The sequence below is a fragment of the Vipera ursinii genome (assembly GCF_947247035.1).
Source record: "Vipera ursinii genome assembly, chromosome: 1".
In the NCBI taxonomy this organism is placed as follows: domain Eukaryota; kingdom Metazoa; phylum Chordata; class Lepidosauria; order Squamata; family Viperidae; genus Vipera; species Vipera ursinii.
The window spans coordinates 213,508,022-213,652,200 of NC_139512.1; the positions used below are offsets into that span (position 1 = coordinate 213,508,022).

The 144,179-nt window shown below is 40.5% G+C and overlaps 1 protein-coding gene across 7 annotated transcripts; it reads left to right on the forward strand.

Annotated features, from left to right (window-relative positions):
* Positions 1-1,756: 1,756 nt before the first annotated feature.
* Positions 1,757-93,941, forward strand: CYRIA (CYFIP related Rac1 interactor A; the record flags this gene model as incomplete). 7 transcript variants are annotated; one of them, XM_083349504.1, is made up of 14 exons in its annotated part: positions 1,757-1,958; positions 20,274-20,365; positions 44,973-45,023; positions 48,332-48,367; positions 65,740-65,820; positions 72,907-73,028; positions 74,121-74,226; positions 76,427-76,563; positions 76,661-76,738; positions 77,577-77,693; positions 77,794-77,873; positions 82,748-82,874; positions 84,614-84,684; positions 85,754-93,941. In XM_083349504.1, the coding sequence occupies 10 exons, from the start codon at positions 65,751-65,753 to the stop codon at positions 85,815-85,817; spliced, it is 972 nt and encodes a 323-aa protein (XP_083205630.1). In that variant the 3' UTR covers positions 85,818-93,941. The 7 variants fall into 7 exon arrangements, with proteins under 7 accessions (XP_083205630.1, XP_083205631.1, XP_083205632.1 ...); XM_083349505.1 differs by lacking the exon at positions 1,757-1,958 and adding an exon at positions 2,192-2,244; XM_083349506.1 differs by lacking the exons at positions 1,757-1,958; positions 20,274-20,365; positions 44,973-45,023 and adding an exon at positions 46,755-46,891.
* Between the last annotated feature and the right edge of the window lie 50,238 nt (positions 93,942-144,179).

Below are 144,179 nucleotides of genomic sequence, written 5' to 3' on the forward strand. Positions count from 1 at the left end.
ATTTAGGACAGCTGCTATGTCAGTATGTTTCAGACATGACAAAGAAAAGTGGTAGGAAGTAACACTATGCAAAGCATTCAAAGGGCGCTTCACAAAACGTGTTGGTGCAACGAAAACCCTCCTCAATCTGTTGAGGCAATCTATGTGATGCTGCTTTGAGGATTTTCTAGGTTGTTACCACTGTGGGTATGAACAGCTGCTTTGTTTTGCTGGCAGTCCGAGGGGAAATGTTGTCTGCACATCAGATGTGCAGAGAACCTAGGAAAGACCAAGAAACAGCTATGCTGAATCTACCAGAGGAAATGGCTGCCTCAATCCTTTGAGGAAGGGCATTTTACAGAGCATTACTTTGAATACTTTGCATAGTTGTAATAGGGGGCAATTTGAGGCATGTGTCATGCAAATACGTAAGCGGGGAACGTTCTATCATTTGCCTTCTCCTCTCCTGTGGCCGTCCAAAGATGCTAAAAGGTAGCAAGAAACAGTCTTATCACTTTATTTATAAAATGGGTATTTTATGATTCTCCGCAGCTTCTCCGCAGGTGTTTAGTAGGTGTTTAGTAGATATGAAACTCCATAATGACCGCCATTGAATGGGACTATCTTCAACACATTCTTAGCATTTCACACAAGCCCCTTAGGTTTTCTGACCTTTGTTGTACACTTTCCTCCCTATAAGCAGAGATTTCCAGACCTCAAAACCCATTCTGCAATAAATGTCACCTGTTTAGGGGTTACCTGGCTATGTAAGTTATATTCAAGCTTACGTTTAATAGGAACCTGTGGTATTAAAACTGTACTTTTTAAAAAAAATTGATTTAGAATATCTTGAGCCACTCTTAAAGCTGAAAGACATTTTAGTGGAATAGCCTTAAATTTCTCCACGTTGCTTATCTAGAAGAGACACAGGAGATATCCTGTTGGGTAGGTAATGTATATCAAGAGAGAAAGAAACCAAAAGGTTTGAACTGTGGGAAAGTTTCACATCCCCCAGGCCAGGGGTCAGCAACCTGAAACAGTGAAAGAGCCACTTGGAACCGGTTCCCTCACAAAAGGAAAAACTGGGAGCCTCAAAAAAATGTGTGCACATGCGCGTACATGCGTGCATGCGCAAAACAGGGTTTGACTGAAAAGTGGAGCCAAGGCGAGATATGCACCTACCCTGCATATTTGAATTGATTAGTTGAACTTTTTTAGTCCCACTTTTTTTTGGGGGGGGGACTGCACATGGCAGAGGACTGGGAGCCACGGCTCCAGAGCCATGGGTTGCAGACCTGTGCCCCAGGCCATTCCTCCATTAAATATACATACATAGCACACGAATATGCTTTCTCTCTCTTGCACACACTCACACGCTGGCAAGGAACCTGTTACACTAATATCCCGTCATAGCTAGCTTGGCACTAGATTGCAGCATTTGCTTTTTTCTCTCTCTCTCTCTCTCCCCACATCCAGTCCTCTCTCCCCCACCCCACACACGTTACGAGCGAGCCTTCTCACAACTTCTCTTGGCGCGGGTGGCCAGAATCCGTTCCGCTTTCTTGCAGGACCCGTTTCACGTGGCGCCCTGGGCTGAGCCGCCGCGACCAGCCCGCCAGCGGCAGGAGCAAAACGCCCGCCTCGGCTCCAGAGGGGGAGGCCGCCCCGCTGCCCCCTTGGCAAGCGAGGGAGGCGGCGTCTGTGGCCGCTCGGGGAGGAAAGAGGGCCGAGCGCGCCGACTGACTGACAGCTTGCGCGGAGCGCCTCCCCCCTCAGCCGCCCAACGCCGAAGAGAAGGAAAAGAAGAAGCTGCTGCTCCCGGGGAGTGTCTCCCTCGCCCGCTTGCGTCCCCTCCCCTCATCATCCCCTCCCTTCCCCCGCCGCGCTTGCCGAGCTAAAGTCGGCTCACTCTGGCGAGCGTCGCCTGGGCATGGCTCAGCGTTGCCTTGTCTGCCGCGGGGCCGAGGCAAGGCGAGCAGGTAAAGGGGGAAGCAGCGGGCGCCAAGCCAAGGGGAGTGGGCGAGCAGGAGACAGAAGCGGCTCTTCGCCGGCATGAGGAAGGCGGGAGGGAGGGAGGGAGGGAGCGAGCGGGAAGGAGGAAGGAAAGAAAGAAGGAAGGAAGGGGCCCGGCCTGCGATGCGCAGCCTGGTCTGAATGACCTCGCGGCAAGCTGGCGGCCAGAGAAGAGAGTGTCTGGCAAGGGGCGCAGTTGTGCGGTTAGAGAGGTTCGAGATCTGGCGACTTCTTAATGTTGCACCACTCCAGGTATTTAATCCAGGGTCGCTTTTTGGGGAGGGGGGGGAGGAGGAGAGCTGCGGATTGCCTGCCTTCCTGATCAACATCTTTGATGAGACCCCATCTTCTCCGGGCAGCTTTGGATGCAGATTGGCCCCTCCCTCCCTCTCTCTCTCTCTCTCTCTCCCTCTCCCTCTCTCTCTCTCTCTCCCTCCCCCTCCCTCCCTCTCTCTCTCCCTCTCCCCCTCCCTCTCTCCCTCCCCCTCTCCCTCTTTCCCTCTCCCTCTCCCCCTCCCCCTCCCCCCCTCTCTCTCTCCCCCTCCCTCTCTCTCTCTCCCCCTCCCTCCCTCTCTCCCTCTCTCTCTCTCTCCCTCCCCCTCTCCCCCTCCCTCCCTCCCTCTCTCTCTCTCTCTCTCCCTCTCTCTCCCTCCCTCTCTCTCCCCCCTCTCCCTCCCTCTCTCTCTCCCTCTCTCTCCCCCTCTCCCTCCCTCCCTCTCTCTCTCCCTCTCCCCCTCCCTCTCTCCCTCCCCCTCTCCCTCTCTTCCTCCCCCTCTCCCTCTCCCCCTCCCCCTCCCTCCCTCTCTCTCTCTCCCCCTCCCTCCCTCTCTCTCTCTCTCTCTCCCTCTCCCTCCCTCCCTCTCTCTCTCCCTCCCCCTCTCCCCCTCCCTCCCTCCCTCCCTCTCTCTCTCTCTCTCTCTCTCTCTCTCTCTGTGTGTGTGTGTGTGTCTGTGTGTCTGTGTGCCAGGGCAGTCCCGAATGTAGCCACCCCTTCCTCTCCCGAAGCCGATTTCCAAATCAACGTGAAGGGATTGAGAGTTGGACGGGGATGCAAAAGACACCTGTTGCTGATTTGCCTGCTTTCCCTGCCTCCCTGCTGCGACCTTTGCTTCAGCTGTGATTTTGGAGGGAAAGGATTATAGAGGCGGTGGTTGCTTTTGTGCTTCCCCTCCCCCCACTTCGCAGCGAAGTTTATTCATGTGCCTGCCTATGTATGTGTGAGATGATGATCTTCGGTTGTGTTAGTTTATAGGCCTCGGAGGAAGTGCTGGGCTGCTTTCTCTGCCCTCTCCATCCACTCCGTTGCAGGTGGAATGAATGACGTAGTTTGGGTTTCAAATCAGTTTGGGTTTGATCCTGCTTCCTCCTGTCATGTGCAGCACCAAAACCTCTTAATGGCAGTGGTGTTAATTGTTTGTGTTTGTGTGAGCTTTTTTTTTTTAATGAAGTCAGGTAGATCTAAGGCTGTGTCCAGTGATTTGCCTTGATAAGTGTGGGTTAAATTGACAGTTTATCATGTGGGCTGGCAAGAGCTTGAAAGAGATATTGTACCATGAGATTCATATATGTTCATGCTATAGGTCAGTGATGGCGAACCTTTTAGAGACCAAGTGCCCAAACTGCAACCCAAACCCCATTTATTTATTGCTGGGTGCCGTGCGGGCATGGCCCACTGGGTGGGCATGGCTGTGGTGGTCATGGCAGACTGGGTGGGTGTGGGGCGGTGGGGCGGTGGGCAGGAGGCTCGTCCTGCGGGGTAAGGCGAGGCAGGGCAGGGTTGCCATTGTTGCAGGGCAAGGTGAGGCAGGGGCAGCTGTTGCCTGACTCCACTGGTCCCCGCACACAGAGGCCAGCGAGCATATGGGGGCTGACGGTGTCTGTCAGCAGCCACAGCCTGCCGGCTCCTCGACCGATGCACTCTGGAGCTCTGTAGCCCACCGCCAGCAGTTCAGACAAGCCACCTCTGAGCTGGACAGCTGGCCGACAGCTGAGGAGGTGATGCAGTGGGTCATGCCTGGGAAAAGGACAGCATGAGAGGCCAGAAGGGATGGGACCGGGGGGGGGGGAACCAGCTGTGCCGGGATGCATCTGGCCACATGGGACCTCGGACGGCTGGTTGAAGAGGGATGGCTGCCATCTCCGGGGCATGGCATGTGTGCCCACAAAGAGGGTTCTGAGTGCCGCCTCTGGCACGCGTGCCATAGGTTCGCCACCACTGCTATAGGTACAGCTGACTTAAGACGATTGCAAGGGAGGACTGATTGCAAGGGAGGACTGCGGCTGTCAAAAGCTCTTGTTGCTGTGTGATGGGAGCTCCTCAGCACATTTTTAACATTTGGATGTGGCAGCTGGATGGAGTTTGTTTTGAATGCCCAATTATAATGGGGCTATTGATGCTTTGGGGAAGGCGGCCCATCGTGAAAAATAGATTTTGTGTTATGGCAAAATTCATGAGGCTTACAGATGGTTTGAGCTAGCAAAGAGTCATTTCAGATGTCTAGAAGGGATTCAGAAGGCTGTCCTCCCCCAGAAAGTATCCCATATGGATTGTGATATTTTTTTTTACATGCCTGCAGTAGGGTTAAACCCTAAATGTATTAAGGATTAAACTGACATAAATAAATGAATTTGTTAGCATATTCTGTAAAGCGTTCCACCCTTTTTATAAGGAAGTTCTATGATTGGCTTACTTGGTCTTTCTGCTTTTGCTGCAGACTTCAAATTTGACTGAAATGGTAGTGTGAGAGAAACAACATCAGTGTTGCTGCTTTGTTCAGTTTCCTGAGTGCAGATGTTCTGGGTCAAGAACTGATGTTTTCTACCTCTTTCTCTTTCACTTCAGAAAGCTTTTGGTGGAGGTGAGATTTTAATCAAGGGAAGTAACTTTTAAATATTTCACCAACCTCAGTTAAATTCCATATTTTCAACAGCAAAAATGTTACTAGTTAATTATAATTTAGCCTGCTTCTGTTGCTGGCTGTTGTTTACACCATGTATATATTGAGCGATAGCTGACCCTTGGTGTACAATTTATCCCTTAGATGGTTTGCTAATTAGGATATTAGGTTTGCTAATTAGGATATTTTGGACCTGAAATTTCAATTCAGGTAGTCCTTAACTTACAATCATTTATTTAGTTACAGTTTGAAGTTACAACAGCACTGAAAAAAGTGATTTATGACCACTTTTCACACTTATGTCCATTGCAGCATCCCCATAGTCATGTGATCACCTTTTGCAACTTTCTAACAAGCAAACTCAACAGGGAAGCCAGATTCAGTTTAAAACCATGCTATTAACAACTGCAGTGATTCACTGAACAACTGTGGCGAGAAGTGTCGTAAAATGGGGCAGAATTCACTTAAGTGTCTCTCTTAGTAATGGAAATTTGGGGTTCAATTGTGATTATAAATGGAGGACTACCTGTATAGTGTTGTGCACTTTTCACACCAGTTAATGTGTGAAGACTCCCTAGTACACTTCTTTCATCTCATGGAATTAAAGTCATTGTTGCAGCATCTCTGAATAATTACATGAATGCCAAATTCATTACTCCTTTTGCTCTTTGCATTAAGCAAGTAACTATTAATTAAGAACTATTTTAAGTTATTGCTCTATTTTGGCTCCTTTGATCTGAAATGTTTTTGACAAAGCAGGAGTTGGCAGAGTTCGTTCTGACTCCATTATAACCTGCGTTCCACTCTCAGTCATGAATGTTAAAATCTTCTTAGTTCTTAAAACTAAAGTTTGGATTCAGGAGTTAAGACTTTTAAGATACTTACAAATACAATAAAAGTTTTCTTTTGGGAGACATCATGAGTTGATAATGTGGCTGAGATTCTTTCTAGTGGTTATGACTTATTTGGGTCATAGTAATGCCTCATAATGGCAACAAGGGTTTCTGTGTTCTCACTTTGTCATACATTAGCCAAGAGATGGAAAAATCCATTTTTTCAGAAAGTTTGGTGTCTTGTGCCAGGCCATTCTGGAGGGACAAATGGTACAGTGAAGATAATTGATGAGGAAAGCAAGTGTTATTCATTTAGTATTATGTTTTAGATCAGAGATTCCCAACCTTTTAGGCACCAGGGACAGGTTACGTGGATAGACTCTCCACGGACCAGAGGGGGGCGTGGTTTTGTGTGCTGCTTGCATCATGTGGATGGGGTTTTCCATCGACCAGGGGTTGGGGACCCCTGTTTTAGATGAACCATTTTATGCTTTAGCGTCTGGATTTTCTCTTTTCTATATCTGCAATGAGCAAAGGGAACCCAATTCTGAGTGAAGTTTTAAAGTAAAGTATTTTTTTATTATTTCATAATAAAATACTTTTGGCATGTCATTTGTTTGTGTATTAGATTTTTACTTCACCTTTATATAAAAAGAGCTATAATAACAAAAACAGTAGGTCAGATACATTATTTTGCCAACTTGAAATGCAAAATCTGCCATTGATTCTTTTTATTAATTGATTTTACTCCTAAAATGAGCCATATCTCGATCACTTTGTTTAGCCTATTTACCTTTTCCTTGTCATTAAAAGTGGTTGTGGCCAAACTAGATTTTCTCCTTGTGTAAAATAACACAACTTTGCATCGTGTACCTGAGAGGGAAATGTAGATCAAAAAGCTTCTTTGTAATAGCAACTGCGTTTCTGAGTGAAGTCCCTTTCTGTTTATACCGCCCTGAGTCTTCGGAGAAGGGCGGGATATAAATGGAATTAAAATAAAATAAATAAATACATTAATACATTTCTTGGGGAATTGTCTTTAGTCTTGTTTTTATTTTTTCCCTTTGCCAAATTTAATTGTACAGATTTCTGTATGTTTAGGATACTGCTTTCCCATCATCACTGCTTTACAGAATACTTAAGTATGTAGTGGCATGGTATACAGTAAGTAGAAAGTGCTTTCCACTTTCATGTTCTCTTAGTATTTTATCTCCACTTCACATCCCCCTTCTCCACCCACCTCTTCTCATTCTCCTATGTTTGTAAAGAAATAAATGGTGGTGATGGTGAGAAAATGTACTGTAAGAGAGAGAGAAAGAGACAGAGACAGAGAGAGTGGGATTATATCTTGAGGCAAGCAACATCATACAAATACTAAGGGAAACTTAATTTTTTCTTATCTGTTGTGTTAGTGCATCATATCTTAAACTGGTATGATTCAAGTTTCTGTATTAGTGCATACATTTGGTTCATGCTTCTGTTGAAAGAAAAATCTTCATCAGGGTCAAGTCCAAGCTGGGAATAAACGAAATGGAGACTGCTTTAGAAAGAAGGTTGTAGTTTATTGAAGAGGAGGGCCAGATAGAAAGATGGCTTTGGGAAAGCTGACCATATGTAGCAGGGAGTGGTGGGTTTTTATACCTTCTGGGGCTCTTGAGGTTGTTTTCTATTCCTGTTTGAGGCTTTGTATTTCCTGTGTCATGTACTTTGACCTGAGTCTGAGTGTGCCCTTTTGGTATTGGTGGGTTAATCCTATTATGTCCCCAAAGGTCATGTCTTTTAGAGTTTGGGTGGGGTACGTAGATTTTAGGGGTCTTGGTCTTCCTAATTTCTTCAGCTTCTAGCTTCTTGGCTCCAACCTTTCTGAATGAATTATTACATCTGCATTTCTAAAAGCTGGTTTTTGCTGAGTTTCTGCTTGGGGCTATTAAGAAAAACTGGGCTTGCTTTTCTGCCTTTAAGATCCTTTGGGGAAATATATTCTGCCTTTTTAATATTCCCCAAAATACTTCTTTCTCTGGATTCTTCCCAGAGAAAGGAAGTAAAAATAAAATTTCTGCATGCCAGCCACATGACCACGGAGACGTCCTCAGACAAGCGCTGGCTCTTCGGCTTTGAAACGGAGATGAGCACCGGCCCCTAGAGTTGGAAACGACTAGCACGCATGTGCGGGGGAACCTTTACCTTTTTATGTATTCACATATAAGCCCATCTGCATCTAAGCCAACCCTAAAATTTTTAACCAAAATACCATGGAAAATGTGCAATCTGTAAATAAGTTGTCCCCTAAAAAATGTTGTACGTTTTATTTTTCATCTTATCCACAGGTGACACGTTTGTCATGCTATCTTTGTTAAAAATGAAAGGGTCGACTTTTACACAATTATATATGGGTATTTTTAAAGTACTTCTTATATACTCACAGAGAAATCCCTCTGTGGACAAGCTGAACCCAATTTGGGGGGGAAGGTATTTTGGAAGTTAAAATCCTTGGCTTTATTCATGAGGATATATGGTATCTGTATGGTGGTGCAATGGTTAGAATGCAGTATTGCAGGCTGAGTCTGCCTTCTACTGCCAGGAGTTCGATCCTGACCGTCTCAAGTTTGACTCAGCCTTCCATCCTTCCGAGGTCGGTAAAATGAGGACCCAGATTGTTGGGGCAATATGCTGACATTGTAAACTGCTCAGAGAGGACTGTAAAACACTGTGAAGTGGTAAGTCTAAGTGCTATTGCTATTCTATAATTTGGTATTATTCTATAATTTGGTATGAATGAATGAATGAATGTTCAGTATCTATATTGCAGGGTATAGTATGCATTACAAGGTGCTTGGAATTAAACCAAATATTTGGCATTCAGAATAATACTCTGCATGGAGTTAGGCTCCCCTAAATAGGCAGATCCTCAGGATGAAGCTCCTCTTGGACTTCCAGCTTATGCTCAAAAATAGGTAGAGGACGTAGGTAGCTGGAAGGGATTTTGAACAATTCAGTTGTGGCTGTTTCTGAAATGGGAGGTAATAAGGACCTTCACTTATGTCCTTGACTCACATCAGCATTACTGCATTTCACTGTAGTTCTTTATACCCTTGGAGATCATTTGAAAACTGATACAGAAATAGCAGCCTGGGTAGTAATGTGTTCAGCTTGTTTTGCCCATGCAATACAAATAGTCCTCAACTACAGTAGCTTGTTTAGTGACATCACTGAAAAAGTGACTTATAACCGTTTTTCACACTTACAACCATTACAGCCTCCCCATGGTCATGTGATCAAAATTTAGATGCTTGGCAACTGACTCCTATTTATGATGGCTGCAGTGTTCCCGGGGTCACGTGATCCACCTTTTGCGACCTACTGGCAAGCAAAATCAATGGGGAGGCCAGGCTCACTTAACAACTATGTTACTAATTTAACAAGTGCAGTGGTTCACTTAACAGCCGTGACAAGAAAAGTTGTAAAGGGGACAAAACATCATTTAACAAATATCTTACTTGGCCACATAAATTTTGGGCTCTGTTGTGGTCATGACTCGAGGACTGCCTGTATCTCTACTGCACCAGCTGTGCTGGTTACCGATAGGCTTCTGGATGCAATTCGAGGTGCTTGTTATTGTCTATAAAGCTCACTGTGGCTTAAGATGTGGCTATCATGGAGGTCGCCACTTTGCATGGAAGCTGCCATGCATTGAAGAGCCTTGAAGAAGGAATGGAATGTTAGTTATTGCTTCCCAGGAGATCTGGGGGTCAAGGGATGGAATGAGAAAGTAATTCCAATAGGACGGATATTCTGATTGGTTATATTTGTATATTTCAAAGCTGAATTACAGGGATTGAAGGATTTCCTGAGTTCATTGCTTTATCCATAAATCTGGGGATTATATCATTTCGTTTCCTATAGTACTGCTCGACGTACTAACTGTACCGATGTGACAACACAAGAATTATCCTGTTTGTTATTCTGAATTCAGAGAATGGCCGATTGCATCGGAGCATATTTGTCGCATGTAAAAAAGTAAAAGGTCCTGAACCCAAATTCATGTATAAGCAACTATCAGGGAACATTGCTGGTGTTTTACTGGAGTCTAGTGTTTATGTTTTGGCATGACATCTTTCATATTTGGGACTGCAGTGAACTAGTACTAGTCAGGGGTGGGATTCAGCCAGTTCGCACCAGTTTGGCAGAACCGGTAGCTAATTTTTTGTTGCCCAGGCCCAGAATGGACTTCTGGAAGCGGCATCCACACAGAGAACCGATTGTTCATGTATTTGAATCCCACCACTGGTACTAGTAGTGATAGTAGCAAAGTGATAGTAGTTATTCACACTTGGTCAACAGGTACTTCTCAACCTAGCTGCATTAAGATGAAAGATACACACTACACTACAGTATACTTTTATTACTTAGGCATAATTTTAGAATTCTCCGTAACCAGTTTGCTTAACTATTTTCGTCTGGCTTTATAAAACTCAATTCTCCACGTGTCTCACATTAGTTAACTTTTGGAATATATTATAACATGCTATCATTAAAATTGAAAGCTTGTTGGTTTGCCATTTGCAGCTGAGAAAATTTCAGTCCTGCAGATATTATCGGACTGAAGTATCTGCCATCTTTAATCACTGAGTAGTTGGACTAGTGCCAGTGGGAATTGATGTTGAACAATATTGGTGGACCATAACTTGTTCATCTCTGGCATAATGGAAATACTTGTTCCAAAGTCAAGCAGAGTTTGTAGATATTTTTTTACTTCCAAATATAGAGAATATATAAATTCTTTGCAAATAGGCATGTTTCCAGAATCACATTTTTATTAGCCAAAGATTGTTACAAAAAATATCAAGTGACTTCACTAATGCCTTTTAATATGAATGAACTAACCTTAAAAAAAAGTGATGCTATCAGTATCAACTTCAATTCATGTCAAAATATTCAATTACCAGAATTACTGTACAGTACCGGTATATAAAGGAAATACTGGTTTGTAATAGAGAAAGTAACACAGAGTAGCTAAATTGTGGTTATATGTTTGTGGTTATGTTTTTCTATTTCATTGTTTCACATATTTTTTTGGTTTCTGTCTTCCAAACACTTGTTTTCTTAATTTCCTGTCGACCCAGTTTAAAAAGAGTAGTTTTTTTTAATTTGACCCAATAGCATTCATGCATTTTCCACCCTGTAGTAAATTATATTTTCTTACTCATACTGGGTATACTATTAAAAAATATAATACCTTAATTTCAAAATATGGAAAAAAAGTATGTGGTCTCTAGGAGCTGAAAATGACTTGATGGTACATATTCAAAAGAGGGTAATCAGGGAAGTGTATTTGAGCTGGTTCTTTATTGCAGTTCTGATTTTCATATCTTAGAGACATAGATTGTTATGAGCAATTAAATATTTTGACTGAAATAGTTAACTAACAAAGTATTTCTTTGGATTTTTCTCAGGTGTTTTAAACATGAAATGCTGTTGGTTTAAAACTTTTTATAACATCTTTAAAAATAATTTTATTAAGAATTACAGTTATGTCAGTAAAAACTAGTGCAAACTACAAAAAATAAAAATAGGTAAAGAAAGGAAACATACAAAAGGGAAAATATGAAAGAAATGAAAAATAAGATAACAAAGAAATAAAATAAAATAAAAATAACTTCCCCTTCTCACAACAAATATAAACATGGTTAACAACTTGTCCCTTTCTTTTAAAATACAACAGTCTCTTTGTCTCAGATCACATCTCTTATCTATAGACCAAGCTTTAGAACTTTGTTGTTTAGTCCTGATTAACAAAAATCCATTAAAGGTTACCAGAAATAACTTTAACCTTCATCAAATAAACCAACATTATATTCCTTTCCTTTCCTTTTAACAATCTTGTAATGTTCCCCGCAATTGTTTTTATTGGGCATTGTTGTAGATTGTGATGTTAAAGAAACTAACTTGATGTTGAACATGATAACGGCAGCACGGTTACTGGTGGGACAATATTGGAAGAAGGATAGTTTGCCCACTGTAGAAGAATGGGTGTTTAAAGTTTCGAATCTTGCAGAAATGTCTAAGATTTCTGCTTATCTGAAGGATCATTCACAGGAAAGATATATTTCAGTTTGGAGGAGATGGATAAATTATATTCAAAACAAATATGGGACTAAAAAGTACCATTTAGCTTATGAGTAGATTTTAGTGGGATATTGTTATTGGTACGTTGTTGGTAGTTATGTTAAAAGAGAGTTAAAGCACATTATGAATTTGGTTAATTGTATATTATGCATAATTTTTATTTAGAATATGATTATTGTAACTATAATCCTGTATTTAGCTCTGGGAAGTGGGGGGGAAGTGGGTGGGTTTGGGGTGGGAGGGATTTGGGGATATATTGTAAAATTTTGTTTTTGTAAAACTCTTTAATAAAAAAAACAATCTTGTAATGTAATCCCTTTAAACAATGTCCTAGAACTTGATTTCTTTTCTTCTTTTCTTTGTCACTACCCACCACGTTTTTCAAAACTTTAAGAGGTCTACTTTGTGAATCCAATATAGGAAAATTATCCAAGTCACTCTCTTGGTTTGTTATTTGTATATCCCTTTTAATTATTAAAACATCAGCCTGTTTCATTTGTATATCGTTTTCCAGATCATTCTTGTCACTAGACATTTTTAAATCCATATTCAAATCTATTTCCATTTTATCTAGTTAGAACTTCTTCCTCTTCCATGATGTGATACTGTCAGCTGCAAAGGATTAAGACCATATGTTAAATTGCGGCATGGAAGATTTATTCAAGCCTATATGCAAGAATCTAGTCAACTAATGCTCAGCACTAAATTGGCACTAGAGGTACTAAAGTTATTCAAGGAGAAATGAACTTAGATCACTTGTGGCTGTGAAGGACTCTAAACTAATGGCACATTTAACTCTACCCCCTATCCCTGCCTGCTTTTCTTCAACAGAGTTCTCCAAACCTGGCAACTTTTAAAACTTGAAGACTTCAAGTCTCAGAATTCCTCACCTCATGCATTTCTATTATATACAAAAATAAATTAATGCTGCAAAATGAAGTATTTTGTAAGACTATTTAAACATTCTACTGATTCAAAGATTTAACTGTCTCATAATTCATATGTGTGCGCATGTGATAATTTTTGTTCAGCATAAAAACCTTTCTCTGAACTAGCATGGCTGCATTCCATCAGTATATTAAAAACACCAATGGAAATGATACTTTAAAGCAGGGTCTCCAACCCCCCGGTCTGTGGATTAGTACCAGGCCGCAGGATGCCAGCAACCAGGCCGCACAAACAAGCAAAGCACCATCCGTGAGATGCAGAAAGCACAGAAAACCGCACACCCTCTGGTCTGTGGAAAAACTTCTCTCCACCGAACTGATCCCTGGTGCCCAAAAGGTGACCTCTGGGTTAACCAATACAGGAAACTCTTGAGCACAATGCTGCCATCTAGTAGTTGTCTGGCATTCTGATACAGGCCATTCACTTTTGTTACACGGTTCAAATTCATTGGTAGTAGAATTCACTATATTTCATATCAGTGTGACCACTGATCACTTTATCCACGTTGTCCAAATTATGCAATTACAGGTAGTCTTATAACCTTTTAACAACAATTTGAAATTACAATGGTGCTGGAAAAAGTGACTTATGACCTATCTTCAAAGTTACAACCATTATACCACCTCTGCGGTCACGTGGTTGTCATTCATGTGATTGGCAATCGGTGCACATATGATGATTGCAGTGTGATCATGATTTGTGATCTTCCTAGCTGCTTCTGAGAAGCAAAGCCAGTGGGGGAAACCAGAGCCATTTAACGACACTGTGATTCACTATTCACAAAATGACGACAGGAAAAAAATAGTTATGAAATTGGTGCAATGACTTACTTAACGAGTTTGTCGCTTAGTGACCTAAATTCCAGGTCAATTTTGGATGAGTCTTAAAGATTCTTCTTGTATCTTTGAACTGCAGATTTTTTTTATTATTCTTGCATAATCTTGCATTTATAGGAATTATCATGATGAAGTGAGAGTTGGGAAGAAAGAATTGACGTGGCAGCTGACATCAGACAAAATACATGAATCATGAGAAGCTTAGAAATTCATCTAGTAGTAGAAATCATCCCACTGTTGTGAATAGTATACATATCAATGGCCTATATATGCAGTGCTGTATGGTTAAATTCACCTATGTGTTCCTCATTTTCCTGATAGACATACATAATGAATGAAGTTACTCCTAGTAGTTCTCCCTTTCCTTTTTATGCACTTCTATAATAGTTATGTAGATCTATAGACCATCAAGCTATGGCAATCTAATTTAACAGATAGAGCACTTAATGCAAATGGAGACAGTGCATGCTACGCTTTCCACTGAAAAAAATATTGATTATGATGTAAATAGAACAGCAACAGTGACATCTTCATCCTTTATTACAATATTGGCATTTCTAGTTCGCTCTGGAAATATAGAATTTAATTATACTTCAATTATTAATGTTTATTTTGTGGAAGGTAGATGGTGATATGGCTGATAATATTTCTAGTACCATAGTTTCTTTATGTACTGCATTTTTATACAAGTATACAGGTTTCTGGTTGTTGGCAAGATCCATGGGTAGAATCTATATGTTGCCTGGACTGGCAACATACCAATAGAGGGGTGTGTAGCATTGTTGTAAGCAATTTCAAGAAGAGGTATGAGATCCATTCAGTTGAGTTACTGATAAGAAATATAACATCTTAAATACTGCCCCAATAACTGGTTAACCTTCTCAGTTGGAAGCAAAATTATGGGCCAATGACATATGAATGCTAATATTTAATAATTGCAAGAGGGCCTTCCAAAATTTGGAAATAAATTGACCTCTTCTGTTTATTAGGAAATGATTGACTAATCCCCTAGGAGCTGTTTCTTGGGCTTTTGTGAGACCATTGGATAGAATGAAATGGGCCAATTGGGCAAATAAATCCAGTACTACCAGTAGGATAGTATATCCCTGCGCTGGAGGAAGTTCAGTAATCAAATCAAGAGAAACTATGTCCCAGGATTTGGGAGTGGGAATGTTTAATGGCTACAGTCCAAGTTGGCTTGTTGGACATGGCAAGAGAATACATAATCCCTAATTCCTCCTTGGATGCAGGGCCACCAAAATTCTCTGAGGGCTCTTTGTTGGGTTCTGAATATCTCCCTGTGTCCGGCTGTCTTGTTGTCATGGCACAGCTGTAGTACTTCCTCCCTCAGGGGAAGAGGCACATATAAACATCCATTGTGCAGTAGCTGCCCTCCCGCCATTGTGAAAGGCGAAACAGTATTTTGTCGGTCTTTGAGTTCATCCTTCCAGGCCCTGGTGTGTGCATCCTGCTGCCGCAGTGCCTTAATCCAACCAGAGATGACCAACTTGCCTTCTTCCAGCCTTTTGTGTTGATCTGCCTTGTGATGGAACTCAGAGTTGTTTGGTTGCAGCTGGGGGTGATTGAGGAACCTGACTTCAGCTTGTGTGAGAGGGTGTGTGAAAGCTTGTTCTGAGAGCCTGGGAGGTATGAGATGTGAAAGGCAAAGTGAGACAAAAATTGTGTCCACCTGATCGGTTGGGGTATGAGAGTTTTGGTGTTTTGCAGCACCTCTAAAGGGTTAGGTCTAAATGGACAAGTGGGTTGCTCTTTCCCAGCAGGTGTTCCATTGTTGAAAGGAATATTTTACTTCCAGTAGCTCTTTATAGAAACTGTAATAATTCCTTTCTGTTGGGTTGACCTCTCTTGAGTAAAATGCACAGGAAAATAAATTCCCCCGCCCTAATTCTCTGCTTGGAGATGAACTGTTCTTGTCTCCAAGATTAGAGATTTTTTGTAGCTGGTCTAGCTTCTTGTAGCTTCTCAGACAGGCAGTCTCCAGGATGACCATTGGTTGGCTCTAGGGAGGGAATAGGTTCCTTCAAACCTATTGGCCGCCGCCTAGTGACCAGCAGTATAAATAGCTGCGTAGAAGCCTTGGTTACTAGTTACTAGTTCAGTTCCTGTTATTCAATAAAGCATGTTACTGCCTGACCTCTTTTGCCTCATCTCCTGCTTGCAAAGAACCCAGTACACAACAACAACAACAACAGTCATAGGACATTCTAGGGCTTGAGTTGGCAACTTCAGTTTCTGTGCTGTACTCTATATCTTTGAAATTTGTAATTGCCTCCAAGTCTGCGAGAGTAGAATGCTCCACAGTAATAATAATGATGGTGGTGGTGGTGGTGGTGGTGGTGGAAGGGACCTTGGAGGTCTTCTAGTCCAACCCCCTGCTCAGGCAGGAAACCCTATACCAGGAATAAGTCGCAGTACATTGCATGATGTCATGTGACGTTGTGAGTTTGACATGCCTGCCCTATACCATTTCAGATAAATGGTTGTCCAGTCTCTTCTTAAAAACTTCCAGTGTTGGAGCATTCACAGCTTCAAAGATATAGAGCAGTGGTGGCGAACCTATGGCACGAGTGCCAGAGGTGGCACTCAGAGCCCTCTCTGTGGGAACGTTCGCCATTGCCTCAGCCCCACCTCCCCCTGCAGCCCCCTCCTCATCAGCAGCCCCCCCGGAGAGTCGCTCCCGAGCGTGGCCCACACGGAGCAGTGCAGCCAAGGACATGGCAGCCAGGCAACGGGGAAAAGACTCCGCCCTTGCACCCTGTGGCACACAGTTGATGCTGTGGTGTGCGGGCGGAGAGTCTAGCTGCCATGATGCTGCTGGGCCACCTGGGCGATCTGCAGCAGGCTGTGGAGGCAGTGGGTGGCCCTGTGGGTGGGCAAAGGGGGCGGAGCAGGGTGAGGGGCTGCGCGGGGGTGCAAGGTGGGGGTGGGGCCAGTTTTTGGGCACTCAGTCTCTAAAAGGTTTGCCATCACAGATATAGAGTATCTTACGCCTGGAAATTGAAAGTAACAATATCAGAAATAATTAAAGATGCTTGCCTTTCTCAGCTGCCTGGGCTGTCCTGAAATGGTGGATTGCCCTGCTTTAGAGTTTGAGTGTGTGTTGAGGGAGTTGGGGGAGGGTAGGGACAAAGTTTCCCTCAGGCAGTATTTGGGAACAAGCTGAGCATTTTCTGACTTCGTGCTCCATCAACAAGTTCAGCAACTTATTGTGACCATTGGTGGTGCTTCTACCAGGCACATGATCTGTCCTCGATCTGTTCTGCTTTTCTCCCTATGTCAGAGATTTCCTGGCTGTTCCAGTTCTTTGCATGGGTTCTCCTGTGTTGGAGAACCAAGGCAGGCTGTAGGTTGGGAAGAATCCCCAATTCTTCCTGTTTCTTCCTTCCGTCAATTCCAGTTGAGAACCTATAATTACACTGGTCATTCTCAACCTACAACAAAGTTAAAAGTTACAACGGGACTGCATAAAGTGATTTACGACTGTTTTTTACACTTGACCATTGCAGCATCCCCATGGTCATGTGATTAAAATTCAGACGCTTGGCAACTGACTCACACCTATGATGGCTGCAGTGTCCCGGGATTATGTGATCACTTTTTGTGATCAAAAGTCAATGGGGAAGCCAGATTCACTTAACAACCGTGTTACTAGCTTAACAACTGCTGTGATTCACTTAACAACTGTGGCAAGAAAGGTTGTAAAATGGGGTAAAATTAACTGTGACTTAACAGCACAAATTTTGGGCTCAATTGGTAGGTCGAGGACCACCTGTACTACATTGATAGAGCTCTTCCAGGGTATTTGGGGTGCCTTGCCTCACCGGCTCAGTCATCTCTTAGTTCATGAGCAAGCCCTTCCTTGAACTGGTCAATGAGAGCAGTTAAGTCATTCCATCCTATGAAACTCTGAAAGATATCCCCTTAATCCCTTCTGTCCCTTCTTGAGTTTCCAAATCTCTTGAATAGCTATAATTCTCTGTATGGGAATTCTCTGTACACTTTTGAGTTTACACTGGGAATTGTCCAGCGCTGGGACATTCCCCTTAGTGAACGGTACTGCCCGCTTAACTGTTGCTTCCTTCAGCAGGCTCAGCACAAAAGTCACTCCACCAGTCTGCTGACCATAAATATTTCATTCTGAGAGATGAATGTCTGGAATTGATCCTGGTTCCCCCCACTGCGCCTGCCCCAAACATCTCTGGCAAGCTGTCATGGAAACACAGAAGCATTGGTTGAGCTTCTGTCTGTTGCACTGCTCCGGGTTGAGACATATTTTGCCCCAGTTGCTGTGTTAGTTGTGTGATGGCATTCTATCAATTGTCATATGGGCATCTATTTGCTGTTGCTATTGTAACAACACAGCTGACAGAGGTCCAAGTGGTTAACAGGATTCCTTGAGGATCAGAGGCCATTCTTGAAGTTCTTCTCTTTGGAAGAGAGTAATAAACATACAAGATTGATATCAGCCCTCCCAGGTAAACCAGACAAGAAACGTTACTAGATGAGCTAAATCTACTTTATTGTAAGGCTACTTTTGACAGAATTCTGCAAGTCTGAAAGTATAGCATTTCTCATTGCCACCCTTAACGGCTCGATCCATTCTTTTATGACTCGTGGACTTCAATTCCCAGAATTCTGGGAGTTGAAGTCCACGAGTCATAAAAGAGCTGAGGTTGCCTACCCCTGCATTAGGAGGATGGGTCCTTCTTGACTTTCTTTCTCTGATTGTTAAAACCACCGGGGGGGGGGGGGCTTCTGCCTCTCTTGTCTGTTTCCTAGATAGCATCTCTTCCCCTCTTTCCCCAATGTCATTTCCACCTTCCATTACAAAAACTCTTCGTTTCTAGAACAACCTCACAGGGGTTGTTGTTGTTGTGGGCAAAATAGGAAGCCGAGGGAGAATTTCTAGGTATATTCAGTGCCTTGAATTTTTTTAAATTTTTTTTATAAACACTAATAAAGATGGGATGAAAAATAAATAATTTATGTTTATAATACTTAATCTGCTGTAGTGTAATAACTAAGAAACTAAATGCCCAACGTTGTCTAGTCAAAAACAAATTCTCTTGAGTACAGTCTTTATTTTTAGGCATGTGTCTTTACAAAAGCTGTCTCAGATTTGGAGAAGTACCGGTTTCATTTCACTTGTGTTTGGATTACAGAATAGTAAATCACTTTTTTATACGATTTGCTAAACAAGCCATAATGACCTGGTTTATGTATACTATAGTAGTGAGTTCACACATTGTGTAAGCCCAGAACAAATCACCTGGCTTAGTATAATATGTACACTCAGCCACCAGCTCAGTCAAGATCCATAGAGGAAACTCAAAGGTCTATTAATAGCACTCACTGTTTGGGGTTGTTGGAGTGAGCTTAGTAAAATAAATAAATAAATATCTCGTAGTGCAGGGGTGTCAAACTCAATTTCATTGAGGGCCGCATCAGCATTGTGGTTGCCCTCAGGGGGCCGGGTGGGTATGGCCAGGGTGGGCGTGGCCTACTGGGTGGGCGTGGCCAGAGTGCGTATGGCCTACTAGGTGGGCGTGGCCAGCTCTACATCGTTCGCATCAAGGGTGCCTATGGGGGCCTGGGCAGGAGTGGGACAGATCTGAGGGTCTCTGGCAGAAGGAGGGTCTCTGGACCAGGGCCAAGGCAGTGGGGGCCGTTCCCTCACTGTTTCCAGGATGGCTTCGTGGGCTACATGAAACTACTTCGCGGGCCGGATCCGGCCCCCGGGCCTTGTGTTTGACATGTCTGTCATAGTGGTAAAAATGGTAAATTCCCAATAGATGTATAGGGATGAATATGCAATGAACAGAATTCCCAATTCTTACATGATATATTATGCGGTCACATTTGTGATGCAGTGCGAAAATTCCATTGACAATCTGGAAATCAAGCAGAAGATGGCTTTGAACTTAATCAAGTGCTTGGAATACCCATAAGAAAACACCAGTTTCCTTTGTTTGTTTTTGCTGGGTTTTTTTTAAAAAAAAACTATTTTATAAAATGGGACTGCAGATCCTTTGAAATAGAAGCTCTGCAACATGCAGGAACATGTTTGAAGCTACCCCTCTTTGAACAAATGAAACAGTCATGTCTTTTTCCATGCCAGTGCAGCTATTTTTGTCAGCTGCTCCCAGCTGACTCTCCATGCACCTGCATGCGAAGCAAAGTGGCTGTGTGTGCACATTCATGCAAATACAGCTAGAAAGAGTGTTTGATATCACCACGAAGCCTGGAAAAACATATAGGTCCTTTATTGATTCAAAGAGCGGTGCTTTGTACACAGTTTCTTTGGAAGGATTTGTACTGCCCTGTTGTAAATTAACAGTAACCAAGAATATGCAACTTAGTGCATTCTAGTTTTTAGACCACTGTTTCCATAACCCTTTGTGTGGGACTGGCTGGTTGGGCTTGATTAGCTTTGACATCCAGAACATTTGGAACATCAGCTTGTCTAACCCTCGAGGCAAACAGAAAGAATATTTACACTCTAGAAGAGATTTTGAGGTATTTTATTCACGATTTTATTAGTTTAGTAAAAAATTCTGCGCTGTCATTAAAATAGCAAATGATTTAAACAATAATGTGGGTTTAATATTTTCTCCCTCCAGGTGTGTGACCTTAATTTCCCAGTCAGCATGGTCATCCTCGAAAATTCTGGGAGCTGAAGTCCAAGGACCATCTAGCGCATCCTCAGATAAAGGTACAATTTTATTATATAATTTAGCATGTGTAAACATTAAGCTTGTATTACAGCTAAAATGAATGGAATTTGACATAATCGTACTATATGCTGCATGATGAAGCTGTTGATCCAGTATTGTGGCTTCAAATCATTTTCAAATACAGGTAGCTGTTAAATTTGCTTAATGATGACCTGACTTGAATTTCTGCCGCTCAGCGAAGCGGTCGTTTAGGCAAAGCATCACGTGACCACACTACTTAGTGGTCAGTTCTAGTAGTTCTGTCTAGTAGTGCCATCATTAGGTAAAGGCTACTCCATTGTTAGGCAGAGACCTCATGCTTCTTCTGCCCTGTCACACTCATTACTGTTTCAACTCCACTTATCCCCCCATCCCCACCACCTATCCTTGCTGCATCCTGCCATCCCAGCCATCTTCCACTGCTGAGGAGGCATGCCTGGCCAAAGCAGCTGCTGGCCTTTTTGTGAGACCTTTGCCGTGTCCATCTCCCTCCCCCCCATTCCACAGCCTACCTTTGCTTCACCCCCCTCCCCCCCCCCGCACCCCGGCTGACAAGTTGAACCTGGCCAAGGCAGCCACTGGCTCTTTGTGAGGCCTTTGTGCAAAGTTTATCTGGGGCAGCAGGGGAAGCAGGGATAGGTGGCAGAGTGCAGGGTATCCAAAAGGGTAGAGATGGGGTGGTGAACAGTTGGGAAGTTGAAGCACGTGCTGTGGTCATAAATGCAAGGGGTCTGCCAAGCATCTGAATTTGATCACTTGATCAGGGTGGTGATGGTGGTGTCTGCAACAGCTGTAACTTTGAAGACTGGTTGTAAGTACTATTTGCTCAACACTCTTGTAAGAGATAGTTGGAACTGTTCTGCCAGAGCAAGAGGAACTTTTGTGTTTTCAAGAGTCATTTTGTAGCTTACTACCAAGGGCCTGTTTCAGTTTTGTATACTTTAAAAATGTGCTTCACGGCTGTTAGCATTTATAGATATAGATGATTGCTTGATTCTTAAAAGCAAAACAGAGGAATCAACCATTGTCCTTTCCACTGCTGGAACAGAAAGAGAGCAGGTGTAACGGAATACCACAGAATGCAGCATCGGTGGCATACAGTCAGCAAGGACACTTGAGGCTTTTTAATCTATCTAATCCAAAAAAAATATCAGAATTTTGTTAGAATTTAAATATACACAACAGGAATCTTTATCAGCATAGATCTGTTGAATGACTCCCAGGTTTTCTTTATTAACCTCTTTTGTTCAAACTGTTAGCTATTCTTGGCACCCCCTAAAACTGTCTCCCTCCTACGTTGTAAATCCTAATAGTGCTTCATTTTACAGTGTAAATCTTTCATAGATAATTATGTGCCTGCTGAAGAGCCAGAGAGCTGTCTTCTCTCCTGACATAATAACATTTTGTTTCTTATTTTGAAAGTTGTTTTCTGAGCAGTTACATTTTGTCTCACTATCTCAGATTCTTTGCTGCCCCTAATCCCCAATAGCTATACAGGTAGTCCTCGACTTATGACCTCAGTTGAGCCCAAAATTTCTGGTGCTAAGTGAGATGTTTCTTGAGTTTTTCCTCATTTTACGATCTTTCTGACCACAGTTGTTAAGTTAAACACTGTAGTTGTTAAGCTAGCAACACACGGTTGTTAAGTGAATCTGGCTTCCCCATTGACTTTGCTTGACAGAAGGTCCCAAAAGGTAATCACATGACCCCAGGATACTGCAACCGTCATGAGTCAGCTGCCAAGCACCCAAATTTTAATCACATGGCCATGGGGATGCTGCCACAGTCGTAAGTGTGAAAAACGGTCAGTTTTTTCAGGGCCATTAAAACTTCAAACAGTCACTAAATGAACTGTTGTAAGTTGAGGACTATCTGTATTCAACTAATGAATACAGCATTTCTGAGCACATGCATTTTTCTGAAATTCTTTAGATATGTTCCTTTTGGCAGTTGCGGTTTTTGTTGCAAGAAAGGATACTTTCCAGCATTCATGCATGTATGAAAGGAATAGAAGAAGTGAAACTTGTGGGGAAAGCTGTCGGTGGGAACTAAGATTGGCCATTTTGGCAAGCAACTGGGCCAGCCACAAGCAGGAATGGAGCTAACTTAGGCTTATTAATTTCTTTTTTCTTTCATTCAATTGTGTCTGATTCTTGGAGGTTGACCGAAGAAGTCCCTGCAAAATTTTCCACAAGTGGTTTGCCATTGCCTCCTTCCTAAGGCTGAGAGAAAGTGACTGGCCCGAAGTCACCCAGCTGGCTTCGTGCCCAAGTTGGGATTAGAATTCACAGTTTGCCAGTTTCCAGTCTGATGCCTTAACAAGAACACCAAAATGGCTCTCTAGTAATGGATCACTTGTTCTGACAGACTTAAAGTATAGGTTTTTGCTCATGTAAGTCATTTTACATGAATCAATTGGAAAACCTATACAAAAGTTATTATATTTTACTTTTCATGTTCAAGGACCATAGTTCAGGAGGAAAGTAGGCAGGGGTCCCCAAAACCTGGGCTGCGGCCCACTACTGTTTGAAACCGGGCCGGTGTGCTTGCCCGAGTGGAGCTTCACGCATGAGTACAAGTGCCTGCACAAATGGAGTTGTGTGCATGCGCCTGCCACTCACATGTCCCCCCCTCCGCTGTGTCAGGCCGCCAAGCTGGAAAGGTTGGGGATCACTGCTGTATAGCAAGTCGTTAAAGAGTAGAATAATTGAGTTAAATGATTTAGATGAGATAAAAAACTCATCAGATTTGCAAATGACACTAAGCTGGCAGGAATAGCGAACACTCCAGAAGATAGGCTCAAGATACAGAAGGATCTTGACACACTTGAACACTGGGCCCTATCTATGAATTAAGGGGGCGGTGAAATTTCATCTACTTTCATTTGCATGCTTTCGAGCTGCTGAAATTCAACTGTGAGAAAAGTAAGTTTCTATATTTAGGCAAGAAAAACCAAATGCACAAGTATGGAAGAGGTAGTATCTGGTTCAATAGTAGTAACTGTGAGAGGGATCTTGGAGTCTTAGTGGACAGTCACTTAAATACAAGCCAGAATTGTGTTGCCACTGCCAAAAAAAACCACAATGCTGCATTAATATAGGGATAGAATCAAGATCACATGAACTGTTAGTCCCACTTTATAATGCCTTGGTAAGACCATGCTTGAAATATTGCATCCAGTTTTGGTCTCTATGATATAAACAAGATGTGGAGACTCTGGAAAGAGTACAGAAAAGAGCAACAAAGATGATTAGGGAACTTGGAGATTAAAAACATATGAAGAACAGTTGCAGGAACTGGGTATGTCTAGTAGTTTAATGAAGAGAAGGACTAGGGGTGACATGATAGCAGTGTTCCAATATCTCAGGGGCTGCCACAAAGAAGAGGGAGTCAAGCTATTCTCAAAAGCACCCGAAGGCAGGACAAGAAGCAATGGATGGAAACTAATCAAGGAGAGAACCAACCTAGAACTAAGAAGAAATTTTCTGACAGTTCGGACAATTAATCAGTGGAACAACTTGCCTCCAGAAGTTGTGAATGCTCCAACACTGGAGGTTTTTAAAAAAACAATTGGACAACCATTTTTTTGAAATGGTATAGGGTTTCCTGCCTGAGCATGGGGGTGGGCTAGAAGACCTTCAAGATCCCTTCCAACTCTGTTGTTCTGTTATTCTGAGTTTTGGAGGGTCAATGGCTCAGCAATTAAAGACACCGATCTTGTCAGCTGAAAAGCTCCTATTTTTCAGAGCTTACTTACTTACTTACCCCGGCTCCTGCCCCACCCAGCAGTTCAAAAGCTGCAAATGCAAGTAGATAAATGGGTACCACTTCTGTAAGAAGGTAACAATGTTCCATGCTCTTCAGTGTATAGTCATGCTGGCCACATGACCATGGAAATATCTTTGGACAATTTTGGCTCCTTCAGCTAAGAAAAGGAGATGAGTACCGCCTCCCCCCGAGTCAATTTACCTTAATTGAGTTTTGGGCATATTGATTAGGAATCTGTGATAATTAGTTGCTAGTCCTGTCCCTGGAAATGCCTTCTAATAATTTGAGGCTTCCATGTTATCTCTCTTTTATCTATTTATCTAATGTGTAGGTTGGATTAACGTCCTCTTTATTGTCTGGTTTCTAGCAAAAAGTTCAGTAAGGTAACAGATGCAACAGGTGAAGTCTTCTTTATGTGATTCTCTTTTTTATTGCTTTTTATTGCTTTTATGAAAACATATATTTAAACAAAAAATACATATAAAAACAAAACATAACATAAACAATACAATTAACAAAAATACAAAAAGAATACTTAACTTCCATTATTCTTAATCTTTCTAATCATTTTCAGGTGACTTCCTCAAGTCCCCCCTATCTGCGTTTCATCATAAATCATCATTAGCAATTTCTATTTCATAATTTTAAATCATATTTAATATCTATCTATATTTAATTTCTTATCATTTAACAATCATTCTTTCATATTATCCTTAATACTAAACATTAAACTCTAAAACTGCAACCTATAAGCACTTCCAAGTCCATTTCAAACTAATTAATATGACAATATTTCTTCAAATAGTCCTTGAATTTCTTCCAATCTTCTTCCACCGACTCTTCTCCCTGGTCACGGATTCTCCCGGTCAGCTCAGCGAGTTCCATGTAGTCCATCATTTTCATCTGCCGTTCTTCCACCGTTGGTATTTCTTGTGTCTTCCAATTCTTGGCTATCAAAATTCTCGCCGCTGTTGTGGCATACAGAAAGAAAGTAACATCTTTTTTGGGAATTTCTTTTCCGACTATACCCAATAAGAAGGCTTCTGGTTTCTTAATAAATGTGTTTTTCAACACTTTCTTTAATTCATTATAAATCTTTTCCCAGAAGTCTTTTACTATGGGGCAAGTCCACCACATGTGGTAAAAGGTTCCTTCTACAGCTTTACATTTCCAGCATTTATTATCATGTGTATGATAAATTTTTGCAAGTTTATGTGATTCTCTATGAAACATTCTATCTTGAGGAATGTATAATCCTTTCTGTCATTGTTGTTTTATGCTTTTCTTTCAGAATGATTTTAATTAATGCATTAGTTCTCTGATTTTGCTAGTGAGTCTCTTTTTTACATTTTATAATATAAGAATTGCTGAAATAAAACTCCTTTAGCATTTGTATTATTTTTGTTACTTTCTTGATTTAAAAATTGTTTCATCATAGCCTATATGATTCTTGCATTTAGTCTATATTTTCTTGAGCTTATTAAAAAGCATTAGGTGAAAGTTGCAGTTGATTAAGACCATGTTGGGTGGTGAAGGGCAATCTCTATGGCCTTCTGTCTCATGATGACTGCAGCTATAGATGATTGCAATTTAGAATGTAAGAACAATTTAATGATTATGAATTGCTATATGATATAAAATGAAAGAAAGAAAAAATGATTTCTTGGTGCCTGTTAAACTAAGAAAAAGGGGAAATATGTAATGGAATTGAAGAAAGATGGTCTGATCTTGTGAGGTAGAATTGAATGCATGCGTAGAAGTGGAAATGTAACTTTAATTATAAATGATAGGCAGTGCTTTTTTTGTAAAAGAAAAAGGTGCCGGAACTCACACATGTCATACAACCCGCCTTGCCTATCCTACAAGGTTCCATCCAAAAAAGGTGCCGGAACTCCGTTCTGAGCGTTCTATGAGAAAAAAAGCCCTGATGATAGGTCTGAAATATGCATCAGCATATGAACCTAGGCTGTAATGGGTGTGTTTGAAAGCAGTAATCTATAGCAATACCACTTAGACTTATATACTACTTCATAGCGCTTTACAGTCCTCTCTAGGCGGTTTACACAGTCAGCATATTGCCCCCCAAAATCTGGTTCTTCATTTTACCAACCTCGGAAGGACAGAAGGTTGACTCAAACTTGAGCCGGTCAAGATCAAACTCCTGGCAGTGGACAAAGTTAGCCTGTAATACTGCATTCTAACCACTGCGCTACCAGAGCTATAGGTTGATAGTTAAGCATCTTACATTTCAATGAAGCGTCATTATGGAATAACTAGATATGACTTTGGGGATATATTTTACAAGGGCTTAATTTAATATCTGGGGAAATTATTCTGCTAAGTGACATGAATAGATAACTAGGATTGAGACAAAAGAGTTGGGCTGTTGGTTTGATCTCCAAGCTTGGCGATTTGGCTGCAAAAATTTCATCTCCATTTGGGGGGACATCTTCAGTACGCTTGGAATTGTGCTTCCCTGTCAGAGCACTGCCTTTAAATGCCTTTTTGTGAGATGTAAATTGGTTTGGATGTTATTTGTTCGGATGTTTCTGAGTCATGGTGTGGCTTCTAGTTATTTGATTGGCTAGTTGTTGTTGCATGGCCATAGTCTTTGGTGTTTAAGTATCATCTGTGTGATGCAAATGGTGTTTGTTCATTTGGTTGCCTCTGAGTCATTATCTGATTTCTGGTTCTTTGGCTGTCTGGCTGTTGTTGAGACGTGGTCTGGTTTTTTTGTGGGGGGTTGTGATTTTTTGTTGGTGTGTGATAGGGTGCCTGTTTGTTCATTTTAAATGAAGATGTCTCTCCCTCCCCCTCCCCCCCAATGGAGACGAAACATTTGCAGCCAAATTGCCAAGCTTGGAGATCAGACTAACAGCCCAAACTACCAACCCGAGCTACTAATATTCAAACACATCTCAGTTGAGACAAAAGAGTACAGAAAAAGTGTTTATGCAAAAAATGGTAATTAGTGAGTAACTGCATTTGAAAAAAGGTCTGCTTTGCATATGTTCAAGCATAAATCCATTCACACATGGCAAAGAATATAAACTTGATTGGTTTGATTGTTATGATTGATTGAGAGAATTTGAGAAGGGTGCAAGGGAGGTCAGATGAATGTGGGAGTGACTATTTTGTGGGTGATCTCAATAATAACATTTGAGAAAAAACTAGAGTTGGAAGAAAAGAGATCAGACTGAAAGAAATCAGAATAAAAAAAAATTACTGTAGATCTATGTGTGGCAATTGTAAGAATTTTGTTTTATTCCTTTATATATGAGGAAAGGTGGCACAAGTGAATGCAAAACCTACAGGACATGTTTGTTAAAGGATGCCTTAGGTTTGCCGTATTCTGTTTGAAGCAAGTAATAACAGAGAAGAAAATTTGAAAAATGTGTTATGGCATTATGTCAGTCATGGGAAGTACAATTTCATTAAAGTTAGTAGACAGTTCCAAATGGGGCGAAAACCTATAGTAATCTTGGACAATTATCTTTCATATATTAGCAAGTTTAGGTTGCTTAAGTTTTCTTTTGGGTAACTATAACTAACTCATCTACATCTTTATCCAGTATCGAAGAGAGATTCTGTACCACTTTATAAGCAACTCCAAATTTCTGTGTTCTCAGGGTGTTGGTAGTTTTGGAAAGCCAAACTGGTTTATTTGTTGAGGGATGATGGTTTGGTTTATTTATTTGTATTATTTTTGAGATGTCTCTTCACACAAGACATTTTGCCTTACCCCTTCTGCTGGTTCCTGAGCTTCTACCACCTTTGCTCTTTGCTCTTAAAATTTCAAGGCAGCTAAAGTGAAGGCAATCATAGATCTGCATCAAATTGCTCTGAGTATTTGGGGAATGGCAGTGATGGTTGTTTGAAAACTGCCTTACACCTGTCTGAATCAAACAGAACTTACATTCTGTGTTTACACATCTACCTATAATTATTCATTTTATGCACAGAAACTCCTGGCAACTGCCTGGATGAGTCCCTCCAGTTATTTTGGCAAAATTTTGGAAGTGGTTTGCTATTGCCTTCTTCCCAAGGCTAAGAGAAGGTGAATGGCTCCAAGTTACCCAGCTAGCTTTGTGTCTAAGACAGGACTAAAATTCAGCATCTCTCTTCTGGTGCCTTAACAACTACACCAAACTAGCTCTTATAATAGTAATGCAGAATTTGCTTAATCCTATTAACATTTTATTAAATCTAGGCCATATAGAAACATCCTGTTTCATCTTGTCATTTTTATAATATAAATATAATATAAATTAAGGTTCAAGAGGTAACACCTATTTTGAACCCATTCTTTAATATGTGAAGTATTAATTCATTTCCACTTATGTAGACTAATTATCTTTGCCAATTTTCAGACTCAATAAAGCCAGTTCTTCATAAAACTGCATATTTTGGAGTATAATTCATCATCTCATTTACTAACTGCTGTGGGTTTTCTCAGGGTTATGTTAACAGATCTAATCAGTTGAAAACAAAAAGAGCCATAAAGAAACCTGACCAAATATAATATGAGTCAGAAACCTCAAATTACAATGCCAGTAAAAAAATTCTGATATCCATCTCTTTTCAAATCATCAATGAGGAGTCCATAGGGCATACTGTAGAACAAGGATGTCTGATGAAATAATTTTATTCTTCAGTCATAAGTACATTTTACAAATTTTTTTCTTAGAATTTTGTTCTCTTGATGTTTCAAACTTGGATATTTCAGTTCCTTATCCTGCATAATTATTTATCTGTTGTATGTACGTATTCAATATGGGATATCTAATTTATCTTCTCAGATTAGAATGGCCGCAGCTATTTTTGCCTTTCGTAAGGCCTTAACAACCTGGCTGTGTTTCTGTGCATGGGGTGCTGAATATGTCAAGATCCCTATTTCCTGGCTGTATTTGCTAACTTGCCAGATATCTTGCTGTTATGTATTTTTGGATGTTTTTAGTGTTTTAACTGTTCTAAAATGTTTTTTAGTATTTTTGATTGTAACACCTATTTGAGAGAGATGGACAGTTTAGAACTGTGAAAAATAAATAAATAAATAAATATTGTTTCGAATTGTAAGGTACCAAGTGTCATTGACTGAAGTTAGTGGCTACAAAAATTGATTGATTGATTGAATGATTGATTGATTGAATGAATATCAACCTGAAGCTAATAGTTTTGCATTTGTTTATAATTTCAATCTAAATATGCAATAATATCTAGTTTAGTTGGTGACAGTATGTTATAGCACTTGGACTAAGTGTCAAGGTTCCGATGAATGAGACAAATCAAACAAATTGCTGGCATAATTATTTATCTAAAATGTCTTAGTAATGAAACGAAACATCGGCACTCATGGAGAGATGTCATAATCTGAGATCTCTCCCCCCCCAAACTCATTGTAACACACACACAATCCCCGCCCTTATCTACACGTCATAAATCACATTATCCAATTAGTTTCACATATGAGGTCTCTCCTCCCATACTGTACTTGGGCTTCTTATCTTCTCAAAATAGCCGTTAGAAAATTCCCTCCCTACAAGATTCAAAGTGAAGCAGTTTAAACAAAAGGCTGTCTCTTACATTGTCAGTGCAAAAACATGTCAATGTTAGCAGCATTAACATCCGGCTCCCCTTAAAAAAAACAGATCCCGTAATGTAAACAAACACAAGTTAGGAGCTGACTCTTGGTTTGTTGGGGTGTTTCTCATAAAACTTTTTGATAAGCCCGTCAGCTTTCACATCACTAGATTTCACCCAAATGGCTTCAGACAATGGGTATCCCTTCCATTGTAAAAATTCTAGAGTCAGGGATACATTTCACTTCATAATAGGTCTGACCCGCTACTATGAGGGGTCCAGGAGCTTTCTTAGGGGGAGGTCTTAAAGTGGAGGCTCAAAAAGTTTTCAGTAAGCTGCAATGGAACACCGGGTGAATTTTTCCCAAAAGTCTGGGGAGTTTCAATTTTACTGTGACTGAGTTGATGATGGCCCCAAGAATTTCGTTCCCAATTTCCTGCTGGGTAATTTGAGATGTAAATATTTAGCTGACAGATAAACCTTTTCCCCCACTTGGAATGTTCTTTGGGGAGCCCTCTTTTTATCAGCTTGTTTTTTATAAGTTTCAGAAGTCTTCTGTAACGCCGTTTTCATGTTTCTCCAAACCTCTTCCCACCCCCTTACCCATTGATCAAGTGTCTGGGAAGCGGAGGGCACTTGATGATAGTCAGGCATGGGGCTGAACTCTTTTCCTGTGGCTACTCTTAAAGGCGTGTAGCCAGTGCTGCTATGAACAGAATTATTTGTAGGCCACCTTGGCGAAAGGGAGAAGGTCAGTCCAGTTTGTCTGTTGGTAAGAAACATAGCATCTGAGGTATTGCTCCACTATTTTGTTAGAGGATTCTGCAGCCCCATTGGTAGCTGGATGAAAAGGAGATGATAAGCCTTGAAATGATCCAATTAGTTTAAGGAAATTCCTCCAAACGTTTGCTGTGAACTGTACTCCTCTATCTGAAATTATTCACTTAGGGGTGCCATGCAGTCGGTAGATATGTTTCAGGAACAATTTAGTCAATCGTGCAGATGGGAGTCCTTTACAGGCGATAAAGTGAGCCTGCTTCGAAAACAGATCTCTCACAGTCCAGATGACAGCATTTCCTCTACTGTTGGGTAGATCTACAATAAAGTCCATAGCTATTTCTTCCCATGGTTGGGAAGGGTCTGCTACCGACTGCAGTAGCCCATGGTGGCACATACGGTACAACTCTTGACATAGTTTTCCACATCTCATTTTAGCCCCGGCCACCAAAATTGCCGGCGGATGAGGTGTAGTTTTTAAATATCCAAAGTGTCCAGCCTGTTTTACATCATGGCTGTGTCTGAGAGCATTGAGACAGAGGGTTTCAGGTAGATACAATTTTCCCCCCCCCCATGTACGCCAAACCATGTTAGGCAGGTTTGATTATCTTTGAACCATTAATTGGTAAGGAGGTCTCGTTTTATCTTCTTCACTCCTGGGTCATCAGGATTAGGGGTTCTGCGAGGTGTGAGTTGTGCTGCAGGTTGTGAATTGGGGAAATCTCACAGTTCTCATTCCTTTTTCTCAGCAGATAAATGGCTTCCATTTGTCTAGCCAGGCTAGTCCTAGGATCACAGTCTCAGACATCTTTGGAGCTACCAGTAAGTGAATAAACTCCCAGTGCTCGCCTATTTCCAGGCGTAAGGGCTCCATTAATTGCATGACTAAAGTCCCTCCCATTAGGGAACCATCAGCTTGCTCAAACCTCACAGGTTTGGAGAGCGGCTTAGTCCGTATGCCCAATCTTAAGGCACATGACAGGCTAATGATGCATTGGGAGCAGCCAGTATCAACTAGCACTTTCAGGTCTACTTGTGCCCCTGACTTAGGAATTATGAGTTTAGCAGGCAATAAAAAGGGTAGGATGCATCGACTCACCATCGGGTCATTCTCTCCTTTGTCGTCACTGTTGAAAGAGGGTAGAATTGGGGTGGATCCAGTCTGAGTTCCGGCATCCTCCCGTGTGGGGGATGTGATCTGGAAAACAGGTTCCTGTGTCATCCGGTTGGATTTCTCTCCCTTTAGCCACTGTGCAGGTCTCTTCCTCACTGCTGGTCCTGGTCTGTTCTGCTGTTGGGGGAAGGGGACCGGGCATTTCGCTGTTCGATGTCCCTGCTGTCCGCATAGGAAACACTTAATTGCCAGGTTTACAGGTGGCTTGGGTCTTTCAGCCATCACAGTAGTTGGAGATCTTGGTGGGGGTGATTGCCATTCAGATTGTTCTGACCTTGGCTTGGGTTCAGGTAGGAGAGGCTTCTTATAGCAGGTGAGCTAAACATCTAATTTCACCGCTGCTTGGTATCATTCATGCAGTTGGTCAGGTACAGCTCGGTAGATACATGCCAGACTAAGGTAGTCATCTAACCCTTCTCTAAACAGATGAATTATGGATTGCTCAGGCCATCTCTCTATCCGACCAGCCAGCTTTCGAAACTCCCACACATACTCCAGGGTAGGCTGGCCAGCTTGCTTTATTTATGGATTTGCTCTTCTGCTCTGAGGGTGACGGATGGGTCCTCAAATCTTTCCCTTAACCCTATGAGGAAAAGGTGGGGGTCCTGCAATTAAGGGGCCTGCTCATTATATAAATTGTTCAACCATTCGGATGCTTCTCCCTCTAGTCTGGACGCAATCACATTGACCACAGCACCTGGGTCCAGATAGAGATGACCCCAGCTATTCAAATGAGAGCGTACGTGGTTGAGGAAGAAAATCAGTTTCTCTGGGTCCCCATTGAAGGTTGCTCTGAAAGGTGGGTTCATCATTGGTTGCTGGGGTCCCCATTGCTGCTGGCCCCACCCTGGTTGTAGGTTAAATGGTTGCTGGGGCCCCTACTGCTTTTGTTGTGTCTCCAGCCGCTACTGGCCCCACTCTGGTTGCTGATTTAATGGCTGCCAGGGCCCCCACTGCTGCTGGCCCCACTGGTTCTGCTGTATGTTCAGGGGTTGCACGTTTGGGTCCTGCTGCTGCCACCCTTGCTGTTGTCCTCCCACCAGCTCCTGATCTCCAGGCTTCTGCACCACCCCCAGCTGTTGCCAGGCTTCTATTAGCTGGGGCAAGCTCAGAGGTTGTTGGGCTTTCACTTGTGGGGGCTTCCCAACCTCCCATTGCTGCAGAGGCCCCAAGCTGGGGTCCTCTGTCTCTATGGGTCTGGAGGACTTGGCAGGGGACTCCTGGGTCTGGCAGGCAGTCTGATCTGCAGACAGGATTTTCCACTCACCCAGATTCTCAGTGGTTGACAATATGATATCTCCACCCCATTCTGCTTCTGAGGCCTCTTGCCGCACAGTCTGGCCTCTCTGTATTCTCTACTAGAGTGGTTCCAGCTTGATGATGAGATAAGCTCAGTTATCTGCTGATGTTTGGAGTTCAGCCCATATTCATCTTCCCACAGAAATCTATTTATTATTTCCTCTTCAGAAGTTTCGCCAGCAATCAGGACTTCCTTTTCCATCTTGAGGATTCTTCCCTGAATCTTTGCCAGCTTATTTCTCTTACCGGAGACAGCGGCAGGGGTTCAGGACCCCCCTTTGAAAGAAGCCAGATTGAAAGAAGCCAGATTCTGGCATGATGTAAATGAGACAAATCAAACAAATTGCTGGCATAATTATTTATCTAAAAAGTCTTAGGGCTTTTTTTCTAAAAAAAAAAGTGCCGGAACTCTCATCTTGGCAGGCGCAGGAGGCGGGGGGCAGGGGGGGCTGCTGCCATCATGGGTGTGAGGGGTGTTGGTGGCGGGCTGTCCCCTGGGGCCGGAGCCGGCACAGCTGGTCCAGTGGGAGCAGCAGGGCCCGCTCTATAGGGCGGGGCTGTGCGGGGTGGGCGGCGGAGGTGTGGCAGGCCAGGCGATGCAGGGCGGCCACTTAGGCATGCAGGGCGAGGCTACGGTAGTGCAGGTCCAGCACTGGGTAGGCCACCAGCCTGGCTGACATGGGTGAGCACAAGGAAGGAGTGCACATGGACTCCGGAAAACCCACCTCCCACTCCTTGTCCTCTCTTACTTAGTTGAGATGGTGTAGTTGGGCAGCAGGGAGGGATGCAAACTTTGTGCCAACTCAGCTTCGCTGCAAACAACTTGCTGGTGCAACGTTTGCCGGCCAGGTCTTTTGGCGCTCTCAACAGCAATTCCTATTGGCTTACGAGTAGCATAGCTTGTGGGAGGGAGGGAGTAGCATAGCTTGTGCAAAAGCTTTTTTGTATGTGTGCAAAAAAAGAGGTTCCGGAACGCCATTCAGAGCGTTCAATGAGAAAAAAACACCTGCTTTTATGTTTTAATCTTATGTTTTTAAAAATAGATTTTTTTCTATTGTAAGTTGCCCCAAACCTCGCCATGTGGATTGCATACAAATATTATATAATCGGTAAATAAAGGTAGAACATATGTTAAATATACATCAAATGATAATATGCTTCCCTACAAAGTCAATTCTTGCTCAATGACAGACCAAGGAGTTAACTCAGAAAGGCAAGAGGAAAATCTAGAAGAGGTCTGTGCAACTTATAGAAGGGAAAAGCCCACACTGATAAATTAAAAATCTTTGTGGTCTGCAAAGGAAAGCTGGTGGCCTAATCAATGATTTGGTGACTAGAGGAGCATCTACAGTGTTGGAGCTCGTGGTCATGGTAAGCCATGGAGACACTAGGCAACATGACTTTTAGGGCAGTGGTGGTGATTTTATTACTTAAAAAAAAGTCTGTGCTCTGTCCAAGGGTGCTTGGCAGGCTGCATGTACAGGCCTGGTCTAGAATTTATTTTGGAGCATTCAACTATCTAGAGCAGGCATATCAAACTCATTTTGTTTGAGGCAACTTCTTATAAAAGAATTGCCATTAATTTGTTTTAATAAAATAATTTAAATCAATTTTTCACTTGATTTCAAGTTAAGTGAATTATATTGGTCGACAATGAGATTTTTTTTTTAGTACAATTGCCAAATGCAATAAACTGGTTTTAAGTATATGTTACTGGAAGGAAAAAGCAATCCCTGCTGCGTTACTGATCCCAGAGAAGCATTTGCATGTATGCAGGTATCCTTAGGGTGCCATAGTTATGGATGAGAAATATTTAATTTTAATTTAATTTAATTTAATAATATTTCTATACCGCCCTTCTCCCGAAGGACTCAGGGCGGTGAACAGGGCAAGAATAAAAATACAGGGTTACAAAAGTTAAAACAAGATTAAATAAATGCCCATATACTAAAATACATCTTAAAAAACCCAATAAAATAACAATAACAAACCCCCCCCAATCCCCTCATCAGGCCCGGCCAGCTTGTTCAAAAAAGTATGTTTTTAGCTCGCGGCGAGCTTGAAAAGTTGGCATTTCTGGATGTAATACAGATATTTTGGACTTATTTTTGTTTCTTTGCATGTTTGATATTTTTAAAAAGGCATATGCTACTGACTACGCTTATGCACTTATGCACTACGCTTATGCACTTATGTAACATCTTTTGCTAGAATACATGACCACTGCTTTTCCAGAATGTGAAAAGTGAAAGATTGTGACTAAACAACTTTTTGATGTACGGATAATACCACCAGATATTATTTTAGCCTTTTTAATAAATGTTGTTATTGATGTTAAGCTCACCATGGAAAACATCATATATTGTTATGTATATACTAGGTTAATTATTTAAAGACTGAAGTGCAACATAACTAGATTCTAAATAATCTATTTTTCAAAACACACAACAGTCCAAACAGTAAAAGTAAAGTCCAAATTAAGAATGTTTCATTCTTAAGAATTGTTTAATTTAAAGTGGTTTAGTTGTAATAGATGATTAGATTCAAAATAGTTTTCAATAGTACAAAATAGTAGAAAAGATACTATTTTTTTTCTAGCATCAGCTAAATTAGACATATTACACTGAGAAAAATGTTTTTCATTTCTTTCCTGTTACCTTTATGAAATCATCATTGCAGAGATGTTAACTAGGAAATAGATTATTTTATTATCAAATTTTCCTTCCAAAAGACAGAAGCAGATGAAAAATCTGAGGTTCTTTCCTGTTGGCTTTTTTGAATTAGCTGCTTTAGATTCTAAAAGTTTAGTTCCTAAAGAAGTAACCCTGTAAATAATTTTAATGTCCTGCTCTAGTGCAGGGGTAGGCAACCTTGGCTCTTTTATGACTCGTGGACTTCAACTCCCAGAATTCCTGAGCCAGCATGGCCCAGCTTGGAAACCTCTCCCTTTCCCCTCAGCATGGCTGGCTCAGGATTTCTGGGAGTTGAAGTCCACGAGTCATAAAAAAGAGTCAAGATTGCCTAGCCCTGCAATAGACATAGGAAAGCCAATAGATGGAGCTTCTTCTTTTTTTGCAAAAAAAAGGTGCCAGAATGCCATTCTGAGTGTTCTCTGAGAAAAAAAGCCCTGGTCTAGTAATGAAACGAAACATCAGCACTCATGGAGGGATGCCATAATCTGAAATCTCCTCCCCCCAAACCCATCGTAACAGACACACAATCCCCACCCTTATCTACACGTCATAAATCACATTATCCAATTAGTTTCACATATGAGGTCTCTCCTCCCATTCTGTATGCAGGCTTCTTTTCAAAATAGCTGTTAGAAAATTCCCTCCCTACAAGATTCAAAGTGAAGCAATTTAAACAAAAGGCTGTCTCTTACATTGTCAGTGCAAAAACATGTCAATGTTTGCAGCATTGACACTAAGTTTACAACTTAGTGACCCACTAAACTGACCTCTTCTCAAGATCCACATATTTTTGTTTTTCTGTCTCATCAGTGGCCAAAGCAAACCAGAGAACTAAAGTGTTGAGTTTGGTTTAGAAACCCTCATCTGAATCTGTGTTGGCTGTGAAATTGTTCAATGGGCAACTCATGAACCATATGTGATCTACCCAATTACCTTATTTGTGAACCACAAACACTCTGAAATTGTGACAAAATTCAGTGGCAAGATAGTTGACTTTTAAGTAGTGGGAAATAGTTGACTTTTAAGTAGTGGGAAATTTGGGATTTAAGAGTTCTTTTCTGAGAAACCTCGATTCCCATGTACAAAATTAAAATGTGACCCAAGGGGGACAATTATTGACCACAGTATCATTGACTTGCTTTCTGCAGTCATTTAAAAGTTTATAATTCCTTAGAAGTAGCCAGTTCAATAGTACCGTATGTAAATACAGTTCAAAACTATGTAAATTTTTCACCTGCAGACAACATTGTATGAAAAAATCTACATTTTTTTTGTAAACTTCATATAGAAGTCATTGTCCTATTGTCCTATGTCAAACTATACTATTCATTATTGCCAAGGCAGTTGAAGGGTGATGGATGTTTTAAATCTCTTATATTTTGATATATCTGACAATACTGGATTAAGGAAAACTTCCGTAAAAAAATGAATTTCTTTCCCATCATCTGTTTTGTGCAGGACTACTCGGTCCAGCCACAATAGTACTGGTTTAATATCAGAGACTAAACATACACTTTAGTTGCAGTGCACAATTTTATCTTCTTTATTTGTCATCAAGCTTTTGTGGTATTGTTTCTCTTTCAAGCGCCTGGGTGATGGCCTGTGGTCCTACCCTGTCCTTTTAACTCTGATATCTGGGCTGTTTCTGAGATTTGATTTATGTATCATTTTTTTTTAAAGAAGTCAAATAATTAGAAAAAATATTTTCTTCTCCAGAGGGGAAAAAACCCTCTCTGGTGCCATATGAATACTGTCACATTCAATTGCATATGATCTAAATTAGGACATCTAAAGCAGGACATAACAAGATTCTTCAAGCCCCCGAGGAAATTGCCTGTATAATATTCCTGATACTTATACAAGCTGACTGATAGTGGATTTTTAATTAGCTGTTCAGCTTTTTCTCCTAGTTGTGTTAAGGTACTTTTTTAAATCCAAGGCAGCATTTAGCATGTTGATAGAGAGAGACAATGTACCAAAGGACACCTGTGAAAACTGTAAATAGCAACTAATGCGTAAGTGCATTTTTGCTACTCTTCTGTTCAGCTTTATCTGTCTTAAAAATGAATCGAATAATACTGATAAAACCACGCTCATATTTAAACCATTATGAAAACTAATACATAGAATGCATTTATGCTCACAGGAACAAAATGTAACTCACCCAATATTTGAGAAAAGAAAAGTGGTGTTTGTTTTATTCAGGATGTGTGCATTTTCGCCAAGAGAGGAAGGGAGACTTGCCTTACAAGTTGCACATTTTTTTTAAGTTAGCGCCTGAAACGAGCATTTTACTGAACTGAGTTGCCTTTCTTCTGCTTTTTGTCCATAAAAGGAAAAGCACGCTGTACTGTGATTTGTGATCCCCCTCCTATATAAGATCAAAACACTTGTCTATCTTGAGAAGATGAGGTGCTGAGGTTTTGACTAGATATGCCACAGTTGAATTCTGCACAATTAATTTTAGGAGTTGCAAAAATACAGGGTGTGTTTTCACTGAGGTTTTCTCTTCCCTTTTTTTAATGGTAATCTTATAGGGTTTTAAACATCTTTTACAGTTTTTATTTCATAATAAAATCATTGGCTTTGACTGTTTTCCGCACGATGCTCCTTACATGAGAATCATGCATACTGCACTAGATTCAAATTTTATTATGGTGATAGGCCAGGATAAATCCCAATTTAAGCTAAATATATATTTTTTATTTCAACATTTCTTCAGTCTTAGGCCTTGATTTTTTAAAAAAGCTGCTATTTACAACAATAAACATTCAATTTGCTTATCCAGGTATTTTCCTGAACTTCAGGATATTTTTTCTGATGCTTATTTGATGATCAATTGATCAATTAACAGTTGATCAATAATTTTGATCAGCCTTTAGATTTTGATCAGCCTTTAGTTCTTGGAAGAATAGAGTTGTAGGTGCTCCATTGCTGCAGATTTTTAAAGAAAAGACTGGACAGCCATTTATCTATGATGGAATAAGAACTCCTGCCTTGGGCAGGAGGTTGGTCTAGAACAGGGGTAGGCAACCTCGGTTCTTTTATGACTCATGGACTTCAACTCCCAGAAATCCTGAGCCAGCTGGCTCAGGAATTCTGGGAATTGAAGTCCATGAGTCATAAAAGAGCCGAGGTTGCCTATCCCTGGTCTAGAAGACCTCCAAGGCCCCTTCCAGCCCTATGATTATATTTCTGTTTCTAACCATGTGATGAAATATCATAATTTAGCTCTCTAATTTTATTCTTACAGGAAATTATGTTAAGACTTGTAAAGATTATTTTGCCCGTCAGCTTGTGCATCTTAGTTCATATGGGTAACCTGTCCTGATTCTCTCAGAGTAGAGAGCTAATTTCCAGGAAATGTTATTAATTATACTGACAAAAGATTAACTGCATGGTTGTCAGTTCCAGTCACACCTCAGATATATCTGAAATGTAATTTTCTATTAGGTATGCTATTTGTGTTATTCTATACAATGAAAGTAGAAGAAGGAAAGAAAAATATAAGAATATACACAAACTTATTAAAAAAAAACCTGGAAATTTTTTATCCTGAAATTTTAACTGAGTTGAGAAATAAGATGTCTGTCCAACAGCACAATAATATTAATCCCTAACATGTTTTTATTGTGTTACTATTATGTTTGATTGCGTGCTGGTGGCCAGTACACAGCTGGAGGCCTTGAATGGAATCCATTCTGCATTTCACATTAACACGGAGTCAAAGAAACACCTTGTTGTTTTTAACTCATCATTTATACATCTGCCAGTATACCTACATCCTGTGATTCCATGTGAAGTCCAAAGAATTGTCATTTAAATTGAGAGGTAGACAAATTGCTGATTTCTGTGTTAACATATCTGTAATCCATCCCATAGGAACTGCTATAGATAGTCATTGACTTAAAACCACAATTGAGCCCAAAATTTCTGCTATTAAGTAAGACATTTGTTAAGTGAGTTTTGCCCTATTTTACGACCTTTCTTGCCACAGTTATTAAGTGAGTCATTGCACTTGGTAAATTAGTAACCTGGAGTTGATAAGTTAGTAAGCTGATTGTTAAGTGAATCTGTCTTCCCCATTGACTTTGCTTGTCAGAAGGTTGCAAAAGGGGATCACATGACCTTGGCACATAGCAACGGTTACAAGTATGAACCAGTTGCCAAGCATCTGAATTTTGATCACATGATCATGGGGATGCTACAAGGGTCGTAACTGTGAAAATGGTCATAAGTCACTTTTTCACTGCTGCTATAACTTTGAACGGTCACTAAATGAACTCTTGTAAGTCGGGGATTACCTGTATTTAGTTAGAGAATAAGCTAAAGCGAAACTTAAATTTTCCGTCTCCCTTAGGCCAGACATGACTCCTGGTGATTCTGTGGTATGGTTTGCCATTGCTTTCCTCCAAGATGGTGTCTTTAACTTCTCTGTGTAGTCTACAAGCCAAATATTTTTTGGAAGACTGCCATTCAAATACCAGCAGGTCCATCCTTGGCTTCTAAGCCATAAAAGATCAGCAAGTGTTAAAAAAACCAACTGTTTATTTAATATAAAATAAAGAATGAAGGTAAATATTTATTCTGCATTCTTCAGGAACTGCTTACTCATCTGCAGAGCAAAGAGAATGTTAAGACAAGCTTAACAATTCTATGACTCATCCTTCATCAGATGTTGAATGAACTAGAGATGAAAGATTAACATTGTGGTTGCCAGAGCACCTCTTGAAAACATCCATTTGCAATGGAAGTTAACTTTATAATATTTCTACATCAAATCAAAATCAGTAAGAGAAGGACAGAAAGGCTGGCTGACCCATATTTCCTGAAGGACATCTTTTGTTTCTGTTTAATGTGCCATTTTGAAAAGAGGAGTGAGAAAAACAATTGAGAGCAAACAAAATATTATTGGAAACTTGTTTGGGACCTAGACATTTTCTTTTGGAATATTTTATCCTGTTAGTCATATTGTAAGTTGCTCTTGACTGTGTTGTTGCACTCCTCCCCCCTCTTTTTTGGTGGGGGGATAATGACTTCATTTTCTTTCACAGCAGGAAACTTCCACAGCAGCAGTTGTGTATTGCCCTGAGTTAAATTGATTGTAAAGTGTGATTGCTCAAACTTGGCTTTTCTCTCAGAACACATAGTTGACTGCTGTGTTACAAGTTCAGAATTGGCCATTTAGAAAATACAGTTAAATGGATTTGTTCACTACCTCACTGTCACCTAAATGTTAAGGTAAAGGTAAAGGTTCCCCTGCACATGCGTGCTAGTCGTTTCCAACTCTAGGGGCCGGTGCTCATCTCCGTTTCAAAGCCGAAGAGCCAGCGCTTGTCCGAGGACGTCTCCGTGGTCATGTGGCCGGCATGACTAGACGCCAAAGGTGCACGGAACGCTGTTACCTTCCCACCGTAGTGGTCCCTATTTTTCTACTTGCATTTTTACGTGCTTTCGAACTGCTAGGTTGGCAGAAGCTGGGACGAGTAACAGGCGCTCACTCTGCTACGCGGCACTCGGGATTTGACCCGCCAAACTGCCGACCTGATCGACAAGCTCAGCGTCCTAACCCACTGAGCCACCGCGTCCCTTGATGTTACACTGCTGCAATTTATCATTTTTGTAAGCTGATAACTAAAAACTACCATAGGCATCTTGAATTTTGAAGTACGCGAACAAATTTGAAATTTGCACCTTCCTTCTCTTATGATAGCCTTTAATACTATACATCGTCAATTGCTTCTGAAACAAGGAACTTGAAATTTGTTATAACATAAAGAATTGCTCTTTGTTTAAAAAAGTTTTTAAAAGTAGCTCAAGTAACAATAGTTTATATTTGGCTCAGGGAAAAACTTGGAAGACTTTTGCTGGTTGAAAGTGGGCATTTAATTAAAAAGAACGTCATTTTAAGAAAGGTATAAGGGTTAGGAATTACAGTGAATATAGATACTAATCGGGATAGGCAAATGTAATAATTCTGCCAAATTACCGTATATAATGCAGAACATTAGGTACATGGAGTTTATTACATCAGGGTTATATCTGCTCATAGGTATCTAATGGAAGGCAGTTGTGAAGTAGATCCATGTTTGTTCTAAGCTCTAAGAAGGGTCATGCAATTAACCTGTCTAGACCAAGAGAGTTCTAGGAGTACACAGCAAAATATTACTTCTCCACAAGGTGGAGACTCAGCATACCTTTTGTCTAATTGAAAGTCACTATTGTGAATGACTTTGCATGTTGTCAGAAATTAAACTGCATAATATGAAGATTTGGGTCATCTAGAGCAGGGCTTTTCAATCAGTGGTACAGGTACCACCTGTGGTACATTGGCACGTGGCAGGGGGTACACGACCATCCTAGAAAAGTGGTAGCGGGGGAGGGGAATGGCAGCACCACACAAGCCTGAACGAGAGATGGCTAGAGCTGCAGGGCTGTCAGGGCTCAGCGGAAGCCCCAGGATCAGCGCTTCTTTGGGGCTGTCAGGGCTCAGTGGAAGCACCAGGATCAGTGCTAGGCTCCAGCTGGAGCTCGGCACTGATCCCGGTGCTTCTGCTGAGCCCAGAAGAAGCACCGATCAGCTGGAATGTTGCAGCATCTCCAGGGTTTGTTATTTACATTCAGATGCTTGGCAACTGATTCATATTTATGATGGTCACAGTGTCCCAGGGTGATGTGAAGTGACCAAAACCTGCTGCAACCTCCCAGCAGAGTGGGGGGGGATAAAAACCAAACACTCCCCACCCCACCCCCACAGCCAATCCTCAACAGAAATGCTTACAACAATGAAAACCTCAGAAAAGAGGAAAAGCACCGCCGGGCGAGCAGGCAGGTGTCTTGCTCGGCTGTGGCTTGGGGGGAACTTTTTCAGTGCCATTGTAACTTCGAACAGTCACTAAACGAACTGTTGTAAGTCGAGGACTACCTATACTTCATCACTTTTTTTTTTCTTTTGGTCATCAAGTTTTTGACACCTTGGTAGGCGACTGGTGGTACTCAGATGTTGCCATATCCTAAAAGTTGTACAATGGGTGAAAAGGTTGAAAAGTCCTGATCTAGAGCATGGGTGTCAAACTGCCGGCCCGCAGGCCGATTGTATCATAGCGAAACTGCGTCCACCCCATTTTTGCCGGCAATGGCAAAAAAAAGTCACAATACATTGCGACACGTCATGTGACGTTGTGAGTTTGACACCCCTGATCTAGAAGAACAAGTGATTGCTGTGGTATTTAAATGATTAAAATATTCTTGGTTTGAAAGGAAGTCCACAAAAAGTAATGTATTGACGTAATTGGTGGTTGACTCTGAATTTGAGACATTTCTCTACCACCCTAGGAAGGTGAGTGTAATGGAATATACAGTGGATTTTCAGGAAGGAGGGAGTGTATTCTAGAGGAGTAAGAAGCAACTCAGTCTGTATGTCACCTGTGAGCGAAAGGATGAAGACAGTCCCTCCCTAATAGTTTACAGAGTATATGCAGATAGTAGAGTCCTTTTTCTCTCAAAAGTTTGTTCATGAGTATTAAAAGGATGAGAAACAGTGGTTGGCAACTGATCAAAGAGAGAAGCGACCTGGAATTAAGGAGAAACTTCCTGACAGTGAGGACAATCAACCAGTAGAACAGCTTACCCCCGGAAATTGTGGGTGCTCCATTGCTGGAAGTTTTTAAAAAGAGACTGGACAATCACCTGTCTGAGATGGTATAGGTCCTCCTGCTTGAGCAAGGGGCTGCACTAGAAGACCTCCAAGGCCCCTTCCAGCTCTGTCTATTCTAAAAACAATAAGGAAGCTGATCTTGGAAGAATCACATGTTATTCTTGGTTTTGGATCTAACAATTAGAAAAATAATACTTACCTGTTTCAACTGTCTCGTTCTCAGTGACTGTAAAATAACTTTGCATTTTATTGGATAAGAGGGAAAAATATTTTTATTCCCAGATAAATAAATCATGACTTCACTGCTGCAATACACTGTACAGGGATTGCCCTGGAAGGCCTCATAAACATGTAACACTCCTCCTGCCTACGAACTGTATTCATTGCCAGTTTGCTTCTGAGTGTGATTCAGGATTGTGCTTATCCCCCATCATAACAGCCAAGCTGATTCAACCAGGGGTGTTTTGGCCCACACTAGATGTCTTCACTTAAACAATGCCATTTGTTGGGGTCTTGGAAGCACTCCTTCTCTGGCACAATGCCTGCCTTCTGGAATGAGGTTTCCCATGAGATCCTGATGGTCCCCATCTTGCTGTTTTTCAGAAGAGCATTGAAGCTCTTGCTTAGGCCTTTGGTGAGCCTAAGCAAGAACTAGCCCTTCAATGCTCTTTGAAAAACCAGCAGGAGGGGGACCATCAGGAAAAGCCCCTTTAAGTTTTGTGGGGGTTTTTTTTTGCTCTTCTCTGTCATCTTGTCATCTTGTATTCTTGTTTATTCTTGTATGGTTTTATTCCTTTTAATGTTATCTATCTGTGAACCATCCTGAGTCATTTGGAGTTGCGTGGAATGAGGAGGAGGAGGAGGAGGAAGAGGAGGCAGACAAAATGGTACTAATGTACCTCTGCTGGGATGTTTTAAACCAGGGGTCTTCAAACTTGGCCCTTTTATGACTTGTGGAATTCAACTCCCGTAATTCTGAGAGATGAAGTCCACAAGTCATAAAAGGGCCACGTTTGAAGACCCCTGGTTTAAACATTGGAGATCAGTTTTACCTAGAAAGTGCCCTGGTTTGTTGTTCTTATAGTTATAATGGTCTGGAGGACGCTTATTTTTCTTCATTTCGGTTAAGGTTTACTCAACAAGACAACAAATGAATTCAGTGGTTCCACCTTGTCTATGTGATTCTGAGAACAATCAGCAGTACTGTAGCTGAATCACTGATGATGAGCAAGAGATGACCAAATTATCGGAACATGTTTGAGCTTAGTGGTTGAGCCTTTGACTGGAAATAGCCCCTCTATAATCCTGGTTCTGTATTTCAAAAATACTTTCTTAGTGTCTATTTAATATGTAAAAAGAGAAGGAAGTTTGCTTGAAAGTTTTAAGAATGTCACAGGAAGAATGTTTTAAATGTAACGTCAAACTGCAAAACACTACATGAGATAATTTGTATGGAAGGGAATATTCCCAATGTCTTAATCAGCCTATACATTGATGAAAGACTTCCAAATGCTAAATACTGGCTGGTATTTATCAGCATGTATATATAAAATTACATAGTCTACCTTTTTTGTAGTATACAAATTAAATTAAATAAATAAATAAATTTCCTTAAACCAATGAATTACAATAACTTAACATTCTGTTTAAATTTGCAGGTTTCCTTTTCGTCTTAGATCTCCAGAAGAAATTGGAGAATTTTTAAACAAGTGAGTTTACAAAGTTGAATAAATTCTTTGGGAGGGAGATTTTTTTGTAATTAAATTATTTTTCCTGAAAAAATACCATTGGTATAGCTGTAAGTGTTATGATCTAAAAAGAAGTTATTAAGAATAATATGAGCACTCTCACAAATAGCTGCTTTGGTAAATTTATCCAAACATTAAATACTTCTCTGTCAAAAGGCAAACTGGTAAAAATGCTTCTCAGATTTACCCACTTCAAGTATTCATTTTACCTTTTTTAAAAATTTTCTAGGCATGTGTTGTTTCTTTCTTTTTTTTAAGTATTTCCATACAAAGTTCTGGGCTGTTTCCATGCATAATTTCTAGGAGGCAATGTTGTAATTTTCTTTTTTCTTTTTCTTTTTTGAGAGAGAGATATGAATGGATGGATGGGTGGGTGGGTGGTTGGGTAGGTAGGTAGGTAGATAGATACAGTGCTTTTTTTGTAAAAGAAAAAGGTGCCGGAACTCACACAATGTCATACAACTCACCTTGCCTACCCTACAAGGTTCCATCCAAAAAAGGTGCCGGAACTCCGTTCTGAGCGTTCTATGAGAGAAAAAGCCCTGGATAGATAGACAGATAGATAGATAGATAGATAGATAGATAGATAGATAGATAGATAGATAGATAGATAGATAGATAGATAGATTTTTCTTCTTTCATTTAATCATGTCCCATTCTCAGAAATTACCTGGACAAGTCCCTGCTAGATAGCCATCAAGTGCAAGAAATCTAGTAGGTACTAAGAAACTAGTGAACAGATCCCCACTAGGATACAGGATTATAAATAATTGGAGATAAGCAACCACCTAGATGTCTGTAGATTTCAGTTTTTCATCAGTTCTATATAAATATCTGAGGTAATGAGACTTCGATATCTGGAGATCTAGAAGTCTAAAAATCTGGAGGCCATAGGTCCCTTGTCCCAATTTAACAAATGTATTATTAGAGCTTCCTACATTATCATCATTTGAATTATTAAGGAAAGGTCATTAAGGTAATTGATCTTTAAATTCCTTTTTAATCTGATCATTCATTCATATAATCCTAAATAATTGCTGATATCAGATTATTCATTCGATTATTCATTCTGCAGTCAGGCTTATTAGATATACTGCAGACATTTTTTTTGCATTCCTTTTCTATTGTTACAGAGTATGTTATAAATGTTTATGACGGATGGTCTTTTTAAAAATGGATGTGGGAAACCAAATATGAAAACATAACACTACCCAGAATTAATAATGCTGCTGAATTATAAATTTATTTTTAATTTATTTGTTTGATTTATACCACACCTTTAGTAAGTATAGGTGTACTTACATTATATTGTACATTATATTTAATATAATGTATTATATTTATTTAATATAATATACCGTATGTGTAGAAACTTTGATTCAGGGTCAACAGATTTATGTGATGCTAAGATATAGTTGGTTCTCCGTATTTAAATTTAAGTGTTAGTAGTTGAAATGATTTTCAAAATGCATATAATGATTTGAAAAAAACATGGAGTTTTTAATCACGCACCAATTTCCTCATCAACGTTCTTCTAGATTTCCCCTATTTTCTAACTAGTTTTACTACATATGTATATACTTCCTCTGTAATAAATGCTGACCAACAGTTAAGAGTAGTATCAAAATAGAAATTTCCCCTTCCTCTTTTGGAACTATTTAAATTCTCGGAAGTGATAGTGATGCTGGTGTAAAAACATCATCATGACACTTACTGACTTAAATCTGAAGGACTCTGAGATTGTAGAGGGATACACAGCATGCCCATTGCTTAAATATTGGAATATCCAGCAAAAAGTTTGGATTGCATCTTAATAATATTGAAACAAAGTATGTACCTTTAATTTTATGGCTTTTAATTAAATGTTATAAGTATTAGGAATAAATAGGGAAAAGAAAACTAGATGGTTTTATAATATCTCTACAGTTCTAGTAGTCTATTTTGTGATGAGAATAAAATTGTGAAATGAAAGTGGGAAGAAACATAGGTCATAATATCAGACTGTCTCAAGCTTGATTTTCAGATTGGCAATGGATTTTAAAGTCATGTATCCTGATCAGGCTCACGCCTTCCGCTGAACCCCTAATTGGTCTGGTTGATTTGGGCTTAGTGCACTGGGTGAATTCTAGAGACTGTGGTTTATAAGCAAGCTGTTTGATTTTAGTGAGGTGTTTTTATCCAACCAGTTGTGGGTTATTCAGTAGCTCAGTTAAAGATATGACTATTATAAGTAGATCTAATCTCACTTTTTCTGGGAATCTCTATATACTACTAAGACTCTTGTGCCTATAACCTTTAAGTGGGTGAAATAATGCATCATAAGGCAACATTTTTTTTTGAACCAAGGTACCTCAAATGGGCTAACTTACAGAATGGGTACAAAATTTGTCTGGAACATTTGTGGTCACTTTGGTGCTCCTGTGCTGTCACCTGGAGAAGCAGTAGACCAGTCATGCTCTGATCCTCTAGATGCTAGGTAGACCAGTCCCACCTTTCGGTGCTGAAGGGGGATCAGCTGTGATCATGCCAGCAAGAAATTGGAAGTTGAACCCACCCCCACTGCTTTTTTTCCCCTTGCTCATTCTGTTTCTCTGTTTAGGTAAAGAAATATCTCTGAAATGATGACCCTTTATTGTCTTATGTCACAGGTGTCAAACTCGCCACGACACGTGACGTGTCGTGACATATCACAACTTCTTTTGCATTGCCAGAGTTGGGGTGTGGGCGCGGCCTCCATATGATGCAACTGGCCCGCGGTCCGGCAGTTTGACATCCCTGTCTTAGGTAGTTAATTTTAACCATTCAGTTGTGATTGGTGATTTTATAGGCAAGTGTTCTCCATGCTACCCTATCAAGCACAGCTTCTTTCAGGTGTGGGATATACATTTTTTTTTATCCTTGCATGCCCCTTCTTGATCCACTAACCATTCCTAGCATCACTGACTTCCCAAATGAATTTGCACGCATGACGTGGCCAAAGTAAATCCTTTATTGTCTGGTTCCTTCTATATATAGACACACCTCCATGTAACATTTTGCGTCTATCCATAAACAAGATGCTTCGTTCTCTGTTATCCATGTCTTCATGCAATGTAAAAAAGATTATGAATGTTGAACTATACATTGATATTAAGCAAGATTTTGGTAGCTCAATAAGAAACCATAAAAAATGAAGGCAAATAAAATGTTTGAACAGAGTTTTTCTATGTCTGCACACACAATTCCAGTCCTTATGAGGTGTAATTGATTGTACAATTCTGATTTTACAGATTGGAGAACTTGATTCAAAAGAAATACATTATCAGGTAAGAAAATAGTCATTGTATCAAGTACATCAGTGTAAATTGCATATTGTTTTTAGATATTTTTTAAATCTAGTCAGTTTTATTTATGTATAAATGTACACCTCAGTTCAAAAGGTTTAGGTCCTATCTCTATGTGGTTCTCTCTGTAATTAATGATATCTTCATATATACAGTACATATTAGTGAATATGTCTTTAGCTGTGAATGAATTGAGAAACCCTGATCTCTTCAGATTTCCTTATTAGCACTTCGGTTGTACACCTCCTAAAACATATAATGCCAAAGCAGCTTATTTTGGATCATTAGCTAATTAAAAAATGGAAAGAGTATATTTTCATAAAATACATAACTTCAGTTTTCTTAAATTAGTGAAGTGTTTATGTTATTAATACTGCTGACATGGTCAAAACTTCCATAGCTAATGTGAAACATGTTAGTTTCTAGTATTAGTTGATTATACCTGATGTTTTTGTGCAAGATGCAAAACGAATTCCTGAAATGTGCTGTCTGACATGTATACATTAGTGATTGCCTCATATAGCAATCATTTGCAGTTACTACAGTGGTGAAAAAATAACTTTTTTGACCCATACTTACAACCTTCATGGGTCTAGAAAGCAAATGAAAGCTGGAAGTAAAGATCATAAGCACGGTTGGTGTTTCAGTTAGTAACTGCTTCACTTAACAACTGTGTTACTGGTGCCAATTGTGGTTGCTAAACGAGGATTACCTGCATTGACTTCTCCAAAATAAGCTAAAATGTATATATATATATAAAAGAGTTTAATATGGCACAAGCTTCACACAACAAAGCATTTCTAAATCAAGATTTGTAAAATAAATCAACATACCATATGAACCAGATGCCTAAAAAGGAACTGACTAAATTATCCATTTCAGATAACTGAAGTGACTTCAGCATAACTTTATATTTTATACTTATCCTAATCCAATATTCACTTAATAGTTTATATCTTGTGTTTGATAGGTTTTGCCTCCCATTATTTGCTCATAAATATCTTATTGGAAAGCTAGATTGTGTTATTAACAAAAGTCTGTACCTGAAATTATTGAAGTCTTATATAGTTAGCATACTATGAAATAAATAAACTTATTGATAAAGGTAATGAAACTGTGCAATTTCCCAGATGGAAATAATGAATAAATCACATGAATATAAAAGAAGCAGAAAAATGGGTAGCATTACTACTTTCCCAATCCTGTATTATTCTTTCTTCTGTCAATATCCTGTTCTCCTAACCAAACCTTATGCAGACATAAGGTTTCAGAGTTCGTTTACATAAATTTTCATCTACTCTTTTTTCCTTAGTTATAGAATAATAGTACTCTTTTTCTTAATTGTAGAAAGATATACTTATACATGCTCTCTTATTTTTATAATAGTCTGCACCACAACAAATACATTTTTATGGAAAATTTAAATTCATGCATGGTGTGGAAAATGTGGAGAAAGGGAATCTCTGTTACATACAGTAATAATTAGAGTCTGAGTCACTGATTAAAGATGAACAGTGGAAGCTCCATAACAAATCAAAGAAGATGGGTCTTTATAACTTACTCTAAAATATCATATGAAGTGTTACGTGATCACGTGAAGTGTTAATACCACTTTACAATGCTTGCTAAGACCACACTTGGAATACTGCATCCAGTTTTGGTCACCACGATGTAATAAAGATGTTGAGACTCTAGAAAGAATACAGAGAAGAGCAACAAAGATGATCAGGGACTTAAGGCTAACACATAAAGAATAGTTGCTGGAATTGGAATTGGAGAGAAGGACGAGGGGTGACATGATAGCAGTGTTCCAATATCTCAGGGGTGGCCACAAAGAAGAGCACCTGAAGGCAGGACAAGAAGCAATGAATGGAAACTAATCAAAGAGAGAAGCAACCTAGAACTAAGGAGAAATTTCCTGACAGTTAGAACAATTAGTCAGTGGAACAACCTGCCTCCAGAAGTTGTGAATGCTCTAACACTGGAAGTTTTTAAGAAGGACAACCATTTGTCTGAAATGGTATAGGTTTCCTGCCTGAGCAGGGGGTTGGACTAGAAGACCTCCAAGGTCCCTTCCAGCATTCCATTCCATTCCATTCCATTCCATTCCATTCCATTCCATTCCATTCCATTCCATTCTATTCTATTCTATTCTATTCTATTCTATTCTATTCTATTCTATTCTATTCTATTCATAATAGCGATCAGGTTGGGTGGCTTTAAATAAAGTATGATAGGTTTGTTTTTCATGAATTAATTTTGGCTACTACAAATGATATTACCGGTATGTATTTTCTCCAGTATCAGAAGAAATGTCTTATTTTTATTATTTACATCCCATATTTTGCCCATGAGGCACAGTTAATACATTACTAGGGAAATCAGGCAAAAGGACACTTTTATATTCATGTCTTTTTTGTGTGGATTTACCCGATTCATTTGAATCTTGATCGTTTCTGGAACAATATGCTGGAATAAATATGCATTTGGCTGAACCAACATGGTTCTTAAATTTTTATAAAAAAATACTTATTATGAGTTAGTGTAGGATAAGTTTTGGAAATAATAAGAACCACTGTGGGTGAGATTCTGTGTCAGAAGAGCAGTGATTGCTGGGAACTTTTTTGGGGGTGGAGAATTATCATAGTATTTATGCTACAGTTTCCATACTTATCTATCTAAAAAGGATAGGAAACTGTACCACCCTTTTCAAAGTGGTAGGGGAAGTCCAGTGCCACTGCCAGCACCTGAAAGCTTTAGAAATACATGTGAATCTGGAGCTTCCTATTTCTATATCTAGAAGTTGTTTAATAGTTCAGCTATATGGTTTTATGTGTGCATGAAATACTTTATTAAAAAATTTCAGGGCTAGTTTGGACAACAAAATCTTGTTCATAGCTCATTAAGAGAAAGAAAAGCCAAACAATTTGGCTTTTCTGCTGTGCAAAATGAACAAATCTGGATCTTTATTCTCACCAGACATAGTTAATAAATAGATACATTCTGAACAATTCCTTCAGAGATTGGCAGTGTTGTGCAGGTAATCTGTGACTTACAACTGCAATGGTGCCTGCCCATTACAATTGTAAAGCAGGTCACCCAGGTGACCAACCCAATTTGATGACCATTTTTTTGTGACAGTCATCAAGCAAGCACCATAGCTGTTAAGCAAACACGGCGGTCATTAAGCAAACTCATCGTTTGCCATGGGGTGTCAAAAACTAGAAGTAAATGCCATTTATTTTGGCAAAAATGTTGCAAATCGCGGTCATGTAACCATGTGATATTACAAACAGTTGTAAATGCAGTCCAGTTGCCGAGTGCCCAAAATATAGCCATGTAACTTTGGAACCATGTTGTAAGTAGCTTTTGGAAGTCCATCATAATTTCCAAATGGTCACTACCTTTAGTGGCTCAGAATGTTGCTGACATTCTGAGCACCTCCTCCTCACCATTCCCAAACAGCTCATCCTATGCCTTCAGGGCACATGTTCACAAAGACAACACAACATGGGGACAGAGCGCAGACACATCCCCACATGCACACAACCCAGAAAGGAACCCACATTGATTATACTGTTGCAGACAAACAGATACAAAGAGTATGTTACAGACATAGGAGAAAATGTGAATGCACACATGCACACCTGCCCGCACCCCATGTTACGTTGTGACACAAAAGAAAATACAGGCATCTCCTATGGCCATTGCTGGTAAAAGGGTTGGGAAGCATTCCTGAAGCCAGTCTTACCAGGATTTCCTTGTCTTGTTTTTTTCATCCCTTATTCCTATTGACAATATTTTTTTAAAAAAATCTATTCCTGCTAATTTTTCATTTTAATTATAGCATATCATAAATTCCAGCCTTTATCTTTGTCTGTGATTGGTGCTCTGAGTTGCCACCAAATTTTTGTTCCAAGATCAAATATCTGCAATGCGCTGCTGGAGTGGGTGGAGATTTTAAGTTTTTGCTTTTTACTTTAGCAAGCTAAGATTGCCACTTAGTGGTCAAATCTTCTAATGACAAGCTTATCCCAGCAACAATAAGGCTTTTAAATTGATTTGGGATTTAGCTTACTTTTATGTTGAGGGAATTGGGTCTTAAATAACACCCACTTTGTGTCCACTGTGAATGCCTGCATTTCGTTTATATTTATGGGATTTCATCCCAGTTAAATGACTTCAGTGTAAATGTTCAATTACATCAAACTCCACAAATATGATAAAGGCACCAGGACAATGATCTTCACATCTACAGATTGCCTGTCTATCATCATTTTTATGCAGTTAATAGAACTGAATGAAAAATAAATTACCATAAAAATAATATATTTTAAATTTTAATAAATTATTAAACATTATTATGAAGTTTTAATTTAAACACAAATGGTCATTAGATTTTTGTTATAAGCTGAACAGATTCAGTAATGAATGAGTAATTCTTATGTTTACGTTGTTTCTTAATTACCACATTTGTATCATTCCTTTCTTTGCAAGTTGAGTATAGCACACTTGAGGGCATTTTCTCATTTTATTCTCACCCCCACTAATCCTTTCAGAAGTGTTACACAGAAAGATGCTAACTAGCCCCAAATCACCTATATACGCAAGTGGGTTCCTGAACTCTTGTGACCTTGATCCCTCCTATGGTAAATCCAAAATCTAGAATATTCTCTTAAATCAAAAGTATATGTGGAGATTTCTTGATCAGTCTTTTGCCTTTTTCTTTTCCTAACTGTATCAGAAAATTGGCTGGGATTAAGGAGAATTTGAAGAATTAATTACTTACTCTTTACAAGCTTACCAAGAAACACAAATGATAATATTATATGTGACCGCTCATTCAGCTTTCCATCTTAAATTACACAAATTAAAAAGGACATTATATCATTGTATTTATAAGCTTTACCCAAAATAAGTTGTATTGTACTTGAATGCTGTTCTTTTAGGAGAATTGATGACTAGTTCATCCATTGTACTCTAGAATGTTTTAACCATGGAATGTTGAGTAAGATACAGCAGCCTGATATACAGATAAGATTAAGACATAAGCTATAATGTGGCTTGGTTCACATGCATTCATAGTTAACTAGTTAACTCCATTTGTGGACCTGGAGTAAGATTTGGACATGCCTTATGTCATTTAAATCTATTCCAGTCCTACATTGAAAATGGGAAGATAATAATCCGTAACAATGTCCCTCCAAATTCCTTCACTATATTTGGAGTTAACTTTCATTATTTTGATGATCTGTCTTGCCATTTTTTTTAATCTCATCAAGTTTGTTGGAAGATTTTGTCATATAGAAACCCAGTAAAATACTTCATATATTGAAACTTACACAAAGTCAGGGTAGAGGAATTAAAGTAGGTGATTAACCTACCTGATTTTGGTTTAATCTATTGCACTCAATCGTGTCACATGACATATTGTATCATGATGTTTTTTGCCTTTGCAGAGCCAGGGTGGGTGTGGCCTGCGTGCGAGGCATCTGGCCCGCGGGCCGCCAGTTTGACACCCATGGTCTGTTGGGTGAACCTTAGCTAACAGGTGCTTTTCATTAGCCTGCAGTTAAAAATCCATGACTTAGTATAATGTGTGAGTCAGAAATACATGAGGACCAAAGGAATTGTTTCAGCAACAATGGTTCCTACAAATAATTAATAATAAATCCTACTGTAATCCCTGGGATTTATTTTAGAGTAGATTCATATAGAACTGCATGATAGATATCTACCCTATAATCACTATCATGTGAACATAGTCTGATGTTTAAAAATGTACTCTGATGTTTGAAACTGATGCTTCAAAATATACTCACCTATTTTTAAATTTTAACTTGTATTTACATACCTAGTGAATATATAGAAGAATTAATTGTTTAATTAGACCAAATCAGACTAACAGCCATAGAAAAACAGGCTAATAGATAGAAAGACATTTTCATTTTATTCATAAAGTCCAACAGCAGAGGGCACTCTGTCACTAACAAAATCCATTTTCTGAGCTTTTGTTAGTCCCTTTTTAAAATCCTTCCTTCATGTGAAGCCATGTTGAATGAGCAAATGTCTATAGACCAGGCTGTGAGATTTAAATGTCTCCTTCACAGGAAATCCACTGTGTAGCACTGCAGGGTTGTCCAAACATCGGCACAATGTCCACTTCTGTGCATATGTTTAACTTTGCTCATATCATTGACCAATGTCTGTTTTCTTTGAATAATAGATCACTTTAATCACATGCTTTTCTAATATTATGAAAGGAGCAAGTGATATTTTCTATGAAGGATGTCTGTGTGTGATTAATCATCATGCAGATTTGTTATGGCTTAAAACTAACCACTTTAGAACAAACTTTGTACAATATAATTGTCTTAAGATCTTAATATACAGCTTTTGGTACTGAACTAACTTTAGTTTCTAGTTGCTTCCTATTAAATAAGCCATATTTAAAAGTACTATTCTGCACACTGTACAAGTTAGATATTTCCTTGATTGTATTTTTAATCAGCTGCTGGAATTTGATTTTGCTTTTCTAATTGCTGAGCTAGCAATTACTTGCTTTTTAGGGATTGATTCCTGTTTCAAGTTACAATAAGAAATTTTGTCCTAAATTGATTAACAGGACTGGTTAATTTTAAGTCTTTCTTTAAATAAACCTGATTGATGCCTTGCCCAGGAATTTCTATTGGTTTAGCCAGAATACATTTTTGCTTATTAATTTATGTTGAGAAGTTCCATCATCTGTTTGCTATTAATTACAAAAAGAACCATGCATTGGACAATTCCAGATTTTCTTGTTTAATGTAGATATCTATTAATTTCCTCTAGCTGTCTGTGAGAAACAAGTCAGTTTTTTTAAAAGAAGAAGCTGACACAAGCAGATACACATACACAAATACACACACACACACACACACAAACACACACACATTCTAAATCAGCTAAATTTCTATGTAGTTGATGTTAGTTTCCAAGTACCATTTTGGAATCAAGATGTATATTCTAAGCTGCAATTCTGTGCACCTTTACTTGGGAAAAGGCCCCATTAAACTCAGAGTGATAAGTAAATGTGATAAGAGGGTAAAGAAGATTACCTTGATTGAAATATGCAAGAGCCATTACCTAGGCAAAAGTGGCTGAAACATATTTTAAATCCAGAGAAATAAGATAACATTCAGCAATAACTCATGCTGATGGAGTTACAGCACAATCAGATTTGCAAGTGTCTGCTATTATAACCAATCTCAAAAAAAAAGTTTTAGATTTCTTGTTGAATTGAGTTCTTGGCCTGGTTCCGCTTACGGGGCTGACACAAACTGCATGCAGATGAGCAGTTAAGGCTATTTGTTTCCATTTATTTCACTTTTATTCTCTCTATTTTTCTTTAAATCTTTTGCTGAGTGTGGGGACTGCGCTTCCATTTTCTCTTGTGCTACGCTAATTCATTAAAAACCTTATTTGAAGTAGAGAACATGCTGTGTCAGCCTTGTAAATAATTTCTTAATGAGCTTGCTAGCATATAATTTTCTGTTATGGTTCTCCTGATGGATTCGTGCCACAAAGGGGAAAAAAAGAAACAGAGACCCAGGAGGTGTCACAGATACTTTCTGTGGGAGCAAGGTGCTGACACAAGCACAACTATAGATAATACAACAGTTCATCTTGATCAGGGGTAGGCAACCTTGGCTCTTTTATGACTCATGGACTTCAACTCCCAGAATTCCTGAGCCAGCTGTGCTGAGGAGAAATGATACTGAGCCATGCTGGCTCAGGAATTCTGGGAGTTGAAGTCCACGAGTCATAAAAGAGCCAAGATACTCCTGATCTTGATGAAAAGAATAAACTCTTCTCCCTCCCAAGCCCGAAAGGAAGAAGGCTCTTGACAGGATTATGAGGCTTTGTAAGACTATGGGTTCTTCTAAAGGTTCATTTACTACCAAGAACTGCATCAACCTGCTTTATGGTTTTGTATATGTAGGGACTGGGAGACAGTTTTGTGTAGTGGTTAAAGGTATCAGGCTAGAAACTGAGAGGCCGTAGCTTTTAGGCAAACCTAGAGAAGCCAGCTGGGTTGGGCCAGTCACTCTATCTCAGCCAGAAATCAATGGCAAGCCACTTCCAAAAATGCTGTCAAGAACAGTGTATGGACTTGTCCAAGTAATCACCAGGAATCAACGCTGATTCAAGGATGTGGAGATTAGATAGATAGATAGATAGATAGATAGATAGATAGATAGATAGATAGATAGATAGATGATGGATGGATGGATGGATGGATGGACGGACGGACGGACGGACGGACGGACGGACAGACAGACAGACAGACAGACAGACAATACATTCATAATGCTATATACAACAAACACCTTGATTCTGTGGTTTGGTCCCCCTGCCTTGACATGAACCTGGGTTTCTGGATTTTCTGAACTTTCCTGCCTCTGTTGTGGAGATCTGTTCATGTAGTCTGTTTTAGCTGGTAAACTGTATTTATTTTTCTTTCCTGGCTTCTCTGACTTTGAAAAGGCCTTCTTCCTATTCTTATTACCTCTTAGTTGAACATCTCCTTGAAAGTGTTTTATTGCTGACTTCAAGCCATAAAAGAGGGACAGGCTGAAGCCATAAAACACCTCAACTAGCTAGAAGGAGGTTTTCAAATAACAGAATAAACTTTTATCAGATGTAATTGGCTCAGTTAGCTGTTGTTATATAGATGCTTCATGTCTGTGCAGCACAGTCCGCGGCCTTTAACGTGGCTCACCCAAATGATGGCCTTGAAACCTAAGGTCACTCCTAGTTGCTACCTTTTATTTTTAGCAAAATGCACATTGCACATATATCTGAAAGATTTTTCTAGATGACCAAATTAAAATGGAATTTCCATCATCTTGTTGCCCCCTAAATGGGCCATTTTCCTACCCACTTTGCCAGATAAGGAACCTTGAATGAGTTTGTGGGCTTCAGTGCTCAATTGCACTTGATTTACAGAAGTCTTTGAAGGTCCTGCCAGTAAAAATAAAACAACTCCCTTCCCCAATATCTAGTGGGTTCAAATGGTGAATACCTATATTGCAGAATGAATGGGCAGGGATAAAACGTCCTCTCATTCTCATCTTGCAAAATTTATTTTATATGAGTCTGTATATTGATGGGTAGGTGGAGGGATAAAAAAGGACACCCTGTCAAATAACGAGGAATGGGATTTTTGAGGGCCATCATTACTTAAAGAACTAGCCCACTCTGGATTTACTTGAATGAGAAGAACTGAAGCAATTTCAACGGCCAGCTTTGTCCAATGGGAAAGAGATGAGCAGCATAGGAACATCCTCCACTTAGAACAATTAATCAGTGGAACAACTTGCCTCTAGAAGTTGTTGGTGCTCAAACACTGGGAGATTTTAAGAAGAAATTAGTCAACCATTTGTCTGAAATGGTATAGGGCAGACATGTCAAACACAAGGCCCAGGGGCCAGATCCGGCCCGCGAAGTGGTTTCATGTGGCCCGCGAAGCCATCCTGGAAACAGTGAAGGAACGGCCCCCACTGCCTTGGCCCTGGCCCAGAGACCCTCCTTCTGCCAGAGACCCTCAGATCTGTCCCACTCCTGCCCAGGCCCCCATAGGCACCCTTGATGCGAACAATGTAGAGCTGGCCATGCCCACCCAGTAGGCCATACGCACTCTAGCCACACCCACCCAGTAGGCCACGCCCACCCCAGGTCACACCCACCCGGCCCCCTGAGGGCAACTGCACTGCTGATGCGGCCCTCAATGAAATTGAATTTGACACCCCTGGTATAGGGATTCCTGCCTGAGCAGAGGGCTGGACTAGAAGACCTCCAAGGTCCCTTCCAACTCTGTTATTCTGTTATACTGTGGCAAGGTTTTCTAGTTCAGGGTTAGGAAAATAATCTCAAACTTCTGGAATCCAGATTCTGGGGACCCCAAACTTTCATCCAAGAACACCCCACCCCCCATTTTAAACATGCCAGGTTCAGTTATTGCCCATATATATATATTTCAGTGTTATTTTTTTTATTTTGCAGTGATTTTGAATGTGTGTCTAATCATGCCAGTAAAATAAGATATTTCTTCCCAAATAAAGCACATGATAAACTGACTGAAGTATTTTAAATAGTAGTTAGATTATAAAAGGTTGAATGCTTTTGCTCATGGGGATCAAAAGGAAAGTAAGTTAAAATGATTATCCCTGAATCTTCAGGCAATAATAACTATTATTCTGTAAGCCATATTTCTTTCTGAACTATTTGTAAATATATTCAAATGTGCATCTGCTCGCATACTAACAAGTGGATGGGTCTATAAATAAATCCTGAATAGGTTAGATCACTGAGTATGCTTTTGGTGTTCATGATCACATTGCTCTGCAGTATAATGGAATTTCCATTAAAAAGTCTCAGAAGAAATTTTCTGTATGCTTTGCAAGCCTTTTTCCCATTACTTTGATGAAAATGGCTATACTAGCAGAATTACTGGATAGAGCAAAATTAATCTCCTAATATTATCAGCTACCGTTAAATATTTGGAAGGGCTTCTGTATAAACAAGAGTATTGATTAACCAGGACGCTGAGTTTGTCGATCAGAAGGTCGGCAGTTTGGCGGGTCGAATCCTGAGTGCTACGTAACAGAGTGAGCGCCTGTTACTCGTCCCAGCTTCTGCCAACCTAGCAGTTTGAAAGCATGTAAAAATGCAAGTAGAAAAATAGGGACCACTACGGTGGGAAGGTAACAGCGTTCCGTGCGCCTTTGGCGTCTAGTCATGCCGGACACATGACCACGGAGACGTCCTCGGACAAACGCTGGCTCTTCGGCTTTGAAACGGAGATGAGCACCGGCCCCTAGAGTCGGAAATGACTAGCATGCATGTGCGGGGGAACCTTTACCTTTACCTTTATAGCAACTTTAGATTACAGTATATTTGTCCACTAAATCCTCCGGTCTCATGGTTCAGAAAATCAGTCTGGTGCTAAAATTTTGCAAGGGGTCACCAGGAAGAGATATTTGACAATGGCACCTCACCAGCGATTCTAGGAATGATCTGGCTAAAACTCCATGACTCTTGACATTGTTTGGTCTGCCAGTCACGTATTTTTCAAGTCGTCTTGTTCTCAGAAACACTTCTGCCCCAAGAGGGAGATATTGGCTTCATGAACACGGGAGTCAAAATGATGGGGCTTGCTAAAAGAAATTTAAGTAGTTTCAGGATGTATTTGGAAACTTATAGCAAAAGTACAAGTTCAGATTAAGTGAAACCTGTAAGCCGCCCTGAGTCTTCGGAGAAGGGCGGGATATAAATGGAATTAAAATAAAATAAAAATAAAATAAAAACAGTAACTGTGAGAGGGACCTTGGAGTCCTAGTGGACAAGCATTTAAATATGAGCCAGCAATATGTGGCAGCAGCCAAAAAAGCTAATACAATCCTTGGTTGTATGAACAGGGACATAGAATCAAAATCACGTCAAGTATTAGTACTGTTTTACAAAGCCTTAGTAAAGCCACCCCTGGAATACTGCATCCAGTTTTGGTCACTGCATTACAAAAAAGTTGTTGAGGCTTTGGAAAAAGTTCAAAGAAAAGCAACTAAGATTAACTAAAGGCCTGGAGACTAAAACATGTGAAGAACGGTTGCAAGATTTGGGTATATGGCTAATAAAGAGGAAAAAAAAGATGTGGGGGGGGGGCATGATAACAGTATTCCAGTATTTGAGAGGCTGCCACAAAGAGGAGGGGGATCAACTTATTTTCCAAAGCACCAGAAGGCAGGACAAGAAACAATGGATAGAAACTAATCAAAGAGAGAAGCAACCTAAAATTAAGGAGAAACTTCCTAACAGTGAGGACAATTGACAAATGAACAGCTTTTGCCTTTAGAAGATGTAGGTGTTCTATCATTGGAGGTTTTAAAAAGAGACTGGACGGTCACCTGACTGAAACGGTATAGGCTCTCCTGCTTGAGCAGGGGGCTGGACTAGAAGACCTCCCAGGTCCCTTCCAGATATATTCTGATTGATTGAACTAAGAAACCAATATGCTTCCTAACCATGCTTATTACTGCCCCAGAATCCTGAACCCAGAGGGGAAAAATCCAGTAGGACAGTTTTTTTCCTTGTCTGAGCCTGAATTGATGGCATAAAGACATTTTATTTACAAGAATTGCTTTTGTATTCTTGTAGGGGGAAAAAGGACGGAGAGCCCTGTATTTGTAATAATTATTATACCACAATAACATCACAATTTGTAACCAATAGCTGCTGAATTTCATTCTGGGTTTCACTGCAGATATGCTAAGGATGGGCTATATTTAGCCCATGTGATGGATTTCTTCACCAACCTAGCTCATCCCTTGCTCAGGATTCCCCCTTCTTTGTCTATTTAATTCCACATTCCATTTGCTCGCAGACCACTTTGTCTCAGGTGAATTCCAAAACTTCATGACCTGTTCGTAGTAAATAGTAATCAGACATCAGGGGTGATGGTTGTTCTGTTGTCACCCACAGGCAGACATCCAGATGGAGCATGACAGTGTCATTCTGAAATAGTATCTGCATAATGTGTCATACTTGTAGGGCAATTGGATTAGATCAGACATGTCAAACACAAGGCCCAAGGGACTGCCCCATTGGTGATGAGGAACTGGCTCCCGCTCCCCCGGCCCATTCATCCCAGCTGGCCACACTCCCCCCCCCCGGCATGCACATAGGAGGCAGCGAGTGCGCAGGGCCCCAGTGGTGTCCAGCAGCAGCTGCAGTCTGCCAGCTCCACAGCCCATTGCAACCGCCGGGCCGACCCTCCAAGCAGCAGGTGCAGCAGCAGCACCAACAGCAGGAGGAAGCAGAGGCGCAGGGCAGTGGGAGGCACGTACTCTGGCCTGCCAGGCGTGCTTGCTCCATCCCACATTCTGTCTTTGCAGCCGCAGTGGCTGGGGCAGGGCAGATGGCCACGTGGCTTGCCCAGAGCATCTGGCGGGCCAAATCGTGTGCCTCCCACCCTGTGCCTCTGCCTCTGGCCCTCCAAGCAGCAGGAACTGAGAATTAGTTTCATTAGTTAGGATGTGGAATAGTGCATGGGGTGGGAATAATGGTTGATTTGTAAAAGAGAGGCAAAATTGTTTTAGAAGTAATCTATTTCCAAGTATGCATATCGGTAGTCCTCAACTTATTACAATTCGTATAGTGTCTGTTCAAAGTTACAGTGGCACTGGAAAAAATGACTGTTTTTCACACAACCATTGCAGCATCCCCGTGGTCACGTCACCACGTGACGGTTGCAGTGTCCCAGGATCATGTGATCACCTTTTGTAACTTTTTGACAAGCAAAGTCAATGGGAAAACCAGATTTACTTAACAATCAGGTTACTAACTTAACAAGTACAATGATTCACTTAATAACTGTGGCAAGAAAACTCATAAAATGGGGCAAAACTTACTTAAAACAAATGTCTCACTTAGCAACATAAATTTTGGGCTCAGTAATGGTCATAAGTCGAGGACTACCTGTAGTAGATTTGTATTCCGCTTTTTCTTAATAAGTAGAGAATGATGTCATTTTTCCACTAACCTATTAAGGCAACAATATTTTTTCAATGGAATATACAACTTTTAGTGTAAGGCCACACGGACTTTAGATGGTAGGCAAATGCCCTACTTTTCCATAGTAGTTAGGCAGGCAAGGCAGACAAAAGCTGGGATAGGGCAAGAACAAATATTAAATTCAATCTACCTGTAAATGTAAGATTACAAGAAAATGATTTAATCACTTTAAGATTAAACACTTATTTTTTTCTTTTTGCCACATTAAAAACTATAATTTTGGGATGGTTTGGAGGGCTGAATGGTTCCTTATAGAGTTCTAAATTTGTGCAGATCAGTTCCTTCTTTCCTCTTATATAGGTAAGATTGCTGTCATGAGGTAGTCTTATGATATTTCCTATTGCCATTGTAAAATATTTAAAACTTATTTCATTCATTTTCCTCCTTGGTACTTAATTCTCAATTGTAATTTTTCATTGAACTGTGTCATTTGAAAGCTCTCAATGATCTCCACTAGGAATTGTTTATATTTAATGAGATGGGGAATGTTTTTCTTGGAACCACCATAGCATGAGAGTTCAAGTTACAAAAATTACCATAGACTTATTCAGTGCTTAATATCATACCTGTTCTTCAAGGTATCGCCTATGAAAAAGTATGCGAATTTTACTTATTACAGTAGGGATGAAACTCCAGGTGGCAGGCCTGGAAAATTTAATTTAAAATAATTTACCCTTTTCAATTACTTAATTAATAATTTAAATGCTTCAAAGTATCCCTGAGTCAATAGTCGTGTTTTAATTTCCATCCATGTGTTACTTGTTAGTGTGCTAGTATAGAAGGCAGTTTAAATTACAAAGCATACCAGAATACCAGTTATTGTAGCACATTGTTTTCGCCTCCTAGTTAGGAGCGTTCCTGAGGATCATGACTAACCATTTTAAGAGATAGGGTAGATTTTTGGAGTTACATTCTTGTGAATGTTTTTTTTTGTCTGTTAATAGATAAATAACTAGGATTTTCCTCAATCCAGGCTAGGAAACCATGGCTTTGCACAAAGAATCCAGGACTTATATTCAGAGAAAACTAGTGAAAGGAGGAGCGTGAAATGTTCAATTTTTTTTAACAGTGGAGTAAAAAAATACACGGGACGTGGTGGCTCAGTGGGTTAGGATGCTGAGCTTGTTGATCAGAAGGTCGGCAGTTTGGCGGGTCGAATCCCGAGTGCTGCATAACAGAGTGAGCGCCTGTTACTTGTCCCAGCTCCTGCCAACCTAGCAGTTCAAAAGCACATAAAAATGCAAGTAGAAAAATAGGGACCACTACGGTGGGAAGGTAACAGCGTTCCGTGCGCCTTTGGCGCCTAGTCATGCCGGCCACATGACCACGGAGACTTCCTCGGACAAGCGCTGGCTCTTCGGCTTTGAAACGGAGATGAGCACCGGCCCCTAGAGTCGGAAACGACTAGCACGCATGTGTGGGGGAACCTTTACCTTTACTAAAAAAATACACATTATTATTAATACAGTAATAATTCAGTAAGAAAAAAATGCACATAGGTAATCCTCGACCTACAACAACAATTGTTTACTTAGCATGGCATTCGCTTTCAAGGACAAGCCAACCAGCGTTTGAGAGCCCACGTTTGCTCATGTCCCTCAGCAACTGGCATTTAGTACCTCTGATAATGGAGATAATATAGTCAACATGACTAGCAATCTCGGGTAGCTTGTTTGTTTTTAATAAAGATGCTTTGAGATTAAGTGTTTCTGAAGAATAACGCTAATGGTTTAGGACAAAAATACACTAGTGACTTCATTTTTTTCATTGAGGTAAGTTGTACTTTTAAATTCAAGTTGGAAATGTGTGGTTCTTAATTGTACTATATTTGAAATCCATTTTAAGCATGATTCTTATTCTTATGCGTGATATATAAAAGTGTTGCTGCATTCAGAATTAAGTTTATATAATCATATAGTTATAATTTAAAACTGTAGTGCACCATGTTGCCTTCCTTCCTTCCTTCCTTCCTTCCTTCCTTCCTTCCTTCCTTCCTTCCTTCCTTCCTTCCTTCCTTCCTTCCTTCCTTCCTTAATATATTGCGTGCAAAATATTAATAATGGAAAAGATTTGACATGCCTGTTTTTAGAGTAAGACCGGTATATATCCAGGAATTTCTAAGCCTTAGTATGTTTGAAAGTCATTGAAATGAGTAAATTTGTTTTGGATGGTTACATATTAAAATTAATTATACCAATAGCTTTGTTCAGATACTGAATTGTTCTGAATTCTTGCCCAGTATTGTTCAGAGATCTCAAAATAGAGAATTAGAATGTATTCATCTATCTGTACCTAATATGAGAATTAGTATTATACTACTTCTGAGTCATTCTTTTTTTAAAAAACTGAAATCAGGTTCATTCAGTTTGTGTAAACAAAATAATAAAGTGTAAAACCAATTCAGGATGAGACCATTCTGTCAAATAAATCAATCAAAGTTTCTTAGACAGAACTACTGCTAGATGTAACAAGGCAAACCGCTTATGACCTGACAATGGCCCATTCTCTTTATCTAATTGTAATTAAATAGTAATTATTTACATTCAATAGTAATTCTTCAATAGTAATATTCAACGGTAATTCTTAAAGGAAAACCTGTCAGATTTTGTTTGCAGAATAGAAAAATAATTAAGAAATAACAAGTCCTGTAATTCAAATTATTTTCAGCTATATTTTGTATGCATATAAGAGCTCGGGGATTTTTTTTAATGTTTATCATAAATATATTGAGTTTCTTCCAGTGGTGTCTGCCTCCCAAAGAAATTGATTGGCTTCCATATAAAACTTCCAGCATGCTTCCTGAAATTTGCTCTGGAACAATGGATGAATCACAGAAAGGAAAAGAAAAGAAAAAAAAGAGCAGTCAAAGCCTACAAAATGCTGCTTATCCAAATACAGGTAGTCCTCGACTTACAGTCACAACTGAGCCCTAAATTTCTAAGTGAGACATTTGCTAAGTGAATTTTTGTCCCATTTTACCAATTTTCTCGCCACAATTGTTAAGTGAATCGATGCAGTTGTTAAATTAGTAACACAGTTTGTTAAGTGAATCCGGCTTTCCCGTTGACTTTGCTTGTCAAGGCCTCAAAAGGGGGTGATGTGACCCAGCCGTCATAAATATGAGTCAGTTGCCAAGCATCCAAATTTTGATCACGTGACCATAGGGATGCCCCCACTGGTTGTAATTGTGAAAAACAGTCATAAGTCACTTTTTTTTCCAGTGGCATTGTAACTTTGGTCACTGAGCGAACTGTTTTAACTCGAGGACTGCCTGTACACAAGGAAAGGGTATGCACACCACTGGAAATTCTGCCTTCGTTACGTGTTTCTCTCAGTCATGAAGTATGGTTTCTGAATATGTTTTTTTTTCATATTTGGTCAATATTCCCAATACGTACAGTATATAGTAGCATTGATTGTTAATTACTTTGGTTTAAACAGTTGAGTGTTCCTGTTTCAGTTTGAACTAGCGGTGCATGCCAAGCCCTTAATGGGGTGGGATTTTATAAATGGATTTCAATTTTTAATCTGTATTAATTTATTATGGGCACTGTTTAATTACTTTTTAATAATTTTTAATTTTTGTATCTTGTTTTTATGTATTGCCCTGTTCACCGCCCTGAGTCCTTCGGGAGAAGGGCGGTATACAAATTAAATAAATAAATAAATAATAAATGATAATTGTTTTTCTCAGCTTCTGCTTTTGCATATATAACTCTTTATGATTTTGTTGCATTCACTAGGTTTTGCTGGTATGGGTAATCTCCTTAAAGTCCTTACCAGAGAAATTGAAAACTACCCACATTTTTTCCTGGATTTTGAAAGTAAGTTCAAAGCTTGGAACGTTGTTTTCCTTGACATAGGAATGTTTAAGCTTCATTTGCCTTGACAGATAAACATGTTCAAGCAGTACAATAGAGATAACAAGTGTTTTCAAATTTTGTTCCTGGTTACCTATTCTGTTCCTTTTCTATTTTTCAGAAACCAAATGGGAAATCTTTTAAAAGTTCTCACTTGTACAGACTTTGATCAAGGCCCCCTTTTTTTCCTAGACTTTGAAAGTGAGCAAAGTTTGGCCTGCATTATTTTTGGAGGGTTTTCTTTAAAAAAAACATTAAAAAGTCTAATAAATAGCATATACATTAATCTACCATGCAAGTACTGTAGCTCACGCCACTTGGAGTTCTCCTCTTTCATTCTGAAAAGTCATCGTTCAGTTCATCCAAAAGCCCAATAATAATTGCTTGTGATCATGAGCATTAGCTAAAAGAACTTGGCTCAGGGCTTCACTTTGTGACAGGTTCTGATTAGTTCAGCAGCCTGCGTTTTGAAAATGGTTCAAAACATGGACGAAGACCACAGCCTATATAGAAAGACGATTTAGTGCTTCTTGGTTCACAGATGAAATTTTTGACACTGTGTCGTATCTTTACCAAAAAAATAGAAAAGAGCCTCAAAATCACCACAGTCTATCGTAAACTGATCATTATAAGTGGCTTGTGCTATATTCAAAATAAACTTGCAAGTAAATGAATTTGTTTCTTGCACTATTGGTGTGTCTAAAAGCACATTACTAAACCTCTACGGTATATTATTTCAAAACCTGAATAGCATATGAAAGGAAACGGGCAAATTCAAAGGGTCTAATATAACTAAATGTAAGCAACCAAAATCCAGTCTAATGCTTCTCTATTTTGTCAATCTAACGTTGCCAATCGAGTGAATTTGCCTAGGCTGGAATAGAATATATGTATATTGAACTGATTAAAGCTAATTAAATTAACTGTCTATAAAATAAGATACTCATTTACAAAAATAGTGGATACCCATCTGCATGTAGGATTTTTCTCGCACACACATATAAATAAGTCTTGCTTATCCCAGTATACATGCATGTGCATATGCCTGCACACATATACACTCCTCTTTCCCCTTTCAGCAGAAACAGCAATGAAAAAAAGTAGGGGAAGATGGGATTCCAATTGCACTGGGGAGAAAAGAAAAGGTAGAAAGAGAGGTAAAGAGGTAACTGTATGTAGAAGCAAAAGAGAGCCCTATTAAGTATTATAAGTTACCTCTGCCAGGCAACAGCTTAACTTCAGGCAAATCTTCATGAATATCATGTTTTTGTTCCTTCTTTTTTTCCAGTAGCTCTTTCCCTTCTTATCAGTGAATATAAGACAATCATTTCCCCATTCACACATAAATAATAATGTATTTTTTTTAAAATTCCATTTATATCCCGCCCTTCTCCGAAGACTCAGGGCGGCTTACAAGCTTAGCAGTAGCCTTCATTCTATGTATATGCCTGCTTATTAGGGCTTTCACACACACCCCACAAGCGGCATTATTACAAAGTCAGCTTATTGCCCCCAACAATCTGGGTCCTCATTTTACCTACCTCGGAAGGATGGAAGGCTGAGTCAACCTTGAGCCTGGTGGGACTCAAACCTGCACTAATTGCAGGCAGCTGGTGTATTAATTATTTAAATGTACTAATTTATTAAACCTGTACAGACAGTCCTCGACTTACAAACATTAGTTTAGTGACTATTCAAAGTTAAAAATGGCACTGAAAAAAGATGACTTACAATTGGTCCTCACACTTATGACCAGGGCTTTTTTTCTCATAGAACACTCAGAACGGAGTTCCGGCACCTTTTTTGGATGGAACCTTGTAGGATAGGCAAGGCGGGTTGTATGACATGTGTGAGTTCCGGCACCTTTTTCTTATACAAAAAAAGCACTGTTTATGACCATCACAACACCACAACCGCCCATGGTCACATGATCAAAATTTGGGCAGTCAGCAACCAGCCTGTGTTTCTGATGATTTTGCAGCGTCCCAAGGGTCACGTGATAATTGCAAGTTAGAAATGGCAAGATTACCAGACTTGCAGTCTTCCCAAGCAAAGTCAATAAAGGGAAGCTGGATTCATTTAACAACCACATGGTTCACTTAAGAACTGCCATGATTCACTTAGCAACCGTGGCAAAAAAAGGTTGCAAAATCAGGCACGGCCCACTTAATAGCATATCTTGCATAGCAATGAAAAATTCTGATCCAAATTGTTGTCGTAAGTCAAGGATTACCTGTATGCTGCCTGACTGTCAGGAACTCTAAATTACATAGAGGGGGAGGAATCTTCCTTTCTGCTAAACTATAACAATTCTCGATGAAAAATTCTTAATGCCTAATTGATTACTATTAGGAGGGAATTCCATTGTTTGCATGGAAATCTGTTGAAGACCACATGTAGACAAAGGGCAGCCCATATGAGAATCTATTATCAATATAAATAAAATAAAATATACCAATTGAACAAATCCTTGACTATATTTCCTGTAGCTTTGTATCAAAGCAGGTGAAATAATATACTTTTACACGTTAATTTTTCACCACATCTTGCAGTGTACTACAGTTTGCCGTTTGCATGTAGCTTGAGTTTTCTCTTGAAAGTGATCAACTACTGAATTAAATCCTTTTTATTCACTCAGTTGCATTCTATCTCTGTGTGGTATTTAATACCTTATTTTTAAAACAATAAGACAAGTGTATGTTGCCTCTCAATACAAGGAGTTATATTTCATAATAAGAATTTGATTGGAAGTTCTGCTGAGTGGTATTTTATCACTTTCAGGCCTCATAGGAACTTCCTTTTCAATGTAATCAATAATTTATTTAGACTTGAATTTTCTCGAGTCCTGAAAATTATTTACATGAGTACTTGTGTGAAATGCAGAGATTCTGGTTTTTAAATTCATATTCAAAATTAATATCTGTGCTTCATTAAACTTTCAAATCTGATGCTTCATATATTTCTATTATCAGATAATGTTACAAAATTAAAGAAGCAAACCATACCGGAGTCACAGAATTGTACATGATAATGCAGTGATCTTTCAAAAGAAAAGAAAAGAAAGAAAAATTAAAAAGGAAAGCTAAAATTAACATTTTGTTTGGTGAAGAACATTGATATTATATTTTATATGGAGTCATCACAGAAAATCTATTTCTGTTCAACTAATACAGAGGTTATTTATATTCTCTTGTCATGGTTTCAAAAGAGATTACACTGATACATTTCCCTGAAGCATGACAATGCTTATATAATAGTATAACTCAGAAATGAGAAACTGATGACTGACAGATGATGTTGGATTTCTAATACCATCAGGGAAATTAGAAGCTATCTACCAACATATGACTGGCTTCACATTGTGTCTTCTATAAAACATTTCAAAACTGATATTATACGTAGCTTAAATGCCAGACATGAACTATTGTATGTTACTGTTTCCATTTGAAACTTAGCAAATTACAACACAGTGCATAGCCGGACCCTATGCAGTTAAAGATGCGGAGCTTGTCAGCTGGAGAGCTGACAGCCCGTGTTCAAGACCCAAGCGCTGTGCAATGGGGTGAGCTCTCGTTCCTTGCCCCAGCTCCTGCCCACCTAGCAGTTTGAAACCATGCAAATGCTTCCCCCTTTGGTGGGAAGGTAACAGCGTTCTGTGCCCCTTTGGTATACAGCATCTGGGCCACATGAGCACAGAAAATATTTTTGGAGTGCTGGTTCCCTCAGCCAAGAAATGGAGATGAGCACCATGCCCTAGAGACAGATGTGACCGAACAGGGAAAACTTACAGAGTCTTCACTATGAAATTAGGAAGAAAATGAACTGTACATATGTTTTATGACAGAAGTTGACATCCAAAATAGCATGAGTCAATATGCAAGAACATAATACAGTTTTCCAAATTGTATAATATTATACCATTGTAATATAGCAATAGCACTTAGACTTATATACTGTTTCATAGTCTTAGAATAGAATAGAATAGAATAGAATAGAATAGAATAGAATAGAATAGAATAGAATAGAATAGAATAGAATAGAATAGAATCAGAAACAGAAACAGAAACAGAAACAGAAACAGAAATAGAAAATGGAGAAGACCTTGGAGGTCTTCTAGTCCAACCCCCTGCTTGAGCAGGAGAACCTATACCATTTCAGAGAAGTGACTATCCAGTCTCTTCTTAAAAATCTCCAGTGATGGAGCGCCCATGATTTCTGATGGCAAGCTGTTTCACTGGTTAATTGTCCTCACTGTTAGGAAGTTTTAGTGCTTTACAGCCTTCTCTAAGCGGTTTACAGAGTCAGTCTATTGCCCCCAACAATCTGGGTCCTCATTTTACCGACCTCGGGAGGATGGAAGGCTGAGTCCACCTTGAGCCGGTGAGACTTGGACTGCCGAACTGCTGGCAGCTGGGAGTCTGCAGAAGTAGCCTGCAGTTCTGCATTCTAACCACTGCGCCACCTCGGCTCATATAATATTAAATTCATATTACTTATGAATTTGAAGTGATTGGTTATGAAAGTGCCTTCTCTACATCATAATTTCCCAGTCCATAGAAAACTGTATGAAAAATACTGAATATATAGCCATGATATTTCAGATATGAGGCATGTGAATTTTACTATGAAAAGGATTTGAACTTTGCATCTATGTATATTGAATTTATATTAAAGGCTTGTCAGGTTTTATGGATAAAAGAGGATTGCTAATAAATACAATTCTGGGTCTGCTTCCAAAAGTTGGGGATAGGGACCTTATTTTCTATAATGGCTGAGTCAAACTTTTCCAAAAACAATGGAAAGGTTTTATGCCCATTCTAGCCATTATCCACAGTCCCTCACTTGACTTGTCATATCGGAATGAGTAGAAGACGTTAAAAGTGATAAATGCAAAATCTTAGTTCAGTTTATATCCTCCATATTTATTTATTCATCTGCCTAAAGGAACTGTGGATGATGAAGTACAAGATTTGACTTTTTTTTCCTCATAGTTTTTTCCTTTGCATCTTGAGTGTATTTAACTGCAGCATTGTTAAAAGTAAAGATTTTTAGACATTGTTCTTACCTAATTAATAACTTGCACAGTTAACATAACTGCACATAACTTGCTGAACTTTTGCAGCAAGCATTCTCTCATAAGATGTGTACTATTAGATTTCACAACTGCACTTTAATTTTAATTTAATGCACATGATGCAGGAGGAAGTTGATTCTTTGAAAATGCTTCCTACAATTGTCAGAGTGGTCTCTTAAGACTTGTTAAATAAATACATGCTACTGGTGGATGAGGCAACACTGGGTGAACAGAAAACTAATTATTATGCTGAAGTCAACAGGCACATGCAGACAGCGTGGTCCCTTCCGTTAGAAGATGATTACATGAAGGATGGGAGGAGAGTTTTCTTTCCATATGATCTGTGCAGAATTTAGGATATTTTTTATAGTGGAACCAATCCCAAAGATTGGCTTTCCTGGGTCTGGATGAATTGATTCTGTGTTTATCTACACCTTCATCTGGTGATATCTTTAGTTTCTAAAAATAGTGGTCCACATATCCAGTTTTATATGGCCAGTGATGAACTAATCCTTCAGGGAATAGTTATGACTTCCGGAGGGACTTCTGGAGAAACTCAGTGTGCATTGTGGGGCCTTTATCTAGGCAAACCCACCTTCCATCCTATGATTTAGAACATTATATGGATACAGAAGGCTTCCCTCTGCTACGGTCACTCACCACAAGAAGGGTGGACAGTCACACTCCCTCTCTTTGCATCCAGGGATTAGAGCTGTTTTTCCCCCAGTTCTTCTGACTGAGATGACTTTAATATGGTCCCTTTCTTTCTCTCTTTCAGTTGGTTACCATCTCAATATCAATTAATCTGTGCTTTATATCAATTGTATTTTAGTAGTTCTCTGATCTAACACCATAATAAAGCTTTCATTCATTTAGTCTCACTATAGCAGGACAAACAACCCAACAAGTTTATTATAAAGATTGGTGCCTACAGAAATGTTTTTGGTTCAGATTGCACTGGGGTTAGCACCTGGATTCTTCATAAAGACTTATTCCCAGCACTGCTGTCATTCCTACAATATTTTCAGAAAAGAAAACGATATACAGCATATCACATATCAAGCAAATGCCTGGTTTAAATTAAATATTGAGGGAGACGAGGCTTCTAGGTATTGCCAATCTCCTGAAAATGCCACAGTTGTGGGTGGACTTTTGGAGCCCAAAAGAAATTGCTGGTTTTTAATTCTCTGGGGAAAAAAAGGTTATTGTACCAGATATTCTTAATAACTTTCTTCTAAATCTGATGTTATGGGGCAATAATTTTGCTACTGAATGCATTTTATGTTAAACAAGTAGAAATAAAAAGAGTAAATAATGGGCAAGACACAACATTATTTAGACTGGAAACCGGGATAATTTTTACTCACTGAGTATCTGTCACATTCCTGGAGATGCATATAAAGCTGCATTAAAAAATTAAAAGTTCATCTTCCCTACCTAGGCTGATTTTAGTCCAGGGGCGTCTTTGATGTTAATCAATTACAATTTTACAAATTGCAAATAGTTCTTCCTATTTTTTTTTATTATTACATTTATATCCCGCCCTTCTCCGAAGACTCAGGGCAGCTTACAAGCTTAGCAGTAGCCTTCATTCTATGTATATGCCTGCTTGTTAGGGCTTTCACACACACCCCAAGTGGCATTATTACAAAGTCAGCTTATTGCCCCCAACAATCTGGGTCCTCATTTTACCTACCTCGGAAGGATGGAAGGCTGAGTCAACCTTGAGCCTGGTGGGACGCGAACCTGCACTAATTGCAGGCAGCTGCATAAGTGACAAGAAGCCCTAATTATAATCCTGGTTATGATTTAATAAAAGGGATCTAAAAATGGGATAGTCACCAGAGGCAAATGAAAGTAGTAAACTATGGATCAGCTAAACAATGAATTTTAGTTGACAGTACTTATAGTTCATATGATTGTCCTGATTACAGGCATCCACTTTTTGCAATACTTGCTTTTTATGTTTTGTCTAGATGCTCAGCCAAGTGATGGAGAAAGGGAAATATGGAACCAAGTCAACGCTGTTTTACAGGACTCGGAAAGTATGCTTTCAGACCTGCAGTCTTACAAAGGAGCTGGACAAGAGATTAGAGATGTGCGTTCAATTATACTGTAGGAAAACAATATATTCTGAAGAAGGAAATTAAACACAAGTGTGTGATTTATGTAATTTTTTTTTGTATTGAAACAATGCAGCCAGGATTTCTTGGAATATAATATACAAAACTGAAAATTTAAAACTAAGAGCTACTGTATTCCCATTTTAAGAGACATTTGCAGGGATCTCCTTTTGGGAAATAAAAACAAAACTCTTATCACTGCAGCTAATTATTGTGTGAAATTATCAACATGATAATTTATTTTAAACTTAAGAGTGTTACACTTTGCTATTCTTAATTAAAAGTTCAATCTGTGGGTAGGTACAGATGTATAGATTTGCATCAGATAAGACTTTGTTCCTAAGGTTATTATTTGTTATTAACCTCGATAACAACGGGTATTCACCTAAGTAGTGAATATCGGCCAAAAGTTTTCTAGCATAATTGCCAGATCAGCAGCTGATCTGTGTTTCTTGGATGAGAATCGAAACATCTTCAAGCAAAATGAAGAAAGTCCAGTTGCTTTTTGAAAAAGCACCTTTGGGACAACCATGACCTGGATGACTGAGAATCTGCATAGATATGGAGGGGTGTGTGTAATAAATCAGACTCTTATTCCCTCGACTCTAAACAGGCATTGTTTAAATTTTTATTTTATTTATACAAAGAACTAGAGGGGAGAAAGAGAAAAGATATTTAAAAAGTAAGAAATCTGTCAGAATTGAGATCTTTCAGTAAAATATTGTACATCCTAATAAATCAGTGTACACATGTAGGTATGCATATATCCATGTTCTGTTGAAGGATACCCCCACCCCAACAAATTTCCTCTCCATCCAATTAATTCCTGAAATAGGGGCAAACTACTCTTGCCAAAAGTTGGAAGAGATTTCTTGTCAAAAGCTTCTGGGATTAAAAAAAAAGGGAGTGGGGGGACACACACAATTCTTTGAGAGAAAGACAAATACCATACTGTATTAGAATTAGCTTTCGTTCTGGCTGTTCATTCATTTATGTGCATGGGGAGGACAGGATGGGCATTGTGACATTAAATAAATGAAGTTTTTCAAGTTATTACTGTTTTCCAGGCAATACAAAACCCGAATGATATTCAGCTGCAGGAAAGAGCATGGAATTCAGTATGCCCTCTGGTTGTGAGGTTAAAGCGGTTCTATGAATTTTCTCTCAGACTAGGTGAGGTTCTGTCTTTTATGTTCTCAAGAACTGGCAAGCTCATGAACCTTTGTGAACATTATTGGACATTTTCCACTGTCCTGTTACATTTTTCCCCCCCTTAGATGCAGGCAGCTCCCAACACTGTGTGCACGAATTCTTAAAAGAATGTAGTTAGAGCAGCGTTAGATAACTTGGAGGCTGACAAAAGTTAAGCTTCTTCTTGTTTTTTTTAACTGCTGGAATTGCAAGGATAGAATGGCAATATCACACAAGGTGGTCTGAATTTTTCAAGTTTGAAATGTGGTTATTCTGCTCTTTTCATAGGGTTGACAATTCACTTGGTTTTGTTTGCTGTCAAAAATTTATTACTTGTCAGTTTGTTACCAGACTTTAGAAGCAGAACTTTTGAGGACCATGAAAGCTTTAAAAAGGATTTAAAAAAAAAGCTCATGAATTGCAGGCTGCCAATTATTCATACCTATTAAAAAGTCCAGAAAGATAAAACATGCAAAAGAGCCATGTTGATTTGCTGCAACAAAAACTTAAGAAGTACACTTGTGGTACTTGAAGACTAATGAATAGTATAGCATTAACTTTCTAAATTCTACTCTATCAGATTAATTACCGGTAGTTGTGGACATAATCATTGTCACTTCTATAGACAGGCATTGACTTACAGCCATATATTTATTTATTTATTTGTTTGTTTAGATTTATATACCGCCCTTTTCCCGAGGGACTCAGGGCAGTTTACAGGGCAAATTAAAACAGTGCAATGTACAAATTAAAATAAAATTAAATTAATAGCCCCAAAACAGTTCAAAATTTAAAACCTTAAAACCCCTCAGTCCAGGCCGGCTAAATCAAATAGCCAAGTTTTGAGGTCCCAGCAAAACGAGCGAAGGTCGGGGGCGATCCGGAGTTCCACAGTCAGCTGATTCCATAGGGCAGGCACGCCCACCGAGAACGCTCTCCCCCTGGGGATCGCCCGCCGGCACTCCCTGACCGGCGGGACCCTGAGGAGGCCCTCCCTGTGGGAGCGCACAGGATGATGGGAAGTTGATGCTGGCAGCAGGTGCTCCCTAAGATAATCCGGACCCATGCCATTTAGGGCTTTATAGGTCATCACCAGCACCTTGAATCTCACCCGGAGGGCAACTGGGAGCCAATGCAGCTCGCAGAGAAGAGGCATTACATGGGAGTATCGGGAGACCCCCATCACAACTCACACGGCTGCATTTTGCACCAGCTGAAGCCTCCGAGTGGTCCTCAAGGGCAGCCCCATGTAGAGAGCATTGCAGTAGTCTATCCGGGAGGTCACAAGCGCATGAGTGACTGTGCGTAGGGCATCTCGGTCCAGATAGGGCCGCAACTGGTGCAAAGTTACATCAGCCTTGGAAAAAGTGATTTATGATCTGTCCTTCCATGTATGACTGTGCACTGTCCCTGTGGTCATGTGATTGCAATTTGGGCATATGGCAGCCAGCTCACCTTTGTGACTAATTGCAGCATTTTGCAGTCACATGATTGTAATTTGTAACTTTCCCAGCCATGTTTTTAACAAAGAATTCAATTGCGGAAGCTGAATTTGCTTAATGACCACATGATTCATTTAATAGCCGTGATTTGTTTAATAACTATAGTAAAATGATCATAAAATTGAGTCTGGTCATGTGGTGAGTTGCATTATGACTGTGCTGACTTAACGACAGAAATTCCGGAGCCAGTTGTGGTTATTAAGTCAAGGACTACCTACAGTATATCAAATTCAGGCAGGAAGAATGCCAATATATACTTTTCCCACCTGTTTGAATTGCAGTCCCATGTAATTATGCCAAGGGTCTTTTTCTCCTTCTTTTCCTTCCCCTACCCCAGACCCTGTTAATGGTTGAATTCACAACAAGCATCAGCTTCCAGATTTGATCTAAGAGTTGGGCTGAAACCTTGCACTGTACTGCTATAAGACTCCATATGCCTTACTGAACAGTAAATGGTGAATAGTGAAAAGTAAAGATTAAAGCTTATCCTTGTCCTCTAACCGTTTTGTAACTTATTTCTGTAAATTGCAAATTATTTCGCATTTGAAGTGTTTTGCCGGTCTTCAATTAGGCAACTGAACATTTTTGGAATGTTGTTAGTGATCACTTTGCTAAAGCAGCAGGAAGATTCCTTTTAAAAAAAATGAAACAACACTGAATATTTTGGATTTTTTTTCCAGAAAAAGCATTGCAGAGCTTATTAGAATCCCTGACTTGTCCACCCTACACACCAACTCAACACTTAGAGCGAGAGCAAGCCCTAGCAAAGCAGTTTGCAGAGATCTTGCATTTTACTCTCCGCTTTGATGAACTTAAGGTTCGTAAGGAGAAAGCAATACTCAGCCAATGCAGATTGTTTTAATTGTCGGTTCTCAGTAAGAACATTGAAGTTAATCTTCCTTTTGTTCTTTCAGATGAGAAACCCAGCAATTCAAAACGACTTTAGCTATTATAGAAGGACATTAAGTCGCAACAGAATAAACAACATGCATGTGAGTAAAATGTTTCTTTCCAAAATTGGGGATTTCATTTATGAGACAATTAGTCACAATAGGAACTAAGTTGTGTCATACTAAGTTAGACAATCAACTTGGCCTATTTCTCTGAGTATTATCTAAACCAACCAGGCTATACTATATACTACCTTTCCGCCCTGCCCCATTCATTCAAGTGTAATTTTTGTAGTTAAGCTAAAGGCAGATTTCATTTATATCTATATGGGTTAAATCGAAGAGTTTTGTTTTTGCCTGTTTTGTTTAAAAGTGTTATAGGATGGGACGCTTTTGAAAAAAAGATGCAGCTGACATCAGGAGATAATATTTACATGTTGAGATTCTGTCTTTAGACTTCTATTGTGCTGCTACTCCTTTGTTCCCAAGGATCAAAACACATCCAACATCCTTCTGTGTATTGATGCAATGGAGATGGGTGTTTTTTTTTTCTGAATGCTAAACTATATAATCAGTTTGGCATGAAAAAGCTATATGTTAATGTTAACAGTTACCATACATGTTCATAACGATGAAAAATAGTAGTGGTATTTTAAGTTTTTCTTTAAACACAAAACTTTCCTGGTGTTATACGGTGCTTTTGAAAATCCCCTCAAAAGCTATTTCTGCAAAAGGAGGAATAGTGTTTTAAAAACCAGAATCTCCTTAGGACACAAAGATTGCATAATTTTGGAGTCTTGGTTACAAGGCTTGGAACATGTTAGGCTTTGAATGTGAGCTGGAACTTCTCCTATATTTCTGTATAGCAATAGGGGGGGAAATCGCTTTTCTAAAAGAGCAAAAAGAAAATAATACTAATCTTCTCTCATGTTTTGAACAGCTTGACATTGAGAATGAAGTGAACAATGAGATGGCTAACAGAATGTCACTGTTCTACGCAGAAGCTACACCAGTTCTGAAAACGCTGAGTAATGCTACCACCCATTTTGTCGTCGAAGTGAGCAAAACTTTTAATCCTTTCAGAAAGCTCAAAATCAAATCAGAAGTCTAGACTGACCTAACCGACCTGTTTTGTTGGCTTGTTTTAACTTTTGTAGAATAAAACGTTGCCCATTGAGAACACAACAGATTGTCTAAGTACGATGGCCAGCGTATGTAAAGTCATGCTGGAAACACCGTAAGTTATGAGCAATGGACTTATGTATCAGTGTTGCTATAATAAGGAAATTATTAAAAAAAGAAATCAAGTTATCTTTTGCCAAGGTTCTGGCTTAGCAGTGAATGAGCAGCTTGCTGGTGGCAGTGCTCCAGTAGCTCCCACTGACTCTTCCCTCAGCAGCAGCAGAAGCAGCAGCAGCAGCAGCATCAATTAAACAAGCCACTAATGAAGGCTGCACCACAATCAGACCTGAAAGGGAAAGGCGTTTGGAAGCACCTTTCAACACTACCTTAAACCAGATGCAGGTACAGGTAGTCCTTGACTTACAACAGTTCATTTAGTGTCTGTTCAAAGTTACAACAGCACTGGAAAAAAGTGAGTTATGACCATTTTTCACAGTTACAAGCTTTTCTTATGACCTTTGCGGTCCCCCAAGTTCATGTGATGCCCTTTTGTGACCTTTGGACAAGCGAAGTCAAGGGGAAGCCAGGCTCACTTAACAACTGTGCTACTAACTTATCAACTGCAGTGATTCACTTAACAACTGTAGCAGGAAAGGTCGTAAAATGGAGCAAAACTCAACGTCTCACTTAACAACATAAATTTTGGGCTCAATTGTGGTTGTAAGTTGAGGACTATCTGTAGTCCTTGACTTATGACCATAATACAGCCCCCCCCCATTATGGGTGAAAGTCATGAGGGTCATAAAGCAGGTCATCATATGAGCAACATGATTTTATGATGTTTTTTGTGACAGTTGTTAAGTGAATCACCAGAGTTAGGTGAATCTGCAGTCGTTAAGCGAAACCCATTGATTGCTATTGGGGATTTCATTGAAAACCGGACGTAAACTAAACTGGTTTTCAGCAAAAAATGTCCTAACTCGCTGTCACATGACCAGGGGATATTGCAAATGGCCTTAAATATGGGCTGGTTGCACAGTGCCTAAAATGTGGTCACAAAACCATGGGAACTTTGGAGTTGGGTCATAAGTACCTCCAACTGGTCTCTAAACAACCAGTTGTTAAGTCAAGGACTACTTGTAAAATTTTGGTCGCGTCTGTACTGTGGCTAAGAAAATGCATAACCTTGTTAATGAGTTGCCAGCAGGTGCTCTATCTTTTCCTTACTCATCTTTTGTCCTCTCAATCTTACCATCCATCATCTTTTCCCTGTCAAATATGAATCACTCCACAGCTCTAACACGCACTAGCTGTATGTGATGTATTTTGCAATCTGAACCGCAGTGGAATAAGACACAAGGCCCTTGTTCAAGCACACCCTATCCAGGCCTGAGAAACGTCTGAGAGGCTGGGGGTGGTTTGATCATGTTTGAGGGGCTAAAAGTCACAGTACTTTGGGCAGCTAGGCAAAGTGAGTAGGAATGAATCACACACAAAGGTAGGAGGGCTGTGACTTTTCTGGAGGGCTTGCATGACTGTTTCCTACCTGAAAACAAAGGACCTGATGATCTTCAGCAGTTGTGCTATAGGAGGCTCTGATGGCTTTAGAAAAGGAGTTTGAGGAGACATGCAGCCCTGATGCCTCAGGTTGCTTACTCCTTTCTGCATTAAGAACCTCACAGTAGGAGCTGTCCATGGTTTTCTTTCAGAAGACTAAGCAGGAGCCGTTGAAGTAACAATGTAGGCTAATATGCTGATCATTCATCTCGGACCCAGCACCTCTGTGAATTCTGGCTTGCTGTGTCACTTAGATGCAGCTTATGCATAAGGCTGCCCCTTGCAGACATGGCCTGCCTTTGAAATCCTCAGTGCAGAACTAAACAGAAAATATGTGACTTCATTGGCTCTATTTAAAAGAGCCTTGGTGGAGCAGTGGGCTAATGCCTCCTTAAGTAACACCAGCTGCCTGCAATTAGTGCAGGATCGCATCCCACCAGGCTCAAGGTTGACTCAGCCTTCCATCCTTCCGAGGTAGGTAAAATGAGGACCCAGATTGTTGGGGGCAATTAAGCTGACTTTGTAATAATGCCGCTTGGGGTGTGTATGAAAGCCCTAATAAGCAGGCATATACATAGAATGAAGGCTACTGCTAAGCTTGTAAGCCGCCCTGAGTCTTCGGAGAAGGGCGGGATATAAATAGAATTAAAATAAAATAAATAATAAATTTAGAGAGGATCTATGTATGTCAGACATGTTTGGTGGTAATCTGAACATTTCTAATGTCTAGTTCTAGTTTGATCTCTCTTGGAGTTAAAGGACAAGTTATGCCAAGGTCTTTTTTTTTTGTTCTCCTCTGGGAAATTCCTAGTCCATTGAACCTGTCATCACTTATCTTATCTACTTTTTACTTTAAGTTGGTGAAATCCACTCTCCTACAAACAGAGTTCGATTTTTCGGGTGACTTCATGAACACAACAGCTTAGTTTTCTTGGCCACCTTGTAGAAGTGGCTTGCCTTTGCCTTCCTCTGAGGTGGCCCTGGAAGTCTCCCATACAAGGAATAAGTAGGCCTACCCAGTTAGTTTCTAGGTCCCAACAAGGTCAGACAGGGACTGTCTACGGCCAAGGCTATCATAACATAAGGAAAGCCCTGCTGAAAACAGATTAAAGGGCTGTGGAAACTTGCATTCTGTTTCACAGGGGTATATATTTAATTAATAAATTAATTAATTTCTATACCGCCCTTCTCCCAAAGGACTCAGGGCAATAAAAATACAATAAAAATACAATATACAAAAGTTAAAAATAAAATTAAATAGAACTAGCCCATTACAATAAATAATTAAAAATTACTAAATAAAATACCCCAAACCCATTAGACCAGGCCGGCTTGTTCAAATAGGTAAGTTTTCAGATCACGCCGGAAAGAGCGAAGGTCAGGAACCATCCGGAGCTCAACCGGTAATTGATTCCAAAGGGCTGGCGTGCCCACAGAGAATACTCTCCCCCTGGGGGCTGCCAGCCGGCATTCTCTGACCAGCGGCACCCTGAGGAGGCCCTCTCTGTGGGAGCGCACAGGACAAAGGAAAGTTGACGCCGGCAGCAGGTGCTCCCGTAAGTAATCCGGACCCATGCCATTTAGGGCTTTATAGGTAATCACCAGCACCTTGAATCTCACCCGCAGGGCAACTGGAAGCCAATGCAGCTTGCGGAGTAGAGGTGTTACATGGGAGTATCGGGAGACCCCCATCACAACTCGCGCGGCCGCATTCTGCACCAGTTGAAGCCTCCGAGTGGTCCTCAAGGGCAGCCCCATGTAGAGAGCGTTGCAGTAGTTCACCAAGTGGAATGTTTCTTTCTTCTCTCTTTGCTTCCAATCAAATGGATTTCCAACATTATATAGCTTCTGGCGCTGGTTCTAATAAACATGTCTTTATTTTGTATTTTATATGTTACTTTTCTGAGTGTGCTTTTTCTTATAGGAAAACTTTAAAGCGTTTAAAAATATTTTTGAATATTGAAACAGGCAATGCTGTGTTATAAATTAATCCTTAAGTGAATTATACTGGCTTGTTATTCTTATTTTTTTTAAGTCTCAATATTTAGTTGCAGAGAGTGGAAAATGATATGGCAGGATGAAAAGGTTAAAGATCTTTAAAAACAGGTCACTTTCCCCACGACTTATCCTTTTAGCCAATTGTGTATTTTTATAGCCTTTGATGTTTGAAGATTAGTCGTTCTGTCAGGGAAACTCAGTGAACCTTGCTCCTATCATCCATGCTGAAATGACTATATTTGGAAAATGCCAACATTTCCTTTTCTTCTTCATCTAGCTACCTATCCATCTTTCCTTTGCCTCTACTTTTCAAATAGGTTTTAGTAGTAGAATTGTGTTTAAAGCAAATATATTTTTAAACGGAATAGTATTAAAATATTTTTTCACAGATGCTTCATTTTTATTGATCCAGTAATTTTAAAATTGCTGATGCGCAGGTTTCATAAAGTCATCATAAAACAGCAATTTTGTAGGCTAAAGAATTCAACATTAAAATTACACATTGCTACATATTCCCTTCATTTTTCAGAAATATGATTTTCCTATGCCAGGTTTTAATATAATTTCCTCAGAAAGTTCTGAATACCTAAGATAACTTTAAAAGATTTGTTTAATGTTAAAAGATACAAGTAAACCATCCTGGAGGTCAGTAGCATACCTTTTAGTCTTGCATTAGGTGCCAAGAAAGAATAATTTCCCTCCCATAGATATTGCAACAAACGGCCAGTTTGCTATCTCTTCCCCATCCCTACCTCACTTCAAACAACAAATCTGTTTCATGGTGTTCCTCTATATCCTCCCACTGGCTGAAGCTATCGGTTTTCTGTGAAGGTGTTACTTTTCCCACTGCTGGAAGAGCTTCCTGACTTATCGAAGCATATTAATGTTCTATTACAATGATTCTGCAACACCAAAGTGACAAGGAGAGATTAATCCTCCTCCACAGCTCTCCATTTTAAATGTATCGTGATTTCAGGATGCAGCACAATGCTCTAAAAGACAACAGGTGAAGTAACTTTAGCAAATCAAGGGCAATGACATCTGTGTTTGTGCCTATGTGTATGCATCTGTAGGTTTGTCAATCCACTTGTATTTTTGTTTGTGTCTTTAGAGTCATTTTATGACTAAACCAAACACTCCCACTTCCTTTTAGCAGTAGAATCGGGATCAACAATGTGAAATGAATATCCATTGGAAAGGAAACAAACCTTTGTGTTCATTCTGAGTTCTGTCTTCTTTGCTTTTCTCCCTCTTTTATATTTTGCCAGTAGTGCTAATCTTTGCAGTCATTGATATTCTGTCTTGAATAATTCTTTCCACATGGCATTGAAAAAGCATTTTTAATGTGAAAGATGGAAATGAATTGAAATAATATTTATTTTAAAAATTCTGACATTAATACCATTTTTTTAAAAAAAATATCTTATATTTCAGAGAATATAGAAGTAGATTCACCAGTGAAGAAACCCTCATGTTCTGCATGAGAGTAATGGTTGGGGTGATTATTCTCTACGACCACGTTCATCCAGTGGGAGCTTTCTCAAAGGCTTCAAAAATAGATGTAAGAATAATGACTGGCAAAGTTTTCTTATTCCTAACAAAAATTCACAGGTCTTGTAGAAAAAGACAATAATGTTGGGTTCAGTGGTGGTTTAAAACATACCACATACCTGTATGGCAAAGAGAAAAATCTTCATACTGGGTATTTGCTCTTAAAAATACTTGTTTAAAATCTCTGTGCTGACATATAGGATTACAAGAAATTCAAAGCAGTTTACACAGTGCTGAATAAAACACAATTAAATGTTGTGTTAACATGCCAAGAAGGAGTAGAAAATTGGAAATTTCCTAGTATTCTATATCATGGGAAAATAATTTTCAATAGTTTCCTGAAGACAATCTGCATCTTATCCAAACGTTAACGTTTTAGATAATTACTGAGTATAAAACTTTGTGCAATAATAAAATTAAAATAATAGCAAACGATAACATGTAAAACGGCTGTAAAATCCAGCCAAGCCAAGCTGTACCAGAAATACGTTTAAATGCCTTGGGTTAAAAGGATTGCAGAACTAGCGCAGGGCCCCTCAATGGCCATCTCTGTTCACAGATTTACAATTTAAAAGGAAGCGTCTCAGAAAGAAACTGGGGGGACAAAGAGGAAAAAGTAAATGACCTGCCTCAGTTAAGTGTTTTATGCTGCTTATAAAGTGGATTGGTCCATGAGACAGAGTTGATTTCCTTCAGGAAATATATGGTGGTTCTGCTCTTTTTCCTTGTAGAGCACTTGGCCTCTGTGTGCTTTTTGGGGAACGCATGAGGCAAGTTCTTAGTTCTTTCAGTAACTTCAGCAGCTAGTAAAGATAATGGTTTGTCACTTGCTACAATAGCGGCTGATGCTGCTTTTTCTCTCCTCAGGGTGGAGGAGAGATCTCCCACCCTATCCGATAAGAGGAGCCATCACCTACTGGAGCCCAAGGCTGTGCTATAAATTTAAGGTTCAGTTTACCACCAGCATTTTGAAAAGAGTTTATCAAGGGGAGACATGGGGGCAGGGGAGAAAATTAGCGTTTCCCAGTGCCACGGGTTTTCTGTGTCACACTTTTCTTTCTATGCCTCTGCCCAGTGGTGGGATTCAGCCGGTTCGTACCACTTCGGCAGAACCGGTAGCTAATTTTTTGTTGCCCAGGCCCAAAATGGACTTCCGGAAGCGGCACGCACACAGAGAACCGGCTGTTCACGTATTTGAATCCCACCATTGTTTCCGCCCCCACCGTTTCAACTCCTCAAAGCAATATTGAGGGTTAAAGCAGTGGGTAAACCCCCTATTGCAGGAGTTGAAGATATAAGAAGTCTGAAAGATAGTGAAGGTGGTGTTCCCTAGATAAAAATATGGTTGAAATCATTTATGGAGTTTCAGCTCTGCTTAATAGCTCTAAACTGCTTATAAAAACTATGTGAAGACTTTGAAGCATGGATTCAGGGAGATAATGTGATTATATTTATAAAAATTGTTATCTTGTTGGAAAATGTCTGAGATGCTTGGCATAATTGAAGCATAATTTGCTGAGAGAGGCCTATTTTACAAAGACTTGATTTGAAGGCAGCCAGGTTCTCTGGCTATGATGGGCAGAGCAAATTATTTCCTGCCTTTTCCTGCCACATCAGAGTGGCAGAGGAGTTCTTCCTTTGGGAAATACACCATTTTGACAGAATTCATTGCTTTCATTCCTTACCTTTGGGTATTTTGCATGCACCCAAATTCAGGCTTTTTTCCTTGCACATTTCTTTTTTTCACAGATGAAGGGTTGCATAAAGGTTTTAAGAGAACAGCCACCAGACACTGTTGAAGGGCTTTTGAATGCTCTCAGGTACCCTCCTGAACCAACAATATTTCATTTTTGTGTGAATAATGCATGATTTTCCCTTTCCCCCAATGTACTAATTGCAAAACTGTAGCCCACAAAGGAATGAGTTCAGCCATCAGATTATTTTCTTCACTTGTGGCAGTTGCTAGAAAAGCGTTGCTTTTCTTTTTGTATGGGGAGGGGTAAGAAGAGGAGGAGCAGGAACAGGAGGAGGAGAAAACAAGAGAGCACTCAGTGAGGCCATTTTTTTTCCTCCATCTTGAATTTGACTCCTACTTTCCTGCACAGGAAGAATGGTTAGGATCAAAAATGTCAGCAGTTGCCCATAGGGTTGTGGCCTTACTTCAACCAGGTTGCACCTTCTTCCACTGCGAAAAGTGTAAATTAACTGATGCCGAAGCCTATTCCACATGCATTCAGTTCTCCACCCCTCCAAAGGACAGGCATGAGCTGGATCCTGGCTCAGAACAGTTACTCATTACACAGGATCTCCAGGTTTTAAAACATCAGCTATGGAGGCCTACGGTTGACTAGTTAAGTAGACTGCAGGTTGCAAGGAAACGGATCCCCTGAGAGAAACCTGGAAGGAGGGAAATGAGGACAAGGCTGGAGAAAAATGGGAAAATTCAGTGAGCTTGGGGTATACAATATCTGCCTCAGAGAAGCAATAGCACACGCTCATTTGTAATATAAGTTTATAATAAAAGCAGCAGAAGCCACATTTCAATCCACGAATTTCTTAAGGTTACTCATTACATGCTCATCTTACACATGCGATAGTAAAATGCAGCTATATTGATGGGTGATGCTCTTATTTGTTCTGTAAGCTTATAGTTGTTGTTTCTATATGGACCAATTTTAATTCTGTGCCTTTTGGTATCTGTTATCAGTTATTCCCAAAATGACCTTGGAGGAAAATATTATATAATTAAGCCCAAAAGCTGTACAGATTATATCTGGGAGTCAGCTCTATTGAACAAAGTAGCACTTTTGTGAAGGGATGTGTAGAATAATTGTCTTTCCTCATGGAAGTAATACCAGCCTTTTGATTTTTTTTCTTTGTCACTTTTAGGTTCACCACAAAACACCTGAATGATGAATCCACTTCAAAGCAAGTTCGAGCGATGCTTCAGTAATGCCCCCCCTTTGAGAAATGGACTTTTAAATTATTTAGAGAAGGTGTTTGTTTACATAATTTAATAGTTTGTGGTGGTGTTAGTAAAGATGCATAATTTACATGATATAACAATTGATTACTTCCTGTTGCTGCAGTGTGTGTGTGGATCGGTATCAATAACATGACTGACTTTGTAATGCACGACATCTGTTTATGTACTTGTATTACCATTCAAAAAGTTTAAGAGGTACCCTTTAATTTGAATATATAAATAACGAAAGTGTCTACGTGCCTTTGTTTTTTGTTATGTTAGATGCTTATGTTTTGGAGAGAAGTGGGTTTTTTGTTTTTTTTTGTGTGTGGATGTATGCAAAGTAACTCTTTGGGATAATCTCTAAACAGTCATAGCTTTTGACTGTGCTTGTGAAGATCTTGGTGCAAACCCCATCCTCACTTAACTTTTGTAACACCAGGTGCATGTGTTGTGTGGAGCAAGGCAGTTAGTCAGTTCTTTCTGACTCATTTTCTAACAAATTTATCAGGGTTTTCACCAAGGCCTACACATGTATATACAATAATTTTGTTAAGTTTTTTAATTTATATGCATAATGCTTGCCTTGTGCCTTTAGGCAGATAAGTGAGCTATGAATTATGGATGTAGACCAATGCCACCTGAGTTTTGATGTACAACTCTCAGCTCATTAAGCCAAGATAGAATATGTATAAGACTTGCGCCCTTGCATTCTCTCATTACATTATCTTCTCTTTTTTCATGGATTAATTGGCCATAGCTTCTTATTATGTCCAAACCTGGACATTTTCCTTCCTAGTATCAGAAGAAGCCCCAATCTTAAAAAAGACTTCCAGCTGGAGGAGAGAAGGAGCAGTGCAAGGACATATATGCAGTACAAGGCTTATGCATCTCTTGACTTGTTAAGACAAGATAGGTGTACATTCAAACCAGGCCAGAATGGAGGACTGTGCAGAAATCTAATGAGAGACAATGCTGTTGTATATAGTACTGCCTGTGTGTATGTATGCTTGTGACCATACCGACAGCAGCACTGAGTCGCTTTGTGGTATAAGGCACTTTTTTTTTTTTGCTTTCTTCTTCATACTTCTATCTTGAAAAAATTTAAACATGACCTACCACAATGATTCCTTAACCACAAACAGCATCTTGGCATTAATATGTGTGCCATGTTTTATTTAGACCTTCCTTAAGCCCTAGTTCTTTGTATAAAATCCAATAAATTCACTAGGAAAAATGGGGGGGGGACTCTAAGAAGCTTTTATTTTTGACATCAATTTTAAAGATGTATTTAATAGATGTTTCACAACTCAAGCAACTTGAAATTGTAATTCAGTTATCTCTGTTAACTGTGTTGTGCATTCTAATGCTGAAAGTGAAGTGGCTCTACTCCACTCTACTTACTATGAGCCACATAGTAAGATTTTTTAATATAAAAAAATAAATAATTTTATGTGTGGCATTGGAAGAGAACTTAGGTAGAAAGAGATTCTCTCATGAAACCTGGTTTGGTTTGACTGCATGGCGAGATTAACTCTTAATATATCTATTCCTAGGAATACAACTTGTAAAATTAAAATGTTTGCCTTTTCTGAGCAACTCCATATCTGTTAGTTTGCTGATATTGCTGGAATTGTTATGATTGTTTCCTTTCACAGATTCCACATATATATAATAGAAACAAATACTTCTGAAAAATAAATGTGTTTACCCTCCGCCCCCCCCCATCCCCCAAATCATGCTATCTAAACAACAGTCAATAGTTTTTAATGACACTGTAGTTGCTGCCAAGTTCCCTACACTACTGATTTGGGAATATAGCTCTTGGTAGTCACAGATTTCCTTAAGTTCGCATTGTATAACTCAAAACACTTGGCATAGCATTGTGTTGATTTTTGCATATTAATCAGTTTGAACCAGTTAGTATCTTTAAATGTGGTGCTAGAATCTTCCTGGAATTACATTTGTTTTAATTCATATTGCATTCCTTAGACAAGGAACTTTTTGCCTGTTCCTCTTTTGAACATTTTTTTCTAAATGATGAGCTGCAGCTGTGAAATGCTCAGCTTGTAAGATTTCTCAGAAAACATGTTCACTTTGTACAGTATATGGAATATGGTATTCATATATTTAAATCAGTTGATTTAAATGTATGTCTAGCTTTCACTAAATTTGTGCATATTAGCTAAAGTAAATATTTGTATGTTTGTAGAAACTTGGAACCCTCAAAAAATTAGGAGATAGAAGGGTCTAAATTGGAAACATCACTTTCCTGGTACAAATTTAGAAATCAGGGACTTAAGAGCAGTCCTGGCAATATTGGTTTGAGCTCATAAGGTTATCCTACTTAGGGTGCCGGCCTTGTTGAAAGTTGTGTAAAACAGGTGGAAATTCTCTATTTTTATATCTCTTATTGAACTTAGAAGTTTATTGTGTAGATCTGAAATCCTTACCACTGCCACTTTGTGATGCAAATAACTGGGAGCATTTGTTGAGTTCAAAGCACAGAAGTGTTTATTATTGCTACGTATACACAAGAATCTAGTCAACTAATGGTCAAAGCTAAATTGGCACTAAACAATGGAATTCATGGGGGGAGGGGGAGCTGGAATTGGATTTCTTGTGTCAGCTGGCTCAGGAATTCTGGGAGTTGAAGTCCATGAGTCATAAAAGAGCCGAGGTTGCCTACCCCTGTCTTGTGGTAACAAAATGACTCTAAACTGATTACATATTTAACTCCGCCTTCTAGCTCAACCTGCTCTTCTTCAACATCTAAATTCAATTCATGAATGAAGAATTCATGCAATTCATGAATGAAGAATCTCAGAGTGTCAGCTTCAGATATTGCCAAACTATATCTTGCAGTATCTAGTTCAGCTAGCTTGGCCAAAGTAATGTCAAAATTTTTTATCTCATCACTACTCAGCTGGCTCTGAATGCACCCCATTTTCCACCTACTTAATGCTAGGAGGAAAATAGACAATTGCAGCAGTGACTCATTGGGCATATATAGTTTTTCTCCCCTTTCTCTTTGTGGAAGTTTGGATTTGACAGTTTTATCACAAAGTAATTTTATTAGATTTCAAAAATTGCTTGCACATTTTATCACAGAGTATAGTTTGATGAAATATTTTCCTATTGTGTAATGAAGCTAATATATTGAAGTATTCATACAGAAATCAAACTAGATCAGTATGATTAAAATAAATTCAATTTTAAGTATAGCCTGATGCATTAAGCAGAGGTATCCAACCTTGGCAACTTTAAGACTTGTGGACTTCAAGTCCTGCATTAAACCAAACTGTTGCTTCCCACTACCCCTCTTTCTGATAATTGTTCATATGTACAAACATGTGCGTAGCACACATGTTTTAGGCAGGGAGATTTTATCCCTTTTCAGCCAGACTAGAACCAACTAGGACAGTGATGGCGAACCTTTTAGAGACCGAGTGCCCAAACTGCAACCCAAAACCCACTTATTTATCGCAAAGTGCCAGGGCTGCATCAGCATTGTGGTGCCCTCGGGGCGGGGGCACTGGGTGGGTGTGGCTGCTGTGATCACGGCAGACTGGGTGAGCATGGCTGGGGCCAGTCCCTTGCCATCTCCGGGGCATCCCTGGGGCGGGGGGCAACGCTGCTTGCTCGCTTACTTCCTGCCCTGTTGCTTCCAAACGCCACGTGCTCGCTACTCTGGCAAACTCTGCTGGGGCAACGGCATGCGTGCCCACAGACAGGGCTTTGAATGCTACCTCTGGCATGCATGCCATAGGTTCGCCACCACTGAACTAGGAAATGAACTGGATACAGCTGTCCTGGCTGTTTATTGAACAGCAAAAAAGAAAGGAAGGAAGGAAAGGAAGGAAGAAAGAAAGAAAGAAAGAAAGAAAGAAAGAAAGAAAGAAAGAAAGAAAGAAAGAAAGAAAGAAAGAAAGAAAGAAAGAAATTCTTGCCAGGTCAGTGCAGAATTGCCTCTGAAGAAATATTCACAGAAAAGCTGGTGATTTCAGTTCATGAAAACCCACTAGCAATCTCTATTCTGCAGCAATAAAAGGTGCTGGGATTAATTTTCAGCAACACGTAAAGAGCCAAGAGTTCACCACCTCTGGTTTAGAGGAACATATCATCTGGATTGTTATTTTTTACATAAAAATAAGTCCACTCCATGAAGTGACCCTTGCTTCTTAGGGCAAATGGCTGATCTATTTCATAACGTATCAGAGACTGAGTTCTTCATTTCATGCCTCTGTCCCCATTTTAAGTAGACAATCGCTCTTTTTCTATTTTCCTTGTGTTGTATGTATGGCTAAAGGAAGGTCGTTATTGCACCATCTAAATGATTGTGTTGTATTCACATGGAACTAGTTACCCCAGAGCTTAATCAAGAAGAGAAGATGGTATCATCTAAAAAAACCAAACGAACAAACCCAGGATCCCTTTGTAGCAGATTCACTGCTCTTGTGAGGAACACCTATACTAGCTTCAGAGTAATATACTGCTCAAAAAAATAAAGAGAACACAAGATAAGACATCCTACTATTAAATACAGTACATTGTGTTGTTTAAGTGTTCCCTTTATTTTTTTGAGCAGTATATATTTTCTGCCATTGGAAAAGCAACGGTCCATACAGATCTCTACAATAGAGTGATGCACTTCATTACCTTTATTCATAATGGAATATTCAGATTTTACTTGTATGTAGAATTAACAATGGAGTTCTGTTTTAAAAAAAACCAAAAGAATAATTATTTGCCTTCTGTATAATAAAAAAAAATCAAAAGCCAATTGTGTTACTGTTGCAACTTGAGCACACATGGACTTGTCCTGTTTGAGTTGACATTGCAGCGGTCTACTTGTAAAAAATAAAATAATAATTCAATTTTAAAAAACCTGGAGAGCAATTTTGTAGTGGTTCACCATTGTGGCAAAGCAGAAAGCAATAAAAAGTCAAACTGTAGCATATAAAATACAGCATAAAATCATGACCATTTTTATTAGGAGTGTGAATTGTTCTAACGGAGTGCTTTTTACATATAGTGTCAGGCTAGGCCATTCTGCTTCTGCTAGCAAAGATTATTGCAAGTAAGCCATGGCCCTGATTTAGCTGAGCTATATCGAGAGGAGGGATTTTCCAGGAGAGGTCAAGCTGGCCATTTGTAATGCCAACCTTCTTGGCTCCCAGACATCCTAGAATTGCCAATCCCTGCTCTAGAGGCTCTGAAGCCAAGAATATATCCTAGATCTGTTCTCTTGCTCCTCACTCCTGTCAAGGAGACAACAAATAGACATTACATTTTTAACTATTTTTGGCAGTGCCTGTAACCTTGAGGAGAAGTTGGGGCTTTTGAAGCACTTACTTTAAGATGTGTGTGTGTGTGTGTGTGTGTGTGTGTGTGAAATAACCATTTTAGTGTGATATCACACTTAAAACATATACACACCAACACATACACATACATAGACACACACGTTACATAACCATTTTAGCGTGATATCCAGGCTACAGTAGCAGAAGCACCTAATCACAGTCTCAGGTACTCACTTGTGCTACAAAGGATAATGGACAGATTAGGTATCCAAGCCTGAAAAGATGAAGTGAGATCATGATCAGATTACATTTGCTCCAGAATATTATAAGGCCATCCCACATGTGCACTACACACCAAAGAAGCATCTTTTCTTTCATTTGCAGATTTTGAAACCTACAGATTGAATGCATATGCTTAGCAGGCAATGCTGGAGTGGAGGGGCATATGGTCCACTGCATACATTTTCTTGTGCTACAGCAGCCTGCTTGAACTAGACATTCTCCAGATTGGACTATTAATTCTTTTGAAGAAAACCAACACAGAAAAAACATATACTGTAGGTGTTCAGGCGAGCTGCTAACACCACTTCCTTGGATTAGATATTCCAGTAAGTGGTTACAAACCAACTCCAGCCCTTAAATGATATTGCTCTAGATCCATTTCATATCAGTTCAGTATCCAGTTCTGGGGCAGAAACTGCTTTCATAGTTGAATGCAACCCTGATGTTTCTCAAAGCTGATAGTTCTACTATTGAGTCTGAGAGTAGTTTTAATACTACCAAGAATTGTATCCTTCTGAAATAACTTACTTGGGGTAAGATTCCTACTTACTACTGAATTCGTTCCCTGCCAATACACACATATACATGAATAATACTATTAACTAGTCCTATGAAATCAGTTGTGGAAGAGATAACTGGCTGTCATCAGTATGGAGATAATGTGAAAGGTTACCTCATCTTTTCATGTAATCAGGTGAGGCAATGGATGTTCTGAATTGACGTGGGCAAGGTAAATTCAGGAGAGACTTAAAAGCTCAATCCAGAAACAAGTAATGTGTGGTCCAATTGCGCAGGTGAGTTGCATTTCACCTCTTGGGAAAATGTTGAGCTTTCAATGGGGGGGGGGGAATCAGGTTCCACCAGAAGCACAGATAGCATCAGTGATAAGGAGGGCCTTATCAGCTCAAGCAAATAGGCCATCTGGCACCTGCAGTCATTAGACATGCTGTGGCAAACTCTTGCCCCACAAGTTAGACTGAACTTTGAAGAAGATTAAGAAAACAGCAAGTCCAAAGCAACTACTAGATTTCAATACTAGTTGGTATGTAGTTCTGAAACTCAGTACTGAAAGCTAATTGCAGACAGATGAAAAAAGCTTAATAGCATATGTACTAGAGGCTAGAGGGGGAAAAAAGAGGATAAAGGGAGTATTGAATTGAAGAAACGTAGACAGAACAAACCAGATTTTTTAAAAGCAAAATCATAAATAACGAGACTCAGTTTGGTATAGTACAGGGGTCCTCAAGCTTGGCCACTTTTAAGACTTGAGGACTTCAACTCCCAGAATTCGGCAGCCAGCCATGCTGAAGTCCACAAGTCTTAAAGTGGCCAATTTTGAGGACCCCTGGTATAGTACTTCAGGCACCATCCTAGAAATCAGGTGGACTGAGTTCTTGACCACCTTCCCCATGAAAGCCAGCTGGGTTACCTTGGGCCAGTCACTCACTCTTAGTCCAACCCACCTTACAGGTTTGTTGTGGGGAAAATTGGAGGAAGGAGGAGGATTGGGTTTGTTTGCTGCCTTGAACTACTTATAAAGTAATAGAGGTGAGATAAAATTCAAAATAAATAAAATCCAGGTCTCTCTTTCTCCAAGTGAACCTGCCTAAACTAATCCTAACAGAATACTGAGAGACACAAGCAGCAAAGCAGCACTGTCCCAGGTGCTCTTATAGATACAATTAATGGAGATGAGAAAATTAATTGGCTAGCTACTCATACCAATATCAAAGAGCCTATCATGCCATTCAACCTTTCAAATATGGAAAGAAAGCTATACTCATGACAGACATTTTGCAAAATCAGAAAGCACCAGAATGTTCACTGACTTTCTGTTTTGCCTTTGAATCTCTTCAAAGGGATCTGATTTGATTTGAAAATTAATTTTAATTTTTGGAATTGAATCAGCCCTTTGAAACTGTATAAAGGAATACTCTTCTAAGAATATAGGTTTTGATATTTTTATTTTGAATGCCTGCAATACAGTAGAATAGACGGTATGCTTTTGTGGAATGGCATTTCTTGTGCTATTGATATATTTATTTTTTAACCTTTTCACCATTTTATTCTTTTAAAAGACTTCATAAATAGCACAAAACTCTGGTTATTAGATGTAATACAATAGTAAATAAATTGTCATCTCCAAACATTACTGACAAGTTATATGCAAAGTATCTTGTAAAACTTTTTTTATCCAATTTTCTTCTCATCTGACATATTGTTCCATTTTGCTTTATTTCATTTATTTTACTTTTATTCAACAGTTTAGCCTACCACAAAATTTATCATGCTTTTCTCAGCAGTCAGGATTTTTTAAAAGTTAAAAAAAAATCAATGTTTTCCCATTGTATATGCTTCAAAGTGATTTTTGGGGTGGCACAGGGGAAAAAAAATCTCACTGTTGTTTTGCATTTCAACTCAGGGTAATGTTTATTTGCTGGGGGCAAAGGAAGAACTGGTTAAAGAAAAAAGGAAAATGTCAAAAATGAATAAGAAAATGATATATAAACAGAAGCAGATTTACTGTGATACGTTTCCTCCCAATAAACCTGATAATGTTTCCCAAATGTGTTGGTTGGACTCAGAGCCAAAATGACTGGTCAGGTTTTATGTGCTATTTTTAATTTGACTGCTTAAGAAACTTGACATCATCTTGGAGGAATTCCCTCCTACTGCATAGCTGTATCTAGTTATTTGTAGGGTAAAATTCATCTTAATATAGCTTCATATGAAACACATGTTAGCACCAAAGCAGATCTGGGTGGGTTAAACATCCAAGGCCTGCAAAGAGACCGTATAGTTTAAGAGGGTGTGTGTGGAGGATTTGTTTTCCTCTATCTCCCCCACCCTCTGAGGACTATGTTTCTCTTTCAGGTCACCTCTCCATTTGATATAGTAGACTCTTAAGGTCTCTGCTCCGTAAACTTCCCTTGCCCTTTATGAAGTGAAATCAGGCTGTGCAGTGGGAATACAAACCACCTAGGAAAGGACAGGAAAGAGACCTTTTATTTTTACTTCTGTGGAATTCACAGAAACCCGTCTGGCTAACTGTTGGGATTCCATCTTGACAAAATCATTTTGTGTATTGCCCTTATAGAAATAAGGGGACCTTTTCTGTTTTGTATCAGCATCAGGGCAGATGGCAGAGGTCCTAGTATTAGAGTTCAGAAAACTGTAAGTCCAGGGGAGAACCCTAACTCCTATCAGTCCCAATCAGCAAGGCCAATGGGAACATTTATACCTGGGCTCTGAGCGTTTGGGGCAGTGGTCCAAAACAACTTTTATTTTTTGAAGGGAGATTCCTTTTTTTTCAATCCTAATACCTTAGAATAGTGTTTCTCGAACTTGGCAGCTTGAAGATGTGTGGACTTCAACACCCAGAATTCCCCAGCCAATCTTCTTGGTTGGGGAATTCTGGGAGTTGGAAGTCCACACATCTTCCAGTTGCCATGTTTGAGAAACAATAGTTTAGAGCAGCTTACAGAATAACTAAGTAATGACTAAATGGTAAGAGAACACCTGTCTGATCTTGACGAACGCAAATCACCGGGACCTGATGGGTTACACCCCAGAGTTCTGAACGAGCTGGCAGATGTCATCTCAGAAGCCCTGTACCCAGTGCTTTTTTTGTAAAAGAAAAAGGTGCCGGAACTCACACATGTCATACAACCCGCCTTGCCTACCCTACAAGGTTCCATCCAAAAAAGGTGCCGGAACTCCGTTCTGAGCGTTCTATGAGAAAAAAAGCCCTGGCTCTAGCTAGTATTTACAGGGCCCCAAAAGCCACCCCTTTTATAGCAAGCTTAATCGTCCAGGAAACAGTCTCTCCATAATGATTGGCTCTGCTGAGAAGGCTGCTTAATTCATAAGCATGGACACCATCTGCCTCCACATTGATGAATGGGTCAGGACCTCGAGAACCGATCGGATTTGGAGGCCAAGAAACCAAAAGCACAGGCTGTGTTCCACAGTATATGTTCTACCCCAATGACACCGAGATGTGATGGATTTCGTAGTGCTTCCGGTCAGATGTCCCAAGGAAGAATTTAGCAATAATGGATTTGTCTCTGACAGGTGTCAGCCCTTTGATAAATACTCAGCCAAGAAAAAGGGGGAAGCTTCCAATTCTTTAAGGTTAGCTCTTCCAGCTGTTGGGACTCATCCGCCTGCTGGAAGCCTGTGTGGGTACTCACAGGGACAGGAAGAAAAGCTCTCTGTCAGCTCTCTTGCTCTTAGAATAGAAATGGCACACCCAGCGCACGAAAAGGGTGGACAGCACACATTCAAGTAATCTCTTGGCTCCTGCCCAAGGCCATCAGCTGCTAGCTGGCAAAGCAGATATGCTCTTCACCTGTTTTTGCAGCTGTCAGCATGTGACTGGAAGCGAGAGCTAACTGGCTTCAGCTTCTGGCATCCCCTGATTAACGTTTGACACGATTCAGTCTTTGTCTAAGCCAGGGTTCGGCAACCTCGGCTCTTTTATGACTCGTGGACTTCAACTCCCAGAATTCCTGAGCCAGCTATGCTGGCTCAGGAATTCTGGGAGTTGAAGTCCACGAGTCATAAAAGAGCCGAGGTTGCCGACCCCTGGTCTAAGCCATTCATAACTTATCCATGGTGACCCAGATACTTGACTTTGGGCAATGCCAAGAAGGTGAATAGGCGGTCCTTCCTTTCTTTACAAGGGAGGCTTGTTTCCCTTGGCCTGGACAGAGATAGATTGTCTACCAAAGGGAAGGGAGCTCTTCCTATAGAAGTGTCTGTTTTCCAACAATAATCAAGGTTTTTAAACAATGATAAAATCTCATCACCCTTGCTCATTGCGGGGTCTGCCCACATATGAAGGTTTGTGTAAGGAAAAATCTCATCCTAGAAGTTCCAAGAAATATATTTAGTCTCCTTTATTTGCTAATCAGACAGGTGTTAGCCTATAGAAGATACGTGTTTAGGACCGATGGGAGATGGCTACTGCATATATAATAGTGACATCCTTAGTTCACATTTCATTTCCACTACAAGCTTGCTAGTAGGGCTTGGCCAAGCCAGGATTCACTCAATTCTGTGCCCTCTTTGTAATATTGTTATAGTATGTAAAACTGTTAGGGCCCATTGGCTTTAATTCCTGCTTTGAATCACCTGTGTTGGGTAGATGGGTCTGGGAACTGATCTACAAGGTCCTGTTGGATGCTTCAAGACAGTCAAAACTGCTTTCTCCCATGTACCTGGGATGGACAGAGCTTGGGGATCCTCTCTATGGATGAAGGGAAACTTGTTCAAGTTTAGAACTTTCTCTACACTTTAAGCGGGCTGGAAAAGTACCATCTGCCTTCCATTTTCAAAGGTTTCGATTGGTTAATTTCTCTGGTGAGAATCATAAGAACGAACTGATAAAAAATACAAGGCGTTACATTGTATACTAACGTATTTAAAAATGAACTTTTTTCCCCAAATGCATACGAAACATGCCTTTTTTTCTTGTTAATGACCAGAGTGAGGAGGACACAATGCAGCCAAAGTAAGGTAACTTTCAGTTCCACTGGTTTCACTAATAGCAATAGCACTTAAGTCTTAATATACTGCCCCATAATGTTTTACAGCACTCTCTGATTGGTTTACAATGTCAGCATGTTGTCCCCCAAATTCTGGGTGCTCATTTTGCCGACCTCGGAAGGATGGAAGGCTGAGTCAACTTTGAGCCCATCAGGATCGAATGCCAGGATGTAGGCAGAATTTGCCTGCAATACTGCATTCTAACCACTGCACCATCAGGGTTCCAAGAGACAAGTTTGAAATTCAACTTCCCTGCTGAAACCAATCCATAAATTTTAAATTGTTCCACAAAACTTTGTGAATGGTGTGAATATTATTGTTATATGGCACAAGAACCACCACCAGAACAAAAACATGTCAGCATCTCCTCTATCAGTGATCCATTCTTGAGTCTAACTTTGATGGATCACTGGCATAAAATATGGAAGATAAGTAAGATGCCCTTGACTTAAATCCTGTCCTCTTAAATTTCACAACTATATTAATTTATTTCCTTCTCTTTTTTAGCCAAGTAAAACAGGCACTAGAGCAGCTCTGCATACATTTCCAGACACGATGACTAATTGCATTTACTTGCTGAAATTTACCTCCCACCTTTACACAGAAAATATTTTGCTATGTTCTTAACAATTGAACAATGTGTGGAATATTAAAAAGACCCATAAGGGGAAAGGCAGATGAGAAAGGAGCACTATTTGAGGAGAAGCACATTGGTTTAATATTTTTTCGGCCTCTACTAAGGGAAGAAGTCATTTTGGCTACTATGAGAAGGCATTTCTCTGATGCCCACTTACCACACACCACACAAGTGCCCACCATAACTATGAGCAAAGTAAACTTTGGAGTCAGAGAAAGAGGGAGTGTGTCATGGTTAACAAAGTAGGTCAACAGGACCCATCCCAGTGAAGAAGAGAAGCTTTAAGTTGTTAGAAGAGCATTTCTCAGCTGTACAAACACCCAGAACCTCTCCCTGTTTTGAAAGAGGAAAGCAACCTGACGCTATCTTACCCAGAAGGTGCAGAGTTTAATTTTCATTATTCATATATTGGAAGCTATTAATTATGGCCATAGCTCTTGAGCAAAGATCTTGATGATTTGGTTTGATGCTGGTGAGTTAAAAGCAGAGGGAATACATATTCCATCTTGATCAAGCATGTCATTTAGCTACTCAACTTGGACTCCAGCCATAGTTTAAGTGTTAACACTCCTCACCTAAAAACACTTTAGGCAATTATTTATGAGCTCCAGTTGTCAATGGCTTCCTTTAAGAATGAGCTGAATGAAAATACCTCCTGTGGTGTTCTAGCCCCTATACCATGCTGGTCAGCACACCCAATAGCTTTCTCCCAACAGCAGGAATCATGTTTTCATTTCTGTCAAATGGAGGGAACGAATATAATAACAGAATAACAAAGTTGGAAAGGACCTTGAAGGTCTTCTAGTCCAACCCCCTGCTGAAGCAGGAAACCCTACAACATTTCAGAAAAATGGTTGTCCAATTCCTTCTTAAAAATCTCCAGTGTTGGAGCACCCAGAATTTGCATGCCTCCTTGAAACTGGGCACTGATTTATTTATTTATTTATTTATTTATTTATTTATTTATTTATTTATTTGAATTATATACCACCCTTCTCCCCAAGGACTCAGGGCGGTGAACAGTGACATAAATATCAAAATACACAAATACAGAAATTGAAAACAAATTAAACCCTAATGCCCAAATGTAGAAGATAAGTTACATTAAAACAATAATTAAAACAAAACCCGTCAGACCAGACCGGATTGCTCAAACAGATAGGTTTTTAGGTCGCGTCGGAAGGAGCGAAGGTTGGGAGCCATCCGGAGCTCAACCGGTAAATGGTTCCATAGGTCAGGCGTGCCCACAGAGAACGCCCTCCCCCTGGGAGCCACCAGACGGCATTCTCCGAATGGCAGCACCCTTAGGAGGCCCTCTCTGTGGGAGCGCACTGGGCGGAGGGAAGTTGACGCCGGCAGCAGGTGATTCCTAAGGTACTCCGGACCCATGCCATGTAGGGCTTTGAAAACCATTATCAGCACCTTGAATCTCACCCGGAGGACAACTGGGAGCCAATGCAGCTCACGGAGTAGAGGTGTAACATGGGAGTATCGGGAGACTCCCAACACAACTCTCGCATTAGTCCAACAAAGTGAATCTTAAGGACTTTCACTAGAGAAAAACTCTTCAGTGACTAGGCCTGGGGATCTAGGCCAGGGGTAGGAAACCTTGGCTCTTTTATGACTCGTGGACTTCAACTCCCAGAATTCCTGAGCCAGCATGGCTCAGGAATTCTGGGAGTTGAAGTCCACGAGCCATAAAAGAGCCAAGGTTGCCTACCCCTGGTCTAGGCCAAGCTTGCTGCCTTTCTCACTTCCCTGCTGTATCATAGCATGTTGCATGCAAAAAGCTGGGGTTCAGCTACTTATCTCAAGGGTACAGACTGGAAGCAGGATAAGTGCTGAGGCAAAGTTGGAGTCAAAGGATCGTTAGACCAAAAGGTTTTATGCATTGTTATCTAGTAACAGTTTAGCTAGGAATAAGTTCCAGTGAACTCAGATGAGATTGCCGCTGAATAACTGCGAAGGACTACTAGAAGATTCAGGAACATTGCAAATAGGTATCAAAATCTTATATTTCTCCATGCCAGAGCCTCAGAGAGGGGCTTATGACACACAGTGAATCAACTGTCTCAGCAGCTGAGAAACTAACAGGATTGCTTAACATGAACAGTTACCAGAAACAACTGCTGTCAGAAATTCTGATGTTGAAATTTGGAAGAGAATAGGAACAAGTAATTGTGAGCTCATCCACATCGCCTGGTTGCTGTGGTGTGAAAATGCCCCTCTAAACACAAACATTTTCTCACAATGAAGCTTCCATCTCATTGCCAGAGTACTGCTGATGAAGGCTGAAATTTGACTAAAGTATTCTAGCATAAAGCTATTGTTTTCCATCCCCTGCTAGGAGAAGACTTCCTATGTGGATGTTCTAGGTCTCATGGGAGAAGACCCCCTCAGAGGTCAGCACTCTACTAGTCTCCAGTTGGCCCACTGCTAGATTGACTCACCTCCTGTCCCATCACTGGGGTCTGCACTTCCGTGGCTATTTTCACTGTAGCTGCCAGAGAGGCTAGACCAGGGGTAGGCAACCTTGGCTCTTTTATGACTCGTGGACTTCAACTCCCAGAATTCCTGAGCCGGCATGGCTCAGCTTGGAAACCTCTTCCTTTCCCCTCAGCATGGCTGGCTCAGGAATTCTGGGAGTTGAAGTCCACAAGTCATGAGGCGGGCCATAGTTCCCCCATGCTGGCTTAGGAATTCTGGGAGTTGAAGTCCACGAGTCATAAAAGAGCCAAGGTTGCCTACCCCTGGGCTAGACCCTAGAACTGTCTGTTTATGTCAGCCCTTCAAAGTAGACCAGACTAGGAAAGCAAAATCATGCAGGCCATCACTGCTTTCATTGTAAGTTTATAATTTTTTAAAAATGCAAGTCTGAATGTGCTTCCCCACCTCCCTTCCTTTATCTTTGTGAGGGAGGGTCTTATCTGAGGTGTTTGCTCAGGTTACACTTCCCGCACTGCACTGGGTTTCTCTTATCTGACCATTGGGAGCAGTTCTTTTTCATATCCTTCAAGGTCATTCCTTTTCCCCTTACAGTTTCTCCTAATGTTTTGTTGTTCAGCCATGGGGATATTGAACTTACGGAAGTCCACTCACAGGTTTAACAGGTTGAAATTCCCACCAAAAAGAAAGAAAGCACAACTTCACCCAGCATCCTTTTCCCCCCCACTGGCAGATGAGAAGAAGAAGCAAGATGAGCACCAATTCTGGATATGGGCACACAAAAGTATTTATAAGAATGCATATGTGTGAGTTTGTATGAGAGAGAGAGAAGGAGAGAGAGAGAGAGAGAGAGAGAGAGAGAGAGAGAGAATCAAAGGAAAAACTATGGTAGAGAAGATTTCTGAAATATTCTTCCTATCCCTATATCAACAAAGAGCCTTGGTGGAGCAGTGGGCTAATGCCTCCTTAAGTAACACCAGCTGCCTGCAATTAGTGCAGGTTCGCATCCCACCAGGCTCAAGGTTGACTCAGCCTTCCATCCTTCCGAGGTAGGTAAAATGAGGACCCAGATTGTTGGGGGCAATAAGCTGACTTTGTAATAATGCCGCTTGGGGTGTGTGTGAAAGCCCTAATAAGCAGGCATATACATAGAATGAAGGCTACTGCTAAGTTTGTAAGCCGCCCTGAGTCTTCGGAGAAGGGCGGGATATAAATGGAATTAAAATAAATAAATATATCCAATAAGCATGAGACAGAGCTTCTAGCCACTGCATTCCTATCAATTGCCTTCCCATCAATATAAAGGAGAAACAATCTGGGTGTATTTATTCTGAAGTGAATCCAGTGGTATTCAATACAAGCATTTCCTTCACCTTAAGAACAGGAATGGGAAATGGGGAGGGGGAATGTCCTATGGAAAGCATTTTATAATATACCAGTTTTATAAGCAAGAAGGCTTTTTCCAACTGGGAAAGAAGAAGAGCTATATGGTTCAGAGATGCAGCAATCCACTTCCTGTTCACAAGAAGAAGAGGTACTCACTGTCTCTGCAGATGGATGGAGGAATGCCTGAAGAAGAGAGTCTCACCTTTCTGGATCTGTGAAACTCATGCCATTTAGGGAAGTGATCATTCATATTTGCAGAAGGAAAGAGTGGAAAGCAACCATCTAGTTCAGGGGTCTTCAACTTGGCCCTTTTATGACTTGTGGACTTCAACTCCCAGAATTCCTCAGCCAGCATGCCTGGCTGAGGAATTCTGGGAGTTGAAGTCCACAAGTCATAAAAGGGCCAAATATGAAGACCCCTGATCTAGTTCCTCAACAACTAGGACAAACACTGGAATATTCACAATGGGGGAAGCTTTTCGGAGGTTCCCACATGGGAATCCCCGTCTCCTACCTCAGCATTTCTCTTCTTCCAGGGGCTGGAAATCATTATATTATGTGTTATATATTATATGTTTCAAAAAAGTGCTATCACTACTGCAGGTTAGTCTATTGGCAAAGTTAAAATTAAGCAAACAATAAAAATGCCATCTCGAGATAAAATGATGACAAAACGACAGAGGAAGTAATTGGTGGTTGGTTTTGCTGCTGGTATATGTTGTGAGGTAGAAAGGGAAAAGCTGTCAAGAAGCTACTAATAGCTATCTTGAATTCAACTGGCAACAACACTATCCAACTTGGAGCACTGGTGGATCTGCGCCAGGGCTTCCTACATCAACATACTTTCCTCTTGAGTCAAAGACATGAGGCAGGTCTATGGCCACCAACGTGAGGAAATGTTCTGTAACTTGCAGAGGAAAGAAAAACAGATATAAAGCAACACAAGTGGTGAGACAAAGGAGAAAATCAAGGTGACAGGATGGGGAAGAGTTAGTTTGGCTTAATGGATAAGACGCCAGGCTAGAAATCAAGAGATTGTGCGTTCTTAGGCATGAAAGCTAGCCGGTGACTTTGGGACAGTCAATCTCTCTCTGCCCAACACATCTCACAGGACCGTTGTTGTGGAGAAAATGGGAGAAGAAAGTAGTATCTTGTATGTCTACACCTTGAGTTATTTACAGGTAAAACTCGAAAAATTAGAATATCGTACAAAAGTTCATTTATTTCTGTAATACAACTTAAAAGTGGAAACTAATATATGAGATAGACTCATTACATGCAAAGCAAGATAGTTCAAGCCGTGATTTGTCATAATTGTGATGATTATGGTGTACAGCTCATGAAAACCCCAAATCCACAATCTCACAAAATTAGAATATTATATGCAATCAATAAAACAAGGAGTGTACATAGAACAATATCGGACCTCTGAAAAGTATAAGCATGCATATGTACTCAGTACTTGGTTTGGGCCCCTTTTGCAGCAATTACTGCCTCAATGCGGCATGGCATGGAAGCTATCAGCCTGTGGCACTGCTGAGGTGTTATGGAAGACCAGGATACTTCAATAGCGGCCTTCAGCTCTTCTGCATTGTTCGGTCTCATGTCTCATCTTTCTCTTGGCAATGCCTCATAATTCTCTATGGGGTTCAGGTCAGGCGAGTTTGCTGGCCTATCAAGCACAGTAATCCCACGGTCATTGAACCAGGTTTTGGTGCTTTTGGCAGTGTGGGCAGGTGCCAAGTCCTGCTGGAAAATGAAGTCAGCATCCCCATAAAGCTCGTCTGCGGAAGGAAGCATGAAGTGCTCCAAAATCTCCTGGTAGATGGCTGCGTTGACCCTGGACTTAAGCACAGTGGACCAACACCAGCAGATGACATGGCTCCCCAAATCAACACAGACTGTGGAAACTTCACACTGGACTTCAAGCATCTTGCAGTGTGTGCCTCTCCATTCTTCCTCCAGACTCTGGGTCCTTGGTTTCCAAATGAGATGCAAAAGTTGCTCTCATCAGAAAAGAGAACTTTGGACCACTGAGCAACAGACCAGGTCTGTTTTTCTTTAGCCTAGGTAAGACGCTTCTGATGTTTGTTGTTCAGGAGTGGCTTGACAAGAGGAATATGACATTTGAAGCCCCTGTCCAGCATCCACCTGTGTGTGGTGGCTCTTGATGCACTGACTCCAGCCTCAGTCCACTCCTTGTGAAAGTCCCCAACACTTTTGAATCGCCTTTTCCTGACAATCCTCTCCAGGCTGCGGTCATCCCTGCTGCTTGTGCACCTTTTTCTTCCACACTTTTTCCTTCCACATAACTTTCTATTAATGTGCTTTGATACAGCACTTTGGGAACATCCAACTTCTTTTGCAATTACCTTTTGAGGCTTTCCCTCCTTATGGAGGGTGTCAATGATGGTTTTCTGCACAACTGTCAGGTCAGCAGTCTTCCCCATGATTGTGATTCGTACTGAACCAGACTGAGAGACCACTTAAAGGCTCAGGAACCCTTTGCAGGTGTTATGGCTTAATTAGCTGATTAGAGTGGGACACTTTGAGCCTAGAATATTGCACCTTTTCACAATATTCTAATTTTCTGAGATTGTGGTTTTGGGGTTTCCATGAGCTGTACGCCATAATCATCAAAATTATGACAAATCACGGCTTGAACTATCTTGCTTTGCATGTAATGAGTCTATCTCATATATTAGTTTCCCCTTTTAAGTTGCATTACTGAAATAAATGAACTTTTGCACGATATTCTAATTTTTCGAGTTTCACCTGTATAAATATAATAAAGATGGGATAAAAATCAGATAGACAGAGACAGAATAAGTTCTACATTTAGGCAGGAAAAATCAAATGCACAGGTATAGTATAGGTGGTACCTTGCTCAATAGTAGTAACTCTGAGAGGGATCTCAGAGTCCTAGTAGACAATCACTTCAATATGAGCCAGCAGTGTGCTGCAGCTGCCAAAAAAGCCAACATAGTGCTAGGCTGCATTAACAGAAGGATAGAATCAAGATCAAGTGAAGTACTAATACCACTTTACAATGCCTTGGTAAGGCCACACCTGGAATACTGCATCCAGTTTTGGTCACCACAATATAAAAAAGATGTTGAGACTCTAGAAAGGGTACAGAGAAGAGCAACAAAGATGATTAGGGGGCTGGAGGCTAAAACATATAGGGAACGGTTGCTGGAATTGGGTATGTGTAGTTTAATGAAGAGAAGGGTGAGGGGTGACATGATAGCAGTGTTCCAATATCTGAGGGGCTGCCACAATGGAAAGGGAGTCAAGCTATTCTCCAAAGCACCTGAAAGCAGGACAAGAAGCAATGGATGGAAACTAGTCAAGGAGAGAAGCAACCTAGAACTAAGGAGAAACTTCCTGACAGTGAGAACAATTAACCAGTGGAACAACCTGCCTCCAGAAGTGATGAATGCTCCAACACTGGAAGTTTTTAAGAGGAGACTGGACAGCCATTTGTCTGAAATGGCATAGGGTTTCCTGCCTGAGCAGGGGGTTGGACTAGATGACCTCCAAGGTCCCTTCCAACTTACTTATTATTATTATTAAGGAAGGGTTATAAAGGAGTTGCCTGTGTGAGCTCAAAAATCCAGCAGGAGAATGGAGATGCAGGAGAGATCCATGAGTAAGGCAGACTGGGAGAAAAGTAGGAGCCAAGCAGGCAGAGTAAAATGGGAAGCTATCAAATGTACCAATTTTGATGGATCAGATCTGAGATTTTGGTGGTCACATACATGAGGCCCATGGGTTCCAGATTCGATCTTTCTGTTTTGAAACAACATGTTGAGGCAAGTGGGTGCACTAGAGAACCTCACATGGAAGGAAGGAAGGAAGGAAGGAAGGAAGGAAGGAAGGAAGGAAGGAAGGAAGGAAGGAAGGAAGGAAGGAAGGCTCTGCTCTTATTCTCAATGTCCCTTCTTCTGAGGGAGGCATTGTCTACGATAATCATCTTGCCCACAGTCCTCTGCTCTCTGTCTCTCTTTTTAAAGCCCAACTTTGCCTGGGAAACGTTAAATATGAATCAAGCTGGTGCAGGAGATGGATGTTTCTCATGCTGTGGCCAAAACATGCACACATTCTGGATTTAGCATACCAGGGGGCGAGGGGAAAAAACTCTTGAGAATTTGCTTTGAAGTAGAGAAGCCAGAGCCCGGAAGGGGGAAAGGTGATGTCTTGCTCCCCCCCCTCCCCAGCCTCTTTGGCCTCTCTCTGCTGCCTTTCCAGGGTTAATATTGATCTTGAAATGATTTGTGAATAATGTTGTGACTTAATTCAAGGCATACCCATCAAGGTCAGCAAAGGGCCTGGCTGAGTTATTTATTGGTGCTTTTCCCGTCACAGTGTTATGCCTCTGATTGTTTGGATACAGGTGCAAATGGCTTCCTTTCTGAATATTCTGAAGTGGGGGAAGATGGCTTTTTTGTAAATTATTTACTGCAATGGCAAGTAGTAGAAAAAGCAGCTGCCTGCTGTAATTGGATTTTCAGAAAAAGTAATATTTAGTAAAATGTCAAACTTTTAAAACACAGACACATACCAACAACCTGATAAGGCTGTTTTCTGTCATCCTGTAGTACAGGGGTCTCCAACCTTGGCAACTTTACGACTTGTGGACTTCAACTCCCAGAATTCCTCAGCCAGCCATGCCAGCCACAAGTCTTAAAGTTGCCAAGGTTGGAGACCCCTGCCATGGTACATGTTCGGTACAGGTAGTCGTCACCTAACAACTGACCTGTTTAGTGAAAGTTACAACAATGCTGAGAAAGTAATTTTATGCTTGGCCCTTGCATTTAAGACTAATGCAGCATTCTCAGTCACGTGATTGAAATTCAGGTGCTATAGGGATGCTATGATGGTTGTAACTATTGTAAATAGCCACCAGTTGTAAATAACCACCATCACAGCATCCCTAAAGTCACAGGATTGAATTTTGAGTGTTTGGCAATAATGAGTGTTTATGATCTTTGCAATGTCCCATGGTCACAGGATCACCATTTGCCCACATCACAATTGGCTTCTGACAAGCAGAATCAATGAGAAAGCTGGTAGTAAAATTGCAAATCGTGGTCATGCGATATCTCACTTAATGACCATAGGGATTTGCTTAATGATGGTGGTGGAAGTGTGATCATAAGTCCATCTGGGTCATGTGGTAGCTTGCACAACAACTGTATCCTTTAATGAAACTGGTTGGTTCCAACTGTAGTCATTAAGTCTAAATCAAGGAAACACTCAGTCCACTAAAGAGAGAAGACGGCAAGGAAGAAGCAGGGAGCAGAGAGAAAGCAGAGCTACTTAACTCATTCTTTGCATAGGTCTTCATGCAAAAAGAAATTATAGCCCAACCTACCAAAAACACAACTGAAAAAGACAGACTAGAAATAAAAGTTAAAATAAACAAAAAAAATGGTAACAGAACACTTGTCAGATCTTGGTGAACACAAATCACCGGGAACCTGACAGATTACATCCCAGAGTTCTGAAGGAGCTGGCAGATGTCATCTCAGAAGCACTGTACCATATCTTTCAAAAATCCTGGAACTGTGAACATCTAGAAACAAATAAAGTAATAACTAGAAGCCAGCATCACACCAGATCATACCAAACCAATCTTATTTCATTCTTTGACCAAGTGACTAAATTAGTAGACCAGCGAAATGCTGTGGACATAGTATATTTATACTTCAGCAAGGCGTTCAACAAAGTAGACCACAACCTACTTCTTGGAAAGCTAGAAAAAAGTGGGATAGATAGCATCACCATGAGATGGATTTGTAACTGGCTGACAAACCATACTCAATGAGTAGTTCTTAATGGTACTATGTCTACATGGAAGTAAGTAAGTAGTGGGGTACCCCAAGACTCTATCTTAGGTCCAGTACTCATCAGTACCTTCATAAATGACTTAGATGAGGGAATAGAAGGGAAACGTATCAAATTTGCAGATGATACTAAGCTGGCAGGAATAGCGAACACCCCTAGATGATAGGCTCAAGATCCAGATGGATCTTGACAGATTTGAACACTGGGCCCTATCTAACAAAATGAAATTCAATGTAGAGAAAAGTAAAGTCTTACACTTAGGGAAGAAAAACCAAAAGTACACATATAGATTGAGTGAAACCAGGCTTAATAGCAGTAACTGTAAGACGGATCTTGGAGTCTTAGGGGACAATCAATTAAATATGAGCCAATAGTGTGTGGCAGCAGCCAAAAAAGCCAATGAAATCCTAAGTTGCATTAACTGAGGGATTCAGTCAAGATCACTTGAGGTACTAATTCCACTCTATAAGGCCTTAGTAAGACCGCACGTACTGTAGAATACTGCAACCAGTTTTGGTCTCCACGCTATAGGAAAGATGTTGAGACTCTGGAAAAAGTGCAGAGAAGAGCAACAAAGATGATTAGGGGACTGGAGGCTAAAACATATAAAGAATGGTTACAGGAACTGGACATGTCTAGTGAAGAGAAAGACCTGGGGAGACATGATGTTCTAATATTTGAGGGGCTGTCACAGAGAGGAGGGGATCAACCTATTTTCCAAAGCACCTAAAGGCCAGACAAGGAATAATGGATGGAAACTGATCAAGGAGAGATTCAACCTAGAAATAAGGAGAAATTTTCTGACAGTGAGAACAATCAACCAATGGAACTGTTTGCCTTCAGATGTTGTGGGAATTTCATCACTGGAAGCTTTCAAGAAGAGACTGGATTATCATCCATCAGAAATGGTGTAGGGTCTCCTGCTTCGTCGGGGGATTGGACTAGATGACCTACAAGGTCCCTTCCAACTCTGTTATTCTAAGTGAGAACTACTTATAATGTGTATATGTACTAATAAAGGAGAACATTTGTAGCTCAGGATTGACATAAGGGGTACTTGGTGGTCTCTAAGCTGGGTTGTTTGCTTGCAGATGTTTCATTATTCAAACTAGGTAACATCTCAATGCTAGTACTGGTTGCACTTATGATGTTACCTAGTTTGGATAATGAAACATCTGCAAGAAAACAACCCAGCTCAAAGAGCACCAAAGACTCCTATGCCTTTGAATCAACCTTGGAAGACCCAGTTTTGGCAGTCTAGACACAATTATGTCCTGGCAGCATTTGCCTTTTTCTTAGGACTAAGAAAAAGAGTCACTGGTTGAAAGTTGCTCAATTGGCTTGGGCCTAAGAAGGGATAAAACTCAGGTCTCCCTGCTCTTCATCCAGGACCTTAAGTATAAAACCAAACTAGGAGGTAATATGTGGGTGTGGGTATGGGTATCATTTCTGATATGATGCATATAAACTCCACCTTATAAAGTCATTTATTTTTTAAATGATTGCCTGATTGTCAGTCTAGTCTTGCTTATCTAGCTGTATGCAATGGGATACGGCTCCAGATAGCAACACATATCAAAAGATAAAACACATCCATAGTTCCGTCGGACACAGACGGTCAACTTGAAGAAGATACGGAGCAAGAAATACATCTCCACAGAAGTGCTCCTTTGATAGTTCTGAGGACCCCATTTTATCTAAGTTTAGATTTACCTCGGCCAAATGGATTAATCTCTCCTACTCACGGGAACATGTTATCTGAATCCAATCTTCTAAGACAGAGATGGGCAGCAATTTTACTCTTTCCCATCCAACAGAATGTTGAAAATAAACCATGTAAGGGGACTCAGATAGTTCACCTGCTCATCAGCAGGCAACTTTCTGAAAACTGAACAGAGTTAGGCCAAATGTGCTCTAGTGGGAAAAGTTGATAAAAGAAAGATCGAGTTCGAAAGTGGGCCAGATCCAGCTAGGGACTGAAAAGAATCCAGAAAAATTCCCACAAGTATCCCGATGAGAAAAACTTTGGGGTAGTGGTTCAGAATGTTGCTGTTTGCTTCCTTCTAAGCCACCTTCCTCCTGGTCACATGACCAAAGTGGAATTGCTATTAAGAATAGCAAAGGAGTTCAGAAGCCTCTCTCTGTAGAGCAGGGGTGTCAAACTCGCAACGTCATGTGACGTGTTGCAACGTATCGCGACTTTTTTTTCCATTGCTGGCAATGGGGTTGGTGCGGTTTTGGCGTGAAGCCCCTGCTGTAGACTTTCATTAAGAACCACATTCTCCCTGGAGTAACGTGTTGGAAGCTGTATGCCAATGATGAGCAGAGTTGAACAACAGGTGAGTGCAAGTTACCACTCTTTCTGAGATCATCTCTCACACCTTTATTATCAAAAATTCTGAACTGATCATCTGCAGAAAAGCAATGAGGTTGAACTGCAGGTTGCCCCTGCTCCTTTTGATTTAAATTATGGTTTGGGTTAGCCATTTCTAATGAATCATTCCATATGTGCCGGGACTAGAATTCCCAACCAATGTAGGCAAAACAATTGTAGTGCATCAAGTTAGAACAACTGAACAGCCTCAAATTCTGTACTTTCCATATTTGAAATATTAAAATATCAGTGTTTACTCACACTGCAGAAATAATGTAGATTCATTACACCAAAGAGAAGACTGCTGAATGTTAACTTGAACTATATTATTTGAAAACATTTCAAATACAGTTTATTTTTCAACAAGTGAATGTGTTTATGGCATGTTTCATTATCTTCAGTCAGTTTTGCTATTTTATCTCTATTCTAAATTAAGTGACAGACCAGCAGGGTTTTTTCCCCAGCCAGCTGCAATGCATATCACAATTGTAATAAGCAAATTCACCATAACTTTCAAATCACTACTGTTAATCAGAACAGTACAATAATACTATTCTGGGATTTTGCAGCTGACTTTGCAGTAATTGAATTAAACCTCTAGCAATGGTCCGCACAAGTAACCTTAATGTTCAGGAATCCTTATATGTATTATGAGATATTATGAAGGGATGGTGATGATGATGATGATCATCATCATCATTTGCAACCAAAGTTTTTACATAAGTATTTTAGCCTTGTAGAATGTAAAGATAAAGAAAAGAATATTGTCTCTGCTGGTGAAGTGAAAATATCCATGTAAAAATATGGCCATAGGTTGGGGTGGTAATTATTATCATCACCATCCCTTCATAACATCTTCCCAAGATTCTGAGTATTTCACACCGGTGTACACACAGACACACTTTTGCATATTCAGTGGGCTCCCTAGATTTTTTTGAGGTCCTAATTAGTTCTAAAAATCATGTGAATTCTAGTTGAGGATCAGAACACAGAGAACCTTAGCAGAAAAATGCACCATATGGTACTATAGTGCATGATTATGTACCAAAATAAAATACTGGGTCCCTGCAATGACCATAACTAGGGATGTCAAACTAATGAAAATCCAATTCAATTTACTTCCCACTTTGTCAAAACCAATTTCCTCTCCAGGAGATTTCCCTCTTTCTCTTTAATATAAACATGTAACAATAAGATGTTTTAAAAAAACTACTCTTAATAAAAAAATGTATTTACACGATTTAAAAATGCTGTTTGGTTATTTTGAGGCGACCATGACTTTTCGTTTTTGTTTTACAAACATCGGAAATGCAAGCTGGCTGGGGAATTCTGGGAGTTGAAGTCCACTCCTCTTGTTTACATAAAGCAGTGGCTAAACTGGTAGCATCGTTCCCAGTAGCATCAGGTCTTCCCTGGATTGCTAAAATCGCTTGGTGACCCTAGACCAGCCCTCCCCCACCCAACTCCCCTCTGCCTCTCCCTCCTTGCTCGGTGTAACCTACTTGACAAGCTTCTTGTACGGATGACATGGAACGAGTCCAGAGCTGCGGGGTGTGGCAGGAGGAGGAGGAGGAGGAGGAGGCATGTATGGTCACAAAAGAGCAGGTAGTGGATTTAGTCTTGCTGTATATAAGAGAGCCGAGAGGAGCATTTGGGCTCTTACACGGCCTCTGCGCTTGGTTGAGCAGCTTCTTCTTTTCTGCATCCCTTTGTGCTGCCGGCCTGCCGATCCCCAGGCCCACAATGCCCCCCCCCCCTTTTACTACTAGCCAGAATGGCTGCTCGGTGGCTGCTGCAAGGAGGGGCGGAGGCGGGCGCGCCATCTGTTATGGGAAACGTAACTGGCTGGCACCGAGGGCTGAACGCCGCCAACTGCACCCCCACCCAGACAAAGGAAAGCGCCCAAAGCAACGGCGTTTGCAAAGAAGGATGCCCCGGCCCCAGCCTGAGCCGCAGCCCCGCCGTTAGTCTTGCTCTCCAGCCAAATTCATCTGCATTGCAGATCCTCTCCATTTTCCTGCTGTGACAGCAGCCGGCGAGATGCTGATGAAGGGGATTCTCGGCAGCCTCGGAGGGAGAGGAAAGGATAAACCAAGGAGAAGAAGGCTTGGGCCAAGGCAAGAGTTTGAAAAGAGCGGGATTAAGGGAAGCAGACCCTGCGAGAGGCGAAAAGAATGGGCACCACCGTGTGCCTGAAGATAAACTGTACGAGGCTTTCTATGAAGACATTAGGAAGTTGTGTTAGTTTCTGCTAATCCATCACCTGTCAAGGGGTGGTGGTGGGTGGGGGGGGGGGAAGGTTGTTTCAACAGGCTTCCAGATTAAAGAAAGCAGCATTGTCTATTGTCTTGATTACTGGTCATTCTGGAGCTGTTCCCACTTCAGAGCCTTGAAGTTAATCCCAGTTTGGTAGGGGGGCTTTCAAGGAAAACATTCCTTTTAACTGCTGCAATTTTGTAACTTGAAAGAGAGGGAGTGGGGGGGGGAGCATGGGCTAGGGAGGGGGGGTGAGGAGAGAGAAATCATTTTGAGGGGGGGGCGGGTTGGCTCTCCCGCTGAGCTATCTTCCTGATCATACTGCTTGGTGTCGAGGCCAGCAGGCCTAATCTTTTCTCCATCAGTGGCAGGGCAGCGGGGGGCCACTTTCTACTTGGTCCCCCTCTCACACTAAGGAATCCCCAGTGGGATTGTTGCAATTATGGACTGTGAAAAATCTTCACACCACTTCCTGAGCAGTCAACCTGGGGTGAGCGGCCGCTCTAAAGTGCCAAAGATCTGCCACAAAAAGCCCAGAACTGAGACAGCTTAGAAACGTAAGCCTGTTTAGCTCTTTGACCCACAGTTTTCCCCCTTTTTAACCTTTATTATTTTAACCCAGGTTTTTTTTTCCAAACCAGGAAATGACGTGCAGCATCCTTGGCCCAAGGGAACAATGTGCTCCACACTAGAACCTCTACGCTTGCAGTAGCCATTTATTTTATTTTGTTTTATCGTAAAAATGACCCTTGGCCTACTACTGTACCTGCTGTTTTATGACAACATTGCAGGATGAAACTGGTTTGCTTGGGAGTAAGTCATGTATTAAGGTCAATGCAACATATTTCTCTGAGTAGCTAAATTCATTACCTGCTGTTTCATTCACGATCATTGGTCAATGTGGAAATAGGAAAGAAAATGATTGACAAATTCTTGGCTTCAACTGGAAACATCTTGATCTTAAACCCAATCCACAAAGTTCCATGCTTCTGTATTCATCTTCGAAGTTCTCCCAGTTTAGCAACAAACTGAAGTTCTAAGATATTCAAGCACAGGCCTTCATGCCCTGATATCTTCCATATTTGTTGCAAGTACAATTTCTAGGTGGCCTCTCCAGCATGTAAGTCATATCTGGAGGGTATTGGGTAGATTCACAGAATTAGGGTTTGTGGTTAGGAACAGACAGCTAATTGGGTTAGGGGGAGAGATGGGGATACAGGGGAAAAATTGGGAGAGGAAACAAAAAGCTATTAAGAGTCAAAAACCATGTGTGTTGTTGCAACAGTTCATCTTATAAATGGCAACTCAGTGATTTTAAACCATTCAAGGAGATTCCTTCATATGAATGCACTAGAAATTATACTATGAAATTGCTCTAATTTTACATTGCCTATATTGCCTGTTGCATTGTATTGTTATGTAAATGTATTAGTTGATAAATATTTCCTATAAGCGTAATGGTTATAACACTGCCTGACACACCGAACTTCTTTTGTTCAAAACTCAGTAGGCTTTTTTAACTACTATTTTTCTTTCCCTGAACTGCCAACTTTTCTTGCTGGGCTGCTTTATTTTTCCCTTAAAACATAAGTTCACCGTCTACTATGAAAATGACAAAATGGTACACTAGTAAACCTATATATAAGAAAAACAAAATAACCCACCAAAAATAGGCAGCTTGGAAGAAAAACAACAATATTTCTGCTGGGAATGTTCTACAGCAGGGGTGTCAAACTCAATTTCATTGAGGGCCGCATCAGCATTGCAGTTGCCCTCAGGGGGCCGGCTGGGTGTGGCCAGGGTGGGCGTGGCCTACTGGGTGGGCATGGCTAGAGTGCGTATGGCCTACTGGGTGGGCGTGGCCAGCTCTACATCGTACGCATCAAGGGTGCCTATGGGGGCCTGGGCAGGAGTGGGACAGATCTGAGGGTCTCTGGCAGAAGGAGGGTCTCTGGGCCAGGGCCAAGGCAGCGGGGGCCGTTCCCTCACTGTTTCCAGGATGGCTTTGCGGGCCGCATGAAACCACTTGGCGGGCCGGATCTGGCCCCCGGGCCTTGTGTTTAACATGTCTTTTCTACAGATTAGACAAGCGCTATAATCATTATGCTAGTGAAAAAGACCTGATATAATGGGGTCTGCAGCAGACTTCATTCAACAAAAGGAAAAAGCAGCAACACAGACATTTTCAATTTGTTCCTGTGTCTGAATATATGTGCATTTTTGGTATTTTAACTTTGCATATATATGCTTAAATTGTATATTGTGTGTATATTTAAATATATGTGCAGTAAGACCCAACCATGGGAAGGAAATCAATTGGCTATTACACTTTCCCGCAACACAAAGTTAGGAGGGCATCACAGCAAGGAAATTATCCAGCAGGAGGGCCTGATATCCTGCAGTCTGGATGGAATATTTTTGTAAGTGCTATTAAAATGTCTCAGTCTGGATAAGATTTTCTTAAATCAGCTTAGAATCAAGCCTAGCAGAGGAGCAGCTTAAGAATACATGCAACTGTGTCTTGATGGACGAACTACAACTCTACAGAAACACGTTTGTTAAACAAACAAACAAAAAGTACCAACCCATCCTCATTATACTAGCTTTTCCGGTCACTAACATTTTTGCCTAGCAACCTGTTGTATTTTTAGAGCAAAATGCTCGTGACAGTAATATCCTGTTGTCTCTTAGGAAAAATGGATCTTTTTTTTCTCTTTCCTCTCTGATTATCCATTTCCTCCATGTATTGATTACATATTGAGACAGGATGCAAGTGCATCTGTCAGGTAGCTTGATGTGGGCAGCATTTGCAAATCAGCAAAGGGTCCTTGGGGATCCTTTGGATGGGTGGCAAAGCATCTGTTCACAGGGCAAGGAAATTCACACTTTCTCCGTGGAATTGAGAGGAAGCAGATTTCTCTGGCCAAAACTAATGTTCAGAAATATTTTGCACGTAATAACAGGTTGCTACCCAATATATATATGTGTGTGTGTAAATTTTAGATTGCTAACAAAGAATTAAAGGGAGACTGATATGCATTTCAAACTTATTTGTTTTCATCAGTCAGCCATACCCTTCTGAGATTCGAACCTGGGCTGATTGCACATTAGGCAGTTGTTTTAACCTCTAGGCCGCAAGCTCTATCACACTTTCATCTGACTGATGAAAACAAATAAGTTTGAAATACATATCAGTCTCCCTTTAATTCTTTGTTAGCAATCTAAAATTTACACAAATATGAGCTGTCACTGGTGTGACTACTGTCTGTCGATGGCCTTCGGTTAGACTGAACCAGGAAATAAAGATTTCTCCCATGTTTGGGGCCTAGCAAAGTAATCTAAATAGTTAACAAGCATTTACATATATATATACAGAATGTGAATATGATGGCAATCATTTGCTGTTTTGGGTCAGACTTTATATTGGTCAGAATTTTGTGTTTGCAACAAGGAACGCTCTTATGAGGAAGGAGCAGCCTGGTCTTTGCATAGGTCAGGGGTGTCAGACTGCCAGCCTGCAGGCCAGATGCATCATAGCGAAACCACGCCCGCCCCCGTTGCCGGCAATGGCAAAAAAAAGTCGCGATATGTCATGACACGTCACGTGACGTGGCGAGTTTGACACCCCTGGCATAGGTTACGGGCCTTTGCTGTGACTGTTTGCCAAGGGAACCTAACATTCGTTAACAATGTTTATAAGTAATAGATGTGCTTTTTTAAAAAAAATTAGGGATATGCTATTTATATGTACACATTCCCTTAAAAAATCAGAGGAAGAGGCAGTTTGAAAGCTCTAAGGAACACACCCTTCTCAAAAATTTCCCCCCTGGGGGTCACTATGTTGATGTATGCAATTTTCATGTAAATTTCATTTAAAAATGCAGAAATAAGAGAGTAAGTGAACCATTTTGGAATTATCGTTTATTAGGAACTCTGGACTTAGTGGGCATTACACACTTAGTGTGTAATGAAAATACTGTTTTATTTCAATAGAAAGGACCTGCTCCAACAGATGTAAAACCCTGGTTTGAAAACAAGTGCTCCTTCACTGCCTTCTTTGGTTTACTGGCAATGAAAGGATAATTATAAAGATTTTAGATTTCCTGAAATGAGTTTTTGATTTGGGCCAAATTCAAAGAACCTGATCTTCGAAGTGGTCACAGTTGAATCAGATTGCCGTCCAAATCAGCAGAGGTGAACCAAATCAAATCTACTCTCTTTTCACACTAGGTTATTTTTATTTATTTCTATCCCTTCTGTACCATTTTATTAGCCTGTTTAAAGAACTGCCTTACGTTTCTTTACAATCATATTCTCTCTAGCTTTGTAAGAGGAGGTGGGAGCTGTGGGTAACACATTAACCAAATGATCCTGCCTTTTTTCAAGTGTGGGTTCTGCCTCAGGATTGATCTATACATGTTATTAAATCCATAGTAAACAGGTGACCCTGTTCCTTTCATATTTAATAGAAGTACAGGTAGTCCACATTTACTTATTGCCTCATATAGCGACCATTGCCGGTTAACAGTGATGAAAAAGTAACTTTGCAACCAGTCGTCCCATTCACCGTCTTCGCGGGTCTGTGAAGTAAAGAAAAGCTGAAGTAAGATTGTGAGCATAGTCATGGTTTCATTCAGTAACCACTTCCCTTAATTAATTGCTGGTCACTAAATGAGGATAAATTGTATACAGAATCGTAGATTTGGCTGGAATGATTGCATATTCATGTATGGGGTTTTTAATATTTTCTCCCCACCTGCTTTCTGATCCTACCCTCCAAACATATCCATGGGTGGGTCTTTTTCTTTTATTAATCTGGGTGGGACTCTGGGAGGAAAGACTAAAAAAATGAAACAGATGAGAAGGAGAGTTAAGTCTCTCCAGCCAGAACACTTTGATTCAAATCCCAATTGGAAGCATCTTAACAGAAGCTTGGCCAGAAGACGTACTTGGGACTATCAGCCTCAGTGAACAGGCTGCTGCTAGGAAGAGTAAGTCTATCCGAACCCTGACTTATATTCAGGGCTTTTTTTGTCATAGAACGCCCAGAACGGAATTCCGGCACCTTTTTTGGATGGAACCTTGCAAGGTAGGCAAGGCGGGTTGTATGATGTGTGTGAGTTCCGGCACCTTTTTTTTTTTTACACAAAAAAAGCACTGCTGTTATATTTATTGTGCACAAATACAGAGATGTTTAAAGGTGTTCAGGTAAACACTGTGGAGGTAAAAAGACCGTCAAAAATATTTGCAATAGGCCAGACCGTCCCTTTCATCGTTCAGCCCGAGTCATTGGGTCAGAAGAGAGATGAAAATCACTGCCGGTGGCTTTTTAAGAACAATAAGCTCAGATAATGTTTTATGACCTCAGTATGCAAAATCTAGCTGGATCTTAACCTGAGGTGTCATGGGGAACTCTCTTCATGTCAACTAAATGGGCTGTTTGGGGATTTCCGCTGAAAGCCTTGACTAAAGCAATTTCAGGAATGCTGGAAAGGTCAATTGTGCGGATCCTAGTCTGACTTTTCTCCTGAAGAGGAGAGGGCTGCTTCTATCCCTGTGTTAACAGTCAAACATTTGTTAGTGAGGGATAGAGAAGGATCAAGACAGGCCATCTTTTTTTCAGCTGTCATTGCCTGATTTTACAGCACTCATTTTTCTAAAGGAAAAAGGAAAAAGGGAGGGGATGAAAAAAATAAGGGTGGAACACTCTCGTACTACTTCTGTACTCTTTTGGAATGCACTGTTTGGATCTGTAAACATATGAGATGTACAACGTGACCCTCTGCCCTCCTTTAACTGCTATGGTGCAAGGGGAGATTTTTTCCCCCAAAAGACCTCCAGTGGGCCGTACTGTAGTCTAATTTCAATTCCTATCTCTTTAAAAGCAATCCTTTTGCTAGTGAAATATTGGGGCTGTGAAATTTGATTTCATTTAATTTCACTTTCTGCCTAAATCCCACACACTTTTTGGAGTGCAGGTCCTAAGCATGCCAACTCCGATTTTGCCAACAAAAAAGTTACAAATCTTCATCCATCTTGAAGAATATGTAAAGGATCACACTAGGCAGAGGGACAATGTCAGATCATGATTCCCCTCTATCCTCTGCATGGTTGAATCCAGTTTCCATAGTCCAAGTGCAGCATAGAGCAAAAAAAGTCTGTACTGAAATTCTATATATGTTCAGCACGTATAAACATTGATCATGAATTAGCCAAAAAAGGCAATGGGTTATACAGAATAGAGAATAACATAATTGGAAGGGACCTTGGAAGTCTTCTAGTCCAACCCGCTGCTCAGGCAGAAAACCCTATACCCGTGGTGGCGAACCTATAGCACACGTGCCACAGGTGGCACGCAGAGCCCTCTCTGTGGGCACGCACGCTGTCGCTCCAGTCAGCTGAGTTTTATAAAACCTTTTCGCTTTAGGCCTCCGCTGCCATGTGCAAAAAAAAAAAAAAGGTCCAACCAATCAATCAATTTCAACTTCTCACCGGAAAAAGAAAGATCTCGCAAAGTTGGAATTGATTGGTTGAACTTTTTAGTCCCACCCAGTCTGCCATTACCACTGCAGCCATGCCCACCCAATGGGCCACGCCCACCCAATGGGCAACACCCGCCCAATGGGCCACACCCACCTGGCACCCAATGATACATAAGTGGGTTTTGGGTTGCAGTTTGGGCACTCGGTCTCTAAAAGGTTTGCCATCACTGCCCTATACCATTTCAGACAAATGGTTGTCCAATCTCTTCTGAAAAACCTCCAGGGTTGGAGCACCCACAGCTTCTCAAGGCAACTCATTCCACTGTTTTATTGTTCTCACTGTCAGGAAACTTCTCCTTAGATCTAGGTTGCTTCTCTCCTTGATTAGCTTCCACCCGTTACTTCTTGTCCTGCCTTCGGGCGCTTTGGAAAATAGCTTGACTCCCTCTTCTTTGTGGCAGCCCCTGAGATATTGGAACACTGCTAATGTCACCCCTCGTCCTTCTCTTCATTAGACTAGACACACCCAATTCCTACAACTAATCTTTATATGTTTGTTGCCCCCCACTCCTAATCCCTAATTTGCTAAAGGCATAATGCCAGCAAATAATGCTTCATATACTTAATGTGTATAGGCATAGTCCCCCAGCTGTGTTATCTTCCTCTCCCACCAACTATGACCATCTGGAAGGAAAACACATACCAATCAGACTCCTTAATTTAGAATGGAGATAGAAAGGAGAAGAAGTTTGACAGATGGCCACAATGTCAGTTTTAGCCATTTGTTAACCTTTGATTTAATTATGCTCAGCTGTGCTACGTGAGTGTATTCAAAGGGTATAGCACTACTCTGGAATGGCACTACATCTCTATCCAAAGGTATCTCAAAGGACAGCTGACAGGCACAGGGAGTGGCACACCATGAAAGGAGGGAGGGAGAGAGAGAGAGATGCGACTTAGCTAAAACATGCTAGAGTACTGGTACTTATGTTTTTGTCATTTTCAATCATTCCTTCATCCTTTAGCCCCTCTCCTTATGAAAATATCCAAGCCCAATGACTCTTTCTGCCTTTCCATTGGTTCTTGGTCTGCCACACCCATGCCAACATCAACTGTGGAATTCTTTCCCTTTAGATCCAAGAGATGTTCTTCATAGTGAACAATCAAAACAATTCATTTTCCCCTCAAACTTTCTATGTTCTCAGAAAGGTCAACTTATAGGCCTGAAATTATCTGGGGCCTGCCTGACAATATCAGAATACAATAGATTCTGATATCATAGATGTAGCTCATGTTGAATAATGTTAGCAGAGAAGGAAAGATGGTGAGAAAGGAAACTGTGCTTTGTTGTATGCATGGATGATTCCGCTATAGATTCTGTATAGGACTACACCTCTTCAACTCAAATGTTTCAGGTACAATCTCATCATATGGAAGTGATGCTTTCTAATAAATAGAAAATGGCAGCTTTTACAGCATCATGACAGAATCTCCATTAATGTCTTATAATGTCTTTTGGACCAAGCCAATCATGGTGGTACCTTTTATAATAGCTAAGAGAATAGTTTTATATCTTACCAGGGGTAATGCTCTTAATATGCTCTTAAGTCACTAGTAGGAACCTGACAGTGGCCTACAAATGAGGACTAGAGGACTAGAAGGAAGCCACCAGGAAATGGCAAACCATCTTCATAAAGTTGCCCCCAAACAGTGTGGAGGTACCAGGAGTTTTACTGAAGGGATTATTTTTTTTAAAATGAAGAGTTATTTTTTAAAAATGATAATTTTAAAAATAAATCTGATATACGGTGAAGGAAAACATAAATCATGACATATTAAATGTACATTCTGTTGTTTATAGATGCAAGGCATACCTTTATTTAGTGTGCAATTTAAAAACAAGCAGAAGCATAATCTCAGCTAGCAGATGGGGATCTCATAAATAACAAGCAGTTGGTGTGTGACCAAAGGGAAGAAATAGTCTTCTTCTTTGATATACCTGTGTGGAGGAGCCCATTTCTTGTGACTCTGAAGCGAAGCGAAGCTGAACGTGAAACCTGGCTATAGACTGTAATTCTCTCTTTACTCCCACTCTGTGAAGAGTGCAATCAATCGGCCTCAATGAGGCATTTTGCTTGATGGAAATAAATGCATTGCTTGGCTTCATCCCCACAAAGCTCCTTCCTGAGGTGAGACCTTCTGCCTCTACAAATTAGCCATTTTGCTTTGATGGAAGTGACAGATGCATGTTTGCTGCAGTTTCTATCTTAAACACAAGCTTGCAGGTAGAGAAGCCCCACCAGGAGAATCACAAAGGGCAAAGATATAATTAAGGCAGGGATGGAGAACCAGGAGCCATCCAGTTGGCACTGAACTACAACTCCCAGAATCTCTCATCATTCTTTTCAGTTGGTGATCCTAGAAATCATAGCACAGCAACTCCTGGAGGATCCCTACCATTGCATGTGGTTCTGAAAAGTAAAAGCAGTAAACATTATTATAGAAAATGCTGAACTATCCAGCTGTGATTCCCTTTTGTGGAATGTTCAAAATCAGTCTTTTTTTCAGGTGCTTGAATGATTTGGAGAGAGGGGAAACTTTTTTTAAAAAAAACAACAACAACTCCTGATCAACGGAAAAGAGTCAGAGAGATATTTAATTAACAATTAACCAGCGGAATGGCTTTCCTCCAAAAGTTGTGGGTGCTCCATCACTGAAGGCTTTTAAGAAGAGATTGGACAGCTACATGTCTGAAATTGTATAAGGTCTTCTGCTTGAGCTGGGGGTGTGGGGGCGTGTTGGATGAGAAGACCTCCAATCTCCCTTCTAACTCTGTTATTCTCTTATTTCTGTTATATTCATTATAACTTCTGAACCTAAAAATAATTCCTCTTTCAGTATATCCATTTGTCATGCTAACCATTCAATGGCCTGCTTCATATTAAGCCATAATGTGACTTGTTGATTTTGGGTTAGGACATTGTATTAACCCAGCTAGTATAGCTTCCAAGTCGGGACTTGTCCTTTTATCATTGTGTGTGAACACACAAAAGTGATTTCAGTTGTGATTTAGAAAATATGTCTTGGCGTGACGTGGAAAGTGTAGCTGTTTAAGGACCAGTGGATTCTGACACACTAAACATTTCTTCCAATGAAAAGTCTTTCCCTACCATAAATATTCCCCCTTGGGATGTGTGTGTATGCGTACATTTCATCATCTCAAAAATCTACCAGCCTTTTTCAAGAGCTGAGTTGTATACGACTATTTTTTCCAAGACATATCGACCATTCCTCCAACTCACCAGATGGGGGTGGTGTCTGCCTTGCTTTAATCAACAAAGGACGTTGTTATTGTTATAAAATGGGAGAGTTTATATACTGCTGATAAGATGGGAGTGGGGTGGGGTAGGGGATACATACCAAGACTCACATTCATTTCTGTCTGAGTGAACACTGTCGGCATATTGTATTTCCTGCTTAGTTGCAGCCTGGCACATCTCCTTGGTGTGTAGAGGGATGGGAGTTACATTAGCTTAGCTCCCTGAACTGCAGTAATGAGTAGTTTTTGGGTGGAGGGCTTATTTTGACTTAGGAAGGAAAAAAGGATGAGAGAAAAATGTTATGGTGGATGCAGAAGTGTAGCTTTATATTTTTTATAGCAATAGCACGTAGACTTATATACTGCTTCATAGTGCTTTATAGTCCTCTCTAAGCAGTTTACAGAGTCGACATTTTGCCCCCCAGCAATCTGGGTTCCTTGGAAGGATGGAAGGCTGAGTCACTGACTGATGGAGCCTGTCAGGATCAAACTCCAGGCTGGGGGCAGAGTTAGCTTGCAATAATACATGCTAATACTATAATACTATGAAAAAAGAGAGAGATGGATATTTGGGGAAAGAACAGATAATGAGTCTGATCCAGACAATCCTCATAAAGGTAATGCACCCCTTATTTATATACTCACATGTGAACATGAGAATGTGTACAAGCAGCACATTTCTTCCATCAAGCAGGATGATGGAAGGAATGAAAAGTCCAAGGATGATTTTCCCCATTTCTCCATCTTTCTTTCTTTCTTTCTTTCTTTCTTTCTTTCTTTCTTTCTTTCTTTCTTTCTTTCTTTCTTTCTTTCTTTCTTTCTTTCTTTCTTTCTCTCTCTCTCTCTCTCTCTCTCTTTCTTTCTTTCTTTCTCTCTCTCTCTCTCTCTCTCTCTTTCTTTCTAAAAAACTCTTCTAGTATATTTGTGCTCCTTTTGTTTGACAAATTATTTTATCTGTGGATTTGCTTGATGATCATCCACCTGATTTTTCTGGATGAGTATGTCTTGTTATGGAATAGGCCCGGTGTTTATAAGCTTTATTGGTGAGCATCTGGGTGCAGCAAAGGGCCTATACTTTTTCTTATGACCCACAATGCAGTCACAAGTACAACGTTGTACTCATTTTGTATGATCATTGTCATATTGCCCAGCATCAGTTGTAGTAAGGAGTTGTTCCCAATGAAGCTGTCCCATCAAACCACAAGAATAGACCCAGGAATTTTATTTTATTTTTTAAAAAATGCAAGTTTAGCTCTGGGTGCCTGAATAGCATGCATAACCTTTACAAGAAATGATAAAACAGTTGGCCAAACAGAGATCAAGCAAATATTAGTGAGCCAAGTTGTTTAGGCTCACAATCATAGCTTTCGAAGAGTTTCAGAAATAAGATTTTTTACAGGAAAATCCAAAAGGCAACAGGGAAATCTGTAAGAGCAATAGGAAATTGAATCTGGCATGTTGGCTGGTTTCAGCCCCATCTCCTTGACATGGAGGCTTGTTTGTTTGAATAGTTCTCAGAGCCACCCATCTCCCCTCAATGTGACACTGCGCGGTACACAAGGGTTAAAGTCACCAGCACAAAATTTACAAAAACCCAATGCCATAACACAATCCGGCTCCTAAAGAATAATCACATTAACCAGTAGAGCTCATTTAACTACACAGCCCCAAATGCCTGGGGAACAGCCAGGTCTGTAATGCTTTACAAAAGTCGTAGTGTCGGAGCTACCCTAATCTCTGGAGGGCTGCTGTTCCACAGGCTGATTGCTGCCCCTAGAGAAGGCACAACTTGGAACTAACAAGATGACATTGTGTAATAGAAGAGCCCTGGAGCACGCCCCGTAGATTTGGTGGATGAGCAGACACAATGGAAGACAGGCAAATAGCCTGGCCCTATTCCATGTAGGAATCGCACCCACAAGCCCACTAGGGAGCCAGTGCAACTCACAGAGCCTATATAAGCATTAAAACTATTGGTGCCAATCCACTCTGGACCAGCTACAGCTTCCAAAGGCTCTTCAAAAGCAACTCTTAGACAGAGCATGGAAAAGAAAGACAAGCAGGAGGTAGCTAATGTGAGCAAGGCCTCCCAGTCCAGGAGGGGCTCTAGGACAATTTGCTGCAGCCAACTTTCCGGGGCCAACTCACTGCGGGCCCACTCGCCACAGCCAACTCGCTACAGGACAACTTGCTGTGGGATAAGAGTTACACTAACATCACAAAAATGGAATCATTAAAGAAAGGATGCAAAACAAGGGACAAAATGAAATGTGAATGACAAACATTAAAACATTTTTTTATTATTTTAAATAATTAAATTGAATTGTTAAATTGTCCTATAGTGAGTTGTCCTGTGGCGAGGTGGCCATGGTGAGTTGTCCCACAGCGAGTTGGCTAGGGTAAGTTGGCTAGAGTGAGTTGGCTATGGCGAGTTGGCCTTGGCAAGTTGTCCCATTCCGGTCCAGGAAAGGGTGCTGTGCTGGTTAGAGCAAGCAGCTATTTTAGGAGTAAGAGTTGTCCCCTTAAGGGATAGCCTCTTGGGTAATGTAGTTTTAAGTTACTTGGTCACATCTGTGTTTCGGATTGGCCACTGGGAGGGACTTCCATTTGGATACCTGGGTTTCCTGCCTACGTGCAGAGCTGCATGTCATTAATGAATTCCAGCCACGAGACTTTTTGCTCCGTTCAACATGGGAAAGTCTACCTCTTTTTACCTACGTGTATGGGATAAGATTATGAAATGTACTTCAGAAGAATCTCTTCAGTAACTGTGAGTTAATGTTTAGAGAATGCCTGATGAATTAAAGTAATCTGCATGAAATCCTTTCCGTGGAGTTTATCTGCCTGCTTCAAGCAACAGCCCCCTCTTCGCTTGAATCAGAATAGGTGCGGTTGGTGCACAAGATGATATCAAGTAATGTAAGGGATTGGAGCTTTCAGAAAGGAAGTATTATTTCTATTCTCATACAAGAGAAGATGAGGATTGAGGCTCCCTCACCATCTTCTGCCGGAAAGATGCCTGCACACAGGGTTATACCTGTACTCCAGCTATGGAAAAACATACAATAGTATGCCCCAAGCAAAATCACACATTCAGTCACTGTTGCAGAGCTACAGTACCTAAAAGGCTGATTCTTAACTTCCCAGAAGGGAAATGCTGAGTTATATTTGCGGGTGTTCCAGTTGGGTTAACTGCTCTTGAAGATCTTGTCTGTGCTGTAACTGGGAAAGCTTTGCCCCCCCCCCAAAAAAAGAGCCATTCTTGCAAACATAAGAGAAGCACTTGGCTGCAGATGAAGAAAGAGACGGATTTTTTGTGAGAAGTTTGTGTTGAGGCCCAGAGATCAAATGGGCTGACTTGGAGAACCACATTAGGGTCTGGGCTGGAGGCTTCTTGATGCCATTCTACAAATAGTTAAATTGGTAGTTCATAATTTCATGATCACTGAATTTCTAACAACGTAATTTAATCAAGAGTAAGGGGCTAGCACTGTGCCCTGAAGAATGCTGTCTGAATAACAAATCTCATGTACCGTATATTCTGAGTTAATATTAGCTTCTAGATGAAATTACACTTGACTGTATTAGATTCAGATATTACACGCTGGACAAAGTTGTAATCTGAACTTGGCAATTGTGTCCTTCTCTATGCCTTACCTTAATCCTGTCTTTATAGTCTGAAGTGTACACTTGTATGGGATTAAAGAGCTAAGCCAATTTAGCAATTTCATCTTTTAGCAAAAAATATGTCTCAATTGCTGTGGTGCTGTTCTAGTGTTCTGCAAAGGTAGTATAGGAAAGAAATTATTTGAGTCTGATCCTTCTCCATCTATTTTAACCAGAAATTCTGGATTCATCGTGCTCGTTCTGATCATAAGGACATTTCCAGAAACACATGAAACAAGGCAGTTGTATAACCAGGATGACTTAATACTTTTAAAGTAATTTTCTTCTTGAATGAAATATTTTATTACACAAGAATTCACCTTCCAGCTTGAAGAATATATTTTACCTGTTCATTTGTTTTTGGTTTTATATTCAACTTTCTCCAGGACTTTGAGGTCCTATTATATGAGTTACCCTTGAAACCACCCAGGCGTTAAAACTGGGAGATAGTGATTGACCTAAATGGGGAACTATAGACCTTTTATGACTTGTGGACTTCAACTCCCAGAATTTCTGAGCCAGCCAGGCTGAAGTCCACAAGTCATAAAGGAGCCATAGTTCCCCACCTCTGGCCTAAATCATCTAGTGATCCACTTGACTGAATGCAGATTTTGCCATTGGTCTCCAAAGTCCTAATCTAAGAATTGAAAAGCCTCATATGTTGGGTGGATGGCTCACTTTTCCACTGTCTTGCTTGATCTCATCCAATAAGGTTTTTAAAAAACATCTTCATGCTTCTCTAGCTCTTCATTCAAAACCACATCATTCTTAAGTTCCCTGTTTTTGGAAACTGATCAGCCAGAACTCTATAAGGGCCACCTCGTAAGTTGCATTGAATGAGCCTAAAGCCGGTAACTTTAGAAGAAGCCACTAAAGGCAAGAGATCAAGGCAAGACTGTGAATGACTTACGACATAACAGAATAACTTGGGATATTAGAAGTCGGTCAAAGTTCAGGAAGATAGGGATTAAATAGAACAGGAAAACCTGTCCATGAAGAGCCAATAACCAGTTAGAATGAATGGGAATGAGTCCAGGTCTTGGATCTGATATCATTCCTACAAGGAAGACCAGACTAAGAAACAAATGACACATAGGTCAGGACTGTAGCGCTTTTATTGTAACAGCTATTGTAATAGGATCTTGTAAATCTGAATGTGCTTCCCCTCCCCTCTCTCAATTTATCTTTGTGTGAACCAATGAAGAGCTTGTTTGAGATATTTTCTCTTTTCAAGTTCTTGGCTTGGGCTCAAGCCCCACTTAGCTAACTGGGACGAGCTCTTCTATCTGTTCTTCAAGTCCATTCCCTACGCCTTGTATATCTTCCCCAAGCTCTTATACCTTCATTGGGTAATAATATGCTTGAATACAGTACCCAGTGATGAGAAGGATACTTCATAATTAGTTCAGCTACCATTCTTGGTCAATAGAAGATGGATCAACTTTATTTCATTAGGGTGAGAGCTGGAAATTCTTTATAGAACTCTGCAGTTTTAATGGCTAAAACTAAGAAGGCAGGAATTAAAGCTGGGCAGAAATGTTGTGTAAATATGGAGAAGATTTCCAGCAGAGGAAAAAGAACATCTAACAAGCAATTTGTTTGAAGAAATATTTTTAAAAGTCTTGGAAATAACTCTGGATCTGACATGGACATATAGAGGGTTGAATTCCTCTGCTCTAGAGTTGGTTGATCTTCTCTACATAGTTATTTCTTTTGCATCTATTAATAAAAATTGCATATATAGGTCATATTGTGTCCCGGAAACTTTTGTATTTAGCTAATCAATTTTCTTGAAGGAAGTTTTTTTATTGCTCCATTTGGTATGAAATCTGACTGTAAGATTGTGCAGCCCAAACCTTCAACTGATGAGACATACTTGTTTATCTTGTAGTGGCTGACAAACATGGAAGAAGTAACCCTTGTGACTATATTATGGATGTCCATCATTGAGACTCCTGCTCCTAGTGCTGCTGCTATGATGATCCATTCCACCGATTTAGCTGTTGTCCTTTCGGAAACTGTTACTGGCCAGTTTAATGCACACACTTATCCATTGGCTAATGATAAAATAAGATACCTGTTTGCTTTGTCTCCTGGTTTGTTTGACATAGACTGATCATTTTCTAGCTTGTGGTTTGGGCATACCCTACACACCATGCATACACTGCACAAGTCAAGCAGTCTCCTTTCAAGCACCTGAAATTTAGAACCTCTTGGTGATTGCATGGGTTGTGGTTGAGATGTAGTTCATATTTGCCAATATATTATATCTCTTTGACTTATTCTTCCTGTAATGTATTGGGCCTATTTACTTGAACTGTTTCCACGTGTCTTTGAATGCTGCTTGAGATTGCTTAATCGGGGAGTCTGTGTAATGGTTGCTGGCTTCCCAGACATGCAGTCTCCAGGACGATCATTGGTTGGCTCTACAGCAGCAATAGGTTCCTTCAAACCTATTGGCTGCCACCTAGTGGCCAGCAGTATAAGTACTGCGTAAAAGCCTTGGTTACTAGTTCTGTTCCTGTTCTACAATAAAGCAATTTTCCTGTTTGAACTCTCTTGTCTTGCCTCCTGCATGCAAGAAACCCAGTACACAACACTTCCAACCTCAGTTCTGGTTCACTAATGGGAAATATTGTGTCATAATGAGCCCTGTACCATAGTGTTTTGTTTGGTAGGATTCCCACCCTCTCAGGCTGACATCTATATATCCAGTTTCCTGAGTGGCAATCTCTGAAAAGTTCATGGGTTCCAGATAATTGGCGTAATGAATAATTAATTCCACCAGTACTTGCATTTGGCCATATGTCTTCCTGCATGTCATTATGTTGATATGAGGGAAAACAGTTCCACAGAATCAATTATATGTCTGCAAAGGTCATGACTTGAATGACTGCCAGTTTCACAATCGACATGTGATTGTGATCCTTTCTATATTTGGTCCCTTTTGTTTTTATGCCAGGAAGATATTTCAGTTCTTTTTGTCCATTAACAGATGCAAGACTAATGTTGATATATTTATTTATTTATTTTATTTATTTATTTTATTACATTTATATACCGCCCTTTCCCGAAGGACTCAGGGCGGTTTACAGGGTAATTAAAAAACCAAAATACTGTTGAGATCTTTGTCCAGTATCATACCATATCCATTGGAGGCTATCTGAAGCACTGGACACAGATGAGACTCTGATTAGATTGTGTAAATATACGTGCACATATATATATGCCATGGAGAGCTTCCTAGGGCATTCATCATCTGGTGAAAACTCAGGGGGTTTATGCAATGCGAAAGGAAGAGCCCTGAAGTAATACCAGATGTTTTTGTATGTCAACTTGAAATGGAATGTTTAACTTCCATCAGGACCACTCATGAAGAATTTTCCAATCAGGAGAAGGTGATACCATTTCAGAACTAGTACTATTAGGAGTCTGGAAAATCAGTCGCCTGTCAGAGAAAAACTGAAAGGAATTGCCTTTGCAGAAGCAGAAACTGATGGAGATGAACTGTGTGTAGAACCTCTTCCCTCCATGCAGTCCTAGAAAACAAAGATTAGGTACACTGGAAGGGCTGTGAGATGCAGTGTGTGGCTAAAGCTAAGAGCTGGTGGGAACAAGAGTGCTCTGGATAATTAAGCAAGCAGCACTAAAGAGACGGCCAACCCAACAGATTTAATCAGAGTCAGTGTTCGCTCTCAGAGTTATAGTATTTGCAATTGCAATCGGTGTTTCCTAATCTATCTCTGGACTTTGGACAGTTCTATCTTCAACCTTTTCTGCTTTAAGCTTTCCCCTTAAACCTGACTGCTGCCTGAGCAATCCAGACACCACTGAGCTGCAAACATTGCTCATTCTATCAATAAATTATTATTTTTTTACTCCAAACTCTCGGCTTGCTTTTGCCCAGATAGCTGTTTCTCTGCCAAAGGGATAGCTGTAAAAGAGAAGAGCCTTGGATAAGTCCACTGAGAGTAAGAGGTCATTTTTGCAAGATGGCCTCTGCAATGGAGGGTTCCAACTCAATGTTAGCAAGTTATTTGTAACCGTTCATAAAGTCTGCCTTTATGGGACCTAAATTTTTCATTTCTTAATTGCCCTCTGCAGTTAAGATCCAGTGTGTCTTCTCAAGCCTGAGAAGGATAATTCTGTAAGATTGCTTCCTTGATGTTCTACTGGAGCATTATGGGAAATGTCAATATTTCAGGTAATCTTCTTTGCTCTTTTGTTCATGTGCCATCGAATCTGACAAAGAGAAAGAGGATGAAAGCTTCATAAAGACTTCTCAATGTAGAGATTGTGGCATGATGTTACACATAACCTATATATGAAACACATCAGGAGAATTGCAGCCTCTCTGGACATAACGTGGACATCACTGCAGAGCATCACTGCAGAACACTGCCCAGGGATTGGGAACTCCTGCTTTACATGACCCAATATAGGCCACACTTCAAAAGGGGAGCAAGGTTACAGAAAATGATTTTTAAAATGGCTGGGGTTGGAAACTGAATGAACTATTTAATTTTAATCCATATTAAATTATTGCTTTTGATCCATATTATTTGAATGGTGAGCCAAAAGGAAAAAAGGCAAATTTTCTCTTCCATTTGCACACACCACTTGTATACTGGGGAAAGCAGTTGGGTGATTTAGGGCAATGGGGAGCTTCTTCCTGGGGCAACAGAAATTGGGAGCAAGTCGGAAACAACAGCTGTTGTCTGACATTCCTGCGCTGCATACTGTTTCTTGGAGAGATTTCTGGCAAGCAGCCCATAGCTTTACTAAAGCCTTGCTGATGAAAGAAAACCGGACCATCCTTACTGCTTTCCTGAATCACATATCCTGGCTTCCGAAATATATTTACTCATAAACCAAATAAATAATTTAGGTGTGCATGACACTAAGCCACTTGGAAAGATTCCACAAAACCCTTAATCCAGGCTATAACTACCATAGTACGTTCCACATCTTTTTCATATTTAGCCTCTAGGAGTTTACTGGCTTGTTGTGTGAAGCCACACCGAAGCATGGGGGCACCTCACTTCTCTTTGATATGATGTTCACAATAGGAAACATCACTTCTGCTGCTTCCCGCAATTGGGAATGACCTTCTGCACATACACACAAGACCATTTTCTCAGCAAAGTGAAGCACAGCTATTTAATATATACATACATAGCAATTCTTTACAATCTGCAGTGTGTAGAGATGACTCAATGGAAGACCCAGTGAAATCCACTGTGCCACCTTGGAGGCTCTTTTTCTTTCTTTCTTTTTTCCCCTTTTCCCCTGAGCATCGGTTTATTTCTAGAAATGCTGTATGCCTTGCTACTTTTGGGAAGCATAAATAGCCCAAAAGTCGTCAGATGAAGAAAGCCAATTTACTTGACAAAAATATCCATTAAATGTATCACCCCTGGATGCTGCAAAATAATCAATTAGCATGCTTCACTTGGGGATGACTAATTGAACTGTGGTGTATAGTGGCAACGGAATCAGTTGTGTAAGCTAAATATTAATACCTTTAGAAGTCAGGAAATGTGTTTTAAATAAATTGCTGATCCTCGTAATTTTGCCACCAAGCGCCTATTCCCACATTCACCCTTCCCTCTTTTTGTCCTAAAAGCTCACTGATCAAAATACCTTCTATTTAAAGTTGATTTCCCCCCCCACTTCCTTCACTTTGATTCAATGTTGCATGGACTAATAACTTTGGGGTGCAAATGGTCCAGCTGGGACAATGGCTGCAATTATTCCCTTTCAGTGTTTAGGCTCCCCACTTTCTTGGAGGAAGCAAGTGTTTAGAGCAACATGACTGTCAGACCAGGTAGAGCATAATCCAGGCGTAGCTACCAGATGGCATGAAAAATAGGATCTGAAATTTCCTAATCAACGTTGAATTGGGAACATCTGTAATAGGGAGCTGAGCATACTCCCATCAGTTCAGTGGGGACATTAATCTAAGAAATATTTATGTCAGTTCAAGGAGCACATGGATCTTTTCTGTAGGCAATTTGCCCAATTCATTCAAATAATGAGCAAATAAATAAATCTGCTTTTTCTGTTTGAATGGGAAAGGAAGCCATTATGGCATGCACTGAACTCCTGAACCCATAAGAAGCGAACGAGTCAGGTCCAAAATCTGCAACAAATCTCATCCTCTCGTAGAATATTTTATGGTTAACCACCTCCTTTTTTTACTTCACTTGCCCCCAGCTAGGCCAATTATTCCTCACTACGAAAAAAACCCCTCTGCTGCAATGCCTACATAACTCATGCATACCGAAACACAGAGGTACACACAGAGAAAGGCATACATTCATACATCCTTATTAATTCTGGATCTGATCCACACATGATGATGCAGCCAACGATCATTCTAGTGGCTCCGTATTTCAGTACAGGTAGTCCTTTACTTATAACCACAACTGAGCCCAGAATTTAAGTTGCTAAGTGAGAAATTTATTAAGTGAGTTTGGGCCCCATTTTATGACTTTCCTTGCCAGGTTTGTTAAGCACATCACTTCAGTTGTTAAATTAGTAACACGGTTGTTAAGCGAATCCCTGCTTCCCCATTGGCTTTGCTTGTCAGAAGGTTGCAAAAGGGGATCACGTGACCCCGGGATGCTGCGACGGTCGTAAATATGAACCAGTTGTCAAGCACCCAAACGTAAGTTACGTGACCGTGGGGATGCTGCAACGGTCACAAGTGTGAAAAATGGTCATCGGTGCCATTGTAACTTCTGACAATCACTAAATAAAACCATTGTAAGTTGAGGACTACCTGTATTGTGGGCATGGCAGTTCAGTACATCTCTGGAAGTGGATAGAGTGGGAAAGAACCTTCGAAAAAGAATATCCCCATCAATGATTTATCTATATACAACTTCTGGTTTGGATTATTGCCATTTGTGCAGACATTCTGTGATTGCTTTAGGAGTTCTGACAAAAGCAGGAGGCAATGATGATCATTGACTGAGGAGCCAAGCCGTATACATATTGCATCTACTACAGCAGGGGTGTCAAACTCAATTTCATTGAGGGGCACATCAGCATTGTGATTGCCCTCGGGGGGCCGGGTGGGTATGGCCAGGGTGGGCGCTGCCTACTGGGTGGGCGCAGCTGGAGTGCGTATGGCCTACTGGGTGGGCATGGCCAGCTCTACATCGTTCGCATCAAGGGTGCCTATGGGGGCCTGGGCAGGAGTGGGACAGATCTGGGGGTCTCTGGCAAAAGGAGGGTCTCTGGGCCAGGGCAAGGCAGCGGGGACCGTTCCCTCACTGTTTCCAGGATGGCTTCGTGGGCCGCATGAAACCACTTCGCGGGCCGCATCTGGCCCCTGGGCCTTGTGTTTGACATGTCTGTACTACAGTATGCTAAAGGCTCTGCTCTTGAGCCAGGTACCTGATAGTACCCCAAACCCTAAAATACTTGGGATCAGATTACCTTCAAGATTTCCCCCCCCTCCGGACTTCCGGTGGCTCCGCGGGGACTTCCGGTGGCTCCGCGGCGACGGAGGGAGCCTTCCCGGGCTGCCCGCGGCTCAGCTGGTGTTTTTTCGCCCGAAACAGCGTCGCTCAGCTGTTCGGGCGAATCTGAAGCCCCCTCCTCGGGAGAAGAGGAGGGGGTGAGCCCCCAGGTGGGGGTTGAGTTCTCCGGGGCCGCCTGAGCTTGGAGCTTGGGCGGCTGAAGGATTGAACTCCCCCGTAGCCTGGGCTGCTCCCAGCTGACCAGCGTCTCTGCTAATGGAGCAGAGCCAGGCGTCTGCGACCATCCCTGCTTGAAGGAGAGACTATGAAAGGGAAAGAGCAGGCAGAGCAGTACAAGAGGGAAAGATGAAGAGATGAAGAAGATTTTATTTTACTCTCAAGCTTGATGGACTTTGCTTAAAACTTAAAGTGAAAGTGCGTCACAATTGTAAGTAAAAGATGGCGGCTAAACCTCCCCCTAGAACTTTTCGGAGTGCTGGAAATTCTCCGGTGCAACAACAATCATTGCTGCAGGCGTTGCATTCTCCTGATGTATTGACATCGAAGGATCTTGAAAAACATACCCAGTTAATTTTGGAGTCAATGGGTGTTAAATTTCTACAGATGGAGGAGAAATTGGAGAAATTGGAGCAGAGAATGGAAGAAAGGATGGAACAGAAACTTAGAGAAATGAAGGTAGACATTTTGTCCTCAGTGCAAAAAGTTGCTAAATGTGTGGAGGTGCTGGATGATCAAGTGCAAGACTTGATTCAAAAGAATGCTTTATTAGAAGCAAAAGTATTGGAAATTGAAGATTTAAAAGACAAAATCGACAGTGAACAGAGCTTGGCCCAATTTTACCAGATGCAGTTTGCTGTGAGAATTAGAGGCCTAAAAGAGAATATTAAGGAAGATTTAAAGCAGCTGGTTTCTGAGGCTTTTGAGGGAGTATTGAACCATCCAGCATCTGAATTAAAACAAGGTATGGACAAAGTGTTTCGTGTGAATTCGTGGATTGCTAAACAGAGAAAGTTGCCTAGAGATGTGGTGGTTTATTTTGTAAAAAGGGAAATTAGAGATGAAGTTATACAAGCTGCCTACGATACCAAAGTTGTGATTGCTGGTCAACAAGTTTTGGTTTTAAAAGAAATTCCTCCAAAGATTTTAAAGAGAAGGAAGGATTTTATATTTCTTGTGCAAGAGCTCAAGCAAAGAGATATAAGGTTCAGATGGGAGATCCCAGCTGGGTTGAGCTTCATGTATGATGGCAAAAGGTACTGTTTGAGTAATGTGAAGCAAGCTCATGATTTTTATAATAATGTTTTGAAAGTAACCCCATCAACACTTCTGGAAGCTGCAGAGGGATCTGGAGAAGGAGAACATCAAGAGGATGAAGATGCACAGATAGACGAGAAGGGTACAGGAGGAGTTCAAGCTGCAACTCTTTTGGATGATCTTAGAGAACAGAGGGTGACGCGTGCTGCCTTAAAACGCTCAAAAAAGAAAAAAAAATAAGACCAGTAGAAATCTATGGAACTTCCACAAAATATTTATAGTTAAGTGGTAGTTGTGTTTTTTTAAAAAAAAAAAAAAAGTTTTGGGATGCTATGTATGGTAATAGATTTTTTTTTTTTTTAATTTGGAATTAATGGACAACTTACTACAGAGGAAGAGGAAGAAAGTTTTGTGGGTTAATGTGGGTTAATTTGTGTAAGAACTATTTATTAATGTGCAAATGAGAATATGTTAAGGTAATAGTGAATTGTGGAAGAACATAGATGGGAATGATGCTAGTTCTCTTTTATTTTAGTTTTTTATATATATTTAGTATTATTAAGGATTGGTTTACTATATACAAGCTAGAGAGTGATGGATTTTAGAGTTTATAATTGTTAGTATATGATTGTTTATGATTGCCTTTTAGATATATACCTTGTATTTTGCTCTGGGAAGTCGGGGGGGGGGGGAGGGGGGAGGAGGGGAAGTGGAGGGGGGGAGGTAGGGGAGGGAGGAGGGGGAGGGGGAGGGGGGGAGATAGGGGGGAGGTAGGGAGGGGAGGAGGGAGGGGGAAGGGGGGGTTTTTTAAAGGAAAATTGTATTTTATAAAACTTTTCAATAAAAAAAAAAAAAAAGATTCCCCCCCCCTCCCTCATATAATCTGTAATTTCCAATGCAGGGCTTTTTTTCTCATAGAACGCTCAGAACGGAGTTCCGGCACCTTTTTTGGATGGAACCTTGTAGGGTAGGCAAGGTGGGTTGTATGACATGTGTGAGTTCCGGCACCTTTTTATTTTACAAAAAAAGCACTGCATATAATTGAACTATAAAGAGATGCCTGCCCGTGCTCTTGGCGGCTTTAATTCCCAGACTTCCTCAGCCAGCATCTCCATGCTGGTGGGGGAACTCTGGGAGTTGAAGTCCACACATCTTAAAGTTGTCAGGGTTGAGAAACAATATAGCACTGCTCTAAACGCAGTGAGAAATGGTTATGCTTCCCCCCCCCCCTCACCACCTGTTCTTTGTATTCTAATCAGTCTCTTGGCATCTTTATATATTGTCCAAATATGACTTTCATGCCCCGGTTCCATTTTTCTCAAAAATGTTTTTTTTTTATCCCTGAAACGCAATGAAGACCTCATTAAAGTCAGACTAAATCCTTCATCTGGCCTTCCTATACATTAGAATGTTTCACAGATTTAGGAGCTTTGGAGCGTTGAAAAGCTAACTGTGCCAAGCACAAAAAGTCCATGCTTTCATACTGAAACCTAAGTTCTGGAATTTCTGCTTTTTACCTCCACATAGAGCTATCTAAAACTACTCTTAAAAATAAATAATTGGGATTTGGCTTAGCACAAAACCAAGAATAGCATAAGTATTTCACACTTTGTGGATTTTCAGTATCCCATAAGAAATAAGAAATGTATCTATTAATCAAGGCATCCTTGAGTTCATGGAAAACTTCCTTGAATTGTACCAGCTTCAATTTTGATACCCCCCTTTGTCAAGTCCTTTCTTTTCTCTATCCCGTCTGCTTTGATTTCCTGCTGAACGGGGGTTGCCTTTGCAGTACCAGATAGGGAGTTAATTCTTCCAGTTTTGCTAGTCTTCCTCTTCTGCTTACCACCAAGCCAGTGAAGAACGATCTACCAATTATGGGATGCAGCAAGAATGGGGCTGGTCTAACTCAAAGACTGTCCATCAGAAGCCGTGGCGGTGCATTGGTTAGAATGCAGTATTGCAGGCTGACTCTGCCCACAGCCTGGAGTTTGATCCTGACCGGCTCAAGGTTGATTCAGCCTTCCATCCTTCCGAGGTCGGTAAAATGAGGACCCAGATTGTTAGGGGCAAATAGGGTGACTCTGTAAACCACCTTAAAGAGTGATATAAAGCAAAATGAAGTGGTATATAAATCTAAGTGCTATTGCTATTGTTGTCATTCTGAGATATTTCATATGAGATCTTCCTATAGCCCAAACAGGAGGATGGTGAGGAGGAGATCATTTTACAAAGGAAGCTCTGTCCCAGACAGCACTATTACTTAGGATTTCACTCCCTTATTTACTTTGTTGGGGTGTGTGTCAGAGTCAAGATAACAGCTGCACCTGAAAGGGGATGAGGTTTCAATTATCTGTTCACAGCCATCTTGACTTTTCTGACAACCCTCCCTTGCAGATGCCCCTGAACTGTAATATTGCTTCATTAATATGCACATACAAACACAATCACAAAAGGCAACCTCTAGAGTAACTAAAGGGAGTCCGATTACTCTAGGACCTTCAGCAGAAAATATCATGAACATCTCTTCCATTTCCTGACAGCTTTTGCTTTCCTTTCATGAGGTCCCATCATCCACCTGAGAAAGCCTCCTCCCTTTTCCTAAGCGGAAGTCTGCCTCTCTGTGTGAAATAGATCCCTGTTGGCCTTGACACTGTAATGTATTGGGCTTTGTCTTGTTAAGGGAACACCATGTGGGTTAATTGCTGGAAGGTTGCTTAAGCAGGGAAGCTGGCTAACAGCTCCCAGCTCCTCAGACAACCCATCTTCAGCGCTGCCATTGGCTGCCTCTAGGGCGGCAATAAGTTGCTTTAAACCTATTGGCTGCCGCCTAGAGGCCCGGATATAAATTGCTGCATTCGCAGCCCTGTTCCTCAGTTCAGATCCTGCAAGCAATAAACAATGATCTTTGCTGAACTCACTTGCCTCGTCTTGTCATTGAAGCGAAGAACCCACTATCAAACAGACACCTCTCTCATCAAAGCCAGATCTACATAGCTGCAGCTATAATCTAGTCCAGGGGTAGGCAACCTTGGCTCTTTGATGACTCATGGACTTCAACTTCCAGAATTCCTGAGCCAGCCATGCTGGCTCAGGAATTCTGGGAGTTGAGGTCCATGAGTCATCAAAGAGCCAAGGTTGCCTACCCCTGATCTAGGGTCTCTTCCTGAGAATCAGGATATCAAGGGAGGGGAGTTTCCTTTGCTGTGGGAATATCTCCTCTTCCTTCTTGTTAGAAATGTCGGGGGGGGGGGGAAGAAAAGAATAATGTGGTTTAAGTAATTGGGTTAAGGAATGGCCTAATTAGGACAGTCTGAGATGATGGTGAGGGATTAACAGAAGCTTCTTGTTGTTCAAGGCTGATCATTCTTGAGTCGTTTAGCCAAGCAGTGGCTAATGAGGGGCGCATACAACCCCTTTTTCATCACTGAGTTTATTCAAAAATCAGAGGAGACTGGTGGCATCTCTTCAGACTCGGCACATTTTATTAAGAAATCTAAACTTTCCTCCAATACACGTAACCAGGGCTTTTTTTGTCATAGAACGCTCAGAACGGAGTTCCGGCACCTTTTTTGGATGGAACCTTGTAGGGTAGGCAAGGCGGGTTGTATGACATGTGTGAGTTCCGGCACCTTTTTCTTTTACAAAAAAAGCACTGCACGTAACCCTCACTTAGTGACCACAACTGAGAAAGCTAAAGCTACACGGCCTAAGTGAAGCATTACGTGACCAGGATAGGCTTATAACTTCATTTCTACCATATAGTCATTAAGCGAATCGCTGAGGGTCATTAAGCGAGACGTCACATGCCCACACGTTGCAATTATACTCCCAGCTTCTCAATTGATTCTGCTTGTAGGAAGCCGGCTGGGAAGCGTACAAAAGGTGATTGTGTGACCATGGGATGCTAGCGATGATCGTAAATGCAAGAGCTGGTTGTAAAAGTTACTTTTTTCAGCATAGTCGTAATTTCAAACATTCTGCTGAGTAGGCAGTCATTAAGAGAGATCTACCTGTACTCTTTAGTCAGTATTCCTGACTTGATAAAGGGAAACAATTGAAACACTGAGGAGCTTTTACAAAGATATATTTCTGCTTTTATAGAAATAAGGGCAGTTGAGACTTGATGGGCTTCTCTGACAGAAAGCCCCCACACTTATATTTTTAACTTGTGAACCTCTAGTCCCCAGAGTAAACCCCTTTTAAAGAAGACTTTCTTCTTCTGCCAGACTATATATTTTAATACCATGGTAGTCTAAAGGGAACTCCTTGAGCATTGAAGAAGTAGGTCAGTCAACATATTGGCTTGTTGCCTTTAACTGACAATCTTTATTTTATGTTTGTTTGGGGTTCTTTTTTTTTGCAACTTTGTTTCTTGCTTCAGTGTGGTTAGGCATTTCAGGGATGCTCGACATGCCTTTCAGTTCATTGAGTTGTCTGAAAAGGACTGAGGTGGGCACTTGATGAAATTAAATCCTCTCGCATGCTTTGCCACACTGCATTTTAGGATTAGAGAGCAAAGTCTGCCCACTAAATAAATCATCTTTAATTCAGGATCTATTTATGCGGATGGCAATTGACACATCAATTTCATAGGGCTTGTGGCCTCTTCATGGGAGCACTTACTATGAGCCTGATGACGATACTTAACCGTTTGATTCTTTTTGCTCAGGATAACAAGAAACTGAAGTTTTCTGAAGCCTGATTTCTAAATGGCCAACAGAGGTTTAATCCGGCATTGTGCAATGTACAGAACTGCTGCTACTTCTTATCTCTTTCCCTCTTTTCACCAGGCAAGACGCAATACAAGCTAAAGACCCGGCAAGCTGCTATTACTGGCAAGCATATAGTTCTACGTATCCTTGCTTTGCATTGCAAGGATAGAGGAGAGAGAGTATATCCTTCAGTGACGCTATATTCAGGTAGTCCTCAACTTATGACTACAACTGAGCCCCAAATTTCGGTTGCTAAGTGAGGCAGTTCAATGAATTTTGCCCTTCCTTGATGCAGTTGTTAAGCGAATCACTTGCAGTTGTTAAGTTAGTAACAGGGCTGTTGAGCGCAACTGGCTTCCCCATTGCCTTTGCTTGTCAGAAGGTCACAAAAGGGGATCCCATGCCCCTCCCCCAGGACACTACAAGTGTCATAACTTTGAACCGGTTGCCAGTTGCATCCGAATTTTAATCACATGAGCACGGGGGATGCGGCAACAATTGTGAGGGTGAAAAATGGCCGTAAATCATCTTTCCCAGTACTGTTGTAACTTTGAACGGTCACCAAACGAATGGTTGCCAGTAGAGGGCCATCTGTACCCAAAGGAAACATTTGCCAAGGGTTGTTGCGTACATTTGAACTATGTTCAACATTACAGTTCAAGGCCATTTTTGACAGAAGGATGACTGCCATAGCTTCAAGTGGGTGAGGTGGGTGGCAAATAAATTTAATAAAAATAATAAATGCAGCTGGCCCAAGAAAAAAATCCTATGGCACAAGACGGTAGAAAGTCTCCACAATGGTTATGCAAGGAAAGCTATTGCCAACATTGCAACGTATCGCGGGCTATGAAATTTCAAAGCTTTTCAAGAGTCTTCAAGAGTCTTTTCTTAAGCCTAGCAGAGATGGTAAAGCAACATTCGACCTCTGGAGGAACACGGAACAGGATTGTTTGAAAAAGCAAAAACCTGCTTTGAATATTCCTTTCAACAGGGCAACAATGTACAAGCATTCCTGTATAATCTGGATAATAAACCACTGACGCAAGTCACTCACCACACAATAACCTCTACTAAGAAGAATGATTTAAAACTTTGTCCAGCAAACACATCATCACATCTGGCAAATGTAGAGATTCATGACTCAAAGGATGGACGTTGTCATGATTTATTAAGCATTAAGAAGCTACCGTTGCATTTCAAAAAGCGTCAACCTAAAAATATTGGGCAACAAGAGCTAAAGTGATGAACCTACGTGAGAACAATTGGATTTTGAAGAAGGGGATGGCTAAATGGTGAGAAAGAGATGCAAAAGGGAAGAGATGGGAAGGAAAACAAAACTGTGTATGCTGTGATCTAAGTACGAAAATGGAATTGACTCATCACGCCCGGTTTCAAACCCTATCTTGTCAGCTGTTTGTTCAGAGCCTTAAATTACTTAATTGATTAATGAAAATCAAGCCCTTAACTTGAACATGTGCATGTCTTGACTCCCATTTGGAAGCTTTGGGCAGGGCAATCATCAGAGTACTCCAGTTGAATGCTGGTGCCTAAACATATTTCTTTGTGAAATACAGAATGACAGTATTGGCTCAGGGCCCCTGTATTGTAGCAACAACACTGCCATATGCCAGCATCATGCTACATATTATAAAGATGCAACAATAGAATTATTGGGGACATCTGTCAGTAGCCTAGGCTACATCTGGGAGTAGCATTTACAAAAGCATCGTCAAGAAAGGAGGAGCCTAATCAAATTTTGCAGAGTGGTTTTGACAGGCTTGAGACCAAATGGATGGTCTTGGACCAGTGCTTCTTGCTATGAAGCCATGTTCTCATGCTGGATCACTTCTAAGAACTACAGTCCTCAGTGCTGACTTTTAGAAATCATTCTGATTTTAGCCATGGGAATGTCCCCCATACCTTCACAACTCTTGTAACAGGCTTATTGTAATTATGCTCTTACAATGTGATGATTGTAAGCTGCCTAGAGTTTATTTGTAAATAAGCAAAGTCTCTTAAATCAGACCTGCTTTTGTTAATCAGGCCCACAAAAAATGTAAGGATTTTCAGTGGTTCCTTGGTATATGTGACAGTCAATCTGTTTGGCCTTGAAATGAAAAAAAAACCCATATTTTAGTCTCATTATTGCATTTCCTGCTTTATTAAAAGTTCAACGGAAGCTCAGATTTGGACAGCCATACAACACAATGGCAGAATAGGGAGGCGGGTTATTGTTCTTTTAACAGAAAACTTAACACTTGCAGATGAATACTGGCCTGGCACCATCCTGAGAAGTTTGTAGGAGGTACAAATTATTTTTGAAAAGCTGAGAGAAAATGAAAATAGAAGGTGAACTCAATGTGTGGAAGATGAGGTTTTGTGAAACATCAACAATCACACTTTATTATTCCTATTTTTTTTCACGAAAGCAATTGGAGCATCGAAAGGCCATCAACAGAGTAATTTATGGCAAAGCTGATAACAAAGCTTAAGCATTTGCTCTGTTCATAAAGGAAAAATCTGGTTCAGGACAGGCCTTTACTAATGTTTCAAAGTAGGACAGAGTACACATTTAGTAGTGACCAAAGATTGTAATGGGCCAGAAGAATTGTTGGGAGAATGTCAAAGGAAAACTTAATTTGCTAGCAAATTGGCTCTGGGTTTGGTTCTTCAAGATGTTCTTGCATTGTTCTAAGGCTAGCAATCATAATTGTTATGGCAACAGACTGATTTCAAAGTAGATTTTATTTCTGCAGCATTTCTCATTAAAAGACTATTGTATTGGGGTCACACAAATATGTACACTTACTCTCTCTCTCTCTCTCTCTCTCTCTCTCTCTCTCTCTCTCTCTCTCTCTCTCTCTCTCACACACACACACACACACACACACACACACACACAAAGTGTTTAAATCAGTTTAAACTGCCAACATTTTCTCCTATTGTTATTCCAACGAAGTATTTCACAGCTTTAACAGTGATTATTGTTTTGCCAGACATCATTAATGTTTGCTATGATGTTCCAGTTTCATCTACAACAGAAAAACGAAGATCTAATCAAGAGCTTTTCTGGTGGGGATAGGTTTTGCTAGGGGAAAAACAGCTATCTTCCAAAGAAAGAGGGAACTAGCTCCCTTCCTATGCTGCCTCCAACATGCCCTCTAAACTCCTCTTCTCAATGTATACATGGTTGTACTTTGAGAATAAAGGTTCATTCATCTTGCCATCTGCTTCCCCATGGCTTCCCTCTTGCTCCAGATTAGTTGGTCTGTTGAAGCACACTGGATGGGAACTGCAGCAGCTGAATGAGGAAAATGTCTACTATGCCAAATGCAAATTGACTCAGAAGCCAATAGGCGCTCAGCCCTGCCTCCAAATAAGATTTTTTTTTCTAATAAAATTTATCCATTCACTTTCTTTTATTCATTGTCTTTGTCATTGCTATAAAAGGGGTGGGTTGGAAAAAAAGCATGGAAGTATTCTTGCATTGCTCCTGCTTTCCCTTCTTCCACCTCAGACTCAAAGCAGGTTCAAAATTGTGATTTAATATAATGTTTTCTTTCAACAAGGCTAGTATTGTATAGGGAGCTAGTTTGGTGTAGCGGTTAGGGCACTAGGCTAGGAACTGGGAGACCACAAGTTCTAGTCCCACGCAGTGCTGTTTTTGGAAAAGAAAAAGGTGCCGGAACTCACACGTGTCATACAACCTGCCTTGCCTACCCTACAAGGTTCCATCCAAAAAAGGTGCCGGAACTCCGTTCTGAGCGTTCTATGAGAAAAAAAGCCCTGGTCCCACCTTAAACACAAAGCCGTTTGGGTGGCCACTAATTCTCTCTCAGCCTTAGGAAAGGTTTCGGAAAAACCTTGCCAAGAAAACTGCAGGGATTTTTCCAGTTAGCCATCAGGTGTCAGCACTGATTCAAAGGTGCACAGATATACACATGGCTAAAAGCACTAGAGCCAGTTTGGCTGAGTGCTTTAGGCCCCAGGCTAGAATCCAAGAGACCATGAGTTCTAGTTCCACCTCAGGCACACAGCTAGCTGTGTGACCTTTTTCCCAGTCGCTTTCTCTCAGCCCTAGAAAGAAAGTAATGGCAAACCACATCTGAAAATCTTGCCGAGAGAAAACTGCAGGGACTAGTCCAGCCAGGCAGTGCAAGTGCACACTGAGTCAAAGGTACACTCACACATAAAAATGTTTGTCCCAATCTGTTTCTTATAAAGGCCTGATGACCATAAGTCCTTGACTCATGACAATAATGGAATTTCTTTTGTAAATCATGACAGTTGTAAGTCAAGGCACCTTTGTGACTAACCCAGTTTTTTGGAGCAATCATTAAGTAAATACTGTGATCATAAAATAAATGTAATGGTCATTAAGCAAGCACGGTGTTCATTAAGTGAATCAATGCATTCCTATGGGCATTTTTTTGCCAGAAACTAGCTGAAAAAGCTGTGGAACACTACAACTGGCCACGAAGGTGAGCCAGTTGGCAAGAAGTGTGGGCTTGGGATCATGGGGGTATGTGATGGCATTGGCACTCTTGGAATCAGAGGCCAATCAGAGATCCACGGTAACTTCAGTCTCTGACAGATCAGTCATTAATTGAGGAATACCTGTACATGGATGGCTTCTTGTTTTGGGTGCAAAATAGGGCCTAGTGGTTTTTTAGGAAGAATGACAGGAAACTAAACATCATCTAAAGCAGGGGTCCCCAACTCCCGGGCCCTGGACGGTACTGTGCAAGCTTCGTCTGTGCATGCACAGGATCCAGATAGCTTATGAAACCATTCCCTCCCTCCCTCCCCCAACTCCATGGAAAAGTTGTCTTCTACGAAACCGGTTCCTGGTGCCGAAAAGGTGGGACCACTGATCTAGAGCCGTGGCCCCCAACCTTTAGGGCACCAGGGAATGGTTTGGTGAAGAGAGGTTTTTTTCCACGGACCACAGGGGGCATGGTTTCATGTGCTGCCTGCATCTCATGGAAGGGCTTTGCTTGTTCGCATGGCCTGGTTTCTGACATGCTGTGGCCCGGTGCCTGTCCACAAACCAGGGCTTGGGGACCCCTGATCTAGAGGCACAAGAGTTAGGAAAGGACTGGGGAACTACTTCTTACTATGGGTGTTGCAGCACTGTCTGGCGATGCCCGTGGACAATTAGAGTTAGATTTGGTTATGATCATAAACTTCTTCATTCTTCTCTGTACTTTAGAGCTTGCTGTTCTTTATTTCAACTACCTCTTTAGCAGAATATAAAAAAATGGCAATTTCCTCTCTCCCTTTAAATTCCAAAAAAACCCCGGCAAGGATTTAGGCTAAAGCTGGAAGGGGAAAAAGG